General features: G+C 38.3%; 16 protein-coding genes, 1 long non-coding RNA gene and 1 other non-coding gene across 24 annotated transcripts; 5 read left to right on the top strand and 13 right to left on the bottom strand.

Annotated features, from left to right (window-relative positions):
• Positions 1 to 19370: 19370 nt before the first annotated feature.
• Positions 19371 to 21810, top strand: LOC116199234 (protein FD). The gene is made up of 4 exons (XM_031529530.1): positions 19371 to 20090; positions 20576 to 20653; positions 21180 to 21268; positions 21444 to 21810. The coding sequence occupies exons 1-3, from the start codon at positions 19425 to 19427 to the stop codon at positions 21249 to 21251; spliced, it is 816 nt and encodes a 271-aa protein (XP_031385390.1). The 5' UTR covers positions 19371 to 19424; the 3' UTR covers positions 21252 to 21268; positions 21444 to 21810.
• A 2072-nt stretch (positions 21811 to 23882) lies between these two features.
• On the bottom strand, positions 23883 to 25075 carry LOC116199115. Its single transcript, XR_004155468.1, has 2 exons — positions 24855 to 25075; positions 23883 to 24327 (listed from the first exon to the last, which is right to left on the bottom strand). It is a non-coding gene; the product is annotated as an uncharacterized LOC116199115 (long non-coding RNA).
• A 3256-nt stretch (positions 25076 to 28331) lies between these two features.
• Positions 28332 to 28403, top strand: TRNAE-UUC. The gene has a single exon. It is a non-coding gene; the product is annotated as a tRNA-Glu (tRNA).
• A 170-nt stretch (positions 28404 to 28573) lies between these two features.
• On the bottom strand, positions 28574 to 28996 carry LOC116200309 (E3 ubiquitin-protein ligase MPSR1). Its single transcript, XM_031531170.1, has one exon. It carries the CDS (start codon positions 28994 to 28996, stop codon positions 28574 to 28576), a length of 423 nt encoding a protein of 140 aa, XP_031387030.1.
• A 1309-nt stretch (positions 28997 to 30305) lies between these two features.
• On the bottom strand, positions 30306 to 31695 carry LOC116198534 (UPF0434 protein PP_1901). The gene is made up of 3 exons (XM_031528701.1): positions 31504 to 31695; positions 31354 to 31408; positions 30306 to 30692 (listed from the first exon to the last, which is right to left on the bottom strand). Exons 1-3 carry the CDS (start codon positions 31605 to 31607, stop codon positions 30573 to 30575), a joined length of 279 nt encoding a protein of 92 aa, XP_031384561.1. The 5' UTR covers positions 31608 to 31695; the 3' UTR covers positions 30306 to 30572.
• Positions 31696 to 33007: 1312 nt separating this feature from the next.
• LOC116201814 (pentatricopeptide repeat-containing protein At3g51320) lies at positions 33008 to 35422 on the top strand. Its single transcript, XM_031533232.1, has one exon. The coding sequence runs from the start codon at positions 33263 to 33265 to the stop codon at positions 34949 to 34951; it is 1689 nt and encodes a 562-aa protein (XP_031389092.1). The 5' UTR covers positions 33008 to 33262; the 3' UTR covers positions 34952 to 35422.
• A 990-nt stretch (positions 35423 to 36412) lies between these two features.
• LOC116200772 (F-box protein At4g35930) lies at positions 36413 to 38992 on the top strand. 2 transcript variants are annotated; one of them, XM_031531669.1, is made up of 5 exons: positions 36413 to 36568; positions 36868 to 37492; positions 37906 to 37980; positions 38106 to 38215; positions 38342 to 38992. In XM_031531669.1, the coding sequence occupies exons 2-5, from the start codon at positions 37028 to 37030 to the stop codon at positions 38604 to 38606; spliced, it is 915 nt and encodes a 304-aa protein (XP_031387529.1). In that variant the 5' UTR covers positions 36413 to 36568; positions 36868 to 37027; the 3' UTR covers positions 38607 to 38992. The 2 variants fall into 2 exon arrangements, with proteins under 2 accessions (XP_031387529.1, XP_031387530.1); XM_031531670.1 differs by having other exon boundaries at positions 38345 to 38992.
• Positions 38993 to 39001: 9 nt separating this feature from the next.
• Positions 39002 to 41013, bottom strand: LOC116200771 (GDSL esterase/lipase EXL3-like). Of its 4 annotated transcripts, none has more exons than XM_031531668.1 (5): positions 40696 to 41013; positions 40408 to 40538; positions 39924 to 40157; positions 39571 to 39826; positions 39002 to 39459 (listed from the first exon to the last, which is right to left on the bottom strand). In XM_031531668.1, exons 1-5 carry the CDS (start codon positions 40958 to 40960, stop codon positions 39263 to 39265), a joined length of 1083 nt encoding a protein of 360 aa, XP_031387528.1. In that variant the 5' UTR covers positions 40961 to 41013; the 3' UTR covers positions 39002 to 39262. The 4 variants fall into 4 exon arrangements, with proteins under 4 accessions (XP_031387528.1, XP_031387527.1, XP_031387525.1 ...); XM_031531667.1 differs by having other exon boundaries at positions 39556 to 39826; XM_031531665.1 differs by having other exon boundaries at positions 39571 to 39841.
• A 4025-nt stretch (positions 41014 to 45038) lies between these two features.
• Positions 45039 to 45665, bottom strand: LOC116200310 (GDSL esterase/lipase At5g42170-like). Its single transcript, XM_031531171.1, has 3 exons — positions 45571 to 45665; positions 45284 to 45478; positions 45039 to 45180 (listed from the first exon to the last, which is right to left on the bottom strand). Exons 1-3 carry the CDS (start codon positions 45663 to 45665, stop codon positions 45039 to 45041), a joined length of 432 nt encoding a protein of 143 aa, XP_031387031.1.
• A 2475-nt stretch (positions 45666 to 48140) lies between these two features.
• LOC116200770 (GDSL esterase/lipase EXL3-like) lies at positions 48141 to 51374 on the bottom strand. The gene is made up of 5 exons (XM_031531663.1): positions 50978 to 51374; positions 49609 to 49739; positions 49240 to 49473; positions 48902 to 49157; positions 48141 to 48511 (listed from the first exon to the last, which is right to left on the bottom strand). Exons 1-5 carry the CDS (start codon positions 51303 to 51305, stop codon positions 48315 to 48317), a joined length of 1146 nt encoding a protein of 381 aa, XP_031387523.1. The 5' UTR covers positions 51306 to 51374; the 3' UTR covers positions 48141 to 48314.
• Positions 51375 to 60850: 9476 nt separating this feature from the next.
• LOC116200024 (rac-like GTP-binding protein RHO1) lies at positions 60851 to 64180 on the bottom strand. 2 transcript variants are annotated; one of them, XM_031530680.1, is made up of 8 exons: positions 63936 to 64180; positions 63455 to 63636; positions 62564 to 62651; positions 62349 to 62458; positions 62197 to 62260; positions 61643 to 61707; positions 61480 to 61545; positions 60851 to 61376 (listed from the first exon to the last, which is right to left on the bottom strand). In XM_031530680.1, exons 2-8 carry the CDS (start codon positions 63551 to 63553, stop codon positions 61275 to 61277), a joined length of 594 nt encoding a protein of 197 aa, XP_031386540.1. In that variant the 5' UTR covers positions 63554 to 63636; positions 63936 to 64180; the 3' UTR covers positions 60851 to 61274. The 2 variants fall into 2 exon arrangements, with proteins under 2 accessions (XP_031386540.1, XP_031386541.1); XM_031530681.1 differs by having other exon boundaries at positions 63455 to 63667.
• Positions 64181 to 67571: 3391 nt separating this feature from the next.
• On the bottom strand, positions 67572 to 70823 carry LOC116200023 (3-dehydroquinate synthase, chloroplastic). Its single transcript, XM_031530679.1, has 8 exons — positions 70410 to 70823; positions 69932 to 70082; positions 69625 to 69792; positions 69098 to 69324; positions 68883 to 69006; positions 68342 to 68404; positions 68001 to 68144; positions 67572 to 67913 (listed from the first exon to the last, which is right to left on the bottom strand). The coding sequence occupies exons 1-8, from the start codon at positions 70721 to 70723 to the stop codon at positions 67782 to 67784; spliced, it is 1323 nt and encodes a 440-aa protein (XP_031386539.1). The 5' UTR covers positions 70724 to 70823; the 3' UTR covers positions 67572 to 67781.
• A 6337-nt stretch (positions 70824 to 77160) lies between these two features.
• LOC116199127 (jasmonate O-methyltransferase-like) lies at positions 77161 to 79531 on the bottom strand. The gene is made up of 4 exons (XM_031529421.1): positions 79419 to 79531; positions 78487 to 78894; positions 78016 to 78291; positions 77161 to 77907 (listed from the first exon to the last, which is right to left on the bottom strand). Exons 1-4 carry the CDS (start codon positions 79491 to 79493, stop codon positions 77560 to 77562), a joined length of 1107 nt encoding a protein of 368 aa, XP_031385281.1. The 5' UTR covers positions 79494 to 79531; the 3' UTR covers positions 77161 to 77559.
• A 1322-nt stretch (positions 79532 to 80853) lies between these two features.
• Positions 80854 to 83105, top strand: LOC116201889 (probable L-ascorbate peroxidase 4, peroxisomal). The gene is made up of 9 exons (XM_031533339.1): positions 80854 to 81165; positions 81290 to 81414; positions 81673 to 81722; positions 81809 to 81874; positions 81964 to 82012; positions 82231 to 82313; positions 82413 to 82492; positions 82580 to 82682; positions 82775 to 83105. Exons 1-9 carry the CDS (start codon positions 81053 to 81055, stop codon positions 82958 to 82960), a joined length of 855 nt encoding a protein of 284 aa, XP_031389199.1. The 5' UTR covers positions 80854 to 81052; the 3' UTR covers positions 82961 to 83105.
• A 71-nt stretch (positions 83106 to 83176) lies between these two features.
• LOC116201888 (protein POLLENLESS 3-LIKE 2) lies at positions 83177 to 85351 on the bottom strand. The gene is made up of 4 exons (XM_031533338.1): positions 84949 to 85351; positions 84623 to 84835; positions 84382 to 84537; positions 83177 to 84300 (listed from the first exon to the last, which is right to left on the bottom strand). Exons 1-4 carry the CDS (start codon positions 85114 to 85116, stop codon positions 83362 to 83364), a joined length of 1476 nt encoding a protein of 491 aa, XP_031389198.1. The 5' UTR covers positions 85117 to 85351; the 3' UTR covers positions 83177 to 83361.
• Positions 85352 to 87022: 1671 nt separating this feature from the next.
• Positions 87023 to 94881, bottom strand: LOC116201023 (alpha-mannosidase). The gene is made up of 29 exons (XM_031532086.1): positions 94528 to 94881; positions 94275 to 94358; positions 93598 to 93686; positions 93325 to 93499; positions 93078 to 93197; positions 92907 to 92990; positions 92745 to 92816; positions 92517 to 92630; positions 92320 to 92420; positions 92109 to 92202; positions 91733 to 91900; positions 91566 to 91652; positions 91227 to 91292; positions 90939 to 90995; positions 90505 to 90724; positions 90261 to 90397; positions 90038 to 90103; positions 89743 to 89802; positions 89487 to 89558; positions 89253 to 89300; positions 88979 to 89098; positions 88710 to 88775; positions 88341 to 88453; positions 88154 to 88241; positions 87954 to 88064; positions 87775 to 87870; positions 87644 to 87691; positions 87484 to 87552; positions 87023 to 87358 (listed from the first exon to the last, which is right to left on the bottom strand). The coding sequence occupies exons 1-29, from the start codon at positions 94738 to 94740 to the stop codon at positions 87164 to 87166; spliced, it is 3033 nt and encodes a 1010-aa protein (XP_031387946.1). The 5' UTR covers positions 94741 to 94881; the 3' UTR covers positions 87023 to 87163.
• A 3105-nt stretch (positions 94882 to 97986) lies between these two features.
• On the bottom strand, positions 97987 to 102281 carry LOC116201619 (26S proteasome non-ATPase regulatory subunit 4 homolog). 2 transcript variants are annotated; one of them, XM_031532901.1, is made up of 10 exons: positions 102122 to 102281; positions 101870 to 101983; positions 101549 to 101654; positions 100716 to 100830; positions 100430 to 100639; positions 100027 to 100336; positions 99507 to 99630; positions 98783 to 98877; positions 98613 to 98681; positions 97987 to 98349 (listed from the first exon to the last, which is right to left on the bottom strand). In XM_031532901.1, the coding sequence occupies exons 1-10, from the start codon at positions 102131 to 102133 to the stop codon at positions 98302 to 98304; spliced, it is 1203 nt and encodes a 400-aa protein (XP_031388761.1). In that variant the 5' UTR covers positions 102134 to 102281; the 3' UTR covers positions 97987 to 98301. The 2 variants fall into 2 exon arrangements, with proteins under 2 accessions (XP_031388761.1, XP_031388762.1); XM_031532902.1 differs by having other exon boundaries at positions 97989 to 98346.
• A 3446-nt stretch (positions 102282 to 105727) lies between these two features.
• On the bottom strand, positions 105728 to 109764 carry LOC116199125 (MLO-like protein 4). The gene is made up of 15 exons (XM_031529420.1): positions 109502 to 109764; positions 109242 to 109299; positions 108890 to 109110; positions 108492 to 108608; positions 108331 to 108391; positions 108129 to 108238; positions 107942 to 108016; positions 107656 to 107741; positions 107416 to 107465; positions 107233 to 107273; positions 106977 to 107144; positions 106830 to 106865; positions 106481 to 106548; positions 106318 to 106378; positions 105728 to 106177 (listed from the first exon to the last, which is right to left on the bottom strand). The coding sequence occupies exons 1-15, from the start codon at positions 109625 to 109627 to the stop codon at positions 105806 to 105808; spliced, it is 1650 nt and encodes a 549-aa protein (XP_031385280.1). The 5' UTR covers positions 109628 to 109764; the 3' UTR covers positions 105728 to 105805.
• Between the last annotated feature and the right edge of the window lie 698 nt (positions 109765 to 110462).

Below are 110462 nucleotides of genomic sequence, written 5' to 3' on the forward strand. Positions count from 1 at the left end.
TGAGTCAACACATCATCCCTTAGGTACCATCATAATTCCCCATCAAAATGAGGAGATCAAAGCTTCTCCCTTCAAAAAGAAAGTGGATGATTCACTGGCCCCCAAAGATATTAAAAACATCTTTGAACAAAATAACTTCACCAACCAGTGTCTTTCCACCATAGGTTCCCAGTTGGATAGGATAGAACAAGAAGTCACCAAGCCTGTTTCTAACCAGGTAGGGACCTCTAGTCGTCCAAACCAATCAAAACCTACTGAAACTCTCAGAAAACCTCCCTTTAAACCCCATGAGATTCCCATCTCTAGGAGACAAGAGTTTAACCAGGAGCTAGAGAGAAGAATAAAAAACATAAATCTCCAGAAAGAATCAACCTCCATGAGTCTGCCTAAAATGATTATCCCGGACACTCCCTTGTCAGGAATAGAGCCTGGAACACCATTGAAAGCAGCTAAACATAAGACACAAGAGTCTGAGGGCTCGAATGTCAATGCCATCGATAAAACTGGAGAGCTCGACAAAATAGTGTGGCAGGAACCCCAAAAACCCTACTACACTACCATAAGTGCACTAGACCTAGTTTTGGAAGAAAAACCCAATATTGTCCAGAATAGGTATAGTGCCAATGCCATATATGAGTGGAACATAGACGGACAGTCTACTCAGCGTCTTGCAGCAAATGACAATGGTGTCAAATGCTTATAAAACCCAAACGCGACTGTCTGACCCAGCCATAGCACACATGCTAATAGCAGGGTTCACTGGCCAATTGAAAGGTTGGTGGGATAATTACCTATCACTTTTCCAACAAAATGAAATCCTGACCAGCTTCAAGACAGATGAATCTGGAGAGATCATTTGGGATGCTAACAACGAGGACATCCCTGACGCAGTAGCAACCCTAGTCTTTGCCATCTCCCAGCACTTCGTAGGAGACCCCTCACACCTCAAAGATAAAAACCTAGAGTTGCTGTCAAACCTAAAATGTAAAAGACTGTCTGATTTCAGGCAGTATAAAGATACCTTCCTCACTAGGGTCATGTCTAGGGAGGATTGTAACCAACCGTTTTGGAAAGAAAAATTCTTAGCAGGTCTGCCAACCTTGTTAGGAGAACAAGTCCGAAACGAAATCAAATCCATAAACCATGGCCAGATACCTTACAAAGAACTGAGTTATGGAGAACTCATCAGCTTCATCCATAAGGAAGGTATTCGAATGTGTACTCAGCACAAGCTCCAAAAACAATTGAAGAAAGAAAAGGCCCAGACCAGGAAAGAGCTTGGCAATTTTTGCCAGCAATTCGATCCCTCTTTTCAGATCGACAAAAAGGCCAAAAAAACCAAAACCTGCAGTGGGGACTGCAGCAGAAAACATAAGCCCAAACATTTCCATAAAAGACCCAGGTTTCCCTCAAAACCACTTCCCACTAATAAGGGTAAAGAAAAATCCAACTCCCCCTTTAAGTGTTTCAAGTGCGGAAAAACTGGCCATACCCAGAGATATTGTTATCTCAACAAAAAGATTCATCAATTGGAAATTGATGATGACATAAAAAGTCAAATCTGTAATCTGTTAATAGAATCTTCTGACTCTGATACAGATTACTCATCTGCGAGTGAAGAAGGTCTGCAAATGGATGAGCTTGATTGGTCATCCGATGAAAAATCGCTAAATGTCTTAACCGGGGACCAAGAATTCTTGCTAGAAATAGCAGAACAAATCGATAACCCTCTGTTAAGAAAACAATATCTGGAAAAGTTGAAACAGGGCACTCTCGAGGGCGAGATCAAAACCCCTAATTACAACCTCTCTGAGATCTTTAAAAGGCAAGATCAGAAACGAGCTCAAAAAACCTCGTTTGATGCTCAAAAGGAACTTGAAATTCTAAGGAATGAAGTTATTTGCCTCCAGATTGAGCAACAATAGCATTCCTTGATAATTGCTGAATTGAAAGAGCTATTCACTGGGGCACTAAAACCCTCAGCTAGCTCTGATCAGAATTTCATAAATCAGGACAAAAACCCAGAGGAAACTCTGGCCCTGGACCAAACGAAAAATGGCCAGTCCGAAAACTTGGCCATAACAGGAGAACCATTTCCTAACAGATGGTTGATCAGAGTCACGCTTGTCATAAACCATAATCTGTTTGTTGATGCAACTGCTCTGTTTGACACAGGTGCAGATGAAAATTGTATTAATGAACAACTCATTCCTGCCAGATTCTATGAAAGAACAACTGAATCACTTTCTTCGGTTAGTGGCACCAAGCTCGATATCCAGTATAAGCTGAGCGAACTAGAAGTTGAACAGAATAGAGTCCGGTACAAAACATCATTTCTCCTAGTGAAAAACCTTAGCCATAAGGTCATACTAGGAACCCCTTTCATCCAACTTTTAAAACCGTTTCTTGTCACCTCATCTGGCATAGAGACGCACAAGCTTGGAACCAAAATAAAATTCCATTTTGTCTCTGAAAAATGTATTTACAAAACAGACTAAAACATCTTTTGCAGGAAATGGCCGTGGAATCTGCTCAAGAGTGGTTACACCATTGGCTGTTTGAACTATTACAAGATAACAGTCTTGATCAGATACAAAATGACATACAGGACGGGGAAACATATTCTATGGATCGTATCTACACATCATACATCCATAATATTTGTGCCCTCATTGATCATCCTGTATCCAATGTGTTATGTGCTTATTTTGACAAGCATTGCAAGAACCTTCCTTGTTGCAATAAAAAACCATGTTTTTTGCATATTAACTCCACTTTAAAAACCCGGGAGGATTATGAGCTAGTCATTGGCCATTATCTCTACCAGGAACCAGTAGTCGTCGATTTAAACATAAATCTGCCATAACCATTGTTTCATGTCTGTATACAGGAACATGGATTTCCCCTGGTTTGACCAGGTTGACGAAAGTTCCTCCTCCAGGAACAAGACACATAAACATCAGGATCTGCCTCTTCCTCATAAGAAGCGATTCTGCATAAAGTCCAGCCTCACGGCTTAGCGGCCTGATCCCAGGCAACAACTCATCTTGGATAATTTATGGGCCTCCATAAAGAATCCTCAAAAGGGTGAGGAATCCATAAATGCATTGGTCCTTCACATGGAGGAACAAGGCAACAGCAAAGCATCCTTGCAGCAGGAACTTTGCCAAAAAATCGATTTGCTGCAACAAGAGCTATCCCTCCAAAAAGCTTAGGCTCAAGCTTTCCTACAGAACAGGTTAGTTGAGTTCGATAGTTTCACAGAGCACTTTGCATAAATGCAAAGAGAAAATCATGCTCTGATGAAAAAATTGAAAAAGAGTGAAAAAAGGAGAGATATTCTGGAAAAAAAAAATGAAGGCTTCAAAAAAGAATCGAAAGCCTCTGTGCAGAAAGAATAAAAGTCTTAGAGTTTTCTGAGTCATGCCTCAGAGAAAAAGACGCTCTTAATAATGATAATAAAAAATTAAAGCAGGATTTGAAGTCCTTATCAACTCCATCGATAAATCAGTCAGCGGTTCCCCTCATCGGAAGCATGACTGAAAAACTTCCTGATGATATTGTCTTAAAAATTTCAGATACGAGTCTTCAGGATTTTACTACAACCATGATTTCCTTCTTTCAAAGACTCCTTCAGTTCTGTGCTTGTTCACAAAAAGGAATTGACGGATGGTTTTGGAACTGGGAAAAAAAAATCACTTTCAAAATGATTTTCCACAATCCTGCGATCAACACGAGGAGGATGATGCTTATGAAAGGGCTGATATCTTACTCATGAATGGTTGCAGACATATCCTGGAATTCTCGATCCCCATGATAAGTTTTTATGTTTTCCCTTTCAAAGATAAATTTTATAACCACCATTTCGATTTTTGTGATCTTCTGAAATACGGAATTCTCAAATTCATAATCTTAAAATCAGAGGATGAACATCGACCAGAGTATCAATCTCTTTTCGGAGATAATGCTTGGGGCTTGATCAAAAAGTCCTTACGTCGATCGGCCAGCCTCTTCATCAGCATTGAATCCTCTCCCCCAGAGTGGATTTCCCCCATAAAAGTCCAACCTGCTATCCATTACATTTTTATCTCTCCGGTAAGTTCAAGAAGCATTCTCACTCCGGAGGCAAAGTTTTGGTCAGCAGACGGACCAATAACCAACCAGATTAGCAATTGGCGAGCTTGGGTTCAGGTAAACGAATGGTACTGGCGTCGATACCCAGAGCACATTCTCCAGTTCTCAGGTAACTGCCAAAGGGTTTTCCTGCATATCTCTCTCATCGACTTACCAGCTCAACCAGGGTTCAACACACGACATGATTTCCTGATTGATAAGTTCGAGGAGGAGTTCTTATTGGATTCCCAAATTGCTCATCGTCAATATTGATTGCTAGCCTCAGCAACCGAGAGCGTCTGCCCACTGCAACAGCTCGTGGATCATTACCGGACAAAAAACCTTTCGGCTCACAAGGCTATGCCTCACATAATCAGCGCAATCTCCGGAAGCGTCCCACCACTACTCACAGTGGTATCATAACGGACAAAAAACCTTTCGGCGAGCGTGCCCGACATAAAGCAACCTCCTGTCACTATTTGCGACAAAAAAGGTCACAGTAGCTACAGTATTTTCCCACTGGAGTCAACAGGAACCCCGCATGTGTGTGCACAGTCCAGGGCTGCACAGCTACAAGGCATCAACCACCGCCTATAAAAGGGCTCTTCCTCCAGCATCGAGGAGGGCACTTCCGCAACACATAATCCTTTTCTCTCTTTCTTTTCTTCTCACATGTAATCATCCGGCTCCCATAACCCGGATCCTCCAACCCCCATTCTGTATGTAAGTTCCAGTGTAAGCATGGATTGAGTTCTTACAGACTCTTTCCTTTTCCTTTCATCCTATAATGTCTTTTTCTTTTGTTTTCTTAAACCTCATGTACTCCATTCGGCCCATCATGGGCTAAGTTTCTGAATAAATCTTCCATGTTGATCTTATATTTATCTTGACAGTCTATGCATATCAGATCCTTGTTCTTTATGTATTTCATGGTTATCCCCTACGATAGATCTCTGGGTGCAAATATATATATATATATATATATATATATATATTACGATATGATAACATAGGTAGGATCACTCTTTTGCCTTAGTAATATATGACACGTGAGCACAGGCCAAACGGTTGCATATCAGTTTATCTTCTTTTGATTCACCAAATAAACAAATGGCATGTTTGGTCGACCAGATATATCATTGGATATAATTTCTCAAATCCTCATCCGGGGTTTGATGGCGTCTAGGATAGGAAATCAGGGAGGGTTGGACAGGGGTACTCCTTAAGGCCCATATCCGGCCCAGGAGCTGGGTTGAGCCCGGATTAGGATAATAGAAACAATGAAAGGACGAAAATATCCTTGATTTCTCTTCAAATTTACAAAACATGCCATTGCGCAGTAGCCGTGCTTGCCTGCTCGGGATTGGCGACTGAGAGGGGCGGCGGCGCTCGGGTGCTTGACACCACCTCCCTGCAAGGTCGCTGGCGTGCCCAGAGGACGCCATTGCACAGTAGCTGTGCTTGCCTGTTCCATGTTCTCACTCAGAGCGAAGAAGAAGAAGGAAGAGGAGGTGGGGCAGAGAGAAAATGGCGAAGACGGTGACCCCAGATGCGATATCCATCATATGGTCGAACCCGACACCAGACTCTGCAGGCGACGTCCCGGAGCTCGTCGTTCAAGTTCTTGACCTCAAGGCCATCGGGAACCGCAATCGCTTCATGTAAGCTCTCCCCCTCTGTTTCTCTCTCAAAGTGCTTCTCTCCGATATGTCTATGCAAAGATGTATGCTTATCTATTCTGGGTGTTTGATTCTGTGGAACAAGTTCAAGAGATTAGATGCGGTTGATTAATTGGTGATCTGACTAATAAAAAGGTGAAGGGTTCTTCCGACAAAATGAATCCAACTGGGTTTTCGGCAGCAGAGGGAGCTGGAAGCACGTCCTGTGGGCAGAACGGCGACCTCGCCGGGAAGGTGGTGGCCGGCGCGCGAGCGCCGCTGACCCACACGGATTATGTTCACTGTTTTTCTATTTTCGATTTTTTTAAAAATATTTAATTTAATTTCAAAACATTATTATATTTAGAAAAAAAAATATGCAATGACACAATTTTTTGCTTTCACGACTTTTTAAAATTGCACTATATAACATATCGTTTAGAATGTACTATCGATCATAACATAATATTTTACTTTTGTGTTAATTTTATTACAATCTTTTTTCTGTATCGAGGATCATTGAAATAAGAAAGAATACTATTTTTATGAAAAATACCCTTTATGGGTAGTTCAATCGATATATCCGAATGAGGCTTTAGTTTTTTCTCTCGTACTTGAATCGATTGAAATGGAATGACAAATCTATTTCTTCGCCTTTTTGCCAATAAATCATAATTCTCGTGGAGGATAGCAGGATATGTGAGATTACAATGATCAGTACATATGATTTGATTAATTTCTGAATAATCCGGACTCTTATCTTCTTCTTTTTTACCAGAAAAATCAGAACTACATACTTTCAATCTAATTTGATCATTATTCATATAGCATATCGTCTAGGGTGTAGTGTCAATTATATCATGATATCAAAATTTTCATAAAAATTAAACGGGAGGCTAATCGTGAATGAATAGTAACCCAGACTCTTGCTACATGTAATAACCCAAATTTCAACCTGTTCGGAGTCTTTTTACCCACCTGACTCTCTCACCATCAATGTCTGAATCTCATTCTCGCTTCTTCACATATTTCTCGAATCCTTACACATCTCTCGCCACTGTAGCCCCAAATTCTCTTCAGTTTCGCGCTTTGCCCTTTCTCTGCACTCTTTACTCACGAGCTTGTCAGTCTCTTCATACTTCTCACTCTTTTATTCCCATAAAAGAAAACGAATTAAGATTTGCATTTCATTTGACTAGTATTAACTTTTGCTTTCTTTCTAATAATTTTTCATCCATTGTTCAGTATATGAACTGCAATAAGTTCAATATGTGATTTTTTTCATTCTTCAAAAAGAGCAATTTTGTATGTGAAGATGCGGGAATGAAATTCGAGCATTGATAGTGAGGGAGTCGAGTGGGTAAAAGAGTGTCGGGCGAATCGGAATATGAGTTATTCCGCGTATGGCAAGAGTCTTGCCTACTATTCATCCACGTGTGCTCCACATTTGACTTCCGTTTAATTTTCACGAAAAATTTAAAATCATGCTATAATTGACACTATACCATAAAACGTTGCGCTATATAGTGTAATTTTAAAAGATTGTGATAAAATCGATAGTAAAGCAAAATGTTGTGCTATGAGATATATTTTTTCATTTTATTTATTTCAAATTTAAAATAAATTTTGGGCACTCGTTTCGTTTCACCTTAATAGCCTAATCCTAAACCTTCACTTGCTCCAAACATCTTATTATGATAATTTTAATTTTTAGGTTTTAAATCATCTCTCATACTCCTCTTATATCATATGTTCTCCGATCGGCCAAACATTACATAAGGGTTTTTTTTTTCTCTTTTCTTTATCAGGATAGATATATTTAATTACAACATGCTTGTGAGAATAATGGTATATCAATATCGGCAAGTTTAAACTTGACAGTTTAGGATCGAAAGGCTGAAGTTATGAGAAATCAAGGGAATCGGGGTCCTAGTGAGTTGCACGCGGGTATCTCAGGGCCCGTTTGGTTACAATTTTTTTTTAACTCTACTTCATTTAATTTTACTTATTTTCAATTCAATAATACAATTATTATTTTTTCCGTTTTTTTCAAATTTTTTACCATTTAAATAAATTTTTAATACTAAAATTTTCCAATTATTCATTACTTTTTTCACAATTTAACAATACAATCGTTATTTTCTTTCAACTATTCAATTTTTTTTTTACAATTCAACAACACAATCATTATTTTCTCTCAACTATTCATTATTTTTTCACATTTTTTTCTCATAATTCAACCATATAATTATTAAAAATCAATTAAAATCAAAACTTAATTCTACGCAATTCTAAAACTCAACACAATCTCAACTTTCTTAGGATGCGTTCTCTCTCTCGTAATTTTTTTAATAAGTACGCAAAAATGAATGAAAAATATATATTGAAAATGGCTCTGTAGAGAGAAGATATGTCGTCCTTTTTCAGAAGGCGTTAAATGCAAGAGAGTTGGGCAGTGTGGTGCAGAGGTGACAGCTGTCCCGATCAAATTTTTAAGTCAGATCAGAGTCCTTTTCTCTTCTCCCAAATCTTTTGATTTTCAATCCAAGAAAAAGAACAAAACAGAACAGGACAAAACATGGTTCCAATTCCACTGTTCAAACTCCTTCCCGATTTAACTGTTTGGTTCCCTCCCAACCAGAGGCGAACCCAGAATTTAGATTTAGAAAGGGCGAGATTTTAGAGAGCAAATAGGTTTTTTCGGATTAGGGAGGATAAATATAATAATTTTATTAAAATTTGAATAATTCTATGTAAATATTTTGAATGACCGAACTCTTCGGTTCCTTTGGCCCATCCCTGCGCACAACCAACCGAAACCTCTCAAATGCCTTTTATGTTCTACGCATGTTAAAAGAAAGCATTAACTTTTGTTTCTTTTTTTTTTTTTTATGGTTGAAAGCATTGACAATTATAGTTTATTTGGTTTTAAAGTTAAGTAGAATTGAATTTTGATTTTAATTGGGTTGTAATGATTGTATCGTTGAATTATGAAAAAGAAAAAAAAAACGTGAAAAAGTAATGAATAGTTGAGAGAATTTAATATTAAAAATTGAATTAAATGATTAAAAAAATTGAAGAAAAAGAGAAAAATAATGATTGTATTATTGATTTTTATTGTGTAATGAATAGAGTTAAAATGAAAGTTTACATTTTAAAAATTTGATTGTAAAATCAAACGAATAAGATCACAGTAAAAGGGTATATAGATTTATAAGCACAAGGCTAGTGGAACATAGTTATACTATACCAATTATTGTCCGACCTAGGAAGCCTTTCGGACTATTTCTGGTCAAGCACTCGATCTTCAAAGTCCCCCCCCCCCCCCCCCCCCCCCCCCCCCCCCCCCCCCCCCCCCCCCCCCCCCCCCCCCCCCCCCCCCTCTCTCGAAAGTGGATTTTAAATCAACCGATCTTTTTTTTCTTTTTCTTTTTTGTGAAAAATCATGCGATCATATTTTATCGGACAAAAACCACGATGATCAATTCTCCATCTTGCACAACATAGGAGACAGGCCCGAACATTGTTAATTACAAATTAGAATCTTAATTAAATGGAATATTTCATTTTTTTTTCGGTGATAAAATGGAATATTTCATTGAATTATTGACAGAGGAAATCACTTTATCAGGGACGGGTCAATCACTGTTAGCGATCAGATCATTTGGACCGAGATTTCAATCGGATTACCCGTTATTTTGCATAGAAGCCCCGAATGAAAGGAGCAGCAACTCTTTTTGTTTTTTTAATGTGGAAATTAGAAGAAAAAAAGAGAACATCAGCAAGTGAGAAAAACTTTCCCGCTCGCCCCTGATCACGTGATGGGACCAATTTTAATTACGTCATATTTCTTTAGTTAGTTCTTCCTAACTGCCTCTAATGATTTTGTTCGGAAGTTAAGCCGTCTTGGATATTTCCTTAAATAACATTTTTTTTTCTGGTGAATCACCTAAGTATTTTTTGTGAATGGACTAATAAAAATTTAGGTAAAAAGTTTCCATATGGCATATTGCATCATATATTTTGATGATCATTTCTCCCGTGCACACTTTGCTTTATGATCATATTGCGTACGTCACAAGATCAATTACTAAGTACATCTAGCATTATCGGGCTTAATCTCTCACGTCACTAAAACCGAAGAGTGCCAAACACATTCCTGCGAAGTACCGCACCTTGGAAACATGTTCCGTTCTTGTTGAGGGCATGTGCCGATATCTCCATATATACAATGAATTGATGACATCAATTACAATTACTGTACGCATCTATAATTTTTTGATATGGCCACTAGATATCAGTCAATTAGATACAATACTAATGGCCCGTTTACTTTCACGATTAAAATCACAAAATTTTAACTTTAATTTTAAATCAACCCACTACAAAATAAAAATACATATTTTTCAAATTAAAAATTTTAACTTTTAATTTTAAGTCAATATACTACACAATATTTATTATTTTTCACCATTAAAATTAAAATTATTTTTAACTCTGAAATTAAACGCTCCGTAAATTTTCCCAGCCAAATCAGTGCAGGCTTATCTAGCTATATGAAGGTTCCCCTATATATATATACATATGTATACAAGCATGACATATATTCATATAATTTCATGTTAATTATTTGCAAAAGGCAATGGGGGTGGAGAAAGAGAAGAAATAGGAAATGTCTGCAGTTAAAGGAGTCCCAGATGAGACCATGCATACCTCTTTAAATGGCCATAGTAGAAAATAGAAATGGAAAGGAAAATAGAAGGGCTGCAAACGTGACATGGGGCTAGCTATATTATTTATTTCTAGGGTTTCCTTTCCTACTTCTCTCCCTCCCACGACACAACCACTTACTTAATATGAAACTAACCAATGAGGAACTACACTGCTGGTTGAGGAAGAAGAAGAAGAAGAAAGAAAGGGTTGCTATTTCTATTTCCACCCCAAAAGAACAGTGACAGTGACAGTGATTGAGGACTCTGAGGGAAAGCCTGTTTCCAATTGATCCTCTGTGTAAAACTAAGGTCTCAAACATGTCTAATGTATCTGCATGCAATGCAGATGGGGAATAGGGCATGGGAAAGTGAAAAGTAGAGTAGAAGAGGAAAAGGGAAGTGAAGAGGAGAGAATCTCTAATGCCACTGCCACTCCCTCTCCCTCTCTCTCTATGGCTGGTCTGGTCTGGTCTGGTCTGGGTCTAGCTAGGGTTTGCAGCAGAAGGGAGATAAAGAAGAAGGAGAGGGAGAGAGAGAGAGAGAGAGAGAGAGAGAGATGGAGTGCAACGGAAACGGAAGAAAAGAGAGAGAGCGTCTTTCTTCTGACGCGTTCTCTCGCGCCTCGGTGGCGGCAGGGAGCAGCCGTGAATGCATGATGAAACCAATGAACGTGACTCAATCAAACAACGACACGTGTGAGCAGAGAAATTTTATGAATTGTAACTGTAATTTTTATATGCGTTAGTCATAATCACGTCCATGTGTGATATTCAATGAATATTTTTTGAAAATCAACCCCGCAATTTCAACTTCAAATAGCCATTGAGCCACATCAAGACGGAGACGTAGCTTATTGCAGTGACAATCACCCATGAATGTATCGTAAAATTATAATTATTTTTTTTATCTTCTTCTTTAAATTCTTTACGTGCTTTTTCTCAATTATTTTTATTTTCATCTCCTCAAATCAAATTAAATTAAATTAAATTAAATTAAATTTAATTTAATTTTGTTGCAATCTGTTAAAGAAACTCAAATGGTCTCAAATAGCACATATTTTGGGAATTAATTTGAAGAATAAGTCGAAAATGGGCAAACACTCATAGCATTGCCCCTTATTTTGTTCCGCAGCTCAAGCATTAGCACTTCATTTGGTTTCGTAGTTAAAATTACAAAAATTTTAACTTTAACTTTTACTCAACACACTACACAACAAAAATATACATTTTTCAAGTCAAAAATTTTAACTTTAACTTTAACTCAACACACTATATAATTATTTATTTTTTTCCACAATCAAAATTAAAGTTACTTTAACTTTGAAACCAAATGGATCATAGATGTTTGAATTTGGTGAGATATTTGATTTTTGCGGTCGGCCATATGATCGGTTAGACTTGACCTCTTGTCTGTCCACATACATATGTGTGTATATATTATATATATATTCACCATCATTCTTGCATTCCATGTGTCATCAACATCTCGAAGTACATATAAGTGAACGCATAACAAACGGGAGATATGTCTATAACAAGCTTTTGGCCCCGCTCTATGCATGCGCATGTCCTTGTCAGTAGTTCTTTTTATACCAATATTGTTTGAGACAATTGGGGCTTGAAAAAATATAACTTTCTTCAATTTTAATTTCTCTCCAGCTAGCTCTATAAATTTCACTCAACTCGACAGACTTCCCTACGCAAATCAGTCAAATCATAATGGGAACCGACCGAAAAATCCGGCGGTACCCCAACCCACTTGAAAGTACATATATTTATACATGTTTATATATTTTTTCACTAAAATCATTCATAGATTGTTTAATTTTTTGAAAAAATAATTATGTTGTACAGTTATTATATATCTATATCCATTTGTGAGGAAAAAAGAAAGAAAATTTCGATCTTTTTTTTTTCGCGATTCTGGATCGTTTTCAAACTTCTTCAATCGGTCTCATAATTTTTCCACATTGGTCTTGAAAAAACCGAAACCATGGGCAGGCGGTTTTCTATACTCACAAATGATTTTGAGATGGTTCTTTTGTTCTACAAAAATCAATTTGAAATAAACGGGGACCGAAATATTTTGTAAAAAATCGCCCGTACCCACCCGTTTTCGCCCACAGAGTAATGATCCAAAAAAATTTTAAAAATATATATTAAAAGATCGACGTGAAAAGGGGTAGTAAAATTTTCCTAGAGTAGTTTCTTATAATAATGTGGACCTCCTCCGATTGTGATGGTGCTGATCCTCTCCTAAAGTTCAGTTCATTCTTGCCTACATAACAACATATACGTAGTTAATTTCGAACTATATAACGGATATATGCTAGTAGTCCTCATTTGGTCAATTTGAAGCATATATATCACATGCGATATAGAAAGGTTTACATTTATTGACGGCATCCACTTTCCGGCGGTCCTTGTAAAAGGTTGATTCCTAATCCTTCTTTTGGATCAGAGAATTTGTAAGATATATACACACAAAGGTTAAGCGTATAACAATGACGGGATGCCATGCAATTGCCTACATGTGGTATCATCGAATAATGAAGTTTAAGCTCCAAATTGAAAAGGTATGAAACAAAAAAAAATTCGATAAGATTGTGACATAAAGTTCTGTTATCCTCTCTAAGTGCACGTTCTTTTTTTTTTTTTTGGCTCGACTCTCTATGTGCACTTCACTGCCTTTATATGTACCTCGTCTCATTTACTAACGAAATATCTTCATACATTGCAAATGGACCCACCAGTTCCCTTAATCTTATTGTGTGTTTGGACCCATTGAGTAAGATCAATATATCCCATCGACAGTGATATACTTACCACATGGCAACAATATAGCAACGCTAGTTTAAAAATGAGTTTTATACGTTGTCATCTATAGGAGGTTGTAAACATGGCTTCCGTTTCAATAATATTCATAGACAATTCAATACAATGACATTCGTTCTTGAATTGGGGTCAAGAAATTCTAAATTTGATTTCCGTCTGTGAAATTTTTTATACTAGCTCCATAATAATTTTTTTAGAATTCAGCATGCATGATAATATAGATAAAGGGTTAGTTTACAGTCCATTGGCCATTCACTCGTATGTATGACACATGCAAATAAATAAACTAATCTCTAATAATTGACTTGCTTTTTCTATAATTTAATTTATTTTGAGTCGTAAGGAGAATAATTGAAAATTTTTCAAAGCAATACATGTTATATGGATATGTATTTTAAGTGAATGTATGATAGATTTCAACAGATAAAAGAAAAGAGTGAGCTGGATGGACTAATTTCCAATGAAAATTAAGGAACAAACAAATAGTTAATGGATATTTCGATTCTGGTTTTCCTTTTAAATTTCGTGGAAATTGATTGATAAATAGCTAGATAAATGATGAGATGGGCTCGGAAGATAATTACCATATTTTGAAAGTTACGATCTTGCTCGAATCCACTTTCTCAGCTTTAATTAATTGCCAAGGACATTTATGTAATCTTGTTTGTTTTTCTTAGTAGTAACGAGAATTACATTTCATTCATAACTCTGAAAGATAAGGAAAAATGCTCTGGAAAATTACAAAACAAAAACAATAAATGGAACCTCTCGGGTTAATCACTGAAAAATACATGATGGAAAATCATCCAATGATTCAGTTCCCCCTTTTTTTTTTTGTGGCTAAATAGCCAACCGTTCAGTTCAAACAGAGTAGCCAGGTCCTCTAGAGCCTTGATTTGTAATTTAATGCCGGCCATAAGGATCCCTGGTGAAGGTTGAAAAAGGTCCTCAGATGATTCATAAATCCTTTTTCAGCCTCAGATAATTGCTCCAGATCTTCGAGGAATTTCCACCGCAGAGCTACATAGAAGGGCCTTATGTAATCCCGTTTGTTATTTGAAAGTAGGGAAAAGAACAAAAACTTCCTTTGTAGTTTGAAATCGAGACAAATCGCATCATGTTATTTTGTTTGGAATAATTAGTCTCATGTGATTTGCTCCGTTAGACATTGGGGATTATGGTGTTAATTTTTTTTCAATTTTCAGTCCTCAATCTTTAACTTTTTAATCATTTTGATCCTAAATCTCGGGGTCCCCGGTCGATTAGGGGTTGGGGTCGCCGATTGGCGGCCCCGACCCCCTTCCCTTTCGATTTTTCGTTATAGGACTAAAACGAAATAAAATGAAAAGTTAAGGATATGAATGATAAAAGAAAAAGATTTAGGATCAAAATGATTAAAAAGATAAAGAGTGAAGATTGAAAATGAAAAAAATTAACGTCATAACTCCCTATGTCTAACGGAACAAATCACATGGGGATTAATTGTTCCAAATAAAAAAATCGAGTGCGATTTATCTCGATTCTAAATCAGAGTGAGATTTTTGTCTTCTTTTCCTTGAAAGCATTAACAGAGTACTTCATTATTCTCTTTCTTTGGGCAAAGCGAAAGGAGGGAGGATGATAATGTATGGCCCTTCAACTGGAATTTGGTTGGATCCTGGTCAAAGTTTACTATTCAATCATCCCCTCCACCGGGGAAAGAGAAGTTCACTATTCAATCGATATTTGATGGTGGTTCCATATTAATATAAACGGCTTATAATAATTATGAAACTAATCCAAACATGAATGACTTGATTCGACGAATCTAATCCAATTCAACTTAGGTGAACAATGATAAGAGTCCACCCTTTACATTTTTTATTGGTCCCCTCTTTCTATATGACTTTGGTGTGTATATCTGTCCTTCGCTACAATACAAAGTTATGTTTACCTCCCTTTTTTTTCGGTTAAGTAGTTAATATCTTGAGGGTTTTCCCTCTTCCAGTGGTGATTTAAGGCATCCATGATTATACTTTGGACTCACTTTTATTATTAATGACTCAAAAATTCCATGCTTATTGATTAAAAAAAAGATCCAGCTGATCTTGCGGCTTAGATTGCCTCAATTCAGAAGTACAATTTTGTCTTAGGTCCAAGCAAAAGAAAATAAATAAATAAATAAATAATATCCTTCCTTTTGGATTTTTGTAAGCGGCATAAATATCGCTGAAATTGGGAGGAGTACCAAAGAGCGTGGGGGCCAATAGAGAATTGGAGTCGGCAGGTCAGAAAAAAGAAAACTTAATGATGTCATGTAAATAATTGAGATAATTATCTTTTGAAGAGAGAGTAGGGTTTTCTTTAGTGTGATAATGAAGGTTGAGTATACTAGTTTTTCTCCTGGAGTCTCGATCTCAAACTAAAGAGTTGGGATCCCGATTCTCGTTAGTTGAATATTTCGTACTCTTTCATTTTCTTTTTCATACCCGACTCGTAACTTCTCTTGTATTCTGAAAGGAAACTAATGTTTATGCACTCATTTTTGTTAGAGATACTAGTATTATTGGAGTAGGGACTTTTCAAAGCTTCTCCTCCACGAATTTGGAAAATGAAAATGAAACTGTTCTCATAGTGGACCATGATACCATGCACCTGGGTGAAAAAGGCCTATTAGCATTGTCATCTTATCCTAGAAAAAGCAAAATAGATGTACGATAACATTGTATTTGGTAATAAAGTTAAGTTTGATTTAATTTGATTTGAGAAAATGAAGACAAAAATAATTAGACAAAAGTATGTGAGAAAAATTAAAGATGAAAATAAAAAAAGTTATCATTGTATTGTTAAATTGAAAAAAAATTAAAATTGAAAAAAAGTGTTGAATAATTAAGAAAATTTAGTATTTAAAAATTAATTATAATAATATATAAGAAGAAGTTTCAAAGAAAATTTAAACAATAGAAATATAATGATTTTTTTGTTGAATTAATAAAAAAGTAAAGTAAATTTAAATTAAGTCAAATTTGATTGTATAAAAAAATAATAGTAACTTAGTTGGCAATGGTGAAAATTTATCTAGTCTCGAGATGAAACCAGTTCAGTTGAACATAGTCGACTGAAAATGTAACATAGTAGACTGCACTTTGTTCCAATCGACTATTTTTATTTTGTAGTCGACTATATTCAACTGAACCGGTTCCGACATGTGATCGGATGAGTTCCCTATTATATATGGTCACAAGAGTACTATAACTTGGGTCCTTAGTACGTGCGTCCAAAGATTCTTCTTCTCTAATTTTTATGAATTCATCAGATCGACTAATGAAACATCTCGCGCACTAGACCTTGGAAATGAATAAAGTTTGATACCATATTCTCACCATGCACTTAAATAAACAAGAAAAAGAAAGGAAGAAAAAGGAGTGTTCTCAGAGAAGAAAATGTAATATTTGGCCTATAACTCAATGAAAACGGAGTTGAAAGAAACTTCATGTAATATTACTAAAAAAAAAAAACGTGTAGTAAGTTTTTTTATGCACGGGCGATTTAATTGGAGGTTTTCTTTTATTTGTTTATACCAAATAACCAAGTAATAATAGCTAGTAAGCAGGCCAAGCTATGAACATATACCATAAAAAAGAATAGAAATAATGGGATAGTAGAGTGAGAACTCGAGCGAGAGTCTTTTTTTTTTTTTTTGCTGAATAAAGAGTCAAACTAACTATATGTTCCATAAATGACACCAAACATCACAATTTAAGAAACAATTTCACCATACATCATATTTTAAAAAAATTTCACGATACATCACGAAATTTTTTAAATTTTCACGGCATATCATATCTTTACTTTTCCATAAAAAATTAGATTGAATGGTAATGTTGCGACATTTTCAGGAATATTATTACACAAAAGAAAACTTGAGGGATTTAAACGAAATTAAATGAAAAATGTAAAAAAAAAAAAAGAAAGGAAAAAGGAAGCAGGTTCCCCCAAATTGGGAGGGTCGAGGGCCCCCTCGCCGGCAGTCAACCTCGCAATTGGGGTTGCCGTCTGGCTAGGGGGTCGGCTACCGGCGGGGATGCCAAGTGGTTAGCGAGGCCCCTCGACCTCTTCTCCCTATCAGCCCTTGCCTTTTCTTTTCTTTTCTTTTTTTTTACAATTTTCATTTAATTTCGTTTAAAATATTCAAGTTTTCTTTTGTGCAATAGTGTTCTCGAAAATAGCGTAACGTTACTATTCAATCCAATTTTAAACGGAAAACTAACGATATGATGTGCGATGAAATTTTTAAAAAAATATTCGTGATGTTTCATGAAATTTTTTGAAAATATGATGTGGGGTGAAATTATTTCTCACACTGTGATGTACGGTGTCATTTTTCAAAAAAAATTATATGTTCAACAAGATCTACATTGTAAAACAACTTGATATTGTTTTTTAGAATATGTAATGATTTCCCATTACAATTCGTTGTTTTATATTCTCTTATGCTAAATTTTGTCAACATATTTTTTTTAGTCCTGTGAAGATAATTACTAATTTGTGTGCACGAAGAGAATAATTAGTAGAGTCTTATTATTGTCATTTCAGGAAAAGAAAAATCGCAAATTATGTGTGCTTTTAGTCGTAGATCCTCCGATTATGGACAATCTACCCAGATGCTGATCAGCCTTTTGCTCTTTCGAATTCTATCATATTCAAATTTACATCTTGCAACTTTTAAAATTTGGTTGTTAAAGTTACCTTACCTTTAGTCGTAGATCCTCCGATTATGGACAATTTACCCAGATGCTGATCAGCCTTTTGCTCTTTCGAATTCTATCATATTCAAATTTACATCTTGCAACTTTTAAAATTTGGTTGTTAAAGTTACCTTACCACTTCGCAAACCACCCATTTTTATCTTCATTTCTTTGTGAAATACTTGCCCAATTGAGTAAAGCCCGCTCTTTTTCTTTTTCAATGTGTAATATCTCGTATCTAAAATTTCAATAAATTTCGACTAATTCACATGGAATTTAGATAAGACATCTCAGGCTTATATTAATATGAGTTGGTTCAAGTAATTTGACACCTCTTTCTCTCAAATAAGATAGAGGGTTCAAGTTTTGCAAGTGAGAAAAGAAGAAAATATCACAAGTAGGAGAATTTTACCCTTGATGAGCCGATTTGGTTCAAAACTGAATTAATCAATAGCCATTAAGCCTCTAAATATCAAGTGTAGCGTACATCAAGAAAAAATTATTAGATTAATGCAACTTTTAATAATAATATTCTTTTGTAATTATATGAATAAAATCAGGGGAACTTTTGCCTCTCTTAAAGAAATGACTCTAATAAGAGGGAGTAGCATAATGGTGTACTACCCCCGATAATCAAAATGTTTCAGATTTGACTCTTTTAGTGGGATTATCCATACATTTTTATTAATTATTAGAATTTATATTTCATTTTATTAAATTTATAAATCTTCGTTGTAATTAGAAAGAAACAACTCCAATATACCATTGGATTAATCTTTTATAACAATATATTTTTGGTTCGATATATATATATATATATATATATATGAAGTTGATTAAACAATATATATTGGCCATAAATCATGCTTAAAAGTTTCCATGGCATGTTTTTTTTTTGTGCAAAAATAAAAAAGTTTGAGGTTCTGACTAATTCAGAGTGAAAACACCCAAAGAACGATAGGGTGACAATAGTGAAACTAGATCGGAGCTAAGGATACCTCTTTCGAGTAGGGACGGGTGGAGATTCCTAACGTGCTTTCGAGAAGAACATATGCATCGAGAATTTCAAGTCCGGTCAGCCATCGAGATGTAAAACTCTTTCAATTTGATTTTTTTTTTCTATTTACAAACTATAATTCCAAATCTTACTTAAGAATAACTAAAGTTGAATCATTTGAACTAATCCTGATTTGTTGATTCTTTACTAGTTATAAGATTTATCTTTTATCTTTCACTTCGCTATGCACCCCTTTGAACTTCCCACCCATCAAATTCCTCTCTACTCCCTCCCCCTCCCTCTTCCCCCTTCTCAAACGGCCTCCGTCTCTTCGTGGACCAATTAATGAATCAAATGAATTAATTCGTCGAACGAAAAAATTAATGTCGTCATCAACAAGGCCCACTAAACCCCAACAAATCCTTCAAAACCCAGTGTCACCTCCTTCCTCGGCCTCCTCTTCCTCACGGTCGGCGCTCTCTCCTCCCCAAACCACTTCCACCACTTCCTCCGCCACCATCCCCGCCAGCCCCACGTCCACCATGGAGGAGCTCTGGAAGGACATCAACCCCTCCCCCCTCCAACATCCCCACACCCACCACCCCGGCCAACACAACCACCCCTCCGCCGCCGGTCGAGAGGGCATGATATTCCAGGACTTCCTCGGTCCCCCTCCCCCCACCGCCATGCTCGGCCACCCTGCCAGCCATTACGGCCTGGGGTCCTCCCTCTCATCCTCTCCTGGAGTGAATCCTGCGCCGGTCACCGTTCTGAGGCTGAACTCTGGCCCGGAGTTCCACTTCCTCGACAGCTCCAGCCCTCTCCGGTCGTCCAGCGGCTCCTCCCACTTTCAGAACGGCCTAGCCAACGTCTCCTCCGGCTCCTTCAACTGCTGCCCCTTCGACGGCCTGGCGAACTCCCCCCCGGTCTTACCCTGCTTCGGGTCGAAGAAGCGGGGCACGGATTCCGACTCGGGGTCGGGCGATCGGTTGCACAAGAGGATGATCAAGAACCGGGAGTCCGCCGCCCGTTCCCGAGCCCGAAAGCAGGTAAGCTCGGGGTTTTCTCCTGTCTTCTAGCACTGCCGCATTTAAAGGTTTAAGCCGATCAGGGGATGACACAATATTGTATCGAAAGAAACATCGCTATCTGCCCGTGGACTAGCTAGAAGTTATGATCCTGGGGATGATCCTCGACTCGCATGCTTATAGGGATCGATTCCACACGGGTCATTCGCGGGGCCAATCAAGAATTGTCCTTTGAATTACCCTCATTCCTTGACTTGTCTCTCAGCTGCACCGCCCCGTGTGCGTGCCACCCCGGAATGTTATGGAATATTGTGCTTGTGATACGTGTTCCTAATGGAACTGCATTCTCTATTCCTGCCCTAGTGAATGGAACAATTTCTTTTCTGGCTAAGAAAGAAATAGGATTGGTGCATGTGTAAGTTTTTTTTTTTTAAAAAAAATTAAATTATTTAATTTGTTGAAAGTTTTGTTGCCTCATTTTCTTCTTTTTTGGTGATTCTTGGTAGGCATACACGAATGAGTTGGAGCTGGAAGTGGCACACTTGATGGAAGAGAACGCTAAGCTCAAGAAGCAGCAGGAACAGGTACATATCCCCGCCCCATTGCACTCGAGAGATGAAATTCCGTATACGAAGAAATTAAAATAAAATTTAACGGAATTTCTCCTTAGAAAATAGCCGACGAGAAAAATCGTCCAATGTTATCGACAATAATGAACAAGAGATAAAACTGATTCTCTCTTCTGCAAAGTGCAAACCACGAAGGAAGGATATATGGCCATTGTTTTGCTCGCTTAATTAAAAGTCATCAAATGAAAACCCTAACAAAGGTCATGTATGTACTTTGCAAGAATTTACCGAATGTTTAGTACAAAAAAAGGGAAACAAAATGGGATAAAACTGTATAAAATACTCGCATTTAGCGTGGTGAATTTCATTTCATTCTCCTTCCATTCTATCGTACCAAATCTTGAATGACAGAATAGGAAACCGTCATGTAAAATCACTTATGTATATATATATATATTGATTGTTTATGGTGATATTTGACCTGGGGATTGGATTGGATTTAACTAAAAATGTGAAATTTGTTGGGCGTGCGTGCATGCAGTTATGTATGGCAGCAGCTTCTCAACTTCCCAAGAAGCACACACTCCATAGGTCGTCAACCGCACCATTTTGAGGAAACTTTGGGCCTATGTAGGCACTTCTAACTCTCCTAGCTAGCTAGACTATGTACATTATTAGTTACATTAAATTAGAAACAATTTCCCTTTCGGGGGTTTAGACTGCTTGCTATTATTATGAGGTAACGCTCGGGGGGATGGGATGGGATGTAGCTTTCTTCTCTTTTAACATATATACCTCTATGTAGGTGGTCTGGCTGATGGCGATGGTGATCAAAATGTTCTATGTTTTTAAGGGGAAATGGCACGAGTGTGTATGGAAAAAGGTTTCTTGTGTTTTTGGCAAATTCCTTAGAGACAGGAGATGCAATATTCCCAGCCCCCGAGAGAGGAAATTGAAGGAAGAGAGAGATGAAAGTGGAGGGTGCTCTTAGTTGGTTGGTGGGTTTCTCTTCTTCTGTTCTCTTGTTGCTTTGTGTTGTATTTCTCAGAATTTCTCAGCACTTCTCTCTCTCTCTCTCTCTCTCTCTCTCTTAGCTATACTATTTTTGTTCTTTTCCCCATTGTCGTTCCTTTTGTTTCTGGTTACGAAACTTAGTAGGGGCTGTTCAAGGAGCAGAATGAGTAGCTAATTGATTACATTCACAATTCTAATGATTTTTTTTCCGTTACCAAGAGTTCGTGGGCCTAATATGAAGGAAAAAAAAATCTTAATAGTTTATAAAGAGATATGAAATTTTTTTAATCAATTATCGAATTTAAAATTTATTGATTACTAAATGAAAGCATGTAGTTGTGCATTATACCTTCTTAGATTTTGCTAATCATGAGAATATGGCTTAGCAACAAAATTGAGTCTGGATCCCAGCAGATGAATTTTATCTTCAGTACAAGGTTTAAAATCAAAAGTCGGTCTTTGACGATGACAAAGGAATTGAGGGCACTTTGTAATTTCATAAAAGGTGTTTGTTAATAAAATAAAATAAAATAAAATTTTACTTTTTTTTCAATTTAACAATAATAATAATTATTTTTTTCTGTAAATTTTTTCTCGTACTTTTTTTTATATATATTATTACAAGTAATTTTTTTATAATTATTCAATATTTTTTTCTCAATTTTAATACTTTTTTTTCTTAATTTAACAATATAATAATTACTTTTTTATCTTATTCTTTAAATTTTTTCACATATTTTTTTCAATTATTTTTTCTTTATCTCCTCAAATTAGATTTAATCAAATTTAATTTCGTTATTAAATGTAAGGTTGATTTTCTTTTTCCTTTTTAATTCTTGTCGTAAGTAAATGTGCAACAAAACAATAATATTGTCAATAATATAACTCTTTAGTTACTCCAACCATATTCACGTTGGATGGTCATACAAGATGGGTATTCTATGAGTAACCCTTAATCTAAGATTGAAGGCGACGTGCCAACGTTAAATTCTAGAGTACATTCATAGTAAATTATAGCCTTCATTCCAGACAGTGGGAGTGGGGGGTAAAATTCAAATGATAATGACTGGGGGGGCATTGAGTGAGTGGAACTAAAGACAAGGTCCGCCATAATGCATCCAAAGGGAAATGGACAGTGGAAAGAAGCTAGAGTCACTTCACCAATTGTCCTCGACAGAACAGGATATCACTTTCAAACATGTTCCTTATCTCCACACTTCTCCATCAGTCCTTTTAATGAATAGAACCCCTTTATAGGTTTTTTTTTTTTTCCTCCCCCCTTCTTCCTCCATGCTATTATTAGCCTCCGATTGTTTTCAGACTTGTATTTTAGAATCACAATTCTAACTTAATTCTACCCACTACAAAACAAAATAACTCATACAAAGTCAAAGAGTGGGTCCCATTTATATTACTTTTTCCCACAACAAAACAATATAACTCTTACAAAATCAAAGGGTGTGTCCCATTTATACCACTCAAAATCAAAATCAAAATCACAATTCTAAAATCCTACTATAAAACCAAACACCACCTTATTATTCTTAAAATGATTATTGTGGGTTCGTTTGATGCACTTATTTTGTTTGCTATATGAAAGAACCATCTTTTTTTCTGCTGAGCTTTTCATGCTCATATGAGGTCCCACCCAATTCAATGGAAAGGAAAGGCAGGCTTTGAGTACAACACCCCCCAATCAGAAGAGGGATTGTTGGGCCCTTTTGTTTAGTTCGCAGGATTAAAATAAATAGGGAATAAAATAGATAGGGAATAAAATAGACATTCTGATGAAATTTTTTTATTTGGTTGGAGAGAATAGTAAAACTGAGAATTATAATTCTGATATTTGATTGAATTGAATAAGGAATAAAAAGAACAAGAATATGGTAAAAATACATAAATGCCATTCATGCTAAATATAATGGGTTTTATAAGATAAATAGATAACTTTGATGGCATTTTTTATAATTAATAAAAAATAAACATTTTAAAAAATGTAAAAGTAAATAATTTTTAAAAACTAAATATTTTAATTAAATTACTAAAAATTGTGTTTATTAATAAAATTAATTTAATAAGCATAATTATCTATTTTTATAATTAATAAAAAATAAACAATTTAAATAATTGAAAAGTAAATAATGAAACACAGATTGACTATACTGTAAAATTCATACTAGGATCGTGATCGCAAGAATGGATAGCAACTTAGCTATGGCAAATCTGTTTGTGAAATAAAGATGATTCTTAAATAAATTGTTTCCAATAATATAATCTATGAGCGTCAAATTCCAAAAGTGAAATAATTAGAGTACATCTTTTTCTCTCCTAAATGAGGAATCAACTGAGCAGTAAGTACTAGGCAATGTTTTGCTTAAATCCTCTCTCAACGAAGAATTTATTTCGTTTTACTGATAAAAACCAATTGAAGTCACTGTCTCGTCTCGTGCTTAGAGCTTCAGAGCGCACTCAAGCCATCGCTAGAGCACCCTCGAAGGTTTGGTTGCCCCTGATGAACCGCTCATGTGCACGAATACACATCCAAGAATCCCTGTCTCTTTAGAGAGATCGTCATCCCTCAATCCCCTCCACTGAGCCAGGAGAGCCTTCCTGCTTTCAAACCTATCCGGAGACACTTCGACTGCCTGGATCCGCCAACTTTTGCTCCTGTTGTCCTACAATGTTTGAGATCATACCATATATGAGGATCTTCCCCGAAGGTCAAAAGTGTATGAGCTATTATTTAGACTAATAAAATCACAATCATCATATCATCAAATAACAATATGATCACTCTGTTGAGTCATATCTAAACTATTCCGTTTGATTGAAAACTCAAAGAACTTGATGAGAATTTTAACATAGAGGGGTGAAGCTCAATTTTCAAGCACATGGCATGCCATGCCTGTAATTTGTATATAACATTGTTCAGAAGCACCAATTCAGATTAATGTAGCAGCGGCACAATTGACATCAGAAGAATCAAAATCGCAGCTATGCCTTCAAGACAACCTAAAACGGCAAAACCAAATCAAAACCTACCGGACATTCGAAAAACCTAACTTGAAAATTGATTCGAGGATCCTAACCTGAAAACTTGATAATTGACTACCCTAGAATCAAAATTGAAAGCTTGGACTTGATGAGCAGCGGGAGAAGCCTAATTATAACAGAATCGAGGGGTAGAAACCGAGCACGTTACCTTGGCAGAGCGCCAAAGATTAGCTGCTTCAAGCGAGGAAGTTGGTGACGAGCGACCGGGCACTTGCGAAGTGGAGTTGCCGAGAGGAATGACGTCGTCGAGGCGTTGAGGCGTCGAGCTTCGATGGAGGAGTCACTGTCGGAGTGGAGTTCCTCGACAGAGGAGTTGCTAGAGTTCTTCGCTGAGGAGCCTTATGGTTTGGATTTGCAGGGATAGAATGATGACACGTTTTAAAATTAATGAACAATGCTGAGGGCATTTTAGTATTTTCAGCATCAATTCTGGATGCCCCTTAGCTAATCTGGATCTTCACCTGAGGCTTCCTCAATCCGAGTGAAAGCCGGATTATGGGCCCATCTGGAATAGGTATTCCGCATGACCTGTGAACCAAACGTCGAATTGTGTATTCCGTGCGGAATATGTAATCCGTTCCTGATCAAATCTTGCGAACCAAACATGCCTTGGACTCAGAGCTCTCACTCCCTCTCCTCATTGGTCTTTGACATTATATGTATGTTAAGTATTATATGGCTCATATTTTACATGCCCTGCGGAGAACATAGTTCGATGTCTCCTTTTCATTGGTCGAATAATAATCGTCTCGAGGCGTAAAAAAAAAATGGAGAACAAAAAGTTCCAAGTTGTGGAATTTTGCTCATTGGTCGTGTAACCTCAAAATTGTGAGTCCTGACAATTCTAGCAGAACTTGACTGATCAAATGATCGAGTATTTGCAAGTAAACAAGAAATAGTCACAACTTAAGTTAATTATATATCCTTTGATGATAAGCCTCTAGCATGTTATAGATACCATCAAAACCTAATCTCAACGACCAATATCTAGTTATCATGACCATATATACTACTTTACACGGATATTGCTATGGACCGACCACTTGGTGGACTTCTTAGCAAGGATTCCAACTCGACTTATATAGGCTTCGGTTGCCAAATTTGTAATGTCGATAGGATGTTTTTTCCATTTCGTTTAAGGCCGGATTCCGACTCAACTTCTCGACTTCTAGGCTTGGTAATCTTTTTGCCGTGAATATATGCTTTTATTTCCCTTTTTGCTCTAGAGGTAATTATTGGCCACCCCTCATGGACATAAAACGTACGGATGAATGCGGTACGCATAAAATGCATGCAGCTGCGACCAATTCAAGATATGAAGGACTTGGTTTCTGCGGGAGAAAAAAAAAAATGGTAAGAGAGCTTGAAACCATACCTTCTAGGGGTTGGTTGTTTCCTAGAAATTATTGTAAGAATGAAAGAGAAATGGCTTTAGCTAGGGATGAAGAGAGAAGAATTGGCTTGGTGGTTCTATCCGGTATTTCAACCTCCACCAAGTTCAAGTCCTTTTGGGATCAGGTCACAAGAGTAATTCCATGAACCTAATCCCCGAGACCGAGAGTGAATTAGTCTACTTTTGACTCGATGAGGAGGTGGATTAATCGTATTTCATACAAACCAGCTCAAACAGCATCTTATACCATAAGAAAAGAGAAATAACTTTTGATTTTTTTTAAATATTTTAGAGTAAATTGCACCGGTGGTCCAAAATGTTTTACAAATATTTCATGATGGTCCAAAAAGTTTTTTTCGCTACATGATGATACAAAATGTTTCAAAATTTTTTCATGATGGTACAAACCGTCAACTCGAGCTGACGCCGTTAACATTTTGCTGACGTGGCGCGTCCTATGTGTCATTTTTGTTACGTGAAACCAATCATAGTGCGCAACGTCATTTAAGACAAAATAAAATTTTAAAAAATCCAAAAAAATACAAAAAATAATTAAAAAAATACAAATAAGAGTAAAATTTTTGAAAAAAAAGAGTAAAAATTTTGAAAAAAAAAAAAAATTTTAAAATTTTGAAAATTATTTTTAAAAATTTAAATTTTTTTAATTTTTTTAAAAAATATAAAAAATACAAAAAAGAGTAAAAATTTAGAAAAAAAATAAAAAATTTATTTTAAAATTTTGAAAATTTTAAAATTATTTTTAAAAATTTTATTTTTTTTAAAATTTTTAAATAATTTAATTTTTTTAAAAATAATTTTATAAAAATTTAAAATTTAATGTTAAAATTTACCCGTTTTAAAAATAAAAAAATTATTTAAATTTTTTTAAAAAAATTAAAAATTATAAAATTTTTTTAATTTTTTTTTCTAAATGTTTACTCTTTTTTTGTTTTTTGTTTTTTGTTTTTTTATATATTTTTAAAAAAATTAAAAAAATTAAAAATTAAAAATATTTTTTATTTTTTTTCAAAATTTTACTCTTTTTTTGTATTTTTTAATTGTTTTTTGTATTTTTTTGGACTTTTTAAAACTTTATTTTGTCTTAAATGACGTGGCGCACTATGATTGGTTCCACGTAACAAAAGTGACACATAGAACGCGCCACGTCAGCAAAATGTTAACGGCGTCAGCTCGAGTGGACGGTTTGTACCATCATGAAACAACTTTGAAACATTTTGTATCATTATGTAACGAAAAAAACTTTTTGGACCATCATGAAACATTTATAAAATATTTTGGACCACTGGTGCAATTTACCCAATATTTTAATAAGCAAAGAACGGTTGATTCAATTCATGTGTTGTCCACAATCTTAAAAAAGAGCTAAAAAGACGACGCCTAGCCAGGACAGTGATTGAGCTTGAAAATGCTATTTGGAGGATGGAAGAAATGGCACTTTCAATGTCATTTGTACTATTCACGAAGTCTCACTCTTTCAGCGGCACTCTTTATTCACGACTTGTTAATAGTACATCTCTAAAAGTATAATCGATATTCGATTTGGATGCATTTTCTTTCTCACTAGAACAATTCATGGTCTGGAGTCACCGCGTGTCGTCCTTTAAAACAAACAATGACAAAAATCATGCATCTATAGATGAAAAATTCATACATTTACACGGACGATTCATGAGAACCGTGATAACTTGATCATATGTCTTGATATGGTGGAAGAATCACATGATATAATGTTTTTGTAGGATGAGGTCAGCCATGGGTCGACAATGCAGAGGTGCTGGCCATGGATCTTGGGTTTAATTTGAAAGGTGTATCCCTTCAGAAATTGGCAACGTTGGGCATTGGCGAGCCTTCTTTGCAACTTACACGTAGAAAATGCATTTCGTTGAAGTACTTTATTAATATTTTTTTTTTGGACTTTAGTTGAAGCAGATGCAGATGCAGATGAAACATCTGCATCGATGAAAAGGAACTTTAGCGTAGAACGAACGAGTGATACCGTGACCGAGTCATATGAATTATTATCGCCAAGTATTCTTGTCGCCCAAAGTCTCCATCAACAACTTGTTCTGGAACCTGGGGACCCTCCATGAGAATAGCCAAGTATTATTGCCCCACACATACTATTTCACTGATCCATGCTCTGACCAGATTGACCATGGAAAATGGAAATGTTGTTACGTTATAGAACAAATGAACGACTCCTTATCCACATCCGTTGTCGTCCAGCGGTTAGGATGCCTGGCTTTCACCCAGGAGACCCGGGTTCGATTCCCGGCAACGGAATAATTTTATTTTTACCTTGTCAAAACTATTAAGGAAGAAGTGCCGAGGAGGCTCTGTTATATATACATTTCAATTTTGGATGGCTCTTTCTGTATGCAAAAGGAAGACGGTCAATTCTTTATTTGATGCAGCCGCAAAATTCGAAGTTTTTTGGACATATTGAACTTTTCTCAGAATCCGGCCACATGGAATGATGAGAACCATATCGCCATCTCTTCAGTGAGCTCTTCCCACCTCCGGGATGCAACCTCCCCGCTGCCTCCGTCTAACATGAACCGGCACATCGGGCATGTCCTCTTGCGAGGCCCGCTGAACCACCGGTCGATGCATGGCCCGTGGAACCTGTGTGTGCAGGGCAGGACGCGCAGGTCCTCGCCGTCCTTCATGCCCGACAGGCACACGCAGCACCGGCACACTTCGCCCGAGCTCGGCGGGGATGGTGAATCCATGTTTGAAAGTCCGTCCCTGCCAACATTCTCCGGATTGCAACCGGACCCGGGTTCTTCATACTGCACCACTTGCTTAGTCTTTGCAGGGCGCTTCGGGATGCCGATGAAGTTGCACACAAAGGAGGCCAAGCTCTGGAGAACCATATATCCAAAGCTGCCCTTGGAGTCTAAGGGGGCTTGCTTTGCATGATGGTTGCCTAATGAATCAAACTTATGGGTGTGGGAAGACAGAAGAAAGAAGAAGTGCAAGAAATAGGGCCCACTTTCGATGGTCAGATGTTTTGCGTGGTTTAGAATTAAGGTTGGAACAAGAGTTTGATTGTCTGTGCACATCACAACACAACAGGAGCCGTTGCACCTAAACCAAGAGGTTAACTCTTGACCTACATTATTGTTCAATCTTTAATTTTAATCCCAACATATGCCTTCTCATTTGGCACGAAGCTAAAGCAAAATTAAGGCATTAATCCTGATTTTTATCGAGTAAAAGGAGCTTGCGTCTGAAGGCTGGAAGTGTTTCTTTGCGTCGGATATTTTTTAGTAGTGAGGTCTACATCAGCGAGACTTTGCTGCAGAAAGGTGCAAAGATTGCTAGCATGTCAACATTGAGGGAACAGGTTGCATACCGGTGGCCCGGTGGGTCTTTCTTTAAGTCGGCACGAATGGACTCTGATTAATCGTGCTGCGTGCAACAATGTATGGAATCTTTTACAATAATATAGAGAAGACATGCACTTTCACACGAGTTGTGATAAAATTTTGCGAAAACGGAAACTTCTCCCGAGTGCAGTATTAGTATGCGCTCTTGTTGTGGTCATACCTCACACAGAATGGGGAAGAGTAATTGTTTTAGATTTCACTGTCAGACGCATTAGAATCCCGAGATCCAACACAAAATTTAACATGATATCTTTTACAGGTTTCGGCTCCTCCTCGACAACAATAGCTGATATGAACCGATCAAGAAAACTTGGTACTTTGATTTGATAGTCTAGCTGGCTTTGATTAATTAGGCTGCTGTTGGTATGACCCGCTCAAATGAACCTCGCTCAATTGATTTGATTGTCTAGGGATAGGACTGTTTAGGGTTAGTTGATAAAATTGATCTAGAGATATGATCTGTGAAGGTTCCTACGTTGAGTACCAATCCAAGACTTATATGAACTCTGCTTCCCTATGTACCAGTCTATATATGGATTGCGCCATGCTTTGCTTCTCGGTTTTCACTAGAATCCATATAGAGTGTAATCTCAAGAGATTGAGAATGTTTACAGCGTTATAAAATCATACAAAATTCCATTGTCACAGAAGACCAGTATTGCCTCCAAGTAAAAGAGGAAATAAGAGCTCTGCATAAAAAGGCAAGGAAATAATCCACCCTCTATTAGCTATTATTAGGCATGAGTTATTTCAGTGGTTGATCTTTCCAATTTAAATTAGGCATACGGAAGAGCAGTAACGATCATCACACGGAGCTTAGAAAAACTTTCCATCTCTATGACACTCGAGCATAGCATACAAGCCACAACCACAAGGTTTGATGGGTGAGCTGCAGAATTTGCAGTGAATTGCACCACAGAAGTTTCAAGGTCAGAAAAGTAGTTTTACAAGGCTATTCTTTGAACACGTCTGAGGAAGGACCCAGACAAAGCTGCAGATCTCGCCTTCCATTTCATGACCTTCAACGTTCTATGAATCAGCTTCGAAATTACCTTCTCTTTTAGCCCTTGTTAGTGGGAGTTGAATCATTGACAGGACCAGAATTCGGAGCACCATAATGATCACCATCCCCAAGTATCTTCCCATCCTTGGGCACGAGGCAAGGGATACCATCATTTATCTATACCAAGGTGTAAAAGCTGTCAATAATTTCAAAACAAAAGGAACAATATGTGCTGCAAATGGATGTGAAATAGGTGGAGCTATGAGAACACATCCTGGTAATACGCCGTTCTTATGAGTTATACGGTGATCTAGCCCTTCGAGCATAAAAAATGAAAGTAGGCAGCGAACATACACATCATGAACTAATCAAAAGGATCAAATCACTGTCCACTCGACCAAATCTTTTCGACTTCTACTGGTTAGAGCGAAAATTACGATTGCTATCAGACACCATCAGTGGGCTTATATATCACCGGAAGTCCAGAAGTAAAGCTCATGCTCCTAGCGGTATTCTTATACAACGGAAGCGAACTGACCCATCTAAATGCATAAACCGATCGATAGACAGCAAAATAGATTTCATCATATTTCTTACTGAACATTGAGGTCCACATTAAGCAGTAGAAGCTAGACAGCTTTCAATCTTCCATAAACTATGGGCTTTTACAAAAAGGGGCAAACTTCAACTGAATTAGGAACTGAAACATCCAATATAAGGTACAGCCAACAAACACGGCAGGCATCAAGAATAAAACAAGTGACCAGAATGTCCCAGAGCACCAAACTTTAAACTTTATCGAAGAGGAGGAGGAGGGAACAGAGACACGAGAACTTACGGGGAAGGAAACGCCAATGGTGTCACTAATCAAAGACCCAGTTTTGTCACATACCCTGCAAATCAGAGCTCATGAACATTCCAAAATCTTGCTAAATCCCACCAGGAAAACAAAAAAGGAAACGAAAATTTGCTATAGAGAGGAGAGGACCTTAGCGGTTGCTTGGATAAAGGGCAGACGAGGATGTCGGAGAGAGTCCTCGAGAGGCCATTAATGGCGGCGTCTCTGAGAATCTGTACGCTCCCTCTCACCATCTCTCAACTCGCAGCTGACGAATTGCACCAGCAGAGGACTTCTCACCCGTTCCCAGATCGATGAAACGACGCCGCTCCAAGTTGAAGCAGCCCGAATTGAACCGGATTTCCGGTTCGTATCTGAGGTGGGCCGAATAAGCCATTCCGGAGTCCGGACCGCCCGACCCGACCCTACTGTAAATAGGGGTGATCAGTTCCGGGTATCATGTTTTTTTCATGATACCTGAACTCTAACATGTTTCAAGATTTTGGAACCGAACCCTACCCTATTGAGTTATGAAATCGGAATCTACTCGGAACCTGTATTATCCCACAAGTTCCGGGTATCCTGTTGGAACCTGTTAATTTTTTTATTTCTTTAAATAAAACCAAAAATGTCTCATCCATAATCAGTAATTACGAATAATAGAATGTCGACATAGATTTAGATTAAATCCACAATACATGTACAACAAAAAATAATATGTCTCATCAATCCATCCACAAAACTAAACATCTATAATATAATCAGACCTCGCCGAGAATACACCTATTATCGTCAAACCAAAGTTGTAGACGATAAGGAATGCGAAACTTCCATCAAGAGAAGAGAGAGAGAGAGAGGGGAATAAAGTGAAGTAAAATGGAGAAATATATCTAAATATAACTAGAGAAATTATTATATGATCCAGGTACCAATTTCGATTTCAATTTTGGATACCTTATATGTAGGAACCGAAACATGTTTTCGCCGGTTCTTAATTTTAATACCTGGATCCTACTTTATTTTTAATATGAGCTATCCGGACCCTATCATAACAGGTAGGTTTCGACCAGTCCCGGATATACCCAGTATCCGTGCACACTTCTAACTGTGACAGTTTTTTTAAAGGGTAAATTACACTGGTGGTTCAAAAAGTTTTACTAATGTTTCAATATGGTACAAAAAGATTTTTTTGCTATTTGATGGTACAAAATATTTCAAAGTTGTTTCAGTATAGTATAAACCGTCATTTTGCCATTGATGCCGTCAAGCCGTCCTTTACAAGATCTGTAAATTTTGCACCATCATGTAACTTACGTAAAATATTATGTACTATTAAGTTACAACTTTAAAATATTTTGCACCATCGTGTATCGTCCCACAAAACCGGTTTTGCACAATTAGCGTCAGCTTGACAACGTCAATGGTGAGATGACGATTTGTACTATACTGAAACAATTTTGAAACATTTTGTACCATCAAATAGCAAAAAAAACTTTTTGTACCATTTTGAAATATTTGTAAAACTTTTTGGATCACTAGTGCAATTTATCTTTTTTCAAAACTAAAAGTTGAAGCAGCCCGAGTTGAACCGGATTTCCGGTTCGTATCTGAGGTGGGCCGAATAAGCCATTCCGGAGTCCGGACCGCCCGTGCCGACCCTACTGTGACAGTTTTTTCAAAACTAAACCGCTTCGTTAGCTCCTCGTCGTCGCCGCCGCCTCCAATCCGCACCTCGTCGTCGCCTCCATCTTCACCGGCGACCGCTCAATTTAGCATTTGTCGAGGAAGCAGAAGACGTCGGAGACAGCGGGTGGCCGTTGATTCAGATTCAGGCGCGGTTATGTGCGTCGAACCCAGGCCCACCACCCAAGTTCATCTCCTGCAGCAACCAAAGTCTTCCCGGAGATGAATGGCAAGAGCCTCCCTCCGCCCACTCCTCCAGCGGCTCCACCCCACCCCACTCACCGCCACTGTACCCGTCACAGCCCCTTCCAAGTCTAACCCGCGAGCTTATTCCACTCCGAGCTCGAAAACTCCACCTTTATCAAACTATCACAGGGCTCTTTACCTCCTCGACTCATGCCGCTGCGCCCACCACCTATCCCAAGTGCACGCCCTCATCATCACCTCGGGCCTCATTGCGAGCCCTGCGCTCTCGAGGCTGGTCCTGAAGGTCTCCGCCGACCTCGGGAGCTTGTCCCACGCAGTTCTTGTCTTCCCCACCATCAAGGACCCCCATGTATTCTGCATCAACAACATGATCAGAGCCTACTCCACCAGCACTGTCCCTGAGGATGGAATCTCGTTTTACTTCAAGATGCTAAGCAATGGATTCATGCCTAATAGCTACACCTTCGTCCTGCTCATTGGCTGCAGCTCGACCATGCGCTGCATCGGAAGTGGGAAGATGTGTCACGCGCAGGCCATTAAGCATGCGGTTGATGAGGTTTTGCAGGTCCAGAACAGCTTGATCCGCATGTATGCCTATAATGGCGCTGATGAGTTTGCCTGGAAATTGTTTGATAAAATGCCCCACAGAGATGTAGTCTCGTGGAACTCGATGATCAGTGGTCTTGTTGAGTCTGGAGACTTGGTGACTGCCCACAGGCTGTTCGATAGATTGCCCAAAAGGAATGTGGTTACATATAATGTCTTGATCTCTGGTTACTTGCGAGGGGGGAATCCTGGCGTGGGTTTGAAGTTATTTCGGGAAATGGCAAGGGAAGGATTGCAAGGAAATGCTGCAACTCTCTCGAGCATCATTACTGTATGTGGGCGGTCTGCGAGACTAAAGGAGGGGAAATCGGTTCACGGGTTTCTCATCAAGACCTTCTCAAGGTCAAATGTGATTCTAGATACAGCTCTTATAGACATGTATAGTAAATGTGGCAGAGTCGACTTGGCTTGTTCTTTGTTCGAAAAAATGGAGACTAGGAACACAATTTGCTTAAATGCGATGATTTCGGGACATAGCATTCACGGGAACCCACTGGATGGGCTACAACTCTTCGAAGACGTGGTAAAGGGGATAAGGGTGGAATATGGAGATTTTCCTGATGAAGTCACATTTATCGGTGTTTTATGTGCTTGTGCGCGTGCAGAATTGTTAACCGAGGGCAGGAACTACTTGACCCAAATGACCGAAACATTTGGGATAAAACCCAACTTCGCACATTACTGGTGCATGGCCAATCTTCTTTCCGGAGTCGGGCTTGCTGAAGAGGCTGAGGAAATGTTGAGGAACATTCCCAATGATGATGTGCCTTCACAGTCCTCTGTGTGGGTTAACCTGCTATCCTCATGCCGTTTTCGAGGTGCCGCAGCCTTGGGCGAAAGGATAGCAAATTCTTTGCGCGTGAAAGATCCTCGGAACTTCTCCTATTACAGGCTCTTGGTGAATGTATATGCAGTGGCTGGTCAGTGGGATGATGTTGCGAGGTTGAAAGAGGATTTGAAGAAAGAAGGCAGTGGAAGAATACCGTCTTGTGGTCTCGTGGACTTGAAGGAAATAGTTCATGGTCTGGAATTGGGCGAAGATTTGCAGCAGTACATTGAAACAGACCAGTTTAGAGTAGCAATCACAACAGAACAGCTATAGTATGTCTGTGTCGATACATGAAAGAAACTCGCTCATTAGAACAACCTTTCAGACGGCTGTCTTCTGGCCTTATGACGTGAGTAACTTCTGAAATGAAATCAGGATGAGTTTTCAGAAGACATTAACAGCAACAACTCTGGACCAGAGAATTGAGAAGATTTACCATGGGAAAGGCGACCAGTTCTCAACAGCTGTGACTTGGCGAGTGAAGCTGCACGGGGGTGGTCGGGAGTCGGGCTTAAACTATTGTAAGACAAAGCGGTAGTATTACTTATATAACTGATTGTTCTTTTTGACACAACGAGTTGAATCATGGATATGATGAGATAAGAGGTCTTTTTGGGATTTTTTTTTTTCAGTTCATTGCTGTGATGTTGAGTGAATTCCTCCATTGTTATTCGGCAGGAGGAACACCTCGAGATGTTTTGTAGCTTAATGATCAATATCTCCTCGCATTGAGTTTACATGATTGATCTTCCTGAAAGTTATTTTCTGAGTTTCCTAGGCTTCGGTTTTTCCAAAGTGGCGATGGCACTGGCAGCAAGCAGGCCGTGCTGATGCCGAAGATGGCCGCTGGCTCCAACTAGATAATGCCAGTCCCATGAAGGATATGCGGGAGTCCTCGTTCGAGCAGGCATCTTGCTTAAACCCGATCTTTTCATATCTAGTTTTGGACTTCTATTCCATGAATTAACCGAGCGCAAAATGAATTTGCAAATCAAGAATTCAATTTAACAAATTGTGGGAATTAATCGAGAGTTTTATTTATGGGAATCAAAATTCTTTTAAGAAGAAAAAAAAAAGATTGATAATCAAATTAATAAAATTTCTAACGCAGGGAAGGGAAGTTTCTCTAATGATGATGTTTCCTTTTCTTAATTTTTTTGGTCAAGAGTGGGGCCCGCACTCGTCGATCCCCGGTCTAATGACATAAATGATCCGCGTGGACGGTTATACCCTTCTCCCACCTCACGAGTGCCGCGCCACTCACGGGAAATTGATGCAACTGAGGAGGACTGTCTTGTCCTTTCAGTATTAATTCTCCCTCCCAAGAACTTCCTGATTCATTTACAAATTACCCCCGCCCCCCCACCAGCGCTTCCCACGTGTGCAATTAATTGCCATATTTTCTTCCCATTTTATTTTCCCGCCTCGGATTCTATTTTGGAAAAGAGAAAATTAAATTAAATAATTGCCATAAATCAAGGGAATATTAAATGGTATCTATTTAAATTCGGTCACGCAATCCTCGCCGTCTGATATGGTAGGGCCCCAGATTGGCAGGATCTCTAGGCTTGCCATGGCCCCACATGTACAGCAGCCAATCGTAGTCGCCAATCCCGGGGTGCCACGTGTGACAATAGAACATAGTTTTTGGCAGTACACGTCATTTTCTTTGTTTTTCCCCATATTATTTAAATTTTTTTTGGGGAAAAAAGGGAACTGTCGTAAAATTTTGGCGGGCAAATTCGCCCCATTCAAATACAGACCTAACCCTAGAGAAAGACCCCATCTTTCCCATCTTCCAGCTCTCTCTCTCTCTCTCTCTCTCTCTCTCTCTCTCTCTCTCTCTAATATCAGAGGTTTTGGCTTCTTCGGCAGCTCTCGTCAATGGAGGTAATCGTCTTTCTGCTTGCATTGCGTTGATTCATCGCGTTTGCGGCTTCTAATTTCTCATCTCATTCTGAAGATCTCTTTCTCGATTTCATCTCTGTTTGGTAGTTTTGTTGATGATTGTTTACTGTAATTGATCAAATTAGTAGTTTCAGCAGTTCTTGTTGCAGAGCTCGATTGAACGATGATCATTAAATTGGCTTGTTATCTTTCTGGGGTCTTCAATTTTGGAATTACTGGGTTATTGGTGATATGTTTCTTCTGTGAATCGTATTTTGAAGTTCTGAAACTGCATGTCACAGGTCCGGTGTTGTTCAATGATGGTGATTTACTAGAGGAAGCAGGTGATGATGGATTACCTCTCGAGAAGGAAGGTGCGGACTTTAACAGAAGGAGAAAGTTGAGATTTTTTTGGAGGAATAACGAGAAAACTAAAGGGCAGCGACGGGAAGCTGGTGAAGCATGGGAAAAGTATTGCCCCCAGAGAGGGACTCCAAGAGGTTAAGGCAAAAGAGGCGATCAAGAGGCTCGGGTAATAAGTACCTGAAGCCAGGTGCACTTGCTCAGCTTCGATATAGCAAGCCACTGAGTACGAGATCATGCACTGACCTTGGGAAGAAAAGGGTGGCCGTGTTAGACGCCAAGAAGGGTGAGGAAAACTTGGTTATTGAAGATAAACCACTTGATAGCACTCCCCTTATGCTATCCCCAGTGAGTCTAGTTAAACAAAGCAACGTGCTGCAAGAGGGTGCTGAGAAGGGTCTGGATCATGCAGTGATTGAGAGTACTCCAATCGATAGAAGTCCTGTTTTCTCTTCGCCAATTAATTACAGTAAGCAGAATAACTTGTTGAGGACGCCTAAGACACCTCGATTTGATGATTGCGACACTGAGTCCAGGCTTGAGGCTCTCCCTATGGATTTGCTGGTATTTACTCAGGCCCCTTGAGCTACTATTGGTTTCTCTTACACTTTGCTTCTTGTAAGTGATTTCTTGTGGAGCATGTTATCTATATTTAACGTCAATCTGTGTTGAGATAAATACCCTGATACCTTATGTTTGGTCTTTCGAAGCACTCATCTATGGGTGCATTTCGTGCCTCTTGTCTTTTTTTTTTTTTTGGATAAATGCACAAGAACTCGAAAGCAGGATCTGTCCTGCTTCGAGTTCTTGCATCCCTATAATTTGAGGGGTACGCAAGCTTTCCTACTGAGAATTCTTTTCAGTATCCTTCTGGGTTGATCGAGAGCTAATCTGCCCGCTCTTCTACTATAGCTTTTTATCAGTATCTTATTGTCCCTAATATGGTGAATGCTGATACGTCTTTTGTCACTTTTGAGGTGAAAATTCTTTGTCACTTGCATCATGACCAATTGAAAGCAGTCTTTCATGTATCCCAAAGAATGAGGAGAGCTGTAAGTCTCCTGCTTCTTTTAAGTTTCATAATTTTATGCCCTCATATGTGGTGGCTTTCATAAGGATAATTTGTCACCTACAACTGACGCTTGATTGGTTTTTTCTTGTGGGATTGTCAATTCAGGTTCTGATTGCTAGGCAGTTCCATTTCAACTACACAACGCCAGATCGCTCCCGCCAAGAAATGTTAAGGATGATTACTCCTCGGCCAACTGATCACTGGCCATTTAAAAGGTGAGTCTCAATCTTCCCCTGTCTTGATTAGCAGATTGGGCTGTGGCTTGTTTGCTCTGAAGCCAGTCTTATGCTTCAGTTCATAGTTTTTTCTCACGACTGATCATATGATGAATCGGCATCCAGCAGGGGAGAAGGTAAGGGAACTCCATTGCGGAGTCCACTTGCTCCAAAAGCGCCGAGGCAGGGTCCACGCCCACCATCCCGAATTAAGATCTCCGAGATGCGCCAGATCGCTGCTGTCCTTTTCCAGGAGAAATCCACATTCCCTTCTCGGTGCATTGTCCCTTCTGTCCTCTCCAAGCCCTTGTGCAAGTCCCTTGCTTCCAATCGAGCACTGTTCTATGAGGATGAATTGTGCCAGGCAGTTGCCCAGAATAAGCTCCGTTGATTCAATTATTTTCCCATGATCTAGTGCAGTTTCTTAGCTGGCTGAAAAGAGAATTGCGGTTTGTTTGGGTAAAATATGTATATAAATTGGTTTTCCGTTTTCGTATAGCTTGGTCGTTAGGATTTCCTAGGAAGTCTTGCAGCCTTTGATGGGACAGTGAGGTCAATCTACCCTGCTATGGCTGTGTTTCAGTATGATTTGAAGTTATTAGGATGATAAGTCTCTGGTGGAGTCGGGATGCTATATCGTGAACTGGTCACTTGTATATCTTCTTATATATGTTGCTTAAAAGCGTGGTTTGCTCATCTCGAGCATTGTTCTCTATCAAATTTTGGTGCAGTAGTGAACTCTTCCAGCTCATTGCAACACAGTGAGCGATTCAACTCTTTCTTGAATTGCCCAACCATGGCATATTATTGTCCTTATAATTGCTACATTCTTCACTTTCCACCAAAAAAGAAAAAAAGAAAAAAAGAAAAAGGGTTAAATATATATTAAAAAGGAATACAGTAGGATACTACCATGGTTACTTGTTATGCGTCTTGTTCGACAGAATCTCTTAGGTCTGAGATTCGTATTGGCATTATGGAGGTGTCTATTGCATCACTTATTGTAATGCATGTACATGGTGACTGCGAAATGAGAGAAATCGCCGATTAGAGAAGCTGGTTTTTGTACTTATTGAACGTCTCATTCGACAGAATCTCATAAGCCCTCTCCGTCAGGTGGAGGCTGTCCCAGAACACATACTTGGTGTCATCCTTGCAAGTTGCCGTGTCTTGTAGACGATTGCACAGTATGCTCGCTTCTATATTCCCTGTGCCGCAGCATCCCTTATTCCCGACCTCGAAACCTGAGATTAGTCAGTGTTTCAGTCATTAGTAAATCTTGGATTATCAGGAAGCACGAAAGATATTGTACATGGACGTAGTTGATCGAGGAATGCCACCAAGCGGTGACACACCATATTTGGTATGATTCTGGAAGATGTCGAGGAGAGTGTTGTAGACGTCCATGTAGACAAATCTGCTTCCAGGCAGCTGTTTGCTGAGGTCCTTGAGCTTGGGGGAGAGCTTCGAGTTGAAGAGCAGAGCCGCTTCGTTTGCCCTCTCCGAGCACTCCCTCCTCAAGCCTCCATCGAGCGTCCTCTGTGAGGGCACGCATCCGATCGGCGGCATACTGAGCACTGCTATCTTCCTTGACCCTTGTCCGTATAGATCCTGCCCAAATGTGGACTTGAATCGTAATTGTAAACAAGGATGTTTGATTGCTAGTACGATACCATTCTATATGAAAATGAGTAGGTTAGATACATACCATGAAGAAACTCGAAGCATGATCGATCAAGAGGTCAGTGTACGAGGGAACATCGTAATGTACTCTCCTGAAGGGAGTGGAGAAGTAAGTGTTGGCGATGTCATTATTCCCAGCGATCATTACGTAAGTGCTTTGTGCCACTATTTTCGCCGCCTGCTTTTGTCCGACTGCCGCGGTAATATTCCTCTTGTATTGCTTGAAGAGGTTCAGCTGGTTCGGCATTGATATCACTGACTGGATGATCACAAAGAAATAAAAAAGAAGGATCTCATCACTGATATGTGCTGCAAAGCAAAACAAGCGCAACGACATGAAAATTCCGTGCTGTCATGATCTTCATTGTCGGATGAGGGGCCGACTGACCCCTGCTAATTGCTGAAGACAAGGAGGTCCCATCCAACGGTCCCAGGAATGTGAAAGGCTTCCCCGTGAGATACGAATTAGTCCTTAGAGACAAGGAAAGAGCGAAAGAATAATGTATTACAGCAATTTGGGAAGTCAGAGGATCATAGCCGGTGGCTCCGGAGGCGAAGCCGACACCGGTGAGGAGATCTTCCGTCTTCAAGCCTTTATCCAAGTACGCCGGCAAGTATTTCTTCAGCCCGAGCAGCTCCGCTGTTTCATTTCCCATTATTTCGTTATTAATAGATGAAGAAACACACGACTACTTATACGCAAATGAATTCTGGCTCAATATGTCCGGGCAAGTGCCTTTGTATCGTTATTTATGGATGCTGTGTTGTCGAACGAATGTGCACTTGGATTATATTACCTAAGAAGTCGGAGGGGACTCTTCCATTGCAAAACCTTCCTGTAGGTTTCCCGCCCATGAAGTCCCTTCCATAAGGGCGAAAGTTGCACTTCAACGCAGTCAGTAGATCATTGTTATTCCCAGTATCCAGCATCGAGTCACCGAACGCGAAAAGTGCTGGCGGGCCCTTATTTTTGGTGGCCGGAGCTGCTGCCAAAGATTTTCCATAGAGAAACACAGATACTGTGATCTCAAGGGAGATGGCAATTATGAGAGTTCTCGTCATTGTTGAAGTGAGAGTGAATATGCCTGATCACTTAATTTTCTATGTATGCTATTGGTGTTGAAGAGCACAACATCATCGTCATCTATTTATAGGTCTCCAAAAGGTTACGGTTGGTTCAATTTTTGAAACAATCTCCAATTTAATTAATCAACGCATGCTTGCATGTGAGCTTACATTTCTTCAAAAAGATCAATGATACCATGTGATCTCGTATGGGACATATGGATAATTTGTGAACTACCTACTTACTGAGCATATGCACGTCCTATTTACCTCTACTAATTCTTGTTACTACCTCAATTAATTCCTACGCTATACGCTACATGTTGGTGATAAATATGTTTTTAAACACAGCATCTTGTTTCCATGTTTTTGTTGACAGAGGTGTTTCACATTAGAAATCACAATTATTTACCGACGAAATGGGTATTGTTCCATGGTGTTATCAGGGTTGTCTTGGTACTGTACTTTGGATGCAATTCAATTTATGTATTTTTGACGGATCAATTCAATTTATCTATGATTAATTGAGAAGTTGTTCACAATGATTAATTAGCAAAATAATACTTAAATCTTTTTAAGCTGCTGATCAGAACATCATTCAACAACTTAACTATGCTTATCGGTCTGACCAAGCAACCGAAAGTAATCATACTTTTGTTCTCTATTGAAAAGTTTCGTAATCATAAAATTCATAAAACATTTCTCATGCAGGGATGGATTTAGAAGAGGAGAGGCTCCCGTTGAAGTGGGGAACAGTTATTAAATAATGTTTACATATTCTATTGAACTTGTCATTTTTTAAAATAAAATTATTTTCTTTTATCTCCTTGACTTTACGATGTTATCCCTTCTTTATCTTTCCTTGAGTTTTGTCCCCTTTAGACCAAACTCCTCAGTTCGTCCCCAATCGCGTTGTCTCATAAGAAAAATTACATTACCCACGTCCATATATGTTCCATTTTTAATACAGGGTTAATTAAATGAATCGACTATATGTAAAATAATAGGTTTTTTATACCGTTACAATACCGTAAAAATACAGTACTTATATTAAAATGTATGATACTTTTATTCAAATGCGTAATATTTCTGTTACAAACGATGAATTTTGAATATATATAACGCATTTGAATAAAAACATCACACTTTTAGATGCAACAGTTAGTCACTGTACAAAATCCCATGCAACATATGCGGATTTCACCAAATGAAAACACAAGATATATACATATGATGATTAATTAATCAACAAATATAGCATGCAGTGCAATATTAATTGCGTGCCCCAAATGGGAGTACTTCAGTCCTTTTTCCAGATAATTAAGTGTCCATCGTACGTTATTAGTCCCTTTAATTAGGCTAAAATCGTTATTAGTCAATTTCAAAATATATAATTAAAGCCCGCCAAAGTTTTTCTTTCTCAATAGAAATCATGGGCTCTTCCAAATAAGTTACCAAAAAGATTTTATACTTCGTAATCAAGAGATTATAGGTTCGATACTCTCCCATACTCTTTTATTAATTATTAATATATTTATTTCACTCTATTACACTCACGAATCTCCCTCGTAAATAAAAAAAAATCAGTCACTGTCAATAGATTAATGATATTTTATCATCCCTTTGCAAAATAAAAAATTTCTGATCATCCGTAATAGGGATCGCTCTCTCAGTCATCTATTCTACAGAATTTCCTGTTCTCTGATTGGCCAGTGATCTAGTGGCCACGAGTAAAAATTTTGTGATCGATGACTGATCGTCACATTTCTTCTGCGTGTTAAATATCTAGCGGATCTAAAAGGGATTGGACCCGTTAAAATCTCAAACTAATAGAATATGCAACTCTATCATCTTATAAACTTATGAATTCACTTTAATTATTTCGACATGGGATTTCAGGATCCTTGAGATCACATACAATCGAGAACTCAATTAAATACCAACAATTAACATATACAAGCATATATGCCATATAGGCAGGTGAATTGTTCATCTTATCTATCCCAAGGGGGAAAAGAAAAAAAAAGGGAATGTTCATCTTAAAAACATACATTGATATGTAGATATAGTCATCGATGTTTGAGGAAAGATTAATGTCTGCTTTTCACCGAAAATATCTGTTTGCTCTGTTCGATCTTACTTATTTTCTGTTGTTGAAATAGAACAAACTAGAATGTTATAGAATACATAAGTTGGGTATTACATAAAATAAGTGGGCGAAACATGAACTTGCAAGAAAACATCGACTTGTGTTTATATCATCGGTTTAGCTGTGAGGGTTAATTGTGCCAGGCAGTTGTCCAGAATGAGCTCCGTTGATTCAATCATTATCCTATGATCTAGTGCTGTTCGGTAGCTGGCCGAAAAAAGAATTGCAGTTTGTTTCGGTGAAATATATGTATAATTTGGTTTCACATCTCCGCATAGTTCGGCTGTAGTTAGGATTTGCTAGGAAATTTTGTAGCCTTTCATGGGACTCTGAGGTCAATGTGCCCTGCTATGGCCTTGTCTTAGTAGGATTTGAAGTTATTAGGATGATAATCGTCCTGTGGAGTCGAACGCTATATCATGAACCGCTTAGTTGTATATCTCTTTATATATGTCGTTGAAAAGTGCGGTTTGCTCATCTTGAGCATCATTCTCTATCATAATTCCTTCGCTGATGACTCCTTGTTTTTCCATGGTAGCCACAGTGGAGAATGCTACCAGAATGAAGAGGATCCTGGAACTATACTGCAAAGCCACAGGACAGAGCTAGCATATATTTGCGAAAAGTCCTCCCTTTACTTTAGTAACAATACGAGAGACCAGACCGGAAGGCACATTTGGGAAATGCTGACCCCTCAGTGAAGCCACGGAAGTACCTTCGGCTTCCTTCTGAACCGGGAAGATCAAAGTATGAATCGCTCAATCAATTGAAGGAAAGAATCCAAATTAAGGAAGCTGCAATTGCAAGGATGGAAACAAGCAACCTTATCTCAATCAGGGAAAGAACTGCTGATCAAGCATGAAGCTAGTGCCAATATTCCGACGTACACAATGAGCTGTTTTAAGTTGGCCAAGAAACGGTGGGATGAAATAAATGCCATAGCTGCAAGGTTTTGCTGAGACATTAAAGGGGGATTGAATACATTCCACTGGCTGCAAGAAGAGAGGGCTAATTCGGCCTTACGAGTGAAAAGGCATCTTAACCGTCAAGTCTGCTTATGGTTTCATTAAAAGGGCATCTTCTTCTGACCAAGCAAGCGGGACAACTTGTAGATCAATATTGGGTCTCAACTGCTCGCCCAAAGTGAAGAATTTTGTTCAGAGAGCTTGTTCAAATGCAGTGGCTCCATTAAGCAATCCGAGAAGAAGGAAGGTCATCTTAGCTGCTGAAGGAATGTCGAGAGAAGGAGAAAGAAAGGAGCCCAACTACACAGCGTGCTCGTGCTGAAAGTGCCGAGGCAGGTTCAAACAAGTATATTATTGATCATATGATTATTTTTTAAAAATTGATCGTGTGATTACTTTCGTACTTCCAGTGCATTCGTTTGGGTAAATAATGTATATCGTTTGAATTCCCGACTCTGTATAGGTCAGTCCCTTTAGCTAGTTAGGAAGTTTTTTAGCCTCTCATGGGACAGTGAGCTGAAGTTCCCCGCACTTTGGAGGTGAAGTTAGTAACGATGATGATCGTCTCGTGGAGCCGGGATACTTCCATATCATGAGGAAGTTACTTTTATATAATTTAAATCTGGTCGAAAAATGTACTGATTTGCTCATCATCCGAGCATCATTTGATCTTTTCGATCAGAATCTGGTCGAGCAACGCACTCTTTCTTGCTCTTATTATAGTATACAACGAGCAATTCAACTCTTTCTCCAACTTCTACGACAATAAAACGGATGAATTAATTATATGATGGCACAGTCGTGATGACATTCTGGAGGTGGCTTTTGCCTCCATTTATTGTAATACATTGTGCATGGTGTAGTTCTAAGACAAGAGCGAGACTGCCGATCAGAGAAGCTGGTTTTTGTACTTGTTACGCGTTTCGTTCGACACAATCTCATAGGCCCTCTCTGTCGGGGGTTAGCTGTCCCAGAACAAAAACTTGGTGTCGTCCTTGCAAGTTTCGAGGTCATCCAGACGATTGCACAGTACGCTCAATTCTATATTCCCTGTGCCATAGCATCCCTTGTTTTCGACCTCGAATCCTGATAGATTAGTGACTCTGATTACATAGTAGAGGAACGCCACGAAGTGAAGACATAGCGTATTTGGTATAGTTCCGGATGATGTCGAGGAAGGTGGAGTAGATGTCCATATAGACAAACCTGACACCAGGGATCTGTGCACTATGGTCCTTGAGCTTGGCAGAGAGCTGAAGAGCTGAAGAGCTGAAGAGCTGAAGAGCTGAGCCGCTTGGCTTACTGGCTCTGAGCACTCCCACCTCAAGCTTCCACCGATTGTCCTCTGTGCCAGCACGGATCCGACCGGCGGCATACTCGTCACTCCGATCTTCCTCGCACCTTTTCAATATAGATCCTGCAGTCCTCCATATGTGGACTCAAACCATAATTGTAATCGCAACTGTAAACAAGATTAATGATAGTATTCTAACCATCCCATAGGAAAATGAGCAGAGTATAAGGAAATGTTGTAGCGGACACTCCTAAAAGGATAAGTATTGGCAATGTCATCATTCCCGGCGGACATGCCGGTAGGTACATCTTCACACCAAATAGCTCGGCTGTTTCGTTCCCTTTATTTCGATATAACCAGACAAAGAAAATCACACACACGACTCTCTCTGTGATGAAGAGTTTCCTCTGTAGTAGTAAGGTTGTTGCCCGTATGTTCGGGCTCAATATGTCCCGGTGAGTGTGTCCATATCCTGTTTTCTACGTACCATCTTGTTGAACATAAGTCACGCCTCTTACTAACAAAATAATAATTAATCGTACGTATATGTGCATGTAAATATATATATGTATCTATCAATTGGTTCAAAAGTGAGAATTATTGGTGATTAGGTAAATGAAATGGGTTACCTAAGAAATCGGAGGGGACTCTCCCATTGCAAAACCTCCCCGTAGGTTTCCCCTCCTATGAAGTCCCTTCCATAAGGGTGAAATTTGCACTTCGCCACAGTTTTTATATCGTAGTTATTCCCGGTGTCCCGGACCACGCCGAACATGAAACATTGAAAATTGCTGGCTATGATTGTTCTCATCATTGGCATCGTTTTGTGTTATTAATATCTACTTCCTAATCAATAGACCATGTATGTGGTCTATTTTGTTTCTAATGCTGCAATTTCATAATAACTCATTAGCTAGACATGGACATGCGATGAGGCTTGAGGCTTATTTAATTATCGCTGGGGACCATGACCATCTGCAGGCGAGGGGGGAAAAAAATACAATATACATTAGTCACCCAATTAAAATTCAAAATATTCATCTTTTAATTAAAAAATAACCTGAAACCATTTGTTATTGCTGATGTTCCGTATCAAAGTCTCACCGTCCCGGTTGAAAAAATTTCAAATTTTTATACCATAGTTATTAATTAATCCCGCTTTTGAAATTATAGTAATTAATTAAGCAACATGCATGAAATGCAATATTAATTAGATGCCCCGAATAGGAATACTTCTGTCTCTTTCTTTTCATATGTCAGTGGGACTACTGGTGCACCTTTATTAGTTATTAGGATTTATATTTTATTGCACTAGGCCCATCGGCTTCCATTGTAACCGAAAACAATAGTGTAAATACTTGAACTATTCAACCCAAAAAAAAAAATGTAAATGCATTAACCAACGTGATCTTTTCCATTCACAATACTCAAACTTGAAAGCTTTCTTAACGAGAAGAGACGCATAATGATCTAACTAATCCACGACGGGGTTATTAATCCTTTTTAAATTTGGCTAAAATCGTTATCAGTCAATGTCCTGATTCTATATCAGCGCCCCAGCGCCCCAGCGCCCCAACCCCACCAACTTTTCCTTCCTTGGTAGAAATTTAGGGACTTTCCAAACAAAGTACTAATCTATCTAAAACATTCTGCACTCTATCGCGGTCAAGTCTAAACTGCTGACAATGGAATGAGATTAAGCATGTCTTGAGAGAACACCGTGATCCCACCCTAGAAAAGAAGTCCTTCTCATCCATAATAGGCACGGGTCTCCCAATGATATGTTCTCTACACAACTTCACATCGTTTGATTTCTAATCTTAAAAATTTCTTTGCCTTGCATACAATGTTGATAAAAATTCTCTAACCGGCGATCATGTGGCCAGCCAGTAGCTAGCATAATATACGTCTGTTTATGTCATCAGTTTTCCTCCGATGTCTTGTTACCGTCCATGTAATGAAATGATAATGAGTCTTCCTGGTCCATAGATTGTCCATTAGGAACAGTCCCGTTGCCAGCCTAAAAGAGGGAAAATCAAAGCCGAAATTAATTAATTAAACCAATATCCAGAAGATAATTGGCAACGGGGACCTCAGCCAGGCCCCAGTTGAACTGGCCACAGTTGCTCAAATGAGCAAAGTCAATTATTGCCTTGAAGATGGATAATCGTTGATGGTTGCATCTCCATTAATTAGACCTGAAAATTCTAAGATATGCACTCTGAATTTAAGAAAAGGAGTGATGGGTGGTTCCGCCACCAGTCGTCGTCAATGACCTCTTGTTCGTTCTTGCATTTAACAACTTATAACTAATGATATGGTGACCAGCGGTTCTAGTCCTGCCAATACTCAAACGATGAAATCCCAGAAGGAAAGGAAGCTTCAGAGCCCGCTTTCTCTGAGAGCACCGAGGCAGGTTCAAATTCCAATGAAATTAATCATATGTGGTTACTTCCTAATGGCCCGTGTGAATAATCCAATGTGGTCAGGATATGGAGTGCAGCGCAAAGCATATGTATTTAGTAGGATGATGTCTGTCTGCTGGAGTCAGGATACTATATTGTGAACCGGTATCTATTATATCTGGTCGAAAAGTCCAGATTGCTCATCACGAGCATCGTTTTTTCTATCAGAGTTAGGTGTAGTAATGCCGCACTTGTTGCTCTTTACAGTATATATAACGAGCTAAGCAACTCAACTCTTTGCCCAACTTCTCCAAGTATAAACTTTTAAGTATCGTGAGAGGGATCCGGGGTGAGTCGTGCTGAGTGCTTCAATAAATATGCTTGAATATATCAACCACAGAGAATAGTAGGATACAACGGGAAAATTATGATAGAACATCAGTGATCGTGACGGCGTTACGAAGGCTGCTTTTGCTTCTCCTAACCATCATAAATTGACAAGCGATCGTAGTGAGTATCGTACGACAAGAGATGGCGATTAGTAAAACATGCTTTTGTACTTATTGTATGTACGCGTGGTGAGTATCTTGTAGGCTCTCTCTGTCGGGTGGTAGCTGTCCCAGAACACGAACTTAGTGTCATCCTTGCAAGTTTTGGGGTCAGATAGACGAGTGCATAGTACGCTGACCTCTATATTTCCCGTGCCACAACATCCCCTGTTCCCGACCTCGAATCCTGAGGAGAGTGATTCAATGGCATTATCATATCAGTATTGAGACTGGGGCTCCTGAATTATAGATATATGAAACACATGGATTCTTCTATTCGGTCAATTAATTAGGCTAAGCTTTCCCATTTTCCATCAAGAACTCAGCAGCACAGTTCTAATATTCCGGTTGCATTCTTGAGAATTGCACGATGAATTGGATCGGGATATTTATCGCTTTAAAGCTCCAGTCACTGGCTTCCATCCACTGGATTTATATAATCCAATTCAGATAGACAAATGAATTCAGTATCTTGCTCTGTAAGCCGCTGGATCAACTTTTAAGTATGATAACCCGATTAGACCTTGAGAAATGCTGAAAGTGCTGAATTTATGGCTTGGGGGAATAGTGGAATTACCATCTTTAGAAGGATTCCTGATGAGGTCGAGGAAAGGGGAGTAGATGTCCAAGTAGATGAGCCTGCTCCCAGGAAGCTGTGCATTCAGAGCGTCAATCCGAGCAGAAAGCTTCGAGTTGAAGAGCTGAGCCGCTTGATTCGCTTTCTCTGAGCACCCCCTCTCCAAGCCACCGCTGAGGGTTCTCTGTGACGGCACACACCCTATAGGCGGCACACTTATCACCCCGATCGTCCTCGCCCCCTGCCCGTACAGTTCCTGATTCCCAAACGTGATTTAATATTGGTCCCATGTTTCCTCATCGTATGAACACCATGAAGTCGTGATTATGGGTACATACCTTAAAGAAACTCGAGGCCGAATCAACCATGAGGTCGGTATAGGAGGGCACGTCGTATTGGGCTTTCCGGAAGGGAGTGATGAAGTACGTGTTGGCGATGTCGTCGCTTCCACAGACTATTATGTATATGCTCTCCGTCACAATAGTTGCCGCCTGCTCTTCTCCGACCGCTGCCGTTATCTTCCCCACGTATTCCTTAAAGAGTTTCAGTTGCTCCGACATTGACAATGCTGACTGCGCGACCACGATGGAAAAGAAAAAGGATCTCATCTGTGCGTGTCCTAATAAAGGATGTCGATGTGCGTACATATATACGAATTCGATCGAGAGCTAAAGAGAGAAGCCGAGCAGAGAGAGTAAATATATTACTGCGATTTGGGGAGTGAGAGGATCGTAGCCGGTGGCACCGGAGGCGAAGCTGACGCCAGTGAGGAGGTCTTCAGTCTTCAGATTAGGGTCCAAGTACGCCGGCAGGTATTCCTTCACCCCAAATAGTTCCGCTGTTTGAATTTTCCAATTTATTCAATGTTATTTATTGATCAGAACTTCCAATATATTATATTGCTTGCCTAAATATATCATCATACATTATATATATATATATATATATATAGCATATATAGAAGTTAAATGTGTATCATGTAATATTACATATCACAAATATTTTTTTTTTTGAGTAAATGAGGAGCCGGGCTTTTAAAATTCAAGTAAGACATCATCTTTTATAGACTTTCCTCATGCTAATTAATGAAGCATCACCGCATGGGCTCATTGGCCATAATAATAAATATAAAATTATAAACGTTGACTATTAATATTGTATTTAGAGTACATTATAAGGTTGCAAAAGAGCATATTATCTTTATGACAATTAATTTGAAATAGTTTGCTATGTATTTTGCAGCCGACCATCATTTCTGGATTCTGGAGATCCCGGAGCCATTAGATGCGGATGCCCTGATGGAGGCCATGGGGTGCAACCATCAACTTGGCCGTGACTAGTTGGGTGCAATCCTTATTATCGCCATCCCCGCTCTAAAATTAGCCATTGGTGCTAGCTCCAGCCAGCGGATGGAGGCTCTGCCCTGAAAGCACTATATGACCAGGTTGACAAGACTAGCAATCAAGGCTAGCCACAATTGAAAAGAATACCCTACATCGTGAAAATTAATTATTCTTTTTAAGTCTTAAATTATAAATTGATATTTTCTATTTTACTAGATTCATCAAACTTTTTTTAAAAAAATGGTCATTGTTGTTATGTGTTCTTTTGGTTCCCGACAAGAGAGCCCTTTTATCTGGGTAAAACCAAATAGCCCTTTTCAGATTATTTGAAAAGATAGCTAATGTTTATTAGGTTGGTTTTTTTTTTTGGATATATTCCATGGCTTCTTATATAATGATGATGTGGCTCCAAGCCAATTGCTCAGCAGGTCGTGACTCTGGTGAGTGTTATGGGTAAAAACGGGGGATAAATGATAGTACTTTATCGGAAACTCATACACACACACACACACACACACACATATCCAATTGAATTCAGGTTGTGAGATTTCAATACAATTCATACATAATCATTGACTTAGACTTTGGTTTGAGCATAAGCTTTAACAAAAACACAGCATTTAACTTCAAAAGTTCATGCATGGAAAACTCACCTGTGTTACTGTGTATGTTTACTTATGCATATACTTATATGTATATATTTATGTATGTGTATATTCATGGATTGGTATACCTAAGAAATCGGAGGGGACTCTTCCATTGCTAAACCTCCCCGTAGGTTTCCCTCCCGTGAAGTCCCTCCCATAAGGGGGGAAATTGCACTTCACCAGAGTCTTTATGTTGTTGTTATTGCCCGGATCGACAATTGAGTCCCCGAACACAATGACTGCCGGCACCCTCGGCGACCCATTACTTTGGAGAGCCCCCGCGGCCGAAGATTTTCCACCGAGAAACGAAATCAAGATCTCGATACAAATGGTGATGAGGATGAGAATTCTAACTACTATTGAAGAAGAATAGGGTGAGAGGAAAGAGGGCTTAGGGTAGCCCTCAGTCCTCATGGTAGGGCAAGAATATGGACTTGTCTCACTTACGATTTTCTTCGCATGGGATTGAGAGCACAGACCCTAAAATCATCTATTTATTGGTGTCCAAAAGCTAAGGTTGTGGTGGTTCAATTTTTCTAATAATCCCATTTATGATGTTTGTTAACCTGTCATATGCATGTGAACTTTATCTCTTTTTCCAGGAGCAAAACAACTGTCCTATGGCTAGCTATGATCTCTCATGAAGTTCGTACTATCATATATATATATATATATATGTATGTTATATATGCACAGTTCCCGTAACTTCTATTTGATCGATCTTGCAGAGTTCCGACAAGGTAATACCATATATGCACAGGGGTAGAGATCACCAACTATCGTCTCTGTTTCATGGATTAGGCTAATTGTATAGATACTTAAAACATATGGTATTTCGACTTGATCTGCTAATGGATGTTAGTTAATGAGACGATATATATTTCCACTTAATTTTGTGCATGTTGCCAGGCTGCTTCTTATTCTATTCTTCTGTTTTTCAGTTGGAAGGGGGAGTTCACGGACCTATATGAAAAGCTAAACAGATTAAGCACAAAAAATCTCACTAGGTAGATTAAATTTCAAACCTCTTCATTTCTAAATGAGTACATAACTGTATATACACTCCTTTTCTGTTGCCTGGCTTTCTTTCTCATACCAACTGGGGGTATGGGTTTTGTTCAATAATAGATGCCAATCGGATCCCAATTTTCATTTGATATGATCTACCGTATGCTTATTTTTTCGGTTACAAGGAACGTTAATGGAACCCTATCTAGTCTAATGAAATAGTTAGTACTCATCGGCAATCAATTAGAATTGGTAATGCTCCGCATTATTATTGGGTTATGTACAATTTGGTGCAATATTCAATCTTTGATGCCGAGAGTAAAAGATTATACTGTACTGGCCCATAATTGATTCCTATGTTGTTCACAACAGTTATAATCTAAGACGTACTTGCATAATTTTTTCGAAGATGCCGATCAGAAAATTAACTCGGAAAAATAAATAAATATATGCTTACCAGCGCGTATGATGTCCCGAAAGGCATGAAGCTGTTCTTTAATATATATACTCTTCCCAACTAACTTGGTACCGTTGAGAACTATTGATTCCATAATAGACGGTGAATAAATGGACTATAACGATATGCACTGCTGCGTCCTGCCTTTTTGTTTTTTGTTTTTTTCGCTGAATAAGGATATTTCATTAAAGAAAAGGAGCAATTACATTGGCCTGTGAATCTAGGTTTGGATACTCTTAAAAAATATATAGAGAATGAAAATTTGACTTAAAGTCAAATTAGCCCAGGTCATGAGCGAGAGTATTATCAGACCTAGGGATCCAAGAGCAAAGCCAATTCGAGAATAGTTGCGTCCTGCCTTATGTATTCTATTATTAGAATATATTCTAATCCTATCAATATCTTCTATAATTGGAGCGTAATTAGGGTTATTAGCTAATAATTATTTATATTTAATTTACATTTGCAGACTTTTTTACAAGACCCCATGATGATTATGTCTCGGCCTTTAGAGATCAATAAATTATTTATGTTCTCATTAAATGAGAGCAGTTGGGGAATACGAAAGCTTGAGAAGATGATATATATAATTGATAACATGTTGCTCTAAAAAACTAGATTATAAATAAATAATATTCTCTGGTTCATTATTTGTTGTTTGATAATTCCTTGATTTGTCGGACGAAAAATATATGTCAAAGGCCTATACCATAGAATTAATAAAATTAATGAAGAGTATATACACAGTGCAACTCAAAGTTTGAGCTTCTAGCAGCTTAGCCCGATAAAGACAGACCGTTTAATTTTATCACTAATCAATGGACCTACAACATACATAGAAAAAATATTACATGAACGGGGTGTATATATATATATTTTTTCAATCCAATCACAGATACTTATACACATATATACATATTATCATATATATTCTACAGCATTACGTTGTTTTTCAATTTTTTGTATATAACCAAAAACAAATGACCCAGAGACATAATAGGGACGTATATAAATAAAAAGGTACGGACATAATATATATTAAACACTATAAAATGGTGGGTAAAAGATTAAGAAGTTAAAATTAAGAATGCAAACAAATACTTACCTTAGTCTCTTAATATGGATAACATATATAGAGAGTATAATAATTTGTAAAATGTATAGATGGTGCATACGAAGAGAAAAAAAAATCGGTGGAAGAATGAAGCGTAGAAAAAAACTAATACAAATAAAAAGATTATGTATAAAATAAATTTGATGTCTTCTATTTATAAAAAAGTTTAGAATGTTCAACTACAAAAGGAATATCTTGCATCTCCAAGAATTTTATAAATTATATAAAAAAAAGCGTTAAAATTTTCAAAAGTTTCATTATTAATTATTTTTCACCATAATATGGACATATACATAAAACTAGTCTTCTTTTCCTGTACTTTGCACGGGTTCTCTTTTATATTTAGCTATATAAGTTCTTATTATAATTATTATATTTTGTGAACCAACTTTCTTATCAACAATATTTTCAATTAATAATTGTAATTTTCAAATAGTATTATTCAATATTTTTTATTAAAAATTGGAGTAAGTTGATTATTACAATATGGTCAAATAAGTTGTATATGATACTTAAGTTAATTGTTAATATAAATTTGTCACTTACATTAATTAATTTTAGTAATTATAATAGAAAATTATTTTGCCCTCTTTCTAAGATACCGTTTTGTCATCTTTATTTTTATTTTATTTATGAAATTAAATTCATAATGATATGTTATAATTTTTTTCTTTTATGTCCACTATCGTTTTTAAAATTCTATATATAGGATCAATGGAATTTTTTAGTGGTGTTTATATATATTGCGTTGTGAATATTTGTTTTAGCACATTTAAATAACAACTCTTATAACAATTATTCTGATTTTTGGAAAACATATTCCTTCTTAACAAAATAAAAAAATTAATAATTAATTTTACATTTTATGTAATAATAAATTAATAAAATTAAACTAATTTTGAATAATTCAATTTATATTTATTTAATTGTTTCTATGGTAGCCAAATTTATCATAAATATATGTATATACACAAACTCGATTACATATTTTTTAAATATAAAATTTTATGACATATTTATTTCAAATGTTTAATTTTTATTTTATTATAAATTTATATTATAAAGATTTTAATCTTATAATATTAATGAGGTTAATAGTTTTATCTTTTCAAAGAATTACTTTAATAAGTTTGTTACATTGATGATGGATCATTTATTACAATATGAGTCAATTTTACTTATATATATAGATATAGATATGGAGTTGTTGAATATAAAACAAATAAAATATAATAAAAGTTTCAATTAATACCGGAAATTGAAAGTTCAACAACATGAAGTTAAGAGTTTGCTATTCTCGCTAGAATAACATGATGACGTTGTGCGTTTCGGTTTTTATATATTATAAATAATTGATTGAAATGGGTTTTTCTTTTTTCTACACAACAATGATATAATGATAATTAGGTTTAAAGACACGGATATGCCACGACAGAGGGTTGGATTGAGGACTGATGTCTCTATGGGACCACGCATGAAGAATATAGCAATTTAAATTGTGAAGAGTTCACCAATGTAGGTTGATTTAAGTAATTCGGTACTTATTTCCTTTAAATAAAGTCTCAAATTCGAGTCTTTCGAATCAAGAAAAATTATGATGGGAGAGCTTTGTCCTTTAATAGATTAACCAAACTCGAATTGAATTAATAAGAGCCTATTAACTTTTTGGATATCAAAGTGTACATAAAAAATGTAAACACTTGGCCCAATAAATGCACAACACGCATCTCCATAATTAATTGAAACACATGCATATATATCTCTTTTGGAATTGAGGATTTAATGCGAGACAGAGGGCAAGAAGCTTTCACTAAGTGCAATACGAGCCCAACATTGGTCTAATTCTGGCTTAATTTATCTATCAATAAACATGAATGTAATATAATATATTTATGTCGTTATCAGTCATTTTCCTAATAATTATTGAAGCGTCCACAACTTTCTCTATCTTTTTTGTTAGAATTAATTATCGGCTTCCCCAACTAATAACTAACTAGTATGCATCAATGGCACACCTATTAATCATTCAATATATATATATGAAATTATTTCCTGGGATGAGTATATATAATTTGTCAAATTTATAAAATAATTTTATTCAATAAGTTGATTTGGCGAATGATATATTTAAATTCGATTCATCTGTACTATTTAAAGTAAATCGCAGAATTTTGTTGAAAGTATAGCACGTTTACTTGTTAGTAGATCATAGTCATCATAATAAGTTTCAGGCTTTTAACATTTGGGCTTGCTTGTGAATTTAATTTGTAAATCAAGCCATACTTCTACAAGCTATAAAAAGATTTTAATATAATAATTATATAAAATGTAAACAGAAATTTATTTAATATATAATAAAGATATATAATAACGATGTTTTAAATATAGGAGGCCAATGGCGATTTCGGGTAGGGATATATAGTGTATGAATCGGCTTTTTTCGTCCATTTTCCCTTTTTCTATTTTTAGTACAACTAAATAAAAAAAACTCCAAGAGCTAATTTACTTATAAAAGTTTTTAAATTCAAGAACTCAAAAAAGATATTTACTGCTACTATAAAAATGTGTTTGTTCGTTGCATCTTCGTTTGTAGATATAGAATATGACAAAAGAGCAACAAAGATTAATAAAATAAAATATAAAGTTGATTGGAAGTAGCAAAAACCAAATTAATGATACAAAATAATATTACAAGTGGGTAATTAATTTCTCTTACAGAAAATAATACACATTAGGACTAGTGGCTACAATCTTATGGGAAAACTTCTACGAAAATTACAAAAAAAAATAAAGAATATAGGAGGCAAAGGAGCTGATTAACCAATTGATATTTGCGTTTGTGTCAGTCGGGTGAAGAAATAAAAGAGGGTTCAAGTGTGAAAAAAAAGATAATATATATTTTAAATAGTTATAGATTTTTTATAATATTAAATCACCTAATAAAACAAAATAAATATATAAACGAAATTACTTATTTTTTATTTTTAGGAAATGAATAAAATATATAAAATAAAATAATTTACTAAAATAATGTAAACAAATAATAATTGCGAGAGTATGATATTGCTTCCCTGTACGCCCTCAAAGTGCAGCACTTTATTTATAGATATTTATAGATAGATTTATCGATTATAGATTTATTGACTATAGATAGAGATTATAGATTTACAGATAGATAGATAGATTTATAGATTATATATAGAGATTATAGATATATAGACTTATAGATTATAGATAGATCTATGTGGATCTCACAAATATGATAATTGATTCAAGTGATTCGACATTTATTCCTTTAAACAAAATCTCGAATTCAAGTTTTATGAATAGAGAAAATACATGTTAAAAGAATTTTATTCATTAATGTATCAATCCAGCTCGAATTGAATTAATCGAGCCCAATGGACTTTCTAATATCAATGTGCACATAAAAAAAAAGTCCTTTTAGTCAACTTTCCTTTTCTTTTCCTTTCTTTCTAACGGCGAGGTGAGCTTAATATGAAAAAATAAAATAAAAATCATAATAGTTATTGAATGAGTACGTGTAATTCTACCTTGAGAATCGAATTAAGAACCTTTAAATTATCCGGCGAGAACGTGTGTAACGATAATACCCCTTCCTTTTTCTCCTTCTCATTCAACTTTTGCACCTTTCACACGTCACACTGTTCTCTCGTTCTCTCTCAATTTTTTTTTTTCGATACATTGTTCTCTCGTTCCCATCAGCAATTCTTTGGGCACATTTGCGGCTTTACACTATGCTTGTACATTGCAATAATTAAAAGGAAAATAATAATAATAAAGGATCCGGGCCTAGCCAGAAGAAATATAATTTCTTGATAATATGAGCTTAATAATTTTCTTAAGTTGAATAACCTATGTATAGGCTATACCCATTCTAGAAATATTTATAGGAATATATTATGCTTTCGATTTGATTGGCATTGAAAGAAATGATTAATGAACTATATTATTGAAGAAACAACCAAAATAAAAAGAAAGATGAAAATTAAATGAGAAGACATATTGGATTTACTTCCCAAATCAATAATCACATTGAACCTACTGCCAGAACCCTTATATATATATATACATATATATATAGGCAAACTCTGCTGCGTAATGCCAGAACTCTACAAGAAACATTTTTCCCTTTTGCTATGCATACATCTATATATATATATTATATAATTCTAACCAATGTATGAAATAGAGCCATAAAAGAAAACGTCGAAATAATATAAGGGTAAAGTAATAAAATCTTTACTAAATCATACGTTAATATACTATATAGTATAAAGAAAATATTCAAAAATATATACAATATATTTCAATCACTTATTATCATATCGTTAACAAATAAATATATTAATCATTTTAAGAAGATAACTAATCTTTATATAAAGTTATATCCACCGCAATACATAGGGCTAGAATGGTAAATGTCTGAATAAATTAATATGCAATATAGTAATTAAATAATTATTAATATTGCAAATAAATAATAAATATATCCAATAGTAAATGTCTTAATAAATTGATATACAATATACAAATTAACTAATAATTATTATTGTCAGTAAAGAAATAATTATATCCAGAGAAGTATACTAATCATTTATCATTATTTCATAAGTAAATAAATATTCATAATTTTAAGGATTTCATAAGTAAATCATAATTTTAAGTAAATTAGAAATTACTTAAAATTTTTAAAAAAATTTAAAAATCATTGTTAGCTTCATAAAAGTTCAATTAAGAAATCTCAAATCGAACCTATTTTATTAAAAATTATTCAAACTCACGAAACTTAGTACATGAAATGTGATTGAAAATAAAAATCAACTTAATACTAACTTAATTTTATTTTATAGATTTTATGATTCTTATCCTTTCATTAATTAAAGCTAAGAATTTAAAATTTTTAGGATTATAAAATTATTTTTCTATAAATTAAAGATGTTTATGATTATGTATATAAAGTATTTTACATTAATTATTTGCTCGAACTCTTCAATTAATATTATTTAGCATGTGTTTGAAATTTACCCTATTGAAGTTTATAGAGTATAAAAAATAAAATTTCTATGCACTGATTTAAATTATAAAATTATAGCAGCTAATGTCCTTATATTTAAATTCATATTATATAATTTTCTTTACAAAATTCGTACAGCGCTTGGGTTTAATAACCTAGTCTATATATAAAATTGTAACCAATGCATTAAATAGAGACATAAAAGAAAATCTCGAAATAATAAAGGGGTAAAGTGGTAAAATCTTTACTAAATCATATGTTAATATACTATATATATTATAAAGAAAATATTTAAAAATGTGTGAAAAATATTTTAATTACTTATTATCATATAGTTAACAAATAAATATATTAATCATTTTAAGAAAATAAATTATCATTTATACTTTTGTAAGCTTAAAATTAATTTTAAAAAATTGGGTAAATTTCACTGTAAGTACGATATTTTAAAATTTTTCACCATATAACACATATCATGTTAATCACCAAATTGCACGATATTTGAAAGTGTTAATAACAAAAAAAAAGATACAAACTTTTCACATTTTAACAATTCTAGCACGAACTTTTTTTCTTAACCTAAAAATGTACAAACTTTCTATTTGATAACAATTCTAGCATGGCGTCAAATTTTTCGTTAATTTGAACGAAATCGAGGTTACAGAGAGCGCCGGCAACCCCAATCAGGGTCGTGGCTCCACCCATCGGAATTTGAATGAAATTTGAGAGTTCTCCCTATCCTGGGGGATGGGGGCCTCGATTTGGGCTACCTCCCCCCCCCCCCTCGATTGTGGTCGTCGATGCCCTTTGTGGCCTTAATTTCGTCAAACTTAACGAAAAAATTTGATGCTATGATAGAATTATTATCAAATCGAAAGTTTGTACATTTTTAGATTAAGGAAAAAAGTTCATGCTAAAATTGTAAAAATGTAAAAAGTTTGTACATTTTTTTAGTTATTAACCCTATTTGAAATTTTCTCACAACATATCACCGCATCATTTTCCCGTCAATTCTCTAACGGAAAGCTGACGTGGCCCAAAAATGGACAGGGATATCAGAAAAAAATTCTAATGTTTTGTTTTTCAATTTTTTTTTTAAATCTATACAATATCTGGAAAAGAAAGAAAAATTTTAAAATTGTTTGAACAATAGATGTCTTTCGCATCCAGATATCTTGCCACCCCTATGCAGTTCTAAAGTTTTAATTGTTTGGCATGACATCTATTGTTCAAACAATTAAAATTTTTCTATTGTTTAAACAATTATTTGGTGTTGCAGCTAATAATAAATAACATTTTTCCTTTTATTAAATGATAAATAAGAATCTCTCTGTTTTTTATTAGAAGAAAGCTAAAATTTTTCTTTCTTTTCCAAGGATTTAGATCAATAGCTTATTACTTAAGAACTTATAGGGTATTCACGTGGACCGTGAGTATCAATTGGTTGAAACTGCAAACCTCTCATTATAAATAGATTAAAAAAAAGAAAAAAAGAAAAATCTTACAACAGCAGCCCACGAAACAATTGATGAACCCCAGATCGGTCGCAGCCCATAATACCATAATGGGCTTAACATTAATCGCTTTCATTAAAGCTCTGCGCAGGTAGCTGGCTTATATAAACTTAATCGAGCTGATTCTCCATGTCCATGTCGTCCTAAACAAGAAGTTCTTCGCAGAGGCCCGAGGCTACCTCCGACCGACGATGACTTCTCTAGGAGAAGGAATGAAAGGAGCGTGGAAAATCGTATGACTTCCTAAGAAAGGTATTAGAGGGTCCCAACTTCTCGTGCCCACTCATTTAAAGTTAATCGAATGAACCGAACGTCAAGTTCAATCCTATTCTTATATCAAAGATTCAAAGAACTTATGACGATCTGAGAATTCCCCAGACTGCATCGCACATTCTAGCAATCAGAAGTAAGTACAAGGGAGTTGAGACTGCCACACAAATTGAAACCATTCATGTAAGAGGAAGAGGAATCAAACCAAGCTTTCTGGTTCGAGCTGAGCTCGACCTCAACCTAATAAGGTCTGCCTCGGCTTGACTGGGCTATATTGCACACCTACCCAGTTCCAAGGATTCCGTTTGAATTGGTCACAGCAGTTCAAACGCGCAAAATACATTGCACTGGAGATGTAGTGGGTGGCAACATCTCCAGCTCATCTTCTTACTATAATCAAAATTAAAAGTCCTTTTCAGCAACAAAAGATTCCTAAGATTCCCAAGGAAAACATGACAACCAGGCCTCCCATGGATACTTCAAATGAAGACGGCATATTCCCAATCACCAAAAATTACACTATGTTTCGTCAACGAAGCAGATCAGAACAGAACACCATGGCTCAGAAACATAGTTACAATGACAGATGAAGATATTAACTATGTTCGTGCAAAGGCAAGTTTTCCTCAAAAGGGGGAGTCTGTTAATACATAGGAAAAGAAAAAGAAAAAAGAAAATAAAAAACTAAATCGGAAAGACCATATTTAAAAATGAACAGGATAACACGACTGGATTACAGATCAATAGAGTGGCACCCCGACATTGCTTTCACCAGAGAAACCTCGAGTCTTTTGTCAGTCGAGAAGACAATAATCAGCAAGGGCAGCTGGCTTAATAGTAGAGAAGGCCAAAGTAAAAGGGAAGGAGATACAGTGCAGGGGAAAACGGCGAGTCAATATCCTTCTTCTTTTTTGCTGGTTTCTTTCTTTTCTTTTCTTTTTTTTTTCCCCTTGTTTTTTGCCTTAATGACACCTAGTCTCAATTACAATATTGAGCAGGCCTTCTGAGCTTTGCTCTTCTTCTTCTTCTGCTTTGGAGGTTGAAGCACGACCCTTATGGCTTGATCGAAGACTGCCTTCACGTTCTGCATAAGGACAGGGATGATAACACTCAGTAAAAGAGGAGCTCATGATCTCGCATAACTTGAACAAGGTCTCTCATGGGGATGGTAAGTAATATATGTATACCTGCTGGGTTTTGGAACTGCACTCAATGTAAGCAGGAGCTCCAATCAGCTTCCTCAACTCCTCTCCCTATAAAATCAAAAGGCATAATGAAAGCATTCAATCTCAAATAAAGGGATCTCAAGAGGAAGCGGCAGAAAGGGTGACAAAAAGCAGTGGTTGGTACCTGCTGGGTGCTAATCGGCACAGCACCAGGATGGTCAATGAAGAACTGCTTGTCGTCCCGAAGATCTGACCCCAGGTAACATTCAATGAAAGCTCAGTTGATCACATCACAACAATCGCTTGTACTTCACAGATGATATCATCACAATGAAAGCAGATGCTCATGTCCAAGAATGAGACGTGTTGACTTTAGCATCTATAATTTTGTCCTCCTTTCAACTGGCATTCAAGCTCGAAACCTCATTGTGGATCAAACAAATTTAGATATATATGCGACATCGAGGTTAAAAATTATCTGAGACTATTTTTTCTCCAGCAGTAATATATGCGTCGTCACCACCAGGGGAAAAAGACAAACTTCCTAAACATACCTTAACTGGCTCTGCTAAAATAAAAAATGCATCACTGATCATCAAAGTATCAATAGATACTGCCTAACAAGGTATTACTGCATTCCAGTTTTTCTTGCACATCATGTGTTAATCACAAAGCAACATCCGGGCATGTGAAGACATGCCCATGAAACAGATGTGAAATTCTAGGCAGAAATCTCACCAAGCTTTGTCCCAACAAGGATTATTGGGACACCAGGCGCATAATGCTTCAACTCAGGAATCCACTGAAAAGTGAATGGAAAATGTATCAAAACAAAACCTCAAGACAGAGATAATAAAACCAGTTCATTTTGGATGGGTTGTCTGTCCCACCTTCTTAGAGACATTCTCGTAGCTGGCTTTGCTGATGAGAGAGAAAGCCAGTATGAATACATCAGCCCCACGGTAACTCAGAGGTCTCAATCTGTTATAGTCCTCCTGTCCTGTTCCACGGAATGAGAAAACCACATGGAGAAAATAATTAGATCGCTATGTATATGTAACGATATACATGACAAAGGAGAAAATAGAATGATGTGCAACATTACCAGCAGTATCCCACAGTCCCAGGTTCACAGTAGCCCCGTTGACGACCACATTTGCGCTAAAATTGTCAAAGACAGTTGGGACATAATCCTGTTTAAACCACATTACAATACAGAGATCAGAAAGGTCTAAGATAGACTCGACAAAATCTTTTTCAATGAAGACTTTCATCTGTTTCCCCATGCTATTAAATGAACTCGATAAAAGTCTCATGTCCAAGTCCAAAGATCAAGAAACAACAGATTCCAATAAATGGAATAATGTGTAGATTCAGGTATATATAATAACAACCAAAAATAGAAGCTTGCTCAACAGAACAACTGAGGCCTTGCAGAAAGATAAGATGCAATAAATTTGAATTTAGGAACAGATGCCCATGACATGTGATCCAACTACGATAGAAAATCCGAAAACTTTTTAAAATCAAAAGTCCAAGAGAAGGCAATATCAACTCTTTATCTCAGAATACGATAGCTCTGCCGAATTGAGCTATTGCCCTCGAGAGGTTAAGATCAAAATGCACCGACAGATCATATAACTTCACTATTTTCTAAATGACGCTCTTTTAGACAACATAAAACACAAAAACATACAACCAATGAATTTCAGAACTATCGCCATTTCCTTCAATTCATATCATCCTGACATTGCCGAAAACACCGATCATGGGTGTATGGCGAACCCAAAAAAATATTTGACATTCCCACAAAATCACTTCAATTTTTATACAAAATTCAAAAGTTCCACCCTCACGGAGAAAAATTCGAGCAAAATGGGCAGCCGCATTACACGAAATGAACCCAGATCCAAGGCAAAGGAGAAGGGTTTTTTTTTTTTTTGGGGGGGGGGGGGGGGGGGGGGGGGGGGGGGGGGAGAGGGAATTAAGAACTGACCGTGGGGAAGGTGTTGCTGGTGTAGGAGATCAGCAGGCAGGTTTTACCGACCGCACCGTCGCCAACAGTAACGCACTTTATGAACCTCGACGCACTCATCTTCCTCTCCTCTCAACTGTCTTGTTGGTTCCTTGTCTCTCAGATCTTCTTCACCTGAAGACCTGATCGATCCCGCGGCCGCCCTGTCCCCGACCCACCAAATCAATCAGACATCTGCCACACACCACAAAAGAAAGGAAAAAAAAAAAAGAAAAAAGAAAAAACACGAAACCCCCCCAAGAAAGGGAAGAAGACAATGAGACCCAGCTGAGCAATCTGAACTCGAAACCCTAGGCCGTCAGTGCCGGAACCCCAGAAAGGAGGCACAAAGGAGAGACCCAAATGAGCAATGGGAAACAAAATGTGGAGATTTCCGGGTAGGGGGCGAGAGATCAAGGGGGTCGGAAGATCCAAGAAAAGGGGATTTCCCGTTGTTCTTTACCTTTTCCGGGGCCGCAAAAAAATGCCGGTTGAAGCGTTCCGCAGAGGAGAAGAGAGAGAGAGAGAGAGACAGAGAGAGACAGAGGGAGAGGGAAATGGGAAGGAAGAAATTGTCGTTGGGAGGATTTTCTGGCCAACCAAAATCAAACAACGAGACGGCCTCGTCTTCACCAACTCGCCGTGTTTCTTTTAATGGCAGAGCAGAGAACGACTCCCCGAATTTAACATAATCCTCTCTGTTCCCTCTCTCCTTTTTTTCTGGGGGTTTCTTTTTATATTTTTCCTTTTTTTAGGCCCTTCTCTTTGCTGTTTTTTTTTTAAATATTTATTATGCAAAAAGAAAAAAAAAAGTGTCTTTTTTTTTTTTTCCTTGTTGATGGTATTCAAATAACCAACTCATGTCCTCGTAAATTTGAAATGGAATCGGGGAGGACCAAAGCTAGCCTGGATGATCAGGGAGCAGCTGCACATATATAGAAAGCCCTCCCTAGTATATATTCCGCGCATGTTGCTTATATCCCGGCCCTAACTTCCCAGTCGATCCCAAGAGATAACAGGAATTGGAAAGGGGGCAGGATTGTGTCGGGTTTTAAATGGTCGTCCTGTGCGACGATCCTGTCCCCGTCCTCGTTCTTTTCAATCGAACAATATTTTGAATAGTCTGTCTCAAAAAGGAGCGTGGTTGTGTCTGAGTTATTGGAATATACACGATTACGGTTTTCCATGAGGGAACAACTTTAGACTTCAACTGAAATGTGATGATATTTGGAGACCATATAAATCTCTTTCATATGTTTAAGGAGAAAATGAAGTATACATATTGCTATATTTTTATAATAATTGGACAGATGCTCTGTCAAAGGGATATTCAAAGGTCACGATCTCTTCCATATGTTCAATAAAAAGAAAACAAAAAGGAAAAGAAAAAAGTTTCAAAGTGTAAAGGGTCTCTAATAATAAGACATCTCACCTCGACAACCTAGGAAATAAAGCCAGAGACATCTCACCCCTGCGGATATGTCAGCCGCTAATTTCTCTTCTTTCTCCTTCCTAGTTGATAAATTCAAGGACAAGAAGGGTAATTTTGCATTTGATTTTAAAGTTAAATAGAATTAAATTTTGATTTTAATTGAATTGTAATGATTGTATTGTTGAATTATGAGAAAATGTGTGAAAAAGTAACGAATAGTTGAGAAAAAAGTAATGATTGTATTGTTGAATTGTGAAAAAAGTAATGGATAATTGCGAAAATTTAATATTAAAAATTGAATTAAATAATTAAAAAATTGAAGAAAAAGGAAAATATAATAATTGTATTGTTGATTTTTGTTGTATAGTGAATAGAGTTAAAGTTAGACTTAAAATTTTAAAAACGAGATTGTAAAATTAAACGGATAAACATCTTTCTTTTGCGGGTGGAGTCGTTTTGGTTAATTCTGTCCTTTCTTCCGTCCCTACTCATATCATGCAGGGTACCCTCATTTTCCAAAACATTTGCAATACTCTTGATCGGCTCTTAGGAACTTCCTTTGGGGCTCCTCGGATAGTCGGAAAAAAAAAAACATTTGGTAGGTTGGGAGAAATATCACTCTTCCTAAATGCGAAGGTGGCCTTGGTATCCCTCGAACTGAAGGCCGTAATCATGCTCTCCTTGGTAGCTTTACTTGGAGAATGTAAGAAGATAAAAGGCCCTGGGCTCGTGTTCTTAGGAGAAAATATGTTGAGCATCGAGCCTACACAGCTACTGCTAACACCTTGAATGAAAATGCGATGAACGTTGGCTTGCAGATCTGTTTTCTTGGCAGTACATGGGTTGTGGGCGATGGTATTAATATTAACTTGTGGAATGATTGTTGACTTGGTAATATGCTCCTTCGGACACAAATTGCAGGGCCCTTAAATTTTTCTAAACATGCCTTCAAAGTGTCGGATATATTGAACAATGATGGCTCTTGCGATTTTGAGTCGTTTTTCCTTCTGTTTATCTGAAAATATTTGGGATCGCCTTCAAAATATCCCCAGGAGTTTGCTGGGGCAACGTGGTCCAGATCGGCTGATATGGAAATACTCACCTTCTGGACACTTCTCTACGAAAACTGCCTATCATATTGCTTGTGGTCGGCCTCCTGATGTAATAAAGAAAGATTGGATTTGGGTTTGGAAAACACATGCTATTCCTCGAGTGCAGTCTTTCCTTTGGCTTGTTTGCCATGGGAAGCTTCCTACTGCTGCTCACCTTACATTTAGGGGGCTGAATATCCCCTCAAACTGCAGCATTTGTGATGAACCTGATGAACACATCCTCAGGGAGTGTCGATCGGCCAAATCTTTTTGGTTGGCTTTAGGCATTCCTACCTCTAAAAAAGGGACATTTTCCCTCCTCACGAATGAATGGATCAAGCTGAATACTGAAGCTTATGAATTGCACGCTTTAAACATACCATGGAGGATAATCTTTCCTCATGCAGTGTGGCTCCATTGGAAACAAAGGAACAAGCTGATCTTTGAACAAAATTTCCTTCATGAGCATCCCCACCACTATTCTCTTGAACTTATTGTTTCTGCCACTTCCTCGGGGCCATGAACAGCCTCGTGGCTGAATGCTGAACCTTACGAGATGGCCTGTTACTTGCCCAAAGTCTAGGCATCCAATCTCTTGTCATAGAGTTGGATGCCAAGGCAATATGCGATTTTATTATGGGTTCCTCGAATGAGAATCCTCCATTAATGCCGATTATTTCTGATTGCAGGACGCTCCTCCAGAAATTCGCCCACTTCAGAGTTCCCCACATGTAGCATGAAGCTCATACTGTTGTGGATTTCGTGGCCCGGCTAGTCGGGGATAACTTATCTAATTCTTACCATGTAGTTCATTTTGATATCCCTGCTGTCGGGGTCCTAGATCTTTTGTTTGCTGATGTTGCTAGTGTCCCTAATACTAGCCTAGTTACTCATAACCGAGACTGTTCGGACGATTTTGACTAATTAATCTATTGCTATCCTTTTCTACCAAAAAAAAAAAAAAGGCAGCTAGGGATGGACTTGTATGCCCACCGCATGCCCATGCCCATGTCTGTCCTCATCAATGCAGTCACAGGCTAAAAGGAGGTCAAGGGCCAGAAGGATGGCCTCGGTATGTAAGACCATGTCAATCCTTTCCGATGCATCGATGACCTCGCAGTTGGCCTTCAGTTTCCATATAGGGTTGTCTCGTGTTTATTGCGGTCTTTGTGAATCGTGAGAGCCGAGCGATATCGGAACTCGATGAATGTACCTCCATGTTCTGCAGCTTGTACTTGTTACTCTCTCCACGAAAACTTCAAAACTCTCGAAAGTCATAAAATGTCACGTATGGGACTCAAATTCTTTCCCACTCCTTTGCTTGATTTGGTATATTTTGCACCAATCCTACATCTTCCTGTATGTCGAGGGGAACAGGGAGAGTTCCTGTATTTTCGTGGATGTCGAGAGGAAGCGGGACTTTTGAAGGTTGGCCTGATATTCTAACTCAGACAATCAACTGATACTTAAACTTCTAGGAGGTTTATATCTGAAGGCTGAAGCACACCTATTGCACTCTTGGTTTATTGTCCTGCCGAATAAAACTGGACACGAAAATGCTGAACAAGAAGAAAGGGGAAGCAGAAACCAATACACTTTATTCATTCATCCATGCTTCTAAAGTTACAACCTCGGATAATAGCATATCAATTGAATCAAGGCAGATAAAACATCACGAAAAAAGCGATTCACTCTTGACTTAACAAGTATAAGCACGAGCACCGAACTACAACTAAACACTTGGCACATCCTACTGTAAGGCCGAAGGTCTACCGGTTTAGAGAACTCAAGATTTGCAAAATGCATGGAGTGTTTCCTCAAGGGCCTTCCTGTCATAGTCCCCAGTGAAGACACAGTTCCCTAGAGGCCCTTTCAAGAGGATGAGTCTTAGCAGCCCATCCGCAACCTTCTTGTCGACCTTCATTTCCAAGAAAATCTCCAAATTATGGTATGCACATCTCAATCACGGGGTTCTTGGAAAAAAAAAATGATACTGTTCTCTTACCGCCATGACCGACTTGAACATCTCCACCGTCATTGTCTCAGGAGGGGCAGTCGGCAATTTGGCCTGCTTTAGGATGTTGTGGATCCGCGTCACAATTGATTCATCAATCCAACCAAGTCGATGTGACATGTCAGCAGCCATGACCTATAATTTAGCAGAAAACTCATTTAGCATAAACATAATTCAAGTTCATTTCATGCAGTGATGCCGTGTACGATCCAAGGGAATGGATGGGAGACTCCATATCACATGGGTGATAATGGGTTGTTTTAACTTTTATTATCCGTCTATACAGAAAATTGTATAAGATAATGTCATGAGTAAAGTAGTATTCAACGTACAATGCCAGCAGCAACAGCCTCTCCATGAAGCCACACCCCGTAGCCAAAGCCAGTTTCAATTGCCTGAAACAATAACATTTCTGATGAGAAGCAATTAACAGAGAATCAGATTACATGGCCGAGCTCAATAGAATGGACTGTGATAGCATGGTCTTAAATTAGCTTACTTTTAAATTATAATAATAATTATTATAAAACACAAAACCAGAAAACCAAAATACGGACTTCGAAAGCTGTCCTTCATGTAGCATGAGTTGCACATTGCCATACAAAGGACGCTACAAAAACTAAACCAAATAGGAAAACTTGGGATTTTTTAGGAGAAACAGCTAATGCTACAAGTGAATGAAGCTGCAAATTTACTCAAATGAACGAGATGTTTATTACATATTTACCCTGACATGACCTGTTATTTACACTTATGAAATGAAAGAGCAGCCAAGAAACAACGCGAATGCTTGAGTCCTCATCAGTGATGCCACGCATGAAAAAGAAGAGAGCTTGCAATATGATAAAGTGATAGTCAGTAAGCACAACTCACATGGCCAAATGTGTGACCGAGATTAAGAGTTGCCCGCAGGCCGCTTTCCTTCTCATCCAAGGACACAACCTCGGCCTTATTTTCACAAGAACGCTTTATGGCATAGGCTAAAGCTGCAGGGTCCCTGGAAATAAGCAACTTGCCAAGTTGGTGCACAAGATTCAAATTTTCCAAGGGACACATTTGAATTGTTATAAGCCTAGAATAGATATTACCTTGACATCAAAGCATGCATGTTCTTTTCTTGCCACTCAAAAAATTCTGCATCCCTTATAAGCCCGTACTTAATGACCTCAGCAAAACCCGATGCTAACTCCCTTTCAGGCAACGTGTTCAATGTGTCAGTGTCTATAAGCACACTCTGAGGTTGGTAGAAGGCACCAATCAAATTCTTTCCCAGACGGTGGTTAATGCCAGTTTTTCCTCCAACAGATGAGTCAACCTGGAAAGAGATAGAAGTAAAAACAAGAATCCAAATTCAAAATCCGTCGATTTGGGAAAACTTTCAAGATTTTTATGTTTGTCTTCTCATGGAACAAAGAAATATATGGAGAAGAAAATGTTTTAAGACTGCACGTCAAAGGACACTTTGGATCCTACAATGTCTTGTCAAGTGCAATGCAGCATGTCACTCCCATATTTTCTTCACTTGTAGAGAGATGAAGAATCGAAAGCAGGAAACTCTTTCCCAATTTTCCTTCAGAGATCAATAGAATAGCAGTTCAATGAAGGTGTTAAAAACCTGAGACATGACGGTTGTGGGAATCTGGATGAAATTCACCCCACGGAGGTAAGAGGCAGCAGCATATCCACACATGTCACCAATAACACCACCACCTAGGGCAACGAAAGTACAGCGGCGGTCCAATCGCGACTCGATGGCCTTGTCGAAGACTTTCGTGAGAACATCCTGATAAAAAGCTTGTCACTTTCAGTTCAATTGCACACACGACAATAATGACAGAGATAATGGAAATCATAACTAGAGAATTGCAGGATGGATTAATCATCATTGTTATCATCTTCATATCAAGAATCAAGCACCCTACCATGTTTTTGTACTTCTCGCCATCCGGTAAAATGACATGATCGACCGAGACATTCGGGTTTCCAACGGTTAAGGCATGCACAACTTTATCGAGGTACAACGGTGCGATCGTTTCATTCGTGACAATGAGAACCCTCTTCCCGTGAACGTGCCTGCGACACAGAAATCACCCAGAATCGAATTAGACGCCAGAATCAAGCTTCAACCACACTACGCAAGTACGGCTCGATTCCAGTGGTATCGAGTAACCAAAGTTAACGGCATCAATCTCAAATTTTGACTGAGTTTCAAATTTTGGCGGAATGAACGATCGAATTGGAGCTTCGAAGCTTGGGAATACTCCAAAATTGCATCAGTATCAGCAAGAGCTAGCACTTTGACGAGCTCATGACGCTCGACAGGACTCCATAAGCATAGCTCTCGCTAAACACAGGAGCAACAAAAGTCAATTGGAATTGGAGCAGTGAAGCAAACTTCACCTCTGCAGAAGCTCGGGCTGATCGAGGAGGTTGGAACCAATGTAGATCGGGTAGCTCCGGTCACCCAAATCCACATCGACTATGGTGGGCACCTTGGGGCTCGCCGCCTTGTCCATCACCGGAGCCGCAGTCGCGCAGATCCTCAGCCGGTTCGCTCGACTCGCCACCGACAACCTGGCCGGTTTGAGCTCGGAGCGAGGCCGAAATGAGACAGAACTCGGGCTCTGGAGCCGGACGACTAATTGGTCGGACGAGCTGCTCGCGGCGAGCCTCGGCGAGGCGGAGAGAGAGATGGCGTTGGCCGCGGAGGCCATGGAGTTGGGTCGGTGTCGGGTCGGGCGTGGTCCGGGCACGGAATGTTGGTGCGTTCAGGGGCCGTGGAGCTGAATTTGAGTGGACGAAGCATCGCATGATTGGCTGTCAAGAAGAAAACGAGAGAGGGTGGGTGGGCGATGTGGTTAGGTGGGGGGATCATCTGTGGGTTTGGGATGGAGTGGACTGGACAATTAGGTCAACCGAACGGACGGCCCTGATCGTTAGTTGCGTCCGTTGCAGATTTTTGAAATACAGGTGATTATTATTATGACCCGGTCAGATTTCCAATTAGGGGGGTTGGTTGTGTCGTCAGTGATTGATCTTGAGCATTGCATATGTAACCCTTTTGCACCACAATCATCGTTTGTGATTAAACCTACACGGTCCAGCAGCCGATCGTAAATTGCATTACGTACGATGAGAAGTATGTCGAGCACTTGATGTTGGCACAAGTCATCAACGCTTGCACGTAGAAAAAGTCTGCTAAGTAATAAATAATCGATCGATTAAGTATCTCGACACAGTCTTCACTTTTAAAATATAACCTCAATTTTGCGTAAATTTTGCACAATTTTCTAAGAGAATTCTTGAAAGGACACATAAGCATTGCTCCTGATAGTCGACTCCTTGATCTAACTTATCCGGTCCTCTTCGTCCCCTTCTCGATTAGGTTTGTTACCAATTTCGAGTGCTAATCCCATCCATGGTTTCTTCTCCATACGAGCATTAGAAGCCAGCAGATGAAAGTTTAAATGGATGATCTTTGATTCTTCAATGCGAAGTCAACAACAAAAGATGGAATGACAAAGTTGATCGTGGAATGCGCCAAGGTTTGAATGGCCGACGACAACTGTAAACCCTAACTTTGAGATCTTTCCCGTTGTGCCACCGAAGTAGCCAACCATCAAGTTGTCGCCCCCATAGTTTAGGATTATGTTCAGTGATGCCATGTTGACAAATATATCTTTCAATCTATATGAAAGTTGAGAGTTTTCGGGAGATGTCGGGAAGGTAGGATTAGAACTTCATATTCTCGCAGTTGTTATTCGTTCTATTTTATTTTAATACATTTGCTTTATTTATGTTGTACGAGCTCTCCAATTTACAATGAATAGAAAAGGAAAAAAAAAAGGAGATTTTTTACATTCATATCCCTTCATCCATACGTGAGACAATTAAAAATGTTTAAAAATAAATAATTATTTAATTCATTAAAAAAGAGAGAGATAGAATCCGTCAATTATTTTCTCTTTTGTAATAGCAAGACCTCACACAGTTCTCATCCAAAGATATAACTGAAGATCAACGGATAGGTCGATTTATTTACCTTTTGCTCTTTCCCCCCTTTTTTTTAACATGAAAAACTTCATGTTTCCAAATGACACAAGTACACACATCGATGAATAGGTCCATTTATTTTCCTCCTAGGTTCTCTCTCTCTCTCTCTCTCTCTCTTTTTTCCTTTTTTTGGTTACCTAAAAATATTTGTTTTTCCTATATCAGTTAATTCATTAAAATCGTCGCTACTGTTTATACATATATATATTTTTAATCTTAAGCGAGGCTCTTTTTTAATATTAATTTGATTGTTCCTATTTTATTTTTCACTATTAATTTGAATGATATTATTCTCGGTTAATTTTGTATTTTATTTTGTTTTAGACACATGGATGAGATTAGAGTGTGAAATGCTTTCTTATTTTTTTTCATATATATATATATATATATATTATTTTAATGGTTTCCCATTACTATAGTACACTAGGACGGCTCGTACTATGCACAGTCGTCGATGATGTCTAATATGAATATTTTTGCTTAGTTGTTAATATTAAGTAATAACAGGTCACAAAAGTTTATATATATATATATATATATTCTTATAATTAATATTTTTACATTAAAGCGGTGACCGCATCTTATCCGATGGAAGAAGAGCTGCTTGTTTTGTTGATATTGGTATATAGTGTAGCAATAGTTATTCGAGCCACTAATTTTCTCTGAGCATGCAATCGTACTTTGCTTCAAATTTGTTCAATTCCTCTCCATAGTACTGTAGTTGGAAGTGGTTTATCATGGATTTTCAAATGCATAGTCACTGTGCAGTTTATTGAAACTTGAATGCATACTCAGCTGCGTTCTTAGCATCTTTCTTATTTGGATATATATATATATATATATATATATATATATATATGTCTTAAAGCTGCCACCATGACTGTCACATAAGCTCGATACTCGCCATCTTCAATTGGTTGCATGGTCATGCTTAGATGCATCATGATAGTTGTATTTACTAAAATATATATTATATGCAGTTGTATTGTTTTGCTATCAAAATTATCGTTGCAGTGATTTCTTTTACTACCTATCTCTATCAGTTTTGGAACTTAATAGTATGTATAAGCACGACGCTCCTCATGTCATGTTATAATTAGAAAAAGAATGGAGATTATTCAGTAACAGGAGTTTTCAGAACCAAGTTAAATAGAAGATGAGGAAAGTTACATGATCCGCTTCCTTAAGGGCTGAATCGAGACAGAGACCAAACTTTGGGGGTATTATGCAAATTAATGGTTGAATAAATCTACTGCTTGAATGAAGACGGCTTCAGTGCTTCACCATAAAGTCAGTGCAAACGGAATTTTTATGGTCAAAAGGCATATATGTCACGAAAAAGGCATGCTTTTTCATTCTGAGGCGTATATCTGTATATACAAGTTATTTATCAGTGTTATTTATCAAAAATATTATTTATCAGTAAGAGGAGAATATAATTTTTTGCCAAAAGTACCTATTATTTCTCATAAAAAGAAACTTTTTTCGGTAAACTTTTATATTCGTTATACACGGTTGATTGTAATATCAAGAAGAGCTTTAAGAATAATTATACACGTGATTACACTATTAAAATAATTGTATTTAGCGAGGGGAAGATCCTTGCTAATCCCTCACCAACAGGAATTAGCGAGGGATCACATTCCCTCGCTAAAACCTGCTAGGGACTTTCCCTCGTTAAATTTAGCGAGGGAAAATCACCCGTTAATTCCTTCGCAATAAGGAAAAATCCCTCGCTATGGTGAGGGATTAGCAAGGGATATACCCCTTAATTCCTCGTTAATCGCGAGATAGTAAAGAAAACAAAGTTAAATTCTGTCTAGCGAGGGTCCCTCGCTAGTTTCCAGAATTATACATGCTGTGTGGGATTAGCAAGGGAGATTTTAGCCTTTGAAAATATCAAAATTAATTCAATCTGCCTTCGAGCGGTTCGAAACCGGGACCTCCCGATCCCCGCACACCCGCCAGCGCACGCCCGCCCCTCTCCTATTCATGACAATCTCCTTAACCATTCAACCTTTTCATTTGTCATTTTTCTACATTTAATTATATTTATATTGCTTATACTTTTATATTTATACTAATATTATTTATTTTTATTTTCCGAAATACCGAAAACATTTCTTGTTATAAACCAAACATACAAACATCCACATTAACACAATATCCACTCACAAACCACCTACATGTTCAGACATTTACCCACATGATTATCCACACACAAACGTTCAAGTTTTCCGATCAATAAAAAAGCAAACATACAAACCGTTCCACTTAACACATATTCAAAACAAACCAACCTACTCATCATCATCATCGGATTACGTAACTCATAAGTACGAAAGTGATCTTGTAAACTGTTGAGCTTTACCATAGAGCAGTAGGACATCGGGTTCCAATTCCATTACCGGCCTGAGATGATAAAGTGAGATCACGAAGCAATTATTTGACCTCCCGATGGAGTAGCAGCGGAAATATTTATGTGCAGCAAATGGCACCGAAGGGGCATGGGACCAACCCGGTACTCTTAGAAGAGCGGGTTCCCGACTGGTCCAAACGACTGTTCCTTAAACTGCAGCTTCCCTTAAATTCAAAGAAACCTCAAACCTATGGCCTGAAACACCAGATGACTTCATCAGGTCATGTTATCGTAAGTTCCTCCATGAAGTACCATATTGGTAATTTTCATTTCGTTTTATGTCCTTTCAGGAGAACAGTATTGAACATTTCCAGAAGGTGAAGTCGAGAATTAGACCTCATCCTGGGGGCAATGTCGAGAGCTCTGAACCTGGAAGAGAACTATATTTCTTGCCAAGACCTTGTTATTTAAACAAAAAACTTGTAACGTTAATAATTATGTTCATATATTTTCCATGTCGTTTGGTCAATCAAAGCCAACTATAATCATAGCGATCAACAAAGAAAGAACGAGGTCCCGTTTGATACACGAGAATGAAATGGAATATAATGGAATGCTCATTTTTTTCATTTCACTTCATTTTCTTATCAGTGTCTCTAATGTAAGTTGGAAATGACCTCATTTCCATTGTTTCTTTCAATTTGATAGAATGGACATTCCCTCAAAAAAGAAATTGATGGTCATTCTCTCATTTCATGTTATATGTTGTGAACTATCATATATATATATATATACTTTTAATTTATATATCTAAGAATGAATATAACATGATGTCTTAATAAATAAGTCTAATATTATAATTATATTCCTTCATTTTGTAATAGTCATTAAAGAAAAATCACATCTTTTCATTGAATACCATTATATTTCCCTATATAGAATCAATTCCTTTCTATTGCATTTTATTCCCGCATACCAAATAGAACATAAAAGAAACGATGATTGATGATCAAATGAAATTGTTGCACTCACTAGTGGATCCTAAGGACCTATATTTGTAACAGATGACCATATAACTCGACTTCCATAACTCTCATCATCCAGCTTGATGTTTAGAGTACATCTTAGAGATGTTTAATGCCTTGTTTAGGATTAGAGTTGAGCTAAGCTCAAATTCTAACTTTGTATATATACATATATATATTTAATTGGATTGTAATGATTGTGTTATTGAATTATGAGAAAAAGTATGAAAAAGTAATGAATAGTTGAAAGAATTTAATATTAAAAATTGAATTGAATGATTAAAAAAATTGAAGAAAAAGAAAAAGTAATAATTGTATTATTGAATTGAAGATAAGTGGTAAATGATTTGGAAGTTGATGGAACTGGATATAGGTATATGTTCCTATAATGGATCAAACATATATATATATATGCCAATATAAAAATTACATTGTATATTATATTGTATCAAAATCATATATTTACTTCTATAATGTAAATTTTTTTGTTATCTTCAGCTGTCAAAATGTAGATTCTATTATATAATTCATTAAATATTAAATATTCCATTATATGTAATATTTGCATAATTTAAAGACAGCGTGTCTTCACGAGAGAGATTGTAATTTGATGACGTGGTTTCTCCGCGTTTCAACTTTGGGAGATGGCTGCAAGAGAGATGGGCAAATCGTTTGCTTATATATATATATATATTGATTATTTAGAAATTTTTGTAATTTACTTTGAAATTTGTGTAAATTACTTGAAATTTGTGTACTTTATTTTCTTTATTAGTAATTTACTAAAAAATTTAAGTAATTTACTACCAGATGAAGTAATTTATTTTGATGGTATGGTCCAATCAATTGCACCATATATTTTCTCAAATTTCGGGTATGGTTCGCCAGACAAGGCTGTATAAACCGCCTCATAGTATATGTTTCACTATCACTTCATATTTGACTGCATGGGAAAAATAATGGCAGGGATGTTACATATCGACTATGTAACTCATAAGCACGAAAGTGATCTTGTGGACTGTTGAGTTTTACCATAGAGCAGTAGGACATCGGATTCCAGTTCCATTACCGGCCTGAGAAGATAAAATGAGATCATGAAGTAATGATTTGATCTCCCAATGGAAGAGCAGCGGAAAAATTTAAGTGCAGGAAATGGCACCGAAGGGGTATGGGACTGACCCGGTACTCTCAGAAGAACGAGTTCCCGACTGGTCCGAATGCCTGTTCTTCAAACTCCAGCTTCCACAAAATTCAAATAAACTTCAACCTATGGCCTGAAACACCAGATGAGTTCATCGGGTCATGTTAGTATGTTCCTCCATGAAGTACCATTACCATATTGGTAATTTTCATTTCGTTTTACATCCTTTCAGGAGAACCGTAGTGAACATTTCCAGAAGGTGAAGTCGATAGACCTTGCGCAGGGGGCAATGTCGAGAGCGCTGAATCTGGAAGAGAACTGCCAAGACCTTGTTTTTTAAATAAAAAAACTTGTAACGTTAATGTCCGTATATTTTCCATGTTGTTTGGTCAATCAAAGCCAACTATAATTGTAGCAATCAACAAGCCAAAGAACTAAAAGAACGATGATATATTGATGATCAAATGAAATTTTTGCACCCACCTAAGGACCTATATTTCTGGCAGATGACGATATAACTCAACTTCAGCGACTCTCATCATCCAGCTTGATGTTTAGAGTATATCTCAGAGATGTTTAAATGATCTTGAAGTTCATGAAACTGGTTCGTACATGAAGATAACGAAAAGAAAAGAGGACATGAATTTTTGATTGGGCCTGAAAGAGCTAATTTGCCGGGCGACTCTGAGCTTGAGCTTATATCTTGCAAGCTCAGCCCTGAGGCCCTGAGCTCATTATCCAAGAAACTGGGCTCAGATTTACATTGAACAATGGGAATCTGTGTTATGCAAAAAATTTGGCTATCAACTGAGGCATTCGAGTTCCTTCCTATATCCCCTTCTGCCAAACGATCGGCCACAACTGTCAGCAACAGGTGATGTTTAGTCTGTTTGAATCCCGACTTCTAATGCTTCCAAGTAATTTTCTGCAGCAAAATCTCGCTTGACAGGATGTTTTACGTGACTAACCACGTCAAGATTTTCGTATCAAAGAGACCACAAGGCTGACATGTTCTACTTCCTTTGTATCAGCAGCCACGATTTCGCTGAACCTCTGAAAGAAACGGTCCATGACTTGGCCCCCAAAGTGATTCTGAAGCATCGACTCATTGACTGCCCTTATCGCCTTAGCCATCTTTTCCGCAGTCTTGGCCCTGTCATACTTCTGCCCTCCATTGACGCCGTCCCAGGGTATTGAGATGATCTCCAGGCGGTGCAGAATGAAGGACCCTTCTTTCTCTATCTCGGCCTGCACATCTTCTATATAAGGTTCGTAATATGGCGCATTGTAAGAGTCCAACTTTTCCTCCTCTATTAATCCCTGCATTGCGGAATCCCTCTCGGATAAGTGTGATTTATTTGTCTCAATGTTCTCTTTAGTCGTAAATAAAGTTAAACAAGCTGGCAGTATAGAGCATATGTGATGTACCTCTGACACTAAATCTTGAAGTGCCTTTCCCAAGTAGTCCCATAGCAGGCAGCTCTCTTCGTGGGACGGATCCGGTGTCCTTCTCCCCCTTAGCTGTGCAACAATCCACCCTCTTGGAACTATCTCCTCAGAGCGCGACTTGAGAAATGCAGAGAAGTCCCTCCTGAATTGGTTCAAATAAGCATCAGCAACCTCTGGTGGACTCGTCTTCGAAATATAAATTTTTCCTTTGTTCACCAGCCGCTTGGAGGACCTCACTGACAACTCTGGAGGTACCTATAGAGATGAACCGGATCGGAAGTGGATTATGATCAAGTTCGATAAAAGGGATTCCTATTACATACCATAGAAAGACTTAATATTGATAAATCCAAATATAACGTTTCAAAGTTTTATCTTTATCTATTTTTTTCTTGTTTTTCATGCCATACCAATATGGACACTTCAAGCCGCTTATAAAATAAAATATACCTGAGAAAGCCAATGGAGGCTTGAAGCAGCATGAACAAACTGCAAGCTCTTTTCGGGGAAAAGCCGGCCATAGAAGGACCCTGGAACTCCTGTGACGTAACAGGGTCCGAAATCAGCTCCATTCTCGTCCCTCATTTTCTTCAGGAACTCTGACACGGACTTGAAAACATCATTAAAGTCATTAGAAGGGAGATCATTCAGGAACACTTGGAACTCCGGTGACAGCCGGCCCTCTTCTCGGTACCGTCTGTGGATGGTGCTCAGTATCTCGGAGATTGGCATCCATGTGTTGGGCCCTGAAGAACAACCTAGATCCGCCACTGTCACACAGTTCGGGAGGTGACCAGTGCTACAGAAATCCAGGAGAGCTAGTTGTAATACGGGCATAGTCTCGGAGATATAGGCAGTCTGAGGAACAAGACCAAGTTAATTCTCTCGGGAAGACAAACTGATAAAGGGGAGGCGTATATACTAATGGTCGTAATCTCATCATCCATCTATATCCATACTATTAGTACTGCACATTAAGAGGGAAAAAAAAGAAAGAAAGAAAGAGAGAGATTGATGGACCCAGACTAAGAATTCGTCTTATAAAGAGCTAATGAAACCAGAAGAAGATGGGATCTGTTGCCCCGACCCCACTTACGGGCACATCTTTCTACAGATGTCGATCTGTAGCAACACAATCTGCTGCATACCATGTTGCTTTTAACCAGCTTTATGAGAAAGACTGGAACTGCCAAGGTAGATCATAACCGGGTTCGTTTGGTAGCCTGCAAGGAATTTACTAACTCTAAAGCCCAAGTTAACGTGGCTCGACTGGCATATAGAGTGTTGATCGTGCCGAGGATTTGTCTACTGCAGATTGGCATTCACCAAAGACAGAAGAAGAAGAAGAAGAAGAAGGAAGAAGAAAGAATTCAAGAAATGACCTGATACTTGGAGTTCTGGGCATAGCTCTCCTCCCCGTGCCCTGCTTTCATTCTGAGCACCTGAGCAGTTTCCATGCTTCCCTTGGCAATCTCTATGCACAAAGTAAAATGATACATTTAAATATCGACATAAACAATATGTATGTGTATATATATATATATACTTACATACATACATACATACATATATATATATATATATACTCAGGATAGAGAGAGAGACAGATGAGCAACATTTATTTTAGGATTAATAAAAAAATCCCAAACTCTTCGTATTTTAACTATTTTAGCACGAATTTTTTTTAACCAATTAAATCACAAACTACCAATTTGATGACAATGTTAGCACACCGTCAATTTCTCAATTAATTTTAACCGGAATTGCTAACGTGTACCTGACGGTGTCACGTGGCTCGCGGTGATTGGTTGAGTGGATCCCATATTTAAAAAAAATAAAAAATCTGAAAATTTAAAAAATTAACAAAAAAGAAAGGAAAAAAAAAAGGCCGCCGAGCCCATCACCGTGATTTATTTTATACTGGCAATAACAAAAGTTTGGGATTTTTTTTTTCTTTGTTATTAACCCTTTAGTTTATATTGGGAATAACAATGTTGTCAACACTACAGAGACGGTTTGTTTTCTAGCTAATGTTCCAGCTAGATGTTCATCGTTCTTGTTCTAAATTGATATAAAAAATGAGATTTGCCCCGAATTCGAATCTCAGCTAATGAAAGGGCACTGTTCTTTAGGGACAGCGCAATCTCTCTGTCCATCTCTGCTCCCACTGTCTGGTCTCTACCGACGAACTAACTAACAAGTCTTGATTGGGTTCTCAATAATATTCCATTCGCTTCTTGGGCTCCACCCGATCTGGCTACAGGCCAAGTCGATCCATCCAGACTTATCCAATCCTTTCATCACTGATGTGTCAAATACGACTACGGAGAAAAAGTAAGAATTTTATGGAAGATACAGTTCATTGAATCTTAGCTGTTAAGAACCTCTCTGCGTATTTGGATAGCAAAGCACGGTTCATATCAGTACTAGATCTTTGGTTTCATCCAACAGTTGTTCGTGCGATTTGAAGTTCATGTAGACACACATTTGGATGCGAGAATCACTTGAGCCGAGCAGTTCTGAACTTGAGCTCGGTTCATGGTGATATTATAGAAGCTGCGCAACAAGATTGCTTATCATGTTAGCTCTGGTGCTATTGCACGGATGAGATGTAAATATGCTTCTAGCCGCCTTAACTTGTTAAACCCGGCTTCTTATTCTCGTGCCGGGTCTATAAGGGCTAATTACTAGGCCTGGCCCGAAATTAAAAGTAGGCAGGGCCCGAAAAGAAAATATAGTTACTGTGCGCGGCAAGCAAAGAATTTGGCATCAACTGAATTTTTTTTTTTTTGGGTTCCTTTCTTCCCTCTCCTGCCCTGCAAAAAGAATCATATCATCCCTTGCTTCCTTTCCCATGCTTTCATACTTCTTTGCTTTCTGTTGTAAACACAAAAGAATGGGGCAACCTTGATTCAATCGGGTGTATTAATTAATCGATTGCCACTAAATTTGTCATCACCATCCTTCGTTTCGGCAAATCTCTGTCTGTCTCTCATACCGTGTTTAACTTGCTCTCATGGCGGGACCAAAAGTTGATGCAGCTTACTTGAAGGAGATTGAGAGAGCTCGCCGCAGCCTCCGTGCTCTCATCTCTAGCCGGCAATGCGCTCCCATCATGCTTCGATTAGCGTAAGAAATATTTCATGTTGTTAGAATATACATCATTCCGAAGGGAGGAAGATATATGTTTAATTATTGAATTCATCCTAGTCATATCATGCGAGGGGTGGTTTAAAATGCAATCAAATTGCAGGTGGCACGATGCGGGAACTTATGATGCAGAAACAAGGACAGGAGGGCCTAATGGCTCGATCAGAAATGACTTTGAATTAAAACATAGCGCCAACAATGGATTGAAGATTGCAGTTGATTTTTGCGGTGAGTTCTTGCTTGGCGCTGCTTTCGGTTTTGATTGCACAATTAACTGATGGCACATAATTTCATACTAAAACCATGAGTATATATTAGATTCAAATATGATAATCCAGACATTTATTTTTTCGGTAGTGCAATAATCTAGACATTTGATCGAAAGAGGATATTTTTCAGTAGGTAATTTTTAGCAGATGCAGATACTAGAGGTTTAAATTTCTCTCAAATGTCCTAATGCATTTTATCATTATTCTCGATTATCAGAAGAAGTGAAAAGAAGTTGTCCAAAAATTACATATGCTGATCTCTACCAGGTAATTCCCGTTCAGTAAGTTTATTAGCCACCTGATATCCTGATTTCTTTAAGGAATCAACATCTTGGAATTCTTTTGGATTTCAGCTTGCTGGTGTTGTTGCTGTTGAGGTCACAGGCGGTCCTACAATTGATTTTGACCCTGGAAGAAAGGTTTAATCTAGCAAAACATTTTCTCAAGAAAGAAGAGGTGTACTTTAATAAGTTGTTTCTTGTGGGTTAAATTCTTCTTTTCTGAATAGGATTCGAGTGAGTCCCCTCCAGAAGGCCGCCTTCCCGATGCCAGTAAAGGTCTTGTTTTCTTCTGTTCTCTTCACGAATTCTTGACGGGATTTTCCTTTTAGTATCCAAAATCTAGGACCTGGGACACCTTATTGAGATAATGTTCATGGAGAAACTTGTATCTCCATTGTTAGTTTGATAAAAGTTTTTGCAAAATTCTCTTGATTGTTGTAGCTGAATGATACTGAAAAGTTCAAAGAATTGATTATCTCATTGCTTCCCAACAGGTGCCTCACATTTAAGGGAAGTATTTTACCGGATGGGCTTGTCGGACAAGGATATTGTGGCGTTATCTGGTGGCCACACTCTGGTAGAACTCCCTGAACATTTACAACATAGAATCACCGACATCCATACCAGATTCCCTCTAGTCTACTGATGGAGTTTAACTTCATTTGAATTCTTGCAGGGAAGGGCGCACAAGGACCGATCAGGCTTTGAAGGACAGTGGACCAAGGATCCCCTCAAGTTTGATAATTCTTACTTCAAGTAAGCTTTCGACTGATTTGATGCTTTGTCTGCTCATTAACCAAATGAAGTGCTGGAGCTGGACAGTTGATAACCAAATCGAATCAGGGTGCTGCTGAAAACGGAATCAGATGGACTTCTAAGACTTCCAAGCGACTTGGCTCTAGTGGGGGACCCCAAGTTCCATCCCTACGTGGAACTATATGCCACGGTACCAAATAATACTTGCTTATTAACTGCAATAATTTGGAAGTACTAATCTCTAAAAAGTTCCAACAACTTAAGTTTCCTGTGTAAATGCAGAACGAAGAGGTTTTCTTCAAAGATTATGCAGAATCTCACAAGAAGCTATCGGAGCTCGGATTCACCCCAAGGTCCTCGGGTTCGGGACTGATGGGCAAGTTGACATCAACACCAGCCCAGTTGGTGTTTGCAGCAGCAGTGATAATCTTGGGCCTCTATTTCAATGTTTACCGAAAATTTAAGTGAAAGAACTCCTTTAAGTTGGCTGAAATACCACCGTTGAATTATGGTGAGAACTTAATGATATAAGTGGACTCCTTTAAGTTGGCTGTACTACAAACATTGAATTACCGTGAGAAATTATGATATGAATGCCAATATATTACCGATACAAGCTGTAGCGATCTTTGTGTAAAGAGTTCGTTATTTTTAGCAGAACACGAACAATACGAACTGAAGCAGGAAACTAAAAAAGACGTTATTTTTATTCAGAAATAGATGCCTAGTTCCAAGGGGTTACTTCAATGAATAAACATATGGAAAACAAGGATTAACATGAAGGAGAACAAGTCCATCTCCAACCTAATCAAATTAGATTTAGGATAATCTCTCGAATTGAATTAGTTAAAATAAAAAGAATTATTTAATCAGGGCCTCGGTCTTGGACTCAGCGAGAGTGTAATGTCCTGAAAAGCCTTGAGCCTCTTGTCAATCTTCTGGGGCAAGACCCAAGGGTTGCTGGTGCTGCTACTATTAACATTTTCTACAGGCTTCCCGGCTTCTCGGCTGCTCGGACCCAATATAGCAGCGAGAATAGCCTCCTCGAAATCATCGTTGTTGGGCAACAAACGGGACAAGTCCTCTGATCTTGCCTTCGGGGAAAGGGACACCCTCCTCACCTTGTTCTCAGGCTTCTCAGGCTCAGTTGTTAGTGGCTTCGGCAACTCGCTTGTTTCGACCAATCTGATGGAGTTCATTTCATTTCCTGACCTCGTCCTCTTGAGGCTCTCATTCGGGTCCTTCACTGATTTCACAGAGTAAAATGGCGGTGCGTCGATATTAAGTGCATTCCCGTGAGAGAATCCTGGAGGGTGGTTCTTGTTGCTCTTCAGCTGTGGGAAGAAGCCTGGGCCCGGTACTATGTTCGAGTTGACATTCTCATCCGGGAAATTCTCAATGAGTTTAATGGGCATAGGCACATTGGAGGCTGCAGGCAAGGGAATGCTCTGCTCCTTGCAGGGCTGAGGCTGCCAGATCGATGAGGACCCAAGGAAAGTATCGAAGAGCCTGCTCTGCTCAACTCGGTCCACACTCTTATTCATCATTTCGGACTCAAGGTCTTTGAGCATCTGCTGAGCCCTCTCATAAGCTTTAAGGTGCGAGTCCACTCCACGCGGCCCATCAGCCGCTGCAGGCTTGACCCTCCTCAGAGTCTCCTTGGCCTCGGTGATCCTACCCTGTTTCATCAGGCAGATCCCCAAGTTGCACATCTTGTTGTTGTCGGGCGCGATCGAGAGCGCCCTCCTGTAAGCATCCTCAGCCTCGATGTAGTTGCTCTGCTGCATCAGGGCCCACCCCAAGTTTCCCTGAACCATACAAAAAGCGGATAAGTAAACCTTACTCTCTGATCCAATAACTCTTCGAATGGATTGGTGAACTGAAATTACCAGCAATCGAGTGGCTTCCTGTTCGACGGAGACCTGAAACTTCTTCCCCTGAGACCGAGCGGTCTTGGTCCGCTTGCCATTGAACGCCAGCCCTTGCTGGATCAAGTACAGCTTATGCCTCAGCAGAGCAATTTGATCATCTAATCTCCCACATCTCTGCAATTATTTAACTCACCCGATTTAGAAACGAAAGTTTAAAACAGTTTTGAGTATACTAATGTAGTACAAGGAGGATTAGGACCTTATAGAGATCGAGCAAGATATTATCGAGAGACTCCTGGGCTTGATCAGAGCACCGACCACGGAGTGACTTGATGGCCTCAATGGCTTCCTCAGCCCGATTCTGCTGCTTCATAACAATGGCCATGTCCTTCAGGGCACTATCCACTCGATCTCCGGCATTAATGGCCGCCCAGAACATGGGAATGGCTTTGTCCGGATCCTTATCCACCAACTGTAACAACAGGCAAAGACCCAACAAATCAGAACCCATTAAAACGAAGACAGAAGATATTTTCTCCAATCGAATTTCAGAAGAAGCCACAAACGAGGAGATGAGATCCTTGCCTGAACATTCTTGGCTCGGACATAAGGGGTGTCCCCGACGGGGACTTTGTGGGTGATGTGGAAGGACTCCGACCGGGTCCTCGAGACACCAAGCGGCTTGGCGGGCGAGGAAGGAGCCGACTTTGTGGGCCTGAAACCCGGGGGAGCATTCCACATATCCTGCAACATCTTTCGGTCTCTGAAGATTGATTAATCTTTAATTCCTTCTCCTTCTGATACCAATCTAAAGTGCTTCGGATGATGCCGATATGTGAAATGCTGGAGGACGATCAGAGCAGAGCCTCTGCAGAAGAAAGAGAGAGAGATAGAGAGCAGAGTGAGGCGCTTAGAGAGAGAGAGAGAGAGAGAGAGAGAGAGAGAGGGAAGAGACGGAGAGGGTTTAAAGCGATGAAAGACTAATTTAGAGGAAGAGACGTGAGAGAGAGAGAGAGAGATTTAAAACTTTTCCTTTCTGACCGTTGTAAGTACCGTTCGGAGAAACTAGCCGTTGCTGCCTCCTACACCCTCATTGTTTTCTTTTTTCCTCTCGTTATTTTATATTTTATTATTGTAGCGTGAATAGAATAGTGTAAGCAACTACGAAATTTGCGAATTGATGCCCTCAGTTTTCCCGGAAATTATGGTTGCACCCGTGGTGGGATCTTTTGCTTACATGTGTGGCCTTCGACTTTCGTTTTCGATTGCCAACCAATGCAGGACCACCATGAACAGTGTCGATGAGATGGATGACTGGATTGAAACCGAATGATACGTCGGCGGAGAAATTTTAAAAGTGAGGCCTAGACAACATAATGGACTCTGTGTAAGTTTTAGCGTTTTGATAATTAATAAAGAGCACCGCTGATTCTGATCGAAAAAGGAAATTGGCATAGGAGAAACTATAAAGTAGTGTGCGAGACGTTGGATCAAGTATGACTTAAACCTAGGACGACACGTCAGTAGAGAAAGTACATAAAGGTCAAGTAAGTAGTAAATACTCGAGCTCGAATAAACGCTATCCCACACAACCCGTAGAATTTATAATATGTAAACTTATTTGTAAATTGAAAATGAGAAATGCGCGTTGTCTCTGGTCAGGACTCAGTCTAGGCCGATCAAAGGATTATTAGTGATGGATTCCCCCATCTGGAATCGTCATCATGCAAGCTCCGAGTTTCTTAAAACTCGTTAACCATATCTGGAAATCACCAACATGCTTCCACCATATTTGTCCCAGTTTCTGTCACAAAGATTTTGCCACCGTTTCCTCGGCGACACTGTTTATATGACGGCCACCTTATTGATGTCTTCCCTTTCTCTACCGGTCATATTCTTTTCTTTGGTCTTTCTTTCTCCCCCTTGGTCGAGTCGTCCAGTCATGGCAGTACAGCAGATCCTCCATTCTGTTTTTCCAAATCAGGTAGTTTGAGCCATCCATTAATCATAGTGGCATTTGTTTTCTCCTCTTCTTCAACACCGAACAAGAAGAACGAGGCGACCATCAGATGCGACCATAGTAGATGGATAGGTAGTTTATTATTTCACAAACCGAACGTAATGGCCTATTAGCTCAGTTGATTAGAGCATCATGCTAATAATGTGAAGGTTTCAGGTTTGATACTTGCATGGGCCATCATTTTTGGATAAATATTTCGTTTTTGTCCTTTCTTCATGTACAAATGTTTTTTTTCTTTGTTTCATTTTTCCCTCCTCTTGCTGATATATTTTATGGTTCTGAATCTAGGGCCAGTGACACTGCAGAGAGCACGGGATGAAGGATCAATTACAGCAGAACATAATAAGTGACGATGTTTTCGTAAATATAATGGTTTGCACTAAAGTATTTGAGCGTGGTTATGCAATAATCTGTAGAGACAGAGCCCAGGATACACTGACTCGTAGGACTAGATAAACCATTTATCATTTAGAAAGCTCCGACCAAGGGACGGCAAGTGCGAGTATAGATCTATTCCTTCCGTTCTTCTGATTCTTCCTGTTCTTCTCGAGGATGAAATAGTGAATTGTATAAAGGATTTAGCAATTAACACGCATGTGTTCTGAGAGAAAAAAGAGACCAATGATACATGTGTTCTGGTCAATCAAAACAGGTGAATACTGCATGAAAACCGTTAAAAAAAGAAATCGCTGCAATTATTTCACTTTAATATGTGTCCTTCAGACATCGGATTGCAATAATTCATCTGATGAAACAACACACAACAAAGATGTATTGTCTCTAGAAGTTCAACAGGAATGTTCTGATCTCCATTGGGCCAAGCTCAATGACAAGGGTCGAGTTATCAACAGGGCCACCTCTAACTGGAGCAGGTGATGATCCCTCTTTGCCGTCCCCTTCAACTTTCCAATCCATCCTCTTCATTGCTGACTTCTCTTGGTTTGCTGATAAGCTCATCTCCTTCAATCCCTTTATCTGATAGAAAATACAAACAACATAGAATAAACATTGCTATAAAATCTTCTGCCGAGGAGCGTATACAAGAGGGAAGTGTTTGAAGAGGAAATAGTTTATCATGGTGTCGCTGAAGGAATACGTACCATTTTTCGTACAAACATCTTCTTCAGCTCCACTTTGGCTAACGTTGAGTAATTAACATCTTCACCAGCCTATGAACACACACCAGAAAATGATTAATCTGAAGAAAAAAATTGCAGCTCGGTCCTTGGTTCTACGATGAAATTTCGAGATTGCTCTTACCTCGAAAAGATGTGCCAGGCGGAGGAGGATGTTCCCATCATCAAGTTCCTTCGACAAATAAAGCGGGCATAAGATAATACAGAGGCTAAATTATTATGGTTCGGTTCATTTTGCCATAATTTGATTATCACCTGTAGAGTGATCAGAGCAACATTAGGAGGTAAATTGTAGCTTGGGTCCATGGCAGTCCCTTTCGTGAGGTACGAAGCTCTCCAGTTTTCCAAGTTCTGAATTAGTTGAGTTTGTGTAAGGCATTGCTAAATCATAGACGGGGTATTTCCTGTAATCGAATTTAGGGAACTAGTTTTACCTCGTGTGTGAAAGCTAAAATTATCGGAGAGTAGATTTCTTGACCGGTTCTTCGCCGCCAGGGAGCTCCAGCCCCAGATTTATCGATGCTGATGTAATAGTTTCCTCGCACCTTAGGAAGGTGATATCGATTAGTCTTTGGAAAAAGAATTTGCATCGAGCAATTTATTGACCATAGTGTATAGATAAAGTGAGATCTACCGTGAGTCCTTGACACGTATCATTTCCAATGCAGTCCGTCTCATCGAGGGCTTCACCCACTCCTCTTGCATCATCTTGAAGCATACGCCTTTCAGAAAATCATTTATGGGACAAAATTTAGGATTTGTATTTGTTTGAGGATTACAGCAGCCTAAATTTTGTGAGACGAATCAGTGAAATGTAGAACCTGTGAAGCATTAACTCAACTTCTCCATCTTTAATGCTGGCTCCTCCAACTGAACGATCCACCAAAACCGAGAATTCAGACTTTTGATCAGTGGTGTAGATGCCGAGATTAATCTGGATTTCAGAAGCAGTAGACAAAGAAAGAATACTAGTTCAGAGACAAGGATAACGTCATAGAACTCGAACTCTCAGGAACCTCAAATCACCCAGTCCAGTATCTGAGAAAAGTTTGGGACAGAGTAATAGATAATGAGTGGAAATACATTTACCAGTATCTGATAAAGTTCAGAAATTCAAAGTATAAGTCGTGTAAAAGTAGGGAAAAAATATCATGATTCACCAGTTAAATCAACTTGATTTTCGTACTTACTGGGTAGTAATTTCCTGCAACAGGTTGAGTTACATTTAGGGGCCAATCTTGTCTGTGATCTCGAACCTGCACCATCAGCAGTTGAACATTTCAAGTCAGCATTAGATTCACCGGAGCATGTAAAACCTTCCACAAATTAACAATTCACTGTGAATATTCTATCGAATGATAAATACTCAAACGAAATAAGGTGGTCGGTTGAAGACTAAATATGAATTATCTCTCGGTTTACGAAATAAGTCTATAGCTCATTGTGGTATCAGAGTTACCCTTTTCAGAAAATCCCGCCCATTGGAGTCGGTGTAGAAGACACGGTTTGTGGCCATATTTGCAGTCATTTTCGTAATGACCTCCTTTCCCACGCCATCTTCCACGGGGATTGGGCCAATCTTCAAAATAAAAAGAAAGAAGTTAGAAAAAGGAAACTAGCTCGATGCAATCTTAGCTTGTTAGCTTTATAAATACTGAATAGAAATTTCAAACATCTACAATATTTATTGCATTTGCTCGAGATGGAATGACAGAGAAGGTATAGGAGCTTACTGTGAACTCGACCTCGGCGTGCTCTTTATCTTTATACAGTCTCGTCACCTGCATGAAAAACGTCGGTTTATCAATGACCAATCCAGTTAAGAAAAGCCCGTTTTTTATTCTTACCTCTGCTTTAATCTACTATATGGCAAGTCTTTTAATTCATTCCACATAATGGTTGTAGTGAACAAAAAAAATTTGACGAGCAAGAACATTTGCTTTTGTCACCAGAAAATCTTAAGAGACCTGATAAATCCATGAGCTGAACTGCTGATGAACTTCATCAACTAACGGTCCACGGACAACTTTGAGGGGAACCTGCGAGCATCATGTCTATATACTGTTAACTGAAGATGAAATGCGAGGGGAATAAATTCAATATAAATATGAAGAAAGAGAGAAAGAGCGGGGAAAGTCCTCTGTTTAGCAGTAAACTATTAGTATGAGTAGGTGTCGAGTTATCATTGGCACATGAACAAAGTAAACAAGAAAAGTTGCTTACTGATCGTGAAATAATACTTGGAGTATCCCCATCAGGTCGGAAAATATAGGCACCAGAAGCCTACAATAGGAAGAAACCGTGATTAATTATTTTGTGTAGGTTCGATTCCGTACTCAGGATCCATTCTTTTCACAGGAAACTATGCAGGGGAAGATAATGTTGTCAATTTTCAGTCACTCGTAGGGCAGAAGGGCACAGGTCGAGAAAGCATATCCTTGGTGACTTTGGGTGGAAATCAGTTTTTCATATAAAAGAGAGAAACAGAGAAGGAACTAAAGCATCATGTATATCGTACCTGAGGATCTATGTCGCCTGTACTGGAGCTATAATAGAGATAGCTTTGTTGTACAGGTACATAAACCTGGTAAATGAGATCATAAGGAGATTAATTCATTCACTCAAACTCGGAAAACTTAGAGAAGATCTCAAGTAAACTGATGGAGAGTGCGCTTTGACTTCACTACCTCGATGAAAATTGACAGCTTTCAGTAACTCAGTTTAAGTTAAAAGAAACTAACCCCTGTCCTAATGTTATACATCTGAACGAGTTGCCCTGTGTTTGATGAGAAGAGCATCTTCAGGTTTCCTTGCCCGATCTCTATAGTATCATTCTGCTGTTGGCCCGAGTACATACCAAAGCGCCTCTTGTTTTTCCCTGCAGTGATAGAGATATAAATTTGAAAACAAATTGCATCCAGAAGGCTCAGTAGTTTCTAATGTTACTGGGACTAGGAGTACTGGTATAGCAAGCTTGAGTCAGACCTTCCGCGCTAGCTTTGGAAACAAAGTATGTGTTCCAACCCAACGGTGGCAAAGAGGCTTGGATGAGGAGCCAATACTTGGGGACTTTCGTGGGTGAAGTTCCCAAGTAGGCTTGTGTGTAAAAGTTCCTTAAGTTGATGGTGACATTGTCGAGTTCCATATACTGTGTCTCAATGCTACTTCCCGAGGAGTCTTCGACGACAAGATTCATGTCATTAACCTGCCAAAAGATCGACACTTTTAATCATCCTTGAAGTCAAATAATCCTTGTGTAGAAAGGTATATCTACATCAAGAATTAACCGCAAATGAATGTACCTTATCAAGAAAGCATTTATAATGACATATATTAGTATTTTTGGGCAGGGAAAGAACTGCAAATGCTAAACTTGACCAACGGTATAAATGTTATAACAAGATAACGCGAATGCGTACCGGAATCCTAATAATATCAGTTCGGTTCCATCCGAGTGGATTATATGCTACAATGACCTGATAATAAAATCAAGGATAAATAATTCAAAAAATCACAAACTTTCAACTTTTTCTACGTTTTATCACAAACTTTTTTTGGGTGTATTTCGCAGAAAAAAAAAGTTTGTGATAAAACGTAGAAAAAGTGGAAAGTTCGTGATTTTTTGGGTTATTTACCCTAAAATCAAGTTAGAAAGTTCAGGAGAGAGGAATCTTAAAAACAACAATAAACCAAAATGAGAAGATTACCAAACTCTTTCCTGCTGAAATATCTTCCTCTGTCGCGGGACAGTAACTTATGTTCAGTAACTGGCACTGTTCCAAAATTGGAGCGACAACGAATATGAGCATTCAGCAGTTAGTGGAATCAGTCTCTTTGTTATCGTACACTTAGAACAAGACTAATTTTTCAGTACGATGACTAAAAGCTTTTCGAATGAATAGGTTCTTTGTTCTGATACTGGATTGACTAATCAGAATAGTGAATTGACAACATAACATTTACAAGCACGAATGAGACGAAGAAAATCATTTACATGAAACAGAACGGAAGTCATATAAGTTCTTTCTATGAATATGGCATTTTACCTGACTTAATGTCAATGTAGGTGTTTGGCATTGACCTGATTTGTTACTAACCAGGCACGATACAGCATCATTAACAACTTCTTCGGCCTGTAATAGGATGAAAAGAAATGACAAGATTGAAAGACTGTGGAATTAAGGATCAGTATGGATAAACACGAAAGTTGCACCTCGGTAGCTCCAATTGCAAGGCGTTTCGCATAATCATTGGTAGTGTGTTGCTTCGCAGTACCCGAGACAGCATCATGGTGTTGAGCGATTCCCAGAGCATCCCCGAGACTGTAGGTTGTGGGGCCTGCAGATCTCTTCCCAACTAGGAACTCAAGCTGCCGTGCTGCCTAAATTCGGACAAATGTAGAATTGACTCAAAGAGGTATAGATGATGGATCTTTAGTTGGTGGAAATCAAAAGAAATTGGATTCTTCCTCAGCTAAAATGCATGAACACAGTGGTAGCATATGTCTTTCCTTTCGGAACAACTTCAGGTCATGATAGAAACTCGTGCATTTTTTTTTTAATCCCATTAGGAAGTTTAGAGTGTCCTACCAAATAATATCCACTCAGCATCCGAACGTATCCTTTCAGTGCAGGTCGACTTGTGAAATAACCGGTCCAGTAAGCGTTAGGATTATCTGCGTACCTGTTGGTAACATAAGGCAAAAATGTCATAGAACGTTTTGGTACTGGTCAGTTAAAGAATGAAATCGATAATGTTGGATAGTAATGATAGAATGTATGGAACTGAGACAAGTCTTACGGAAAATAGTCATCGGTCTTAAGAGGCCATGATATATTTTCTGCGTTTTTTGCATCTATGTATAGGGACGGTGTAGAATACAGAGCATTCACCCGACCATCCTGAAGAAAACTGATCCAATTAGACTGAAACAGATCTGCAGAATTTTATACATCAAATAAAATCGTAAACATTATACACCACTTGGATATCTTCACCTTTTTAACATAGTGAATCAATTTGTCCATCTGCTTGAACCACGACTCAGCATACTGGTACTGAAAATCATCGCCCATCGTCCACATAATGTGGTTAGTTCTTGTTACATTTGCCTGTTCATTAGGTAGGACATGAACTATTAAATAATTTATCTTTAAGTTCCCGTTCACGAGATATGAAGATCTAAAGAACTCATATATTTGATACAAGGGAGGCTAATTGCATACTTGGGTGATTGCTGCACTAATAAAATCATCGACTCTCTGTTGAACATTGTAGTCAAATAAGAGACGATTATCCTGCGAGTTTAACATTTGAGAAGCTTAGAGACAGATTCTGCGAGAAAATGAAATATACCGGCAAGAAACTGATTATTTTAGAGTACGAACCTGAACAGGATCATATTGATTGGAAACTTCAAAACTAAACCCCTGAGGAGGACTATAATGAACTGGAAATGCATTTGCAAAAATCTGCATTTAACGTGATATTTTCAATTAATCATAGGGAAAGAAAAGTCCAAAAATCGAATATGAATTACAGATGAGACCCTTTCAAACCTGAGAAGAGGACCTGAATGTATTAGAACCACGCCATACGACTTCAAGAGACTTATCGACCTTGCGCTTCGCCCTGTCCTGATAATCTATCCTTGCAAAATGTACAGAATCGAACCCAAGCTGCAGAATGCAGATAAGAGCACTTAACCGTCTCAGCAAATCCTTCTACAATAACCAAACATTGACTGGACCCATACAAATAATTAACCATGTCAACAAGAAAAGTAATCATGAATATTTCTCATACCTCGGCTCCAAGCAGGTATCCTTGGACTGCAGAGTGTCCGAACGGATCAATCTGCCATCCAGCACGAGGAACCTTGTTGAAGTGCTCTTTTATGAGAAGGTGACCAAGTGTTGTTTGATCAATCATGTCTACATAATGGGTGGCTGCCTCATCATGCATACACCAACCCCCGTTTCTGGAATCCAATGGGATAAACTTCTCACGCTTTAATACAGGGAAATGTTCAAGATACTGAACAGAAGGCATGTTTTAGTGGTTTGCTAAGATACTTACACGAATTCCAACCGCCCAGAGTCCACTAGTTTCTTCACTTGTTCTTGTGTCTCAGGACTCTGTGTCACCCACCATCTCTCGAAGAAAGCCTATGTCATGAATTAACGGTGCCGTATGAAACTTCCATAAATGAGTATAACATAATCATGGTACACAGCATATGCTGTCTCTTCATTTGAAGAGACAGATTGAGATTGAGAGCAGTCTAAGCTAAAGGACAATGAGTAAATGAGGCTCCTGCAGGAACCCAATCCTTAGGCTTGTCAAAACTTTCTATTCAATTTTGATGAAATGGCAAACGCCATGGTAGCAACTCTGTTTCATAAATAAACAGTTCATGGCTATTTGGTCCAAGAAAGGGGTTAATGTTTGATGGCTCATATGGTACAACGGAATGGAAATAGAAATGGAATGAAACGCAACTCATTGCTGCATAATTGAATTCCGTTATGGATCCAGCAATCATCCGGCTATCGTTTCCGACAAGTTCAAGCATGAGAAACAAGTTCTTAGTTCAATTCCCCGCAACCGTTTTATAATACAGAGTCCAACAGCTGAATCTCAGCACTTGTTAATTACTCAGAAGTCACTCAACATATAGGCTGCATCATAGGACAATGCCAATAATATTGCAAATACCAAACAGAATCTCCTGACAATCTGATTGAAGAATTTACCATCTCAGCATAGATGAACTTCCGATTCGGGTCCCGGAGCAGTGACTCAACCAAGGAGTCGATCGTATTCTCCACACAAGCACCCTACGAACATCACGCAGAAACAACGAAGGAAACCTCTCACAATGTAGAAGGAAAAGAAATCCAAATCCAAATTCACAGTGAAACAAATGGAAACATATCTGAACATAATCACAAAGCAAAAAACATTAAAGAGAACTGAACAATGGATTGAGCTGTCGGGTTGATATACCTGAATGGAGTTATTGGAGCCAACGTAGTACTGATCGATGGTCTTGAGCCACCCAACATCATCGTGGGAGTGCGGAACCAAATGCACGTTCAGCTTCCCTTGCACCAGTCCCCCACTCGTGTTGTACTTCAAGTAAGCCCCATCCACTCCTCGGCCAATTATCGACGCTGCCCACAGAACAACCACAGCAAGAAGAGCAATCCCACTTCTCATCCTCGTGGTTCCAGAGGATGAGCGATTGTGTTCGGTATCAGAGGACAGAGGAGTGACAGTTCATATTGAGGATATTGGTGCTTACTGTCAATCAATGATAATAGATGAGAACGAAGGACAAGAAGAATAGAGTCGAAGACCGCAGATGGGACCAATGGAAGGACTACTTCATAGACCATTAAGGGTCGTTGCCACGTGGACTGTCTCTGGTCCTCTCCCCTTTTTTTGGTTTCTTGCGGGCGGCTGTACCAGGAGGCCAATTAGGAAATGAAAATCTTCATAGATGTTTGGATTTTCCTTCCTCGTCATCTAATTACATGCACATGGTTGTCGCCTTCAATGAGGGAGGTCTTAATCTGGTAAGATCAGGACTACCCGCTCTGCAACCCCTGAACCGTTGGATGAGGGTCTCTCTATAATTTGACGGCGGCAAAGGCCACGCCTCACTACCTTATGACTGACGACCCGAGAGCGAGGTGGGGTGGCGGCTCGTGAGCGAAGGATCGTTTACCTTGACTTTTGTCGTCGTAGCGGTCGTTGTCACTGAACTTCTTTTATCACTATTTTTTCTTTTAGTTATTATATGAAATCCTTACTTTTATATGGTAAGAAAATAATAGTATTTTCTGGAAAAAAAAATTCACGTATTAAGTGTCGAGGTGCATACAATAGTTTGAGTGCAGTGACTGCCCCTAAAACTCCGAAGAATTTCCTTGAAGAAATAACTTACCTTATTATTTAAGAGAGCGAACAAAACGTGACTTAGTGTTTAGGAACTCAGGATGGGGATGGGGATGGGTTTGGAGACGGAGTATACGCATAACATTTTACCAATAACATTAATAAGACAAAACTCACAATTTGATCCCTGAAAGATGCACTTTTTGAAAAAACATTCCTGAAAGATATTTTTTTATACTAATTAAACACGACGTGTACAACGTTTAGACATTTTCATCTTTCCGTCCAAGTTTCCATTTAGTCCCTGACGGAAAACGTTGATGTAACCCGTTATATGCTGATTTGGCATGTTAAGTCCCACGTTGAACTCAAAACTACATCGTTTTCGCTTTTTCTTGGAGAAAAAAAAGAATTTCATAGAGTCAATAAAATCCGTTTCTTGAAAGTTATTTTCCCCTCAGAGATCCATATCCAAATCTTGACTCATTACTAGCGACAATATCGTAACTGGGTTGAATAACGGCTCTTGTTCTTGAAAAGCTTCCTCGATATGGCTCCCTGCCATTTTCTCCTCTCGTATAGGTAGTGGCTTGGGCCTGCTGCAGAAGGACGCAGAGATCTAGGCGTCGAGCATTGAAGACAGTGATAGGAGGCAGAATGTGGCAGTTGTCTCCTTGGACCCGGTGTCTGAATGGATAGGCAAAATCTTGTTTTTGCTAAATATGACTGCACGATCAAACTCGAGCTTCTTCTTCTAATATGCAAGAGCAGCCTCTTCTGTTGTGCCATATGTCCCGAGCCACACCCTAACGTCACAAATTGGGTCCCCAATCTCAGTTGCGTACTTCCCCCAAGGCCTCCTCCGAACTCCCTTGTACATAGAATTAGAAGAAGAATGCCGATTTCTCTTCCCGTCATAAAACTTCTCGTTTATGCTAATGACCTTGGGCCTCTTGCTACTGGTCTCCCTCGCCCTACCTGATTCCTACCTCGGAACGGGAACTACAATATCTCTGACGGCGCGTTTACGACTTGTATGAACTCTCCTCATTGTTCTGAGATTTTGTTCTCTGTTCAGTTTCTTTTTTGCGAATCCCTCCCCAAAACTAAGGCTTGACCTCGATAACCCTAAAGGAACCTTCTCAGTCTCAAGTCCAGGCATTTTCGTTGCTTTGGATCGGAATGTGGAGGACAAGAATATACCTATATATACGTCTATATGTACATATATATATATATGTGTGTGTGTGTTGGTCAAGCAAGCAGCGAAATGAAAAACCTTTGACCGTGCTGGGTATCAAGAGAGACCCAAGACCCGAGATTTCCTCGAGATTGAAGTGAGAAATTGTGTCCTGTGATGATCAGGCCCAAAGAACTCGACCCCGGAGCAAGTCCTGCCAAGAACAAAGGATGGAAAACAATGAGGATCCCCGGTTGTTCTTCGCAACAGAGCAGGGGGAAGCAGAGGAGAGAGACGGTTGAGAGGGGAGAAAGGGTCGCCGGAAAGGGGGCTAGATTCAAGGGAGGGAGGTCGCCGAAAATGGAGGCTCCGATCCCCCCACCCCCCCCCCCCCCCCCTCTCTCTATCAGTGGGGGCAGAACTGCCCCCGAGAAGATGAGCACAGTAATTTTTTAAAAAAAAAAATTTGGAAGAAATTAAGAAGAAAACAACGTCATTTTTCGGGAGAAAATTGCCAACGTCGAACTTAACGTTCCAGGTCACCACTTAATGGGTCATGTCAGCATTTTCTGTCAGGGACGAGTTGTGAAAGGCAACGGAAGGACTAACGTGTTTTAACGTTTCATTTATAATGCTGTAAAGTTCAGGGATCAAAAAGTGAATTTTGTCCATTAATAAATGGTGGAACAAAGGACGGATAACCCTTCTCAATTATTTGGTGATAATATATATTTAAGAAAAATCGGAGCACTCTCAATTCCCCAGGTGATGAATGGTGAGTTAGTAGTTACGATTCCTCCATAACAACACCCCGGCAATCTGGTCCCTGCTCTAGACCTACTTCCTGTAACGCACCATCCAGACAGTTGTGATGATCCAGTGATGATGGAGCAAATAACGGGGCCGCCCCTCACTCCCAAGAGCCCCTACGGGCCAGACTGTCATCTAGATCCCGGGACCGTGTCATCTGTGATAAGGGCGCTGTCCCTATCCAACTAATTTTCCTTCTTTCAAACTTAATGCACATGGCGAAGAATCTTAGACAAGGCATGCCATTCTTTGACATGTCTAATGTAGGAAAAGGCCGTGCTGAAAATATTTAAAAACGAGGATCTAGAAAGCAGATGCCTTGAGGATATCGGGATTCCGCTGTATACCTTTGAAATAAGCGTTTGGATCTTATTGTCTAGGATATAGAGACGAAACAAGGTTTCCCAGCATCGGATGGCAGAGTGGACGAGTTCGGAATGAAGTGGTAATCTTATACACCGCCATGACTCTCCAATGACTTCCACTATCTATACATTTCTCGACATTTTAATATCAAAGGGAGTGGCAGTTCTCTCTCGATATAGCCCAAGAACACTGACTATAATCTTATCAAATGTTAAAGAAGTTATCACGGCCGTGTAGAGAGATAGCATTCAATCAAAATGAAGTCCAGGAAGGCAGCTAACGTGAAACAGATCATTAGGTCAAACAGCATATTTCTCAAACTTCCCAAATGTTCTAAAATACCATAACAACGGGTCGCAGAGAAAGAGCCCAGTTTCAGAACTATGTCGAGTTCAGACCCAAACATATAAAACAATCGTTCGCTCCGTCTTCTTTGCCAGGCGTTTGCTGCTCCAAAGGTTTCTCAGCACGAATTCACCAGCAAATAACTTCTTAGAGACATGAAACCATAAGAAACAAACATATTACTTCTTCTCGTCGCCATCTGGCCCCTTGTCTTCATCCTTCTTCTGCTATTCAGACAAAGCATAATCATCACTATCAGAACTTGGGCCAAAAGGGCTGTACATTGTAGGGTGTACATATGTTTTGCCTTCAGAGAAGTTCAAGATTTAAGATGACTAGGAACGAGATGGAGTAAAGAGAATCCAATAATAATATGGAAAAAACGAAGCTCCATAATCAGCTCTTTTGCACAACTTAGAAACTAAATGCAGCAGACAGTTTATGCACAATAATATAACTGAAGGATGCAATTTGCTAAAATGCAACCCACCTCAGACTGGTTTTGCATGGAAGCAAGCAAATCTTTAACTGAAGGATCATTTGGATCAACTCCTGGAAGCTGCATAAGCTTCACTATTGTCAGATACAAGAGAGAATAGGCATCTCATCATTTTGGAGGACAATTGAAGGAAGGATACAAAAAACGGTTCAGAGACGTACGGTTGCAAGAATAGAAGATACAAAGGATTGATCTGCCAACAATTTGCTCACATCATTTCCTTCTTTTGCGCTGTCCTGAACAGACAATTGAAGAGCTGCAACCCAAGGAGTGTCATTAGTGAGCTGAGAAAAACACTGCAGTCTTCGACTTGGTAAAATTAAAGAGCAGAAAAATATCATCAAGATAGCATGCCAATTTAACCAAATATAGGCATACGCATCAACCCCTTCAAACCGTGTGGTTGACCATATAAAATGCTATATTATATTCCTAAAGATATAAACCTTTATTTCCAGTAGTCGGGATGTCCTCGTATGCATAGATGAAGTAGATTCTTCATCGTTATCAAAAACATGTATCTACCATCATATAATTGCTATGGAGTAGGCATCGAATGGTCTCACACAACCATACCACCAGATACCAGATTACTATCTGCATTTTTGCATTACCTCTAAGTATATAAAGATAACTCCCACCATCAAGCTGCCAACTAGCTATTAGTGCAAATCTAAATAAAATTGGAAAATTCAAACTACAAATCCATATCTTCGTTCACAAATGGAATTCATTTTTTTGTTTCGCAAAGTACCCCTTCAAACATATTGTGCAATTCAAACATTGCTGGAACTGAAAACACGCGTTCATTAACTGCTCACACATATTCAAACACTAGTATCCTCATTGTAGAAATTTGAGAACAATGGGACCATGAGATCTCACCCAGTTGCAAATCGGGGTCATCTGCAGCTGCCTCTGACATATCAGTGTCCCGCACATCATGGCTCGAAGTAGTGTCATCCATTGACATAGCGAGGGCTCTTTGTAGCAAAGCATTTTCATCATCCTAATACACAGTTAGGTATTTGAAATAAGGTCAGGATCACAAATATAATTTGCCTGTAGCCAGCACTCAACCAATCGACAGCTCTTTATAGCAACAACTCATTAACTGAAGCATAAATTTTAACAGATATAATCTTAAAGGTATGATAATCAGTCACATGGTTAAAAGAAAGATCTGTTTTTATCTTCCATATAGATGATTTGGAAAACAGGTAGTGGTTTGCCAGAGTGGCCAGCCCCCATTTCAATATGGACTACCCTAAAGCTGATGTCAATTTGACATATAATATTATTGCTTCAATCCAAAGTATACCAAAACATATTTCAAATTTTCGAAAGAACCCAATCACAGCCAATTGATAAAAGGAGTTCCAGAAGCCTGAGAAAAGAATCTGACCATCAAATCATCTTTCTTATTTTCAGCTTCAGAGGCTGAAGCGCTGGGACCTTCAGTCATGGTCGTGTCCTGTGAAGCAGGCTGTTGTTCGCCTCCTTTTTCCTTAGCAGCTTCTTCCGCAGCCTTTTTAGCTGCAGCTTCCTGTCTAGCTCTCTCCTCTTCCATAGAAACTCTAAGAGCAAGGGCCAATTCAGGATCCAAGTTGGGGTCTACACCAAAATCAAAACCAGAGACACCACCAGCTGCAGCAGCAGCTGCTGCTGCTGCAAAACCGCTTCCTCCTTCCCCATCCCTAGTAAATATAGGTGTGCTGCAATCAAAAGGCAAGATAAGTCAAATTTGAGAGATCACTTTAACCTTCCATTGAAGCAACCAATATGAAGATAGAAAATAGGCTACTCACTTTATCAAAACATCAGAAAGAGCATTTGGACCAGCAGGAACATGAACTATATGGCTGGTATCATTATTGTTGACAGCTGAAAGAAGCGCTTCCAGCTTCTCCGGCTTCCCATCATCCTCTTCACCAAAGTCAACAATATCAAGTGCAACACTGTTCTTTTTCAACTTCCTTCCAATCATCTCCAGCATTTTCTTGTCATGTTTGATAGGACTGAACGTACATGGAAACAATCATTAGGTAATGGAAATAAGACAAATCTAAAGAAGCACAAAGCAATATTCACAACCTTCCGGCAAAGACAATAATCCTCTGTTGCTGCTTCTTATTTTGACGATGCTTTAGTGCCAGTTGAGCCACCTGGATGCCTGCAGCCAGGTTCATCTCACCACCAATTTCCAAGCCTGAACATAAGAAGGTTACCTCATCAATACATTGTGAATATCAGCATGGGGAAAAACAAAGCTACAAGAGCAGAGCAGGTAAAACTGCAAGAAAAATTATTTCGGTTATGAAGCAATCACAACCATGCTCTGGACCACCTCTATCTCTCACTTCTAATAATTCAACCAAGCAAGTTGGAAACCCTAATTTCCACAGGAACTCTTTTCGCCATTAAACATTTCTTGAAATTCAAAGAGTTATACATCTCTTCAGCTATCCCTTCGCATAAACTAGATTTATATGTATGCTATTCACGACCGTTTTTCAAAATGTAAGTCTACCAGATACACAGGTTAGCACCCCCAAAAGTTCTATAATAGCATATTGTGACTAAAACTAGAGAAAAATGACCCTGAATCCAAATCTGACATCCTAATAATTGTTAAGGATGCAATGATAATAGAAACCTTTTTTTTTTTTTTTTAGGGTTTGCCATCTTTGTAATCCAGCATATTCTATATAGCACCACATGTTATGCATCACTATCGGTAAAGTGCTAACAAGTTAACCAGTTAAACCTTCACCTTTTCAAGCTCAAAACATCACCCACGCCAGATACAGGCGGACCCCTTCACTCATTCTTCATAGAATATGATAAAGCAACATGCTTACACAGGAATCCTAATGCTCCATCAATTATGTTAATAGAAAAAACAATCTGAAAGAAAGGAAACTAACCATGCATACAAGCCAGAATCTTGCCAAGATCACTCGTAGGGGTGACCAAGACGCGAACACCTTTTCCAGCCATGGTGAGGACTCCCACTGTATTTTCTGGATTCGACTATACAAAGCACCCAAGAAAAAAATCAGTCAGGACTTATCGCTAAGCAACTGTTCCATAAAACAATCTAAAAGCAGCTCAAATGTAAAATTCATCTGCCCAGAAGCCCCAGAGGCAACCAACGCAAAATCGAGTGATTTTGGCAACTAAAATGCAAGAACTTCAAGAACCACAGCGATCTTAACAAATTAGTCAACGACGTTCAATCAACCTACCTGCGTCTTAGCTCCACAGATAATGTTAACAGCATCAGCTTGGGCCTGGAAACGGTTCGGAGCGTAGTCCCCATTCCGCATCCACTCGGAATTGTCGATACAGATCATCGTCGCCTGATGATTAGCAACGTAATCGAGCAAAGCAGGTGAGTGCAGACGAAAAACCCTAACTTGACGGATTGAAAGAGATAGCACGAGTCCGAGTGGCGGAATTTAAAGGAAAGAGCGAGCTTATGCAGTACGTAAGCTTACCTCGAGCACCATGGTTGACGATTTTGAGCAGAGTAAGGGGAAGATCAATGGAGGAAGAGAGTAATTTGCAGAGAAGAGGAGAAGAGAGTGAAACGAAGAATAGGGGCTTTGCTTTGCTTGGGGAAGAGGGTGGCCGCGGGCTGATATGGTGCATGCAGGAGCACAATAGTTAAGGTGCTCCTCACTTGTGCTAATTTTCATATTTTTTTCATTTATATATATATTCATTTTGACAATAGTATTTCCCATTTTATAGTTTTTGGTAAGTAGTCCAATAATTTTCTTTTTGGGGGGGCCACATCTGATATGGAAACTCAATGGAGCTTGACTAAATTAGGATTGACCAAGGTCGTCCCATTAAGAATTAAACTCTTCAAGCGTAAACTTTTTTTCATTCACAAAATTCGAACCGAAATATTAGTTAAGAAAAAACAATCGCGGAACCAATTGATACGAGCATGTTGATGAAGTTCACTATTTTTTTTATATATATATCCTGGAAAATTAATGGTAAATTACTCAAAAAATTATGAACTTTTAAATTTATTTCAAATATTTCACGAATTTATTTTTAAACATCAAATCATAAACTCTCACTTTTATTTTGCACCTACCATATGCTTCTTCTTCTTTTTTCAATTTTTGGTTGATTTGCTAATATGATGCCGCGTCAGCTAAAATACTAAAAATTTAGTAAATAGTACATTTAAATTTAATGAAATAAAAAATTAACGAATTAAAAAAGCATTCAACCCAAACCCTTGGCATTACTGAGGGTGGACCAATCATCGGGAGTGGTGGCCTTGTCAAAGGTGTTAGCGATCTCATCTCAGGAGATGGTAACTAGGGGTGTGCACGGCTATCGGTATACTCGGAATCGGTCGGATCCTACCCATTAGGGTAGGGTTCGGATAGCTCGTATTGAAAATATGATAGGAATATGGCATTAAAATACGGAACCAATGAAAACCGGTTTCGATTCTGGTTCTTGCATATAGGGTACCCAAAATTGAAATCGAAACCGATATCTGGACCCGAATAATACTTTCCCTCACTATATATATATAGTTATATTCAAATATTCCTATATTGAAAAAATATAGTCACTAATTAAGAATAATAATCTAAATCTATGTTGACATTTTGTTTTGCATAATTACTAATTATGAATGAGACATTTTTTGTTTTATTTAGCCAGAAAAAAAAATTATAGGTTCCAACTGAGTACCCAGAACCTGTGGTATAATATAGGTTCCGGATAGGTTTCGGTTCCAAGACTCAACAGGATATGGTCTGGTTTTAAAATCTTGGAACTTGTCCCTTACATGGTAAGGTCTAAGTATCGTAAAAAATACATGATACCCGGACCCGCCCTAATGGTGACTAGTGAGGCTTCCCCCATTCATTGATAGGTGGGGCTAGTCGCCTCGTCGGCGACCACCAAATCGGATGAGATTGTTAACACTTCTTGAGGTGATTAGGGACCTCAGTTCGAGAGGTGGTGTACGTCAATCAGTAACCTCAAGAGGTGCTAGCGACCTCCAGGGACAATTGGCCGATTTTGGGTTGAAGTTCTCTCATTATTAATTTAAGTTCTTCAATATTTTTGTATTTTATTAAATTTAATATTTAAAATTAACATTTAACATTTGTTAAATTATTAGCATTTTTTTTATATGCATACTAGGTCAGCAAGTCAACTAGAAATTGCATAAAAAAGAGCATATGATACATCTGAAATAAAAGTGAAAAACTTGTGACTTTAGATTTTAAAAAAAAGTAGGTCACGATAGATTTGAGACAAATTAAAAAGGCACTAGTTTTTTTGTCCTGTGCGTTGCACGGGTTCATTCTCATATATCTCTATATCATTTTTATTGAAGGTATTTATATTTTTAAACATGAATTATCTTATACAAAATAATAATAATTTTCAACTTTTAATTTTGATATCAATAATAATCTTCAATTATTTTTAAATAAAACTTATTATAATAATAATTTCTATTCAATTAATATGCATCACATTTTCAAATTAACCGTTACTATCTATTTATCACATATATTAAGTTTTGTAAATAGAATAGAAATTTGTATTTTAAAAATATTGTTTATAACATCTTTATATTTATCTTTTATTTCTATTTTTATCATTTAATAACATTATGTTATAAATTTGTTCTTTTATAAGATCATGATAATTTTAGAAATTCTATATATCGTCAAACTTTTTTGTAGTGTTTATATCATTTGGTGTTTTATATATGTGTTCATTTTTAACACACATATATCCTTTCTTGTAACAATTGTTCTGCTTTTTGAAACATATATTTGCTCTTTAACACAATAAAATATGACGAAAGTTAATTTGAAGTTTCATTCGGTAATCAACTAATAAAATTAGACTAATTTTGAATGGTTCGATAAATATTGTTTAACTAATGGTCTCAACTATATTTATCTCATCGATCAATATATAATATGCACATTTTTATAGATATTCAAACATAATTGGTTACGTACTTTTTAAATACAAAATATGATGACATATTTCAAATATATAATTTTTGTTTTTTATATTGCAACAAATTCACATATTACAATAATCTTACCCTTCTAATAAAATATGCTTGAAGTTAATTTGAAATTTCATACTATAATTTAATAAAATTAGACTAATTTTTAATGGTTCTAAAAATATTTTCCCACTAATGGTCTCAATGCAAGATAATTTATCTAATAATTGTATAATATACATACTTTTACAGATATTCACACAAAACTGGTTACGTACTTTATAAATATAAAATTTGATTATAGTATTTATTTTTTATTTTTATATTACCATAATTTCATATATTACAAAAATTTCACCCTTATAATAATAGAAATTAGGTTAATATCTAATTAAATAATTAATTATTAGTATACTTAATTGTCACTTAATTTTTGAAATGGGCCTTTTCTAATAAGCCGAGAAGATATTGGGTTTTTATAATGGGGTTTGATTTGATTAAATCAATTCTCTTAATTATTTAATATATTATTTAAATAATTTTTCTATTAATGATAGAGCATCTATTACAATAGGATACAATTTTACTTATATATGGATATGGATGATTTTCTGAGTAATTTATCGAGAGCTAACTATGACATGTATATCATTGCTAAGAGTCTAAGACCCCTCTTTTAATTATAATCAGAGTGTTGGGATCTCTAAAGGCATCCAAAAAATGGACATATCATGACTGAAATTGGAAAACAACCCTCTTTAACTTGAAGTCCTTGAAGTCGAGATAAATGAATCTCTTGATTCGTAGAGTAGTCAATTATCGAGATTTAATATCCAATCAACTTTTAATACATATGTCATTGATTTGGGCTGGCATAGGATTGGCATGATCAACTGGCATTCGCGATGAATCAGGCGTTCATTTTCCCGATTAACCGGACCTTCCTAATTAGACTTTTTGCTTCTTGCGAATGGCTGGTCTAATGTGCTGCTATGGAATTCCACGACATCACATCTATATGTATTCCATTCCATATCCGTTTGATTTGTCATTTTATTGAACCTAAGAGGCCATAAGAAAAAATGCGGGAGAACAAATTTTGTTGTATTCCATATACTTTCCACATCTTTCACATTCATAAAGTCGCATAAATCGATCAAATTCATAATTAATCGCGATCAGAAGATCCATCACTATTATGACCATCAAAAAGTGGGTAACGATGAATTTTATCTGGCCACTCATCATTTTTGAGCTTTGAATGATGATCTTCCCGCTGCGGCAGATTACAATCTAGATGCGCAGCGGAAATATCTTCCTGAGCTGAGGAGGTGATCGACTCCGTATCATGGGTTTCAATGGGATCAACAGATCTTTCAGCATCATCATCATCCACCAAGGAATCCAACGATGCAACTGACATCGCGCCGAGGAGTGGGGCCGAAGAACCGTGCTGCTTCGCCTTTGCTCTTCTCTGCCATCCATGTAGTGATCTCCTCACGTTTTCGGATATCACTGTTTTCTTGAACCTCGAACCCATCTGCATTGCCGTATATATAGCCATCAATCACTTACACTGCAGTCATACGGATAATTTCTGCTGGGAAGTAAATTGAAAAGATATGATTCTGTTACGTTTTACTAATACGTATGCCAAGGGAGAGATCGAGAAAAAGAAACCTGAGTGACAATAACATAGAGTGGGAAAGTAACAAAGCTACACCAAAACTGGGACACGACCCTGCAATTGCATCAGAAGACCCATCAAATTCCTAGCAAGGCAGGTGGATATATATGCTTGCGCGGCGAAATTATAAGGTGCGTAGATCATTAAGGGCATTACCCGAACACCAGTCGGATCACGAGGAGGATGCGGTTATCCATGAAGCAAGTAGTGTCTCGGATTTCCCACTACAATTGTAGTTTGAGTTATGATTGAATACCACAAAGCAATTCAAGTCTATTCACATATCACATGATAGATTCCTTTTGTTCTAAATCAAGGAGGCTATTCAGAACTTGAGAAGAATTTTCGTTAACCGGGAACCTTTGACATGGTGCCTTCCTGAATTATTGTTCGAGTCGAAGCTCCATTTAATTTGGGAAAATTCGTCTGAGTTTATAATGAGAAATTGACAAGATCGGACAAATCATGCATATATGCTGACTGTGATTGAGATTGAAGCAGTTACCAGGGACCAGATGACTGTTGCCATCTCAAATGCATTCTGCCAAATAACGGAACATGAGAAGAGGAAAAAAGAATGCCATGAAGCGGGTGATGACTCGTGTTTGGAGTACTGATATGGCAAAACAAGATTATATAGCTGGGAAATTACTTGGAAAGATATGAACTGTATGAGCCACAAGAGAAGCCTCGGTTTTCCGAACCAAAAGAGCTCGTCCCTCAGCTTGAATTGCTGGTCTCCTGTGGGACACGAGTCCATGATTTCAACCGCCAGCTTTATGATGATGCGGTGTAGTTTTGTACCGATGAGAAGGATCAGCTAGTACAGCAAGAGATCGCGAATGATCAGTGCTGATTCATAGACTAGGAAGTGGGGAAAGTAATACGAGTCGGGAGGGAGGACTTACGAGTGATGGAAGGAATGACATCCAAAAGTAAATGTTGCTTCCTGAAAAGTGAAGCAGAAAATGAAACAGATGAGACAATGAACTGAAAGAAACAAAGTTTTGGTGGCTCGAGTGGACTTGTGAAGTGCAGAGCATTGCAGTGAATAGGATATAGCTCCATGTTCAATCCGAAGTAGAATTTACCGTGAAAATCTAAGAAGATGCAGAGTATCGCATATATCCAAAGTGGTATGCTGCAACAGGAACGATCAATAAGTGGCTAGACAAATTAGCTAACAAAGACATTCAGAATGTGCGTTTTTTATGAATAGCACCATGGAAGAAGAAAAGGTTCCGGTTTGCGGAAGTTTGAAATTTTCTGCAGTCATGAACATCACAGACTGAACTTAAATATTTGATAAAAGAGAAGTGAAGAGGCTGTACCTAATGCCAACAATATCCCGGAACTCTTCCTCCATACTCCGGAGCATGTAGTTATGAAAATCGTATGATAATGGCAGTTCATGCATCTACAATTCAGAACCGAAAGAGTGACAAGCAGAATTTATTTATAGTGATCAAATGCATCAACTAACTGAACTATGCACAACACTTCACCCAAGAACAAAGACAACATAATCTCCGAATATAGATCAATGAACCGCCACTTGAGCTACTCTCGAAGTGAAAGTAAGTCGGGCTTGTGCGTGTTCCATGGGAATCAACTTACATTAATGAAGCCCAGGCGCAACGCCATATAATCAGGTCTGTTTATGGAACTCCAGAGCTGACGGCTGAAACAGAGCTGTGACAAATAAAACTTGCAAGTCATAGGTACTAAATTTGCGAGCCAATTACAAGTTATGCGGTAGACGCGACATAATTAATATTGCATATTATTGTGAAAACATATGTACCAGCCAAACAAGAACTCTGTGCTGGCTCCATGGATGAGAAGTGTGATGGAAAATGAAAGTCGACACTCGCATTATTCTTATATTACCGGAGGCCTCTCTTGGTGGACAACCTAGAACATCCAACAATTATAAATTGTGAAAATGAAGTATGCTGCTTGTAATGGCATAAGAATCCATCGATTGTACCAGGAAATATTATGACCTTCTGATCCTTGGATAGCCATTGTTTTTGCTTGGTTTTCCCATGTTGTCCAGCTGTATATCTAAACGACATAACAGGGAAAAACCAATAATCGTCAATTATTCCATATGAAAGCCGAACGATTAGAAAAGCGAATAAATGTGAGGTTTAAGGATTCGGACCTGTATCATGGCCAAAGCAATGGTTGCGAAGCTGTAAGAGACATGGATAACTGCAAGAACGAACAAGAACCGGCGAAGCTGCTCTAGACTTTCGTATGATGCGAAAGATTCATGGCCCTGGGAAAGAGTAAACCTTACGGTAAGGATTTGTTGCATCTATACACATGTACACATTAATTTGTTGTTTAAGAATGAGTGCTCGTGTCGGGAATTAAATTAAGCCCCAGATAAAGCGCATAATAAGACTAAACATCGAGAGAAAATTAAACCCTGGTGTGCTATGTCTAAGAAGGTATTACCCTAAATCGAAAGGAAACCAACTAAATTGTTTTCTTATGCCACACAATGGTCACAGAGAAGATCGCTATGTAATGGTAAAGAACCTAAGAGACACCAACCTCTTGACAAAAATTACGCTGTCCAGTTAACGCCTGCTGATCTTTAGAAACCGAACTATTCAAGTAGTACAAAGTTAAATGCTCTGTTGATGACTTGTAATCGTCTTGCCTTGCGCACGGATAGAATCGGCTGCTAAGGGCAGAGGACTTGATACAAACCTTGGCTATGAATTCGATCCAATGACCCATCAGCAAAGATAGCAACCCGAAGAGCATCAGCTCTGCTATCCCAATTGCAACATGTCAATTAACCAAGTTACGGGAATCGGATATCACACAACGGAATAGTAACAGCACGAAGAACGAATCATTAGAAATAGAACTGCCATGTTTGACTTCACTTCCTCCTCACCTTCCTTGATCTTCTCCAGAGCAGCAAGAAGAGACTTCCTCTTAGTTCTATCCAACCACTGCCAATAAAACCGGAAATGAAGAATGTGATCAATGAACAGAGAAGGGCAGCCAGTCGACGCTTTTAGCACGAAAATTTTCATATTCAGGTGTACATCTTGTCTTTCGATGTCCTATTTCCGGGAACACAAGTTGTTGCCTGTTACATCTTTTTTCACATCGAATGAAGCAGAGAAAGTAGAGAATGGAGCAAAGAGAGACCTTGGCAGTCCATTTGAGACAGGCGTGGAAGAAGAAGCCGAAAGCGACCATGACAGTGACAACGGAGGCCACAGAGTAAGTTGGGGTTTCAGCTAAAGACCTTCCTTCCTCTGTTCCCTCCTCCATAGCCGGACAAGCTCACCGAACTATTTACTTCTTTGTTCTTGTTCTTCTTGTTGTTGTTCTTCTTCTTCTCTCTTCGAGTCAGACAGAGAGTCTTTGGTTTGCAGCAGCTCCATTACATGTAACATTGGACAGAGTGGGGTATCATTAAAAACATCAGCATTTATATTCGTTTGGTGGGCTTTTGGATTGTTTAAGAACACAGACGCCCTCCCATGGCGGATTAAATGCAACCTGAGTGGGGTGTTACAGACCGAGTTGACAGAAACTGGCCCCACATACACACACGATCCCCCCGCCTTAACTGTATAACTTGGAAGAATTTTTTAACTGTGATCGATTCAGTCTACCATGATATCAGCACCGCATGACACATAGCCGTCATCTTTCATTTCAAGGACTCTTAGGATCGGTCCGCTCCTTTTGATCGAATTCATTCTACAACAATGAGGTAACTCATTCCGTGGTGGTGGGTTGAATCACTAGACACAGACGTATAAAGTGATATTTCGTCTCGTATTCACCATTTATGGAATTGCCTCACTGTTTGTGGTACACGAATAATCACACGGTTGGCCGCAGTAAAACTGTAAAACTGCCAATGCACCAGCATCCTTATGGAAGTTAATTATTGTTTTTAAAATTTCATTAAATTGAATAAAAAATTACAATGTGGATAATGGAGACAACTGATATTAAGTGCATCATGCCCAGATATGCCTTTCCTCCCCTCGTTGGGCATAGTCAAACCAAAATTAAGTGGGAGCATTTGATAGTTTTTTGTTATGAAAACATAGGCAGATGATTTACTAACGCAAAATATTGCATTCATTAATAA

Source organism: Punica granatum, chromosome 3 (assembly GCF_007655135.1).
Source record: "Punica granatum isolate Tunisia-2019 chromosome 3, ASM765513v2, whole genome shotgun sequence".
In the NCBI taxonomy this organism is placed as follows: domain Eukaryota; kingdom Viridiplantae; phylum Streptophyta; class Magnoliopsida; order Myrtales; family Lythraceae; genus Punica; species Punica granatum.

Bases quoted from the DNA above. Each gene is read 5' to 3' on its own strand.
- LOC116199234 (XM_031529530.1), top strand. From the start codon at position 19,425: ATGTCGTCATCAACAAGGCCCACTAAACCCCAACAAATCCTTCAAAAC. The intron at 20,091-20,575 runs GTAAGCTCGGGG...GATTCTTGGTAG, and splicing joins GTTCCCGAGCCCGAAAGCAG to GCATACACGAATGAGTTGGA. The intron at 20,654-21,179 runs GTACATATCCCC...GCGTGCATGCAG, and splicing joins TCAAGAAGCAGCAGGAACAG to TTATGTATGGCAGCAGCTTC.
- LOC116200309 (XM_031531170.1), bottom strand. From the start codon at position 28,996: ATGGTTCTCCAGAGCTTGGCCTCCTTTGTGTGCAACTTCATCGGCATC.
- LOC116198534 (XM_031528701.1), bottom strand. From the start codon at position 31,607: ATGGTGAGAGGGAGCGTACAGATTCTCAGAGACGCCGCCATTAATGGC. The intron at 31,409-31,503 runs GTCCTCTCCTCT...TCTGATTTGCAG, and splicing joins TTATCCAAGCAACCGCTAAG to GGTATGTGACAAAACTGGGT. The intron at 30,693-31,353 runs GTAAGTTCTCGT...ACCTTGGTATAG, and splicing joins CCATTGGCGTTTCCTTCCCC to ATAAATGATGGTATCCCTTG.
- LOC116201814 (XM_031533232.1), top strand. From the start codon at position 33,263: ATGGCAAGAGCCTCCCTCCGCCCACTCCTCCAGCGGCTCCACCCCACC.
- LOC116200772 (XM_031531669.1), top strand. From the start codon at position 37,028: ATGGGAAAAGTATTGCCCCCAGAGAGGGACTCCAAGAGGTTAAGGCAA. The intron at 37,493-37,905 runs GTATTTACTCAG...GTCACTTTTGAG, and splicing joins CTCTCCCTATGGATTTGCTG to GTGAAAATTCTTTGTCACTT. The intron at 37,981-38,105 runs GTAAGTCTCCTG...TTGTCAATTCAG, and splicing joins CCCAAAGAATGAGGAGAGCT to GTTCTGATTGCTAGGCAGTT.
- LOC116200771 (XM_031531664.1), bottom strand. From the start codon at position 40,960: ATGACGAGAACTCTCATAATTGCCATCTCCCTTGAGATCACAGTATCT. The intron at 40,539-40,695 runs GTAATATAATCC...GAAATGAAACAG, and splicing joins AGTCCCCTCCGACTTCTTAG to CGGAGCTGCTCGGGCTGAAG. The intron at 40,158-40,407 runs GTAATACATTAT...GTGATCATCCAG, and splicing joins CTCTGACTTCCCAAATTGCT to TCAGTGATATCAATGCCGAA.
- LOC116200310 (XM_031531171.1), bottom strand. From the start codon at position 45,665: ATGTCCGCCGGGAATGATGACATTGCCAATACTTATCCTTTTAGGAGT. The intron at 45,479-45,570 runs GTTAGAATACTA...TATATTGAAAAG, and splicing joins GCTCATTTTCCTATGGGATG to GTGCGAGGAAGATCGGAGTG. The intron at 45,181-45,283 runs GTTTGTCTATAT...CTATGTAATCAG, and splicing joins GCACAGATCCCTGGTGTCAG to AGTCACTAATCTATCAGGAT.
- LOC116200770 (XM_031531663.1), bottom strand. From the start codon at position 51,305: ATGAGGACTGAGGGCTACCCTAAGCCCTCTTTCCTCTCACCCTATTCT. The intron at 49,158-49,239 runs GTATGTACCCAT...TTTGGGAATCAG, and splicing joins CGGCCTCGAGTTTCTTTAAG to GAACTGTACGGGCAGGGGGC. The intron at 48,512-48,901 runs GTAATTCCACTA...CACTCTCCTCAG, and splicing joins CAGGAATCCTTCTAAAGATG to GATTCGAGGTCGGGAACAGG.
- LOC116200024 (XM_031530680.1), bottom strand. From the start codon at position 63,553: ATGAGTGCGTCGAGGTTCATAAAGTGCGTTACTGTTGGCGACGGTGCG. The intron at 62,652-63,454 runs GTCAGTTCTTAA...TGGTTTAAACAG, and splicing joins CCAGCAACACCTTCCCCACG to GATTATGTCCCAACTGTCTT. The intron at 61,546-61,642 runs GTACCAACCACT...TTGATTTTATAG, and splicing joins TGCCGATTAGCACCCAGCAG to GGAGAGGAGTTGAGGAAGCT.
- LOC116200023 (XM_031530679.1), bottom strand. From the start codon at position 70,723: ATGGCCTCCGCGGCCAACGCCATCTCTCTCTCCGCCTCGCCGAGGCTC. The intron at 69,793-69,931 runs GTAGGGTGCTTG...GCTTTTTATCAG, and splicing joins GCGAGAAGTACAAAAACATG to GATGTTCTCACGAAAGTCTT. The intron at 68,405-68,882 runs GTGAGTTGTGCT...TTATTGTTTCAG, and splicing joins TCGGTCACACATTTGGCCAT to GCAATTGAAACTGGCTTTGG.
- LOC116199127 (XM_031529421.1), bottom strand. From the start codon at position 79,493: ATGGAAACTGCTCAGGTGCTCAGAATGAAAGCAGGGCACGGGGAGGAG. The intron at 78,292-78,486 runs GTATATTTTATT...TCATCTCTATAG, and splicing joins GCCTCCATTGGCTTTCTCAG to GTACCTCCAGAGTTGTCAGT. The intron at 77,908-78,015 runs GTACATCACATA...TCCGCAATGCAG, and splicing joins TTCAAGATTTAGTGTCAGAG to GGATTAATAGAGGAGGAAAA.
- LOC116201889 (XM_031533339.1), top strand. From the start codon at position 81,053: ATGGCGGGACCAAAAGTTGATGCAGCTTACTTGAAGGAGATTGAGAGA. The intron at 81,166-81,289 runs GTAAGAAATATT...ATCAAATTGCAG, and splicing joins CCCATCATGCTTCGATTAGC to GTGGCACGATGCGGGAACTT. The intron at 82,314-82,412 runs GTAGAACTCCCT...GAATTCTTGCAG, and splicing joins TATCTGGTGGCCACACTCTG to GGAAGGGCGCACAAGGACCG.
- LOC116201888 (XM_031533338.1), bottom strand. From the start codon at position 85,116: ATGTTGCAGGATATGTGGAATGCTCCCCCGGGTTTCAGGCCCACAAAG. The intron at 84,836-84,948 runs GCAAGGATCTCA...CTGTTGTTACAG, and splicing joins TCCGAGCCAAGAATGTTCAG to TTGGTGGATAAGGATCCGGA. The intron at 84,538-84,622 runs GTCCTAATCCTC...AAATAATTGCAG, and splicing joins TCTTGCTCGATCTCTATAAG to AGATGTGGGAGATTAGATGA.
- LOC116201023 (XM_031532086.1), bottom strand. From the start codon at position 94,740: ATGAGAAGTGGGATTGCTCTTCTTGCTGTGGTTGTTCTGTGGGCAGCG. The intron at 92,203-92,319 runs GTAAGACTTGTC...TGTTACCAACAG, and splicing joins AAGACCGATGACTATTTTCC to GTACGCAGATAATCCTAACG. The intron at 87,553-87,643 runs GTAAGAGCAATC...GTGTGTTCATAG, and splicing joins GCCTGGCACATCTTTTCGAG to GCTGGTGAAGATGTTAATTA.
- LOC116201619 (XM_031532901.1), bottom strand. The intron at 101,655-101,869 runs GTAGGTTGATTG...TGCTTTGTATAG, and splicing joins TCTGTGGAGCTAAGACGCAG to TCGAATCCAGAAAATACAGT. The intron at 99,631-100,026 runs GTCAGATTCTTT...ACTGTGTATTAG, and splicing joins ATAAGAAAGATGATTTGATG to GATGATGAAAATGCTTTGCT.
- LOC116199125 (XM_031529420.1), bottom strand. From the start codon at position 109,627: ATGGAGGAGGGAACAGAGGAAGGAAGGTCTTTAGCTGAAACCCCAACT. The intron at 109,111-109,241 runs GTGAGGAGGAAG...TTGGGATAGCAG, and splicing joins TCTGGAGAAGATCAAGGAAG to AGCTGATGCTCTTCGGGTTG. The intron at 106,549-106,829 runs GTAACTGCTTCA...CTACAATTGTAG, and splicing joins CAACAGTCATCTGGTCCCTG to TGGGAAATCCGAGACACTAC.